General features: G+C 55.6%; 6 protein-coding genes across 11 annotated transcripts; 1 reads left to right on the top strand and 5 right to left on the bottom strand.

Moving 5' to 3' along the window:
- Positions 1-4,317: 4,317 nt before the first annotated feature.
- On the bottom strand, positions 4,318-24,563 carry GOLM2 (golgi membrane protein 2). Of its 4 annotated transcripts, none has more exons than XM_072345309.1 (10): positions 24,004-24,556; positions 20,176-20,230; positions 19,174-19,276; positions 18,089-18,179; positions 17,110-17,257; positions 16,500-16,580; positions 16,078-16,176; positions 15,419-15,592; positions 10,118-10,285; positions 4,318-6,051 (listed from the first exon to the last, which is right to left on the bottom strand). In XM_072345309.1, exons 1-10 carry the CDS (start codon positions 24,328-24,330, stop codon positions 5,978-5,980), a joined length of 1,320 nt encoding a protein of 439 aa, XP_072201410.1. In that variant the 5' UTR covers positions 24,331-24,556; the 3' UTR covers positions 4,318-5,977. The 4 variants fall into 4 exon arrangements, with proteins under 4 accessions (XP_072201410.1, XP_072201411.1, XP_072201412.1 ...); XM_072345310.1 differs by having other exon boundaries at positions 17,110-17,254; positions 24,004-24,550; XM_072345311.1 differs by lacking the exon at positions 10,118-10,285 and having other exon boundaries at positions 24,004-24,563.
- An 18,445-nt stretch (positions 24,564-43,008) lies between these two features.
- FRMD5 (FERM domain containing 5) lies at positions 43,009-82,454 on the top strand. 3 transcript variants are annotated; one of them, XM_072345814.1, is made up of 15 exons: positions 43,009-43,301; positions 72,935-73,039; positions 73,343-73,385; positions 73,587-73,665; positions 74,223-74,320; positions 74,624-74,747; positions 74,834-74,921; positions 76,249-76,337; positions 76,448-76,511; positions 76,629-76,720; positions 77,342-77,416; positions 77,871-77,939; positions 78,022-78,128; positions 80,420-80,760; positions 80,940-82,454. In XM_072345814.1, exons 1-15 carry the CDS (start codon positions 43,200-43,202, stop codon positions 80,985-80,987), a joined length of 1,524 nt encoding a protein of 507 aa, XP_072201915.1. In that variant the 5' UTR covers positions 43,009-43,199; the 3' UTR covers positions 80,988-82,454. The 3 variants fall into 3 exon arrangements, with proteins under 3 accessions (XP_072201915.1, XP_072201914.1, XP_072201916.1); XM_072345813.1 differs by having other exon boundaries at positions 80,420-82,454; XM_072345815.1 differs by lacking the exon at positions 43,009-43,301 and adding an exon at positions 48,037-48,492 and having other exon boundaries at positions 80,420-82,454.
- A 499-nt stretch (positions 82,455-82,953) lies between these two features.
- Positions 82,954-88,617, bottom strand: WDR76 (WD repeat domain 76). Its single transcript, XM_072345541.1, has 13 exons — positions 88,225-88,617; positions 87,834-88,082; positions 87,638-87,730; positions 87,178-87,233; positions 86,659-86,779; positions 86,208-86,297; positions 86,071-86,114; positions 85,843-85,996; positions 85,370-85,522; positions 84,841-85,055; positions 84,451-84,603; positions 83,887-83,940; positions 82,954-83,351 (listed from the first exon to the last, which is right to left on the bottom strand). The coding sequence occupies exons 1-13, from the start codon at positions 88,288-88,290 to the stop codon at positions 83,096-83,098; spliced, it is 1,704 nt and encodes a 567-aa protein (XP_072201642.1). The 5' UTR covers positions 88,291-88,617; the 3' UTR covers positions 82,954-83,095.
- Positions 88,618-89,311: 694 nt separating this feature from the next.
- BLM (BLM RecQ like helicase) lies at positions 89,312-104,529 on the bottom strand. The gene is made up of 21 exons (XM_072345495.1): positions 104,377-104,529; positions 103,815-104,290; positions 102,107-102,296; positions 101,597-101,718; positions 101,276-101,408; positions 100,131-100,858; positions 99,465-99,641; positions 99,174-99,292; positions 98,748-98,861; positions 98,037-98,135; positions 97,805-97,953; positions 96,959-97,065; positions 96,094-96,254; positions 95,420-95,615; positions 94,824-95,014; positions 94,552-94,699; positions 93,994-94,193; positions 92,672-92,864; positions 92,153-92,275; positions 90,837-91,044; positions 89,312-89,592 (listed from the first exon to the last, which is right to left on the bottom strand). The coding sequence occupies exons 1-21, from the start codon at positions 104,472-104,474 to the stop codon at positions 89,442-89,444; spliced, it is 4,083 nt and encodes a 1,360-aa protein (XP_072201596.1). The 5' UTR covers positions 104,475-104,529; the 3' UTR covers positions 89,312-89,441.
- A 208-nt stretch (positions 104,530-104,737) lies between these two features.
- CTSH (cathepsin H) lies at positions 104,738-110,265 on the bottom strand. The gene is made up of 12 exons (XM_072345505.1): positions 110,157-110,265; positions 109,992-110,023; positions 109,786-109,891; positions 109,578-109,648; positions 109,387-109,491; positions 109,217-109,303; positions 108,575-108,630; positions 107,747-107,828; positions 107,593-107,661; positions 107,206-107,312; positions 105,742-105,867; positions 104,738-105,220 (listed from the first exon to the last, which is right to left on the bottom strand). Exons 1-12 carry the CDS (start codon positions 110,227-110,229, stop codon positions 105,145-105,147), a joined length of 990 nt encoding a protein of 329 aa, XP_072201606.1. The 5' UTR covers positions 110,230-110,265; the 3' UTR covers positions 104,738-105,144.
- Positions 110,266-110,475: 210 nt separating this feature from the next.
- On the bottom strand, positions 110,476-128,492 carry RASGRF1 (Ras protein specific guanine nucleotide releasing factor 1). The gene is made up of 27 exons (XM_072346001.1): positions 128,020-128,492; positions 122,033-122,139; positions 121,506-121,653; positions 121,041-121,133; positions 120,485-120,738; positions 120,079-120,158; positions 119,684-119,877; positions 119,488-119,597; positions 119,219-119,337; positions 118,944-119,104; positions 118,769-118,832; positions 118,535-118,671; positions 118,121-118,203; positions 117,632-117,880; positions 117,175-117,545; positions 116,882-117,007; positions 116,609-116,779; positions 116,256-116,362; positions 115,784-115,896; positions 115,499-115,559; positions 114,320-114,423; positions 114,154-114,238; positions 113,837-114,034; positions 113,193-113,272; positions 112,611-112,728; positions 112,396-112,464; positions 110,476-111,286 (listed from the first exon to the last, which is right to left on the bottom strand). The coding sequence occupies exons 1-27, from the start codon at positions 128,293-128,295 to the stop codon at positions 111,194-111,196; spliced, it is 3,771 nt and encodes a 1,256-aa protein (XP_072202102.1). The 5' UTR covers positions 128,296-128,492; the 3' UTR covers positions 110,476-111,193.
- Between the last annotated feature and the right edge of the window lie 3,981 nt (positions 128,493-132,473).

Here is a 132,473-nt window from a genome sequence, read left to right as displayed (position 1 = left end):
AGGAGCTTCTCAGATGGTCACCTGGATTCACGTTCTCTGATGTGCCCAACAGGACAGACCTGCTCGGGGTGCTCTTTTTCTTTCTCCACTGACACCCCTCACAGGCTTCAAACCTGAATTGTGTTACAGAAGTCCCGGTTCTCTTGTCACTTATTTATTGGTTTGTTAAACAGAATCACACCAGCTGCTGCAGAGCAGCATTTTGGCACAACAGTTTATCACAGAACTTTTGCTCTCTTAGGAGACATCCCAGAACTCATTTTACCTGAGTTTCTTGAGGAAGCAGGGAGTAAAGCGTTGTTGAAACATCATACTCTGTTAATGCTCATTTGAACGGCCGTTCTTCATGACTTCCAACCCTTTCTGTTGTTCTCAAGACCTGCTGGCCTAAGCTCTGTGTTTCTGTGCTCACTGAGAAGGCCTTGGTTATAGTCACTTCCTTGTTTGTCATCGAGATTCCGCATGCGTGAGCCCACCTCGCGGTGAGCTGCTCCATACATGCTGTTAGGTGTCGGGTTTAGTTACAGCACTAACACTAACTTCCATGGCTGCGAGAAACAGTTGTTTAAATGAAATGATTCACATTTGGTGTAAGATATTTTACAGTCATCAGTTTCCAGTGTTTGTTAATTCTCTTGCTTATCTGAAGGGAATACACTGTGTTCAGTAGGTGAACAACCACAGGCTCCACTGACTTGAGAAGCAGCTCGCAGGCTGTGCTTGCTCTGCGTGCCTGGACGTCTGTCATCCAATCTGTCTGTCCAGGAGCAGCTACAGACTTACCGAGTGCTTGCACTTAGCGAGGGAGCCAGCATTCATATGGTGCTGTGCGCCTCCTCAGACACAAAGGCAGGCGTGAATTTAAACCAACTGAAATGTGTGTTTGATTTAGCACAGAACACGCTAGAGGAGTTTACAGCCACAGAATGATCCACCAGGGATGGCAATACACATCCTCCAGCAGTCGGTCCAGTTGCAGGAGGTTAAACCATGGGGTGTCCATACTATGAAGCCCATTGTTGTTCCATGGGAAGGGTTTGATTTCATTGGAGGGACTGGGAACGTTGTCATTTCTGTATTGACATGAAGTTGTTGCACACCTATCATAGCCCTGTTTCTGCGTCTGAAAATCCCAGTGCAATCCAGCCGATAGCTGTATGTGCCCCCACCTTTCCTTTAAACCGGTGCTGCGTTAGAAGCAGGGTGCCCTCACAGCTGGAGGCAGACAGAGGGTTGTAGCTGTTGCAGAACACCGCGCTGTCTCTGCACGGCGATACAAGCCACTGGTAGCACTCGGTCTTACTCTTTCTGCTTGGGAAGGAGTGAAGTTGAGGGTGGCGGTGAGTTCTCCACACACCACAAGTACACACACGTGTTTGTTCAGGCAAAGCCGCCGGAGGCTGAAGCGGGCAGTGAGCGGCTGTGTGTGCAGAGCTCAGGGGGTGCCAGCTTTCTGTAGCTGCACCAGAACGCGGCAGATAAAGAGCTGGCTCCCCTTCCTGTTTCCGTATTGGCTGGACCTGGGGCAGCTCGTACAGCAGAGTGCACCCCAGGGGTTTGCTTCAGCCTCTTCCAGCTGAGTTTTCAGGATTTGATTGCTCGTGCAGAGAGTCTGCTGCAGATATAATTAAAGTGAAGCAGAAGTGCATGACAACCTGTGTGCAGCCCAGCCAACCCTGTGTGTTTTCCAGGCGGATCGTGCTGTGAATCGCTGAAAACACGTAATCTTGCATTGCAAAGTGCTTGCTTACAAGGGTTCTTTTGTTCTGTAGGCTTTGTGTTTTTCACTGTTTATGATTTTGTCTGTATGAAAATGTAAACTCGTAACCTTGAATAAAAAAGCGACTGGTTGGTTAATTAGTGTCTGTTTCCACCTTGTCTCTTCAGTCTGCAAATAAGTGAAGCAGGATGCTCTGCAGCGCTGGCACAGCTCTGTGCTGCCAGGTGGAACCCACCGCTTTGGCCTTCCTGCTTTGAAAGGGAGTCGTGCTCAGCAGCAGCTCTGTGCTTTTGGGAGAACCGCGGAGCTCAGAGGAAGCTTTGGGAAAAGCTGCCTACTGAAAATCCATCCGTTACTGCCTTGGGCTTTGGAAATGGAGAGAGGGAAGCAGGAGCTTCCCTTGTGTGGGGAGCTTCCGGGTAGGTGCACACGTTGAGCAGGTGCTCGTTTCCTGTGTGCTGCGTGAGACTCTGATAACATTCCTACACTTTTTGTTTTGCCAGAGATGGTTTCCAAGCTTTATTATTGAAAAAGCTGTTAGAATTCTTGGCTGAAGGTATTTGTATTGGATGAGCACTGAATGGAGGAGCAGCTCCCTGCGCTGCGGGGCTTGGAGCGTAGGTCAGGGACCCTCGGGGTGCTCCATTCCCATATGTCCTCCAGTGGGAAATGTGGGGGGAGATGGTGAGGAATTTGAGGCAGAGGCACCTCCTCCTCCAAACACAGCGCCCTCTTCAACTGCAAAACATGAACGTTTGTCACCTCTTCAATTATGGGATGTCTTTAAGAAGGATGAAATAGTTGGAAATAGTTGGCCACCAGTGTCTCACAGGTTAATGCAGGTTGTTCAGATGGAGCCTGGGGAAAGACGATAGATTTTTTCTCATTGCATTTGCATAAAGCTTTTGATTTTTCCCTTAGATCTCCCATCAGTAGGAAACCCATTTCTCAGTGCATAAACATCACTTGGTTGTGTGTTTGCAGGGCTGTGGTGGGTACAGCTGTTACTCTTTGTGAGCCTAAGCAAGTGGGGGGAAAGGGAGAAGCTGCTCAAACCTCAGCATACCAAAGCCAGAACAGCTGAACTAACTAATGCTTTCTAGGGAAGGTTCAAATACAGTCCTGTTCCCACCAGCACAGCCAGGAGTTCAGCCCTGATGGTGCACGGTGCTCACCTTCAGCACGCCTCCTTAACAGTGACGATGCTGAGCACTCAGCACTGCAGAATTGCAAGGTAAAGTGAAGCACTTGGAAGTCTGTGTGAAAGAGGGATGTCAGTTTGTGAGAAGACAGGACGAGGTTTGTCAGTCCCGTTTGCTGCTTTGCAGGAGACGACTCCTTCAGTGCACTGCTGTGTGGGCAAAGAGCTGCTCGTACTCAAGCCTTAAAACAAGAACTGGAGGGGCTGGGCGCTGCATTAGCAGTCTCCAAACACTGCTCAGACAACAGGAGCTGGGCTGGGCCAGAGAGCTTTCATTTCTCTGGTAAAGCATCCCAGCAAATGCACAAAAGGTTGTTTGAAGCTCGGCGGATGCTTTGGGGGAAGCAGATGTTGGAGCCGCGCTCTGAAATATGTCAGCATTTTGTGTGCTGCTGTTTCCATGGAAACCGGAACCAGCTCAGATAAATGGCCTCGGGATTGCAGAATGAGATGTGAAAAATAAAATCCCGGTAGGGCAGTCGTTCACGTTGCTGCTCACCAGCTGATACTGGTGGTGCTAAACGGCACTGAACAATGCACCACAAAGACATTAGGTATGGGCGTGCACACTGGCAGGTTGCTGTACAGTTCCTCCAAGTGAGCCTTTGACTGAAGGAACTTTATTCATTCACTCGAGTGGAATTTGACAGAATGATTCCCCTCAGAAATAAGACTCTTTAAACACTGGGTCACTAATGGATGCGGAGTGCCCACGGACCTGCACCACATTCCTTACAAGGATACCCACGAGGACCAAACTGCTTCTGAACGGGCTGTCCCAAAACACCGGGGTAAAGCAAGCCTACAATTCATGCACACAGCGTGCTGTCCATAATAACAGGTTACTGACCTCAGTGTGTCTGTGGGCAGTCACTGGGGCAGTGTGGTTGTACTTATCCTCGTACACCTCCACACTAACCTGTCTGACCAACAGTCCCTCAGGCTTCAAGGATGGCAGCGCAGTGCAGAAGCAACATGCAGGCAGCTGGCCAGAGAAGCTTTGGTACAACACCAGAGGCTCTACTGAGAGGGAGTCCAGGAGGATTTTACAGTAGGTACAGTGTTGCCAAGTTATTCTTGTGTATCTGTTACAGTAGCTCAACAGTTGCTGCCTAGGCTACACCAACTACACAGGGGCTGCACCTGAAGCTCACTTGTTGCTTAGAAATATCTAAGTGTGTAATTGTCCTGATATGAAAATAAGTTTGTATGCCTTGTGGGAAGGTCCTCATCTCACTCACTGCCCCAGGAATTGGCTTTTATCAAGCAGGTGTAACCACTGCTGATACGTCACACTACACCAGCTCCTATGAGGGCCCACCTTAATCTGATTTGCAGGAGCCACGACCACTTTGATACGGCTGCAGAAGGAAACAGAAGAGCCAGGAGCCTCACAAACTTTAAACAACTTAATTTATTAGAACCCATATATGTTGCTTTCATTAGAAGAATCAAGTTAACACCTAATTCAGGCTGAAAGTACATTTTAAGACCAAAAAAAACTGCAGTGCTGAAATATGGTATTTACTGATGACCGCCATTCTTAGATCCCAGCACAGGTTTGTTCTTACTGTGCGGCGTTCGTATGGGAGCTAATTCAGAGCAGGCTCAGTGTTTTGCCAAGGGCTGTTCCCCCCCTTCTGCCTCTCAGATGTATGTAAAGAGCTGGAGCCTTAAACACCACCGTCACCAAAGAGAAAAACCAAGCGGCTGGAATGCATCACCACAGTTTGATTTTTTATTTCTCGTCCATTTCAGACTGCTGAGCAGATGATGCCTGTAGCAAAAATAACAGAGCCAAAAAAATCACACAGCTTTTGAAATGTGAAAGGTCCACTTGAATGGGCATCAAACAAGACTTACTTCAGATTGGAAGCCGAGTACAGAGAGTTCAATCACTCAAAGGTCCTGTAAATTCTTTTCACTGTAGCCCTTTTGGAGAAGCAGGGTGGGTTAATAACCTCCAATTCCACTACTGTAATCAAATGAATCATTTCTGTAGAATTCAGAAGGTGCTGAATGCGTCATACAAAAAGTATCTGACTTACAGACTGGTCCGAGATGGAAAAGCAAAAGGTGGAAGTGGTGGATGTTCGGAGAGATCTGTCCCAAAGTATTACACTGTAAATTAACTGGAGTGACTGTAATTAACTGTAAATTAACTGGAGTGACTGCGACACGGGAGGGAGTCTCTTGGAACAGTAAAACTCCGCGTACACAGTACTGAGGAGTGCAGGGGCTGTTCCTCCCATGCAGGTTCCTGCAGAGCTGATGCAGGTTTCTTCCCTTCCACAACCCCACACTGAAACTTGCTCTTCTTTAACACAAGGATTCCCTACAAGCGGTGCTGAATTATTGATATTACCTTTTAAGATAAGCTGTTAGTTACACAACTTTTTCAGCAGGTATCGAATTACTGGAACTGCTGCCACTGATCTCCAGCTGCAGCTCTGAGCTCTGCTCGCTGCACGTGAGCAGCAAAATGGTGCTTCTAAGGTCTACTCCCCGTCATACCTTTCCTCACCTACATAAAAGAAGGAGCATTTTTAAACATCCGGGTTTCATTCTCAAAGGACAGCTCACCTGCAGGTACAGCAAACAGCACTGGTGAAAAAAGCTGAGGATTTTTGCTCACGCGGGTATTCCTGTAGAAAAGGAGTCCTGTGGCTGTACATTGTTTCCACAGAGCTTTTGTTACATGAGATACAAACTGTACAAGTTCTCCAGTTTACAAAGTTTCCTAATTTGCAGAACCAATTCAGCCCCTATTTATAATATTGGTTTTTAATGCAAAGATTCTTACAGATAAGGTACAGTCTAAGTACTTGGCTCAACGTGACAACAAAAGTGTCGTTTTCATACAATTTGCAATAGTACAACTATGTACATATGTACAGAACTGCCTCCTCCTGCCACTTCCCTAACTTCGAGGATACTTGTTTGTAATCATCAGTTTGCTTTGTAGTATGAAACGGTGAAGTAAAAATGGTTCAGTTTTGCAGCACTTCAAGTTCTTCAGTTGAGCTCTCATCTACATCTCCCATTTAATTCAAGCCTTAAAGAACACCGTCACCGAAGCGCGGCTTGCTGTAATCAACGAGGTCATTCTGTAGATCTCTTTCTTCATCATCTGCAATTGAAATATTCAGATCAACTCTCACGTGATGGTAATGAAAACAAATTTAAGCAAGCTTTCCCATGAACATGATGCTAACACATCCATCCACACCGACAGGGCCTTGTCTGGCTCGGGGAATTAAATCCTCTGGGAAAATAGGGCAGCACGAGGGCCTGCCATGGCAGGTCCAGCTGTCAGCACCTGGAGATTCATCCCCTCTGACAACCTGTGACTTCACACTACTGAGCATCGCCAGCTTTGTTCCAGCTGCACTTCAGACACCTGTTGACTTGACAGACTGCAGAACTGCTGTAAGTGAGAGTGTTCTGCTACAGGTTTGAAACTCTCCCCCTAAAAGCCAACTACCAAGTCTGTAACTTTGGAAGGTTACATCAGCACAGGTTACAGGTTGGCAGTTTTACCAGAGGTTGGGAACCACGCAGGGCTGGCACAGAAGTCCTTATGACCCTCCTCCAGGTCTCCAAATAAACTGCAGACGAGTAAAGTGATGCCCTGCCAACTTACACCTTAGGTTTGAGAAATGATACTCTGAATTTGCCTTTGCTACCAGTACTGTTACGGACTGCTATCCTACATCTTAGACTCGAGTGTAACATTTGAAGGACTCTTAAAGGCAAAAAAAGCAGTGCTCAACCTTTCCACACTTCTTATCAACGGGAATCTGTATTCTCTCTTAGCCTTGCTAGGAATCAGCAATGCATTCTTCACCTGTACTCTTCACAGCCAAAACACAACCATCTAGTCAGGCTACTAGGTGATAAACAAACAGCCCACCCATCCAAACACCTACTGTAACGCATGCAGTTATTCTGCAGCTCAGCCAGGAGGCACATTGCAGCAGAGCAGCGCATGCTGAGCAGCCTGCAGCTGATGCAAAGTGCCCACCCTGGGAGCAGCACAGCTCTCCTGCTGCAGGCGGTTCACCTCGCAGCGTGGCTGCTGCTTCATCGCTGGCTGGGAGAGTGAGTGAAGGCGTTCCATCCTGCCCGTCCCAAGCGACTGCCTCTCCCTGCCACTCTCCTACTTCTTGACTTCTATTCCTGGGACTTTGAGCCTCATGAAAAATCATAACAACAAATGCTCAAAACTTACTCGCTGTGCTCATTTACTGCAGGGCACAAAGAACAAATAAAATCAAGGAAAATGTCTTTTAAAACATCTCTTGCAAGAAACTGAGGCATGTTATTCCAGCTGCCATAACTGAGATGGCTCCTGCGTGGTCCCACAAGAAAAGAGGTCCTGAAAGTCCTCTGCATTTTAACTGATGAGCTTTTGCTGCATTCCAAAGCTCACGGTGTCCCCTTATGCCCATGGGAAGGACAGCAGTTCACAGGAACAGAAAGCAGAGTTCAAGCGACTGCCATCAGCTGTCCCTCCACGAGGTTACCAAGGCTATGCTTGATGACAACCTGTCTGAAGCTCTGAAACACTCACAAGTTTATTTAGCAGCCTGCAGGTGAGGCACGTACCCGCTGGCAGCCTGCTGCTCCAGCAAAGGCTCGTTTATCTACATGACACATGCTGCTGATGAGTAGAAATTACTAATAAGAAAGCATGTGGGTATCACTTGATTCGTGTAATCTGTCACCACAAAACAACATTTACTGGTGTGGAAGCCAGCAATGTGCGTTTCACTTTGCATTTCAAACAGGTGAACTGAAAGAAGAATCGCCAGATTGGGTGCTGATGCTTGGGAGCACATCTCCCAGAGTTGTCTATTCCCTTCTATTTCAGTGTACGGCCCACACAGTTGCAGTGGTAACAAAAGCGTTTAACGGAGCTGCTTTGTTTACACATACCAGATGCTGTGTTCTAGCTTAATGCAAAACCACGTGATGTTTTCCTAATAGTTTGAGGCAGAAATTCAGTGGGTTTTTCTTTTTTTAACCTCTAAACCATTCTAACAGCTCTCCCTCCACAATCCCACAATTCCACCTTCTCTTCCCCTGCAAGTAAATTAAGTACAAAAGCTACAGCAGACGCTTCTCACATGCTGCTTCTGGCAGTTCCACTCTGCACACAGAACAAGTCAACAAGTTAACAGGAGACAAGGCAACAAATGGTTTGGAAAATGAAGCCAGAGGTTGCAATGTGCTGCTTGGAGTGCTCTGCAGCAAGAGCCTTCCCCAGGTCACCCTTCCATCTTCACTTACATGGCACACACAGATGTACAGAGATTGGTCAGAAGAGGTGCAAAGCTGAAGCCACCACAGCACTGAGCTGAGAGGTGTCACATCAGCACGTGAAAGTTTTGAGGCCACTTTCAATTGCAGCTCTTGCACAGCAAGATACATAACCACAGCCTCTGGTTTCTAGCAATTCTCCAGCACTTCCGTGTCGTGCCCACAGCTGCATAACCTGCAGGCAGCGCGCCATTCAAGGTACCTGTACTAGTTAATAGCTTACAGGTATTGCTTCTTGCTACCTCAAGCCGTTGGTTTCCCTGCAGAGCCATCACAGCAGTGTTGGTAAGCACGCAGTTCTGTGCTGGAGGCACAATGCAGTGTGTGCAGGGACCACAGTGCTGCCCTGCTGCCTTGCCGTGCTGCTGGGCACCCTCTGCCTGGCACAGAAGCAATGGCTGCAGACCAAGGCTGCCTGCGGGCTGAGCCACACGAGTGGCACAGGGCAGCACTGGACTCGCTCATATCAAGAATCCTCTGAAGTCCAGTTAAGGAAGTGATGCAGTGAGCAGCCAGGCATCACCCCCTGCATGAGGGAGAACTGAACTAAAGAACAACCGAAACTAAACTCAATCCACACTACTGCTTGCATTTGCAAAGTGCAGAGCAGACACACACCAGACTGTGCTTTCCTTTGCTCTACAAAACCACGACCATGAGAAACCAGGTTCCTACTTCCACAGTGCAGTGCACACCAGTAGAAGAAGCCACATGGACTACTTACATTCGTTCGGAAGCTGGCTTCAGCAAGCCATTCAGAGCCTCATAAGAACACACCCAGAGGAATGGACTTTTGTAATCCAGAGCAACTAAAGTCCCCTGCTACAGCTTTGAATGGAGGCGTAACAGAACAGGAGACGTCACCTGGAGCAGCAGCGGTTTTTGTTTTCATCAGTAAGCAAACTAATTGTGCAGGGATCTGATCCACGCTGTTCTTGTGCTTGTTCACATGTTTCAGACTACCAGCACAGCCACTAAACACGCTGCATATAGCAGTGCATGATAACAGAAACCAGTTGCTCTTTATCAGCTTTTCTTACTCCTGTTCCTACACTTGGGTACCAATGAAGTGATTGCCAACCTATCAGTTAATCTTGCATTACAAGGATCCAAGTCAGGGTGCACACAGAACTTTGCAGAGTTACAGCCCTCCCACCCTCTGCACTCGCCCTTCATTTTGCATCATCTCCTTAATACTACAGGTGTTTAAGCAGACATTTCCAACCTCTGGACATGCAAAAGCCCTTCACAAGACATTACCAAACAACTACACGGAATGGCAGACAATGAGGCAGATGCACGGCAGACAATGGAGAGGTGGCGCAGTGAGACGCATGCAGAGGGGTGGGGAACATGCAGGGACGGGTGTTAGGCTGGCACCAGGCGAGCTCTGACGTTTGGTTAACAGGGAGAACCAGAAGTCTGTTGAATCTGTGTACAATGCACAAAAAGTTACACCTGGAATTGCCATCTGGGGTTTCGTTGTGTTGCGCCTCAGGGCAGGAGTGACCAAATTAGCAGGAGTCAAAACCTACCGAGGCAGTTTTAAGCAGAGAAGCGTAATGCCAAGGACGGCAGCCCCAACCAGCTACACACCACGTCTGCGTTGAGAAAACCGTGTCTAAAATTTGAAGCATCTTGATTTTCGTAGCAGAAACTGCACAATTGGAATAAGCAACGGGAATGTTCTGAGAGCTGCTGGAACGTCGCTTTCAAATGGAAAGCAAGCCTGAATTTCAGACATTGCCTAAAACGTGTTTATTCCACATTATAAATTGCAGATCAGCCAAAAGTAATGAGGCTTTACACAAATTCAACAAGAAAACTCGGTGTGCATTTTTATTACATGGGATGGAGATAAGGCCCAAGCTCACCTTGGACGTCTTCTTCTCCACCATCACCATCCTCTTCCTCATTGTAAGCCAGCTCAGCCTGTTTGTCTGCCTCGTACTCACCCACGTTACCATCATCCCCATTATAATCTGCCAGTTTAGAACCCTGCTGCGGATCAACAGGGGATTCATTCTCATCAAAGAATCGGCCTGCGAAGTAGGCAAAGGATTAAGTCAGAGCAGAGAGGAAAGAAACAGGAAGATTCTAAACGAAAGCAGCCGGCAGGTTAGGATACCCAGGTTTCTGTAGCAGTTTTGACTGGAGGAAAAAGGGAGTAGAAGGGAGAGTGCGTGGGCAGGAGGGACAACAGTGCTGCTTAGGAACACCTCCATGGAGAAAGGGATGTCCTTGATGGCTCTGAATTGGGGTTTGGGAGATCTGCCCGCTGTGGCCTTCACTTTGTAGCAAAGAGCAGGGGGAAGCACCCAGACAAGGAGCTTCACTGCTGGTCATCCATGAGCACAGCACTATGGATGTGCTCTGCTTTTATAAAATGCTGAAGAGCACAGAGTGAAGATTTTTGTACCCAGACATTTTCCTGGACCTCCAAAACAATGGAGCAGAACATTGCTGACTTTGTACATGGAAAGGGAGTTTACAGCTTGTGTACCACACTGCCACGGGTTCCAATCTCACCAACATCTGCCTTGTGCTCCACACTGATGGTCTCCAAACCGCCTAATTAATCTGGGTAACATTCAGGGCTTCTGCTGAGCTTTACATTTCCAAGATGTTCCACCTGCAGTATTTCTGTCTGACAGCAAAGAATTCAGAACTGTGCCACACACACAACGGCTCCAACAACACACTGGAAGAATATTGAGCTCCAACTATGAAACGACTACAGACGAGCACACGGTGACAGATTCATGGTGTAACACCAAGCGCGGAGCTGGTGTGTCATGGGGTACGAAGGAGAAACTGTCGAGTCCACAGAATTCAGTCTGCTTGTCCATGGCTTAAAGACAGCAACACTAACCAAGGGCACAGCTCTGGCAACTGCATAAAGGGAGAACGGGATCAAAGTGCAATACAATCATTACAGACTGGAAACAAACCAAGACAAAGGTCTGCCAAAGCAGATGTTAAGTGACTCATGTTGGAAACAATTAAACACTGAAGTAAAACTGAAGATACGATTTCAATGTTAGGATTAAAGAAGTGGTTATTAAAGAAGTGGTTGGGTCACAACGGACAGATGTGAAAATGAATTTTTCCTCTTACAACAGTGAGAACTGGTACGTGGCAGTCATAAAATTCAGAGCAGAAGCAGGAACGGTGCTTGAAAAGCAGCAGATGACAGCTGTGCCCCTCACACGTACAGAAAGCGGTGCCTCAGCCACGTCCAAACAGGAACCGATGATCTGTGTGTATGTCAGGTGTGACATGTTCGTTCTCTATCCAGCTCTGTAACTCAGTAACCCTTGCTAATGTTGTTGTTTTTGGGCACTGCCTTATACAAACAGCACTGTGCCATTTGCACGTGTTAAATATAAAATTAGGTATGAGAAAAACTGAATGTGCTTAACTCGCAGAAAAAACAGGGCTGTGGATGTGCAGAAATGCTACAAGTGTGAGCTGACAGAAGGAGAGGTTAAAACACCAGGAAGGCCTCAGGGAACCCAGTGCTCCACCAACTGCGTGTGCAGAGCCAGGTGTGAGGGATGGAGGCAGCAGGTGACTCCCTGCCCAACACCTGCAGGGCATCAGCTCTGACACAAGGTGCTCCTGGGGCGCTGAGAGCTGGGCCAGCAGAACGGGAGCCAGCAAGGCAGCAGCTGCCTTCTGAACCAGACATGGGCAGCAGCACCGCCTGGAATCTGTGCCAGGAGCACATAGTGGTGTCATGGGCTGCTACCCAGCTCACTGCAGACACGAGCTGGTGTCTGTAACACAGGCATTACAGGGGCTGTTTGAGAGTGGTGTGTTGTCACAAAGCAGGAGAGGCAAGTGACAGCAATGAGGGGTCCCATAAGGATGCAGTGGATGCTAAGAGCCATAGGGAATTTTTGACAAAAGGAATTCAGATAGTAGTTGGGTATCACTAACCTGGACCCTTAGCAGCCCTCGCAGCAGCTGCCTGATGCTCACAGTAAGGCCCATTACAGGACAGCTTCACACAGCAGCACACGCTGCAGCTCTGCTCCCCACCCCCAGGCACCAGGCAAGAGCACAGTGTGCCTGCTGCTCTTCTGAAACCATACAGCTGCAATGTTGGCACCTCCATACCTAATACCAAAGTTAATTTCAAAATCCTTTTTAAATCTGTGCTAATTAAATGAAAAAAAGAAAGTGTATTTTGGAAGCTCCGCAATTCTGAAGGTGGGCAGATGTGACAGACACCCCAACCAACAAGAGGTTACCTGGGCATCAGCTCATGGGATGAGACAAGATGGGCAGTGCCCAGAAACCAAACCAAACCCCTGCCAGGCAGTCCTCTGCAGACAGATGCATGCTGGAGCTGCTCTCCTCTAGGCCAGGGCTAATTTAGCACCAGCGGACCTTCCAAAATGGCCACTGCTGATCAATTAGGAAACAAACCTTACAGAGATAACTAAGGCAGGTTTCTAGATGGGACAGAAAGAAATCCTCTCCCTTGCTGCATCATCATCATGATGCAGGGCATCACACAGAAGGGAGAGGGAAGATGAAGTGCAAAGGCTGATCAGTGCTTACTGACTCTCAGGTACACACAGCGTTCAGTGGGGCCGTTCCCATCACTGCTCCTGCCCCCCATGCAGTTAACCCGTTCCCAGGGCAGACAGCCAATCCATTTTCAAAAGCCAAGAACTGAACCGTCAGGCTGTGTCAGTGTCAGGTCTGCTGTAGCCACTCACACAATCTGCTTCTTCAACCAGCTCATCTGATAAACAGAACAGTCTTGGACATCTCAGGAAACGTGAAGTGGAAGAAGAACTGAGCAAACTGCACGTCCATTGTGTTACACCGTACTGAGTTAATGGAACTTACTGTATTATCTCAATAGCCCCACTTCACCAGGAAGATCCAAAAGTGGTATTAAAGGAACTGGAGCCAGCCCTCGTTATCAGCTCTTTGCAGAAGCCCACATAGATGCCTGTTCCCCACCATTCCATTCTGCCCTTTGTAGATCTCTCTCCCTCCTCACACTTCAATCCCCACCCAATTCCTTCTGCCTTCACCTTTCTAAACTGTCACTTAGAGGCACAGGATGCCCCACAAGCACTCGGACAGCAGAGGACTGTTGTCTCATTTTCTACTTAACAGCTCGCCTTCTCTGTTACTCTGTTCTGTGCCCTTCACCTTCCATTCTTAATTGCAGACTACTTTCATGCTTTACAAACCTTCACGTTGCTGAAAGCACATCTCATACATTCAGTTTATCAGCCAGTGCCACACAGCAGCACAGCCAAGGAGAGAGACACGTGTGTGTAAACCTCACAGGTGGTTGTTTGGTTTCTTTTCAGACTGACACCAATGTCTGCTGTACTCTTCTCTTAAAGTGATGTACCCATAAAATAGCACTTCACTCCTGACCAGGTCTCCATTAGTTCATCTGCAATAAAGTCCCATCCTCCTTTTGCTCCTCTGAACGTACATTTATCACTGACAGAATTTGTTCTCAAGAAATCCATGTTAAGCCCTTTGCTTTATTCAAACTGACTGTGAATGTGTTCATTTTTCACTCTGGATACCATCACTAGGCTGCCGCTTCTCTGGAGCTCCTCAATCCTCCTTCCTTTCCCTCCTTAGATAAATCTTCTTACAGCACATCAGCACGTTTCTCTGAGCTGTTAAAGGCTCAGAAACCACCCCAGACAGCTTCCCAAACCTCTTGGATAAGGTTTTGTGCCACCTATGGGCTGCAGCATCTGACCCCGTGGGGGAGAAGGAGAGCACACACTGAATTCCCCCACACTGTACACCTCTGTGTCACTATAGCCCAACATCTACCAGCTGCCAAACCTGACTACAAGCTCACAGGCCCTGTTACAACTGAACCTCCGTGTCACAACAGCCCCCCCAAATACTCCCTTTATTCCTGTAAGCATTATTTTCAACTTACTGCTCACGTGCTTCAAGCGCTGTTCAAGGACTGCAGGAAGCTAGAGTTTGCCTGTCAATCCTCCACGTGAGAGAAGTGCCAGACAAGTCTGGACCACAGAAAGAAGGTGCCACAACTTTAACAAAGCAAACTTCCTGCACCAACCCCCACGGGATAAGAAATGCCTTCATAACTTCATGATTCCAAGGGCAACCTGTGCTTCCAGAAAGCTTTTCACTGATGGCTGAAACCAGTTCATGATTCTGTTTCAACAAAACCACTGCTGCTTACCCAGCCCTCAGACTAACAGTGTTTCCTGGCAGAAGGCTCCAGAAACTTTCCTTACTGCTTTTTGGACTCAGATTAGTCCAAATGTAATGCTTTGCCACCTCAGAGTACAGATTTTGACCACAGAAACCAAAGCCCAAGGGAAAGCGACTTCACCTCTGAGTACAAACTAATTCAAAGTTGAGTTTATAATAAGCGTGTAACTGAAAAACCCACACATGCACAAAAACTGAGAAGAAATGTTTCAGCACTTGGATTGATTTTCCTTCAAGCATGCCTTTGTCATCCAAATGCTAAACAACTGGAATGAGCTTTTGAAAGCAATAGGTGAAGATATGTAAGTCTGTCCACCCCGTACTACATACAGGAGCACACAGTACAACACAGAGCCCAAACGTTACAGCATTACCTGCAAGGTGGAGCTGCGTTTCAGAATCAACAGAGCAAAGACAACTGCAGGCACATTTGCAAACTCTTACCTGCTGTTCACCCACTAAGCTTCATCAGCATTACTACCATCACACACAGTAAGCAAATGGATGCTCTGCTTTTGTCCGAGGACTTCTTTCTTTGGCAGCATCACTACAGAGAAGGGTTCTGGGAGAGCACACTTCGGGCCAACACACATACACTATAACATCAAGCCTCGGGGGTGTAAGGGCTGAGCTCTGATGAGTCTGTCCCAAACTTGTACATAAGTCAAGCAACACAATGTGAACATAAGTCACCCTGTCACGCACTGACCAAAAGTCTTAACTCAGCCTATAAGCAAGTGTTTCACGTGCTGACTACATATGAGAGATGACACATTCAGGTGTGGCTTTTCTTGCTTGTTTGGCTTTAAAGACACAGTAACACTACATTTCCTTTCAGGCTCCAGAAGGTCACCTGCTGTAATGGTTCCTATTTTCCAAATAAGCAGCATTAGAACAGACAGAAAACAAAACGTATTTGACATTGACCAACTTACTTTGCTTCATCTTTTGCAAGTCGGCATCTCTGCTTTTTTGAAGCTTTATGTGGTCTGCTTCAAGTTTGTTTTCATTCTGACTTCCCATATTTTCACCAAAATTTAAGTGCTGAATAGAATTTGGGGGTATTTCTTTCGCAATATCAGCATTTCCATCATTGTCACCCTGCAAACCTACAGAAAAAGGAGAGTGTTCAGTGCTTACATGGTTCCAAACAAAGGTTTTAAGGCTACCATAAAAACAATCACATTTGAATAAGGAATCAACTCATGATGTGCTGCAACCCTAACCAGTGCCCACGCAGAGCATTACTGATTTCTATTCACTCTCCTGTCCAATGGAGAAATCTTCAAGTGTTTCTCTGTGAAACTTCCAGTTGTCAAACTTGGCTGAAATTGACCAAAAGGTTTTGAAATAATTGGGTGCAAGTGGGAGCACAAAGAGACCGTGTAAGCAGCAACCCCACAGCCTCAGGAGTCCGCGCCAAGAATACATTCAATCCTGTATCCAGCAGGAATCATTTTCTCTTTTCTTTGTAACAGTACCAAATGAAGAGAGGGTGGCCCTCCCGCACCAGGTTCCCGCGATAAAACAGCAGGTATGAATTGGGAAGTTTGGTACAAAAGGTTGGCACATCATCTGCTAATCACAATTTTACCTGGCGCCAGATTTGGAGCGTGGGGCTGTTCAGATGGAAGGTTTACAACAGGCTGATGATTATCGCTTCTGGGAGCTGAAATACGTGGCTTCTTTATAGCTAGAACAAAATGCATCGACAAAAGCCTTAATGCGAAACCAACAATATAACAACAACTCTTCCTCTGATGATCCTGTAAACATCTTGTTGGGTGGATGAAAATAAGATACAGAACTTCCAGCCAAAAATAAACTACAGGAAGCACCGAATCGCTCAGTTCTGAGGATTCAAAACTATAACAGAAAAATGTTCACGTTATATTGCAGTTGAACTTTGCTCGCACAGGCTTTGAAAGGTGGTGTTCGTTATGAAATGCACAGCATTCACCTGGAATACAAACTACATCAAACACCCGAACGTGAAAGTATTAGAATGCTTCTAACCAGTGGGAGTATCTTCAGTTTTAGCAGGGTCATTGTCTTCTATTTCAGGCATGCCTGCATCTCCTCCTGGTTTGACTTTCTCTGTAAGACAAAAATAGGATGTTCTACCTTATTAATCATTAAGACTTGGTTTCCTCTTGTAGAGGCCTCTAAGACCACAAGAAAAGTCCATCATCCACAGCAAACATTCCACGTGGTTAACCCAATTGCAAGGCTCCTTACATTTTCTGTTTAAGTCCCAAAGACCGCTTTGGAGCACTGATCCCAAAGTCAGTCCAAGTAATCGTCAGAAAAGGATGGCAAACAGATGCACTGCGGTTGGTAGCTGAGTAGGAAAAGCTTGCTTTGAGAAACTGGCTGGAAAAGACACAGAACTGATACAAAAAGGTGCAGGTTCAGCAGCATAAGAAGTAGAAACAAGGGGAACCCAAACACCTTTTAGTGGGGCCTGGAGGCAGGACATGACAATCTCTGGGTACCTCTGAACTCCTAGTGCAGGGACACACAACTCACTGCTCTACTGCAGAGAAACACGTGGTTCTGTACAGCAGCCAAGGACACAATACATTTGGCCCATTGCACACCAGAAATGACCAACAAAAGGAAATACCTTTGCCATTTACAACATGATCTGAAGGCAGTTCATTATTTTCTGCATTTTTAACTTCCATCTCTGGAACAGTCTTAGATATTGCCTGGTCAGCACCATTGGGGTTTGCTTCAGCATCTTTACTGGACTGAATTCTCTGTGTTGCCTGCTAGAACAAATTAATTAGAACAATTATTAAGCACATCCATGAAAATTAAAAACAAAACAAACAAACAAAAAACCACTATAAAGCAAAGATTTGCTATGGACAAACCAATTCACATTTATGAATCAGATGTTCACCAAAGCAAACAGCAGAAATCCTCTGTGTATGAACTGCAGTCCTGAGGGTTGGAGCTGTGCTCCTGAACACATAACAGAATGTAAAGCACTGCGTGGCTATAAGGAAATTACAGTGGCATACGTACAATAGCCAAACCACTCATAACTTGGCAATAACACGTGAGCTATTGCAAAGGAAGGGCAAGAAAACCATCACCATTCCACAGCATGTTAGTTTGAATTGACATGGAACAGGCAGAGAACCTTGGAAAGTTATTTTTGCAGGTTCTACATACATTAGCATTCTGCCTCTAGCAGGCACCTACCTCGTGCAGTTCACAAATAAACACAAGGACATGAACACACAGAGAAAACTACCCCAGTAGGAAGAGTTAAGGTCAGCTCAGCTCTTAAATAGATCACAAAGTGGTAAAGGCACCACTTTGCACCTAAGGTCACAGACTTAAAAACAGTTCTAGACTTCAAGATCTGACTGAAGTCTACTCAAAGCAGACGGAAGAATTAAGCCTGATCTTCAAGGCTCAGTTCAACGACTGAGCAAACAGGCAGATGGTCTTACACTGAGATCCACCCCAGCACAACGTTTAATCAAAGCTCAGAGGAGAAATGTGCAAGCCCTCCATCTATCTGAACTGCCGAGTCAACAACCAAAGGACTTTGGGTTCTTCTGCCTCAAAGAAATGTAACTCTGCATCACCTTTTGTTCCCGCGCAATCTGGTCCATTAATTTCTTTATGTTTTCTTCATGTTGCATTCTCATTTCCTTGATCTGCTGCCCACACTGCAGACTTAATTAGAAATACATGATCAGTCACATTTTGCTTGTTGGATTTGTTATATCTGCTCTCCCGTAAATATAATAGGGACAAAAAATGAAGTGGCATAAAAAGCAAAACCTGAGATACAACCATAACAGTCTGTCCAAAACCCTTTGTCCAGGAATAAGGTGTGTAGAGTGGAAATGGACTGAATACAGGAAAAGTGGAACTGGAAAAACAAGGACAAAGCACAAAGACAGGAAAATAACAGAAGTGCCTTGAATGTATTTCCTCCAAACCCTGGAGAGCAACTGAAAATCCAAGCTTCCCAGTTCATCTGTCATCAGCACCTATTCATTCCACTTGGAAAGCAATACATCTCCCATGGCTGTCAACGCAGAAGCTATGGGTTACTGTTACCAACCCAAATAACACCCATGAATGACACAGCTGAGTCTCCCAGTCTCTCTAATGTGTCACACTGAGATAGACGCAATCCAAGACAATTCCCACCTCACACAAACCTGCAAACACCCAGCGCAGCACTGGCAGAGAATATCTGCCTTTCCACGTGACAGTTTTGAGCATCTCTCAGTGATAATCTCTCCTATTCCTTAGGCTGCAGCAGTACCAGTTCTCCCTGCTTCTCTATCAGACTTAAAATCTCAATTGCGTGCAATGTTTTAACTTCAGTTTGATGTATTTGTTAGGAAGACAGCAACTAACTATTCCAGTGGCTTACAGACCTCTGTTCATTGAGCTCTCCCACACGCTTGTTAACTAAGATCTCAGCATTATAAGCACTGGGCAATTCAAATAGGCCAGACTTCACATAGGTTACATCTCACTTTGATATCAAAGTAATGGCTAGATGTTTGATTCTAATGTTGTGATTAAAGTTGCATCATCAAATGGCTGCCCTCAGGTTTGAGAATTAACACGTACAGTTCCTTAGTGCTTTCTAACAAAGGCAGACTTGTATCACATCCACACGGACGTGCAGCCGTAACACTCCAGCACATACCTGTCGTACTCCAGCCTCCTCATAAGGTAAGTGTTGTTCTTCTTGTACTCGTGAAGCTGATCTTCCTGGCGGATGAACTCCTGCCGTAATTCTGCCAGTTGTTCTGGACCAAAGAGCAAAAGTCAGTATTAACATAAAGCAGAACGTAAAACAGATACAACACTTGTTGTAGAACAGCTACAGCACGAGGCAGACACAACACTCCTACTATTGCTGATTAAAAGTTGCTCACGTTTTGTTATTTCTTCTACATATAAAGATTCTCTAACTTGAAAAAGATGCCTGCTTACTCCAGTATGTCAAACACCACCACAAGATACAGAACAACTCTTCTAACACTATGGAACCAATGCCAAAAAAGGCCGAGCTGTTCTTTACCCTTCCATTCCAAAGCTGCACACAGTGCTGCCTCACCTGCCTGGGAAACCTCCCTGGTTTCCAGACAAGAACCTGTTACAGTGAGTAACACAGAAGTACCATTACATTACTCTTCCTCAGCACTGAATGTACAAAGAAGGTACTTCCACACTGCTCAAAAAACCCACCCGGTACAATTGTTTGAGTGTTTTTTCTCCTGCTTCTCAAATAACGACCTGAACTCCCTACACCATTAACAGCAACCGTGCAGACAGGCAGAAATGCCAATATGCTGCCTGCAGACATGCACAAACATTGGCGATAGCTGGTGCAGACTTCCCTCAGAGCACTGCACGGTTCCAATGCCTGCAAGGACAGCCCTACAAGATCCAGCACTGCTGGTCCAGCTGTCCTGAACCGCACAGTTGGTCGGGAAAACAACTGCAGCATCTTGGAATCAAGCAGTGTCAGAACAGAGCCTGGCTGCAGACAGGAGAGTCACGGCTGTGGGCACCAGTCCTGCACTGAGATGCAGAGCAGACATCCAACAAGCACTGCAGCACACCCAGCACTGCCTGGGCTTCCATTCCACACACTGCAGCAGCTGGGCAGTTCCAAAGTACAGCATGGCCATAAATTCCTTACCCTTCAGACGATGTATGTCTGCCATCTGGTACGAGATGTTGTTCTGCAGCTTCACCTGAAAGGCAGAAATGTTACATCACTGTAGGCCATCTTCAGCAGAGCAGGGAGGTACAGACTACAAACATTTGGCTGCTCCTTAACTTGTTCTTTTTCATTATGAAAAAGGGCAGATGGAGCCAGGACTCCCCTAGACCCCCTGCATTCCAGTGCTGCAAAGGGGACAACGAATCTCCAAAGTCAAAGCAAAAGCATATAAAAGTAAACAAGCAGCACCGTTAGCAAAACAACTTCTGTATAGTTAAAGCCAATATTTAATGTGATGCTACATTAAGTTCTTAACACAAATGATACTTTTAAGACAGAACAGGGCATCAGTAGACCTCCATAACTGCTACATGTTGGGTATTTTCAGTCAGGAAAAAACAGCAGTTACAACAGAAAGAAATGCACGTTTGGAGCATGGAGCAAAGGTGTTCTCTCTTGTTTTTACAAACAAAAGCAGTAGAAATTAAGAGAAAAACGCACACGTAGAGCACAGTGAGACAGGGTGCCACAGTCCCAGGCCATCAGCAGGCAACGTGGATACTGCAATTCTTATCCTGCAGTTCCATGACTGATGTAAGGGGTAACTAAAGGGTGCTGAGATGGAGCATCAGCCTCGACCACACTGCTGGAAGCCAGTGCAGGCAGCCCGCAGGGACACCTAAAGAGCCTTCTCAGCATTACACAGCCACACACTTGAGAACCAGTTACACGCACTCTGCCCACCACAAAATCAAAGGCATTCCAGTTACAGGACTGACAGATCACCCAGATAAAAGGAGAGCTTGCTCTGGGCTTCCTGCGCTCCATTTTAGCAGCACAAGCAGGGCCTGCAGCAAGGAGCGCACACAGAAGGCCAACAGAAAAGCAAGCTCTGAGCCGCTGCTCCTTTGGGCGCCCATCCTGCCAGCTCAGCACCAGAGCAGAACAGTGCAGGGGGGATGACTGAGCTCCGAGTAAAGAAATGCACTGCTCTGTCTCCAGAGAAAGGCAAAAGCAGGTGATGTAAAAAACAAAAACCAACACAAAACCACCAGCGATAATCGCCAACTTTTTCCTGTCCTCCACTCTCATGCAGTTCTTCCCCAGAACACAAGAAACTACCAACAGAGACCCTGCAAAGCACTGGGCTGTTTTCAAACCTTCACCTACCAGAACTGATAATACAGGAAGCCCTGCTGCCAGCCCGCTTCTTCCTCACCCCATTAACAGCTGATTGTGAAGCAGGGGAGGAACCGTCCCTCTGCACACAGGAGCTTGATTTGGAGATGGGATGTTTTATCACACAGTCCTTCATTCTGACAACTTGGGGTTTCACACAGAATTTACAGCCCAACCTGCCTGGCTGACAGCAAAGGGCCCTAATCCGAGGGACGGGGAGGGGAGAAGCATTTCATGATTCCTGGCATCTGTTCCACCTCCACATGCAAAAAAAGCCACCCCGCAAACCACGGCACCAATCCAGCCCCTCCAGGTCTGTGTGCTCCTGGAAGCCAGAGCCATTTGTACAGCCTGTGCTCCTCATGGCTCCCCAGATCCTTTCCAAGGCAGCTGGGAAGTCTAACAGGAATCCTCTGTAGTTCACTGAGCCCCGCATGGGAAAACAAACATCACAAACCCTGTGCTTGCCAGAGCCACTTCCAGGCAAGGCAGCACTTGCAGTGCTTCTGAACTGCAGGTGCCCCTCGTAACAAAAGGCAGCCAAAGAAAAGAAAGTTACCAACACACTGGAGCTTATCTTTATGTATTTACTGCATTTACCTTTATGTATTTATTGCAGAACAGAACAGGGGTGGTAACTGCTTCCCAATGAAACGAGCAGTGAGCTGCAAACACCCACCCCTACCTCACAGGTGTTCCAGCCCCATAAACTGCTGCCAAAGCAGCACACAAAGGTGTCCACGCCACCCCAGGAATGGCCATTCCCCATTCACCACAGTGTGTGCTGGAACTGCACATGAGAGCCCTTTTAAAAGACTGACAGTAAAAGGGGATGTACTGCACAACCTTCATACTCCATCAAGTGCCCTTTTCCCAACAGCCAGCGTTACCTCCGTGCTGCAGCTTTGGAGATGCTGCTGCTGAGGAACAAGAAGCAAGATTAGGAAGCTGCATTCAACAGCACTGCTGTAAAGCTACAGCTTTGCAAACTGAGGCTGTCGAGGAGCTCAGGCAGAAAAAGACACAGGCAGCTGCTTCCAAGGGGGTTTCACCAAGCAGGTTCATCCCACAAGCAGCACTTGTAAGCACCAACAAAGGGACAAAGATTTATTACGCAGCTGGCACAGCCACCAGCAGCTCTGGAATGAAAAAGCTGCACTCCTGGGAGCTGCAAGAGCAGACACAGACAGGATCCCCTGCACACCGTGTGGCTGCCGTTTGGAAACTCTCCACCACAAATTCCTGCCACTCGATCTTCCTGCTGAGCTGACTGCAAAGGGAGAGTAAAGCAAAGACAAAACATTTCCTGGTCATATACAAACAAGTACGAAACGCCGAGGAACCAAGTGACAGACGTGCATGTCCCAGCACCAGGACAGTCACAGCCCATCTGCCTCATCCCCAGGGCAGCCTGTTGTGAGCACCGTGTGTTCCGTCACAGCCCCTCCTCACATCTCGCCTCCAGCACAGAGGCAAACCTGCACATTCCTTTTCATTTCAGTGTATTTCCGCTTCCAGAAAGACTCTTCTCTTCCGAACTGCAGTTACAAAGATCCTCCTATTTGTTTGTTCAGCCTCCTTAGATCTTTCTTTGTGATTCACCTCCAAAGATCAGCCATAACACCCCTGTGAGATCTGGGCAGCAGTTGTGGTGAGCCCACAGATCAGATCCAACCCCATTCACCACCCCTTGTTCCCCAGCTCCAGGCGTACCAAAGCAAGGCGTTCACCTGTACACCAGGGACTCATATTCACTGCAGCCTGCAGACACGTGGCACTTCCCTGCTGCGCCTCAATGCTCCTCAGTGCCCTGCCAGGATCCTCCCAGCTCACACTGTGCCAGCAGCAGGGGCTGCCTTTCTGCAGCCTGGAGTGGGAATGGGTTGCGTGCACATTGCTTTCTTCTATTATTTGTTTTGTTTCCTCAAACAAGACACCGGAACGCTCAATTACTGCAGCACATCTGTCACAAGAGCAAACAGCAGCACAGTGGGACATGCAATGCACACAGAGGATAGAGACAAAGCTTTGGGCTTGCTGTTCACTGAGCAGGAAGGGAGCACCCGCAGACATCCTGCTTCCCTCAGCACTGGGAGATACGTGGCTGATGTGCTGAGCTGGGAGGGGAGCACAGAGTGCAGCAACAGCCAGCAGAACAGCAGCTCTCAATGGAGTTTGCTACGAAGCAAAGCTGGGTTCATTGTGGGCACCCCCAGCACCCTGGGGAGCACTGCTGTGGGAGCTTTGTTAGAGCCCTCACATTTCACAAAGGGACCGGAATCATTGTTGTAACATAACAGCGTGTGCCAGAGCATCTCTGTAAGATGTCCTGAGGATATACACATCAGGCAAGGCTTCAGGTCCAACCATTCGCACACAGCACTCACTGACACGCAGAACACACCGGCTTACAGTCCTACAGCTCAGCTCCTGCCTTTGAGCACCTCCCACAAACCTCAGCCCCTTCATCCCAGTGCAATGGTTGCGCTGTGACACTGAGCGCTGTGACACTGAGCGCTGTGACACTGAGCACTGCTCGCCACGCGTTGACTTTCGGCCACAACTCAAGTCTCCCTCCCCGCTCGTTAAGGCTCCCACTGATCGGTCCGGCCGCCCGCCGCTCACCCTGCTGTCCTCGCAGCGCTTCACCTGCCCGTCCCTGGCCTGCAGCTGGCTGCTCAGCTGGCTGTAATCCGCCTCCTTCTGCTCCAGCTGTTTGCGGTGCGAGTCCACCCGGCCCAGCAGGTCGGAGTTGCGCTTCTCCAGCCGCCCCCGGGCCACCTCGGTGCGCTGGGCCTGGCTCTGCAGCTCGGCCAGCTCCTCCCGCAGCACGGCCTGGCGCGACGCCGCGTTCCAGCAGTTGAAGGCGAGCACGGCGACCAGCAGCAGCAGGGCGGCCAGCAGGAACGACGGCAGGCGGCCGCCCCGACGGTTGGCGCCGAAGCCCACCATGGGGAGACCGCCGGGCGGGGGCTGCACCCGCTCACCGCCTCCGCCCGCGCCTGAGAGGGGCCGCGCACGGCGGGAACGGGTCGGACCGGGTCGGGTCGGACCGGCGGCGGACACGCACAGGCCGCAGAGCCGCGCTGGCGGCGCACCGCCCTCCTCCCGGCCGCCCGCAGCCCCGCCCCTTCCGCCGCCCGCCTCTCGCGAGACGGAACGCTGCCAGATCTCGCGGGAGCGCCGCGCGCCGCCGGGCTGGCCGTGCCCCATTGCTACAGCGCCGCCTGGCGGGCGCCCCGGGAGGGGTCAGCGGGGCGCTGTGCGCTCCTGGTCACCGAGCAGCCCCGCTCCTTTGCCGTGCAGCCACGGCAGCTCCGTCTCACGGGGGAGGGACAGAACGTGGCAGCGCGGGGCGCTCGGTCCCGGTCCCGGCATCGGTCTGTTCCGTGCTCGCCCCGCGCGGCCGCTCCAGCTGCGGGGACGCCGCCCGCACAACCGCCTCATCCCGCTCCGGGCGGCGCTGCGTGCAGTTGCGCGGTTCGCCCTGCAGGGGGCGCTGTGCTCCGCTCCTGCTGCTGGCGGCGCCGCTCCGCTCCCGCTGCGCCCCGCACCGCGATGGGCGGGATGGTCGGAGCTGCGCGCCCGGACTGTGTGCAAACAAAGAGCGACCTGCCGGGTTACACACAGCGCCGCCCTTCCAAGCTGCCCGCTGGTCCCGCGGGGCTCAAACTACTGCCTGCTTTTATTCGGTCAGCACAACACGCTTCAGTTCAAGGAAGTTCTCCGGAGCTCCTGGGAAAAGGTGCCCGGCCATTGAGCTGCAGAGGAGAAACGTGCCTGCAGACCGATGGAAGTTGGCAAGGGGGGAGTCAGAAAGTTGGCCGGGGGGAGTCGGGAGGTTCCTCAGTGTCACAGGTTACCCTAAAATCTACCTGCACCCAGGACAGTCAGACACGGACCGCTGGGCTCGGTTTGTTGGTTTCACGGTGGTTGGAGCAAAGGAGGAAAAAGGAAACCACCGGGCAGCACCGTGTGTGGGAAACACGTGGTGGTTCTCGGGGTATGAAAATGAAGGTGAGCAGAAGGGGTTATGGAACGGCAGGACAGCAGCAGCAGAGGGGCTCCTGTCCGTTCTGGTAGTGCAGACAGGAGGAGCAGCCACGTACCTGGTGGTCTCTGCTCTCTGGTGAAGCCTCCTGTGTCTGCGTGGGCACTGGAAGGAGGAGAAAACCGGTGGGGAAAGAGGAATGAAGGGGGTAGGATGGACGTGCAGAATGAAGGGCAGGTTCTGTCAGTGCGCGGATCTGTGCCGTGCGGCTTCCTGAGCGCTGCAGATCTCATCAGGAGCTCCTGACAGGTCATGAACTGAGGGGCATCAAAGGGACGGCAGGGGAGCCCAGGAAAGGCAACGAGGAGCAGAGCTGCAAAGAGGCGCTGGGGGCAGTGAGTGATGTGGAGGGGATGAATAGCAGAGGTTATTTCTCCCGCACGACTAACGAGCAGTGGGTGAAACCTGCAGGCGGCGGGGTAAGGAGGGAGGCGTGATGTCTGCGCTCCTTGCACGCTGTAATTGTGCATCAGCACTGCTGTGCTGTGCAGGTCAGGAGTGCAGCTATGTGAGCTGCTCGTGGAGCTGCACCTCCGGGGCTGATCAGCACACGGCTGAGATTGCAGCGGTGTGCGTGGTAAGATGCACAGAAGATGAGTGAATCTCATTGGATTCATGTTCCCTCTGCACGAGCAGCACGTCGGAGCCATGGAGGAAGTTGGTAATAATGAAGTTATAGCTTTTTTCAGAAGGCATCCTAATGTTTTCCAAGGTCAGAACTGAGCAGTAAATGCAGGGCAGTGCGGGCTGCAGCCTGAGACCCTGTGGGACCCTGTGGGACCCTGCAGACAGTGCTGTCATTCCAGGGAACCTCATAAGCGAAGGAAGTGCTGCTGGTATCTCAGCGTATTCTTCATACACACCCTATCGCATAATTAAGGCCTGACCCCCAGGAAGCTGAGGATACCACCCCTCTCCTCCTGATTAGAGCTGCAGTCAGCAGGAGTTGTGCTCCTCGATGTTTTGGAAGCAGAAGCCGCCGCTGCCTGTGGGCACAGAGATCACCTGCTGGAAAAAAGGCATCCAGAGGTACAAAGGAGCAGGGAGGGTCCGGCACCGTTGGCTGCTGTGGCTCCAGGGCTGGACAGGTGGAGGGGAGAACACACGCTATTGTTTCTGTGGATGGATGGAGGGCACACAGAGCGATGAGCAGCAAGGCAGTGAGTTCCTAAAAGGCCGATTGTGTTCCAAGAATATGCATTCTGACTTACAAGTACCTGAAATTCCCCAGGCAGTTTCCTGGCTCGCCCCTCTCCCTGCGCTGCATGCAAAGAGCTGCTCTAAAGCTTCCAGGCTCTGTGCTCTCCTGCAGCGTTTGCAGGCAGGTCACAGACATCCCGGCAGTGGTTTAGTGGAGCAGGATGGCTTTTTCCTGATGAAATGCACATTACGTGCCTGATTCTTGTCTGACTTTGCTGCAGATATTCTGCCTGGCAAAGGGTTTTCTGGCTGTTGTTTATTTCCCTTTTGTTTTCTGCTATAAAGCATAGGAAGCCCAATATTTTGGGCTTCCTATTACCCATTTACCCTATTACGATTACCTGGCGTGCCAGGTATGGCTGTGGCTGAGGACTGAGAGCGCTGCTGCCTCCTTTGGGTCATTCCCTTGTGGGTAAGACGTGGTGCGTACAGCTCTGACACTGGCACAGCGCTGCTGCTTCCCCACACGGGATGTTTGAGCTGATGTGCTGATAGTGAAGCATCGTGGTCCTGTGGGATGGCTGAGCAGCTCCTGATGCTTTGGTTGCTGCCGTCTGATTGCCGCGCTCTGCTCAGTGGGGGCAGACAATGCGCTCTAAGTGAGCTCAGCAGCACTTCACCTCCAAGGCAGCGCTGCAGGTGTGGATTCGAGTGAGCACTTCTGGCAACGTGCAGCACTCAGCACAAAGACGTTTCCTCTTCCTGAAGCAAAGAATCAACTGGTGAGGATGGCAGAGCGGTGCTGTCTGATGACAGGCTGCTGGGCACGCTCCCGTCTCCATTGCGTTGCTTGCAGTCCCTGCTGTGCGCTTTGCTGACATCTCCTTCATTTGAGGCTTTATCAAAAGTCAATACAAGAACCAGGCAGATGAAGCAACGTGTGGGGCTTTGTTAAGGATGTCTGGCTCACAGAGCTTTTGTGTCATGTAAGGGTGAGGTCTCTGCCCTGTCAAAGCCGAGCGGTTCCCCTTCTCCAGCTTCATCCGCTGCTCCTCCTGTGCTGTTCCTGCAGCGGCAGTGCAGGCAGTGGCTGTGACTGCGGGGACGTGGGAAGGAGCACAGGGAAGAAAGCTGCAGCTCAGGTCTATGCAGTCGTGCACACAGACGTGCTGCACACACGTGTGTGTTTCACTGCTGTGTGTAAGGAAGTGATGCGCATTAGCTCGCCATGCTGCTGCTTTTTCCCCCTTATTTCCAGTTGTGCATCAGAAACACCTTTTGTCCTCAGAGCAGCTGCGGAGGGGCAGTGCTGTGTGTGAGGCCGGGCAGGTCTCCAGGAGCAGCTCAACACTTCATGCCATGTAGTAGTGGGTCAGCTCAGCACAGCCCTGCTCTGCAGGCATGGAGGGGAACGGCGGCAATGGGAGCTGAGCAGGGGGTGCTGCTTTGCTTGAGGTCTGGTGGCCCTGCAGCATGCAGGAGCTGAGCTCAGCGGGCCACGGTTTGGTACCTGAGCACGGTGCTGCTGCGCTGCTTTGGCCTCACAGTGCTGCTGTGGCTTCTCAGAGCATTCGTATTCAGTTACTGTTGTGTTTTGTTGCTGGGGAACGCATGCAAGGAAAGAAAATAAATTAAGCTCTGCTAAATATAAATGAGATTTCATGGGACAAAAAGAAGGCTTCTGTAGCTTCAGGGGTATTGCCATGGCAGGTTTCTGAGGCCTTCTGCAGCCAGTAAAATGGCTGGAGCAGCTCTAAGGGGGGAAACCAGGCACTGTAAGTGCTGTCACCACCTCTGGGAGTGCGTGACTGTTTGTAGGGGCACCCAAGGATGTCCACGTTTGTGCCTTTGCTCCTTGCCCTGTGCCATGCGCCCGCTTCAAACCTTGCCTTGTTCTATCACTGCCAGCAGCTTCCCTCTCATCACTCAGGATTTTTCTCATTAACGTTCAGTCTAATTAAGCCCTCAGAGCTGAGATGCAGAACCAGAGGGTCAGCTGTGCTCCCACTGCGTGCTGTGGGCCGGCAGTGACAGCCCGAATGCACTGCGGTGGATTTCCACTCAGTGTGGATGGTTGCTGTGGACGTTGGGTCAGGCTGAGCTGACTGAAAGCTCTGCGCATCACAGCGGCACCGGGACCAAAGGGTTCCGTCCAGGAGCACCTCTCAGGGAGCTGCTGTGGTGCAGGGCAGTGAGGACGGGGAATGCCATGGGAGGCAGCTGGGCTGACTGTTCCATGGGGTGTCCTGGGAGCGCAGTGTGCAGCATTGTGTTCTATGGTGGGAAACACCTGGATGCCAGAGGTGCCATCCTCCTCGGGGACACCCCGCGCCTTCCTGCCCTCCTTTGCAGTGTCCCTCTTGTGGGCAGAGCAGCCCATGGCAGCACGGGCTCACCACGAGCTGTGCCTTTGGAAGGAAAGCAGGAGCAGGGCCTGCCCTGTGAGCAGCACAGCCGTCCTCCTGGAGGGCTTCTGAGGAGCTCTGTGCTGAGCAGGAAGCGCGATGGAGCTGTGCACGGCGCTGGCTTTGCTTTGATATCTTCTGACTCCCTTTTCCAGCGGGCTGCAGCTGGGGTCAGAGCACTCCATGGGGGAATGCGCAGTGACAGCTGGGGCTGCCTTGGGGATGCCTGACCTTATGGGGTGCTTGAGCAGGCTGGAGGCTGAGCTGTGAGGGGACGTTAATGAGAGAAGGGGAGGCAGGTCACATAAATAACATCATCCAGCGTTTGCTGCGAGCAAGCAGAATGTGAGCAGGGGAGAAATCTGTCTTTGTCAGGGACTCCTGCTGATCCATTTCTCCATGGATCAGCCGCAAGTGAAGTTAATCTGCTTATGCAGCAGCTGAGGAACGGAGATGCCCTCGATGCCCTCATCTCATCCCCACCAACAGCTCGAGTCTCACGGGATGAGGGGAGCACGAATTCCACGAGCCCTGGGATGCTCCCATCCCTCAGCCTTGAGGTGTTTCTTCTTTCCCGCAGGTCCTGCTGGGTCCTGGGGCTGAGGGATGCCCCGATACCCTTCTGCCCCAGTTTAAAACCAAGTGGTGGCTTGTTACTTTCTGTATCACGTTTGTAAACCTTAGTAACAGATGCTTCCCTTTTTCTTTCTTCCATTCAGAGTATTGTTTGGGACATCTCCTTTGTGATAACATCACAAGGACTCATCAGAATGAATCCCTGGTGCCGATTCAATATTTATTCCTACGCAGAGGCCCTGGGACACAACATACACTGAAGAGGAGCACTGAATTAGCAGGGAGTTGGAGCAGATGTTCCTCCAGCCCGAAGCACACAGTGATGCTGTGTCACAGACCTTGTGCCCCGCACTGACCTGTGCTCCTCATCCTTTTGCAGGCTGCTGCTGCCACTTTCACTACAGCCATTTAATTGGCAGTGAGTTAATCAAGGCCTGCCTTCTCATGTGCTTACAAGGTCGTTGCTATGTGAATGGCTCCCATTAATCTGCCAGCACTGTGCTACCTGCTCTCACCATGCTGCAGCACCAGGCTCAGTGCTGGGCAGGATCCCAGCTGGGTTTGGAGCTGCCTGCGCATCACAGCTGAACACGCAGACATGCATCCACAGGGCAGTGGATGGGTCAGCAGGACCTGCCTGACTCCCACCTGCTGCCTCCTACAAAGGACTCTGTTCTCCTGAGCCCCAACCTGAGGGTTTCTCCTTGTTGGCACCACGTGTGGTGATATCCAGCCCTCATTGCCTGAACTCCATCAGCAGATTCTCAGCCTCAAAGTGTTAATTCAAGTGTTTAAAAGTCACTTTCATAGAGAGGCACGAGCGGAAAGCAAGTCCCTTCTCTCTGTTTGGGAAGGCAGGAGTCACGTACCATGCTGGGTAATTGGTTCTTCTTGGATGTGATCTGACTGTATGCCCATCGCTGCAGCGGTGCTGTGGATGTGGGAGCAGTGGTGTTGGTGCTGTGTGTGTATTGCTGCTCTTTCTGTTCCTTCCTTCACCTTTTTTTGCCTTTTCCAGCATCTGTGCTCCCCCCACGTGCAGCTGTGACTGATGGAAGGACTCCCCAGAGTTCTGTCAGCCCTTTGAAGAGCAGTTGTGTTCTCCCGTGTTGGCTTAATTACCGCATCCCGCTGGGGACGAGGTGGCCCTGTGGGAAGGGAGGAGGAGGCTGCTCTGAGCACGGGGCTCAGGATGAGCTCGGGGCACTGCTGCCTGCCATGGAACTGCTGGGGACAGGATGCTGCAGACCTGCCCTTTGGGGGCTGAGTTCCACAGCCGTGGTCTGGCAGAGCCCTGCCCTGTGTGCTCATTTAGTCACTGGCTGAAGCAGTCACAGTTCTGTGCCTTGCAGGAGCTGCACAGGTGCACAATGGCAAATCAAAGCTAATGGGCCCCAGTTCTGCTTGGGTTAGCTCCTGTGCCATTCACCTCTTGGCTTCCCTATGCTCACAGGTGTGTTGCAGTTTTATCGTGCCTTAGGACCAGGGCCTATTGATGGGGCTGTGCTCACCTGGCCATTGCCAGCATGGATGAGCTGAACTCAGAGCACAAATGTTGCAAGAAATTCCATGCTGCTTTGCACACCCGAGCCCCTTCACTGCCCAAAAACGCGCTCATCTCCTGAACTTAGCAAAGACTGCTGGGGATTTGCCCCGGTGCTGCCATAGCCATTAGTTAGCAAGCACTCAGCTTCACAGGGAGGGCGGTGGGATGAGGACACAGGACGTGGGCAGGCAGAGAGCAGCACCCTGCTGCATCCTGAGCTGTGCTGCATCGCTGCCTGCAGGCACCCTGCGGCCGGGCCGCGTTCAGCTTGAAATCCTGCTTGCTTTTCAACGGCGCGTTACGAGATGGGCTGTTAAACTCTGTATGGATCAAAGCAGTGTTTCCCCGAGCAGACAGGATCACATCACCCCTGTGCTTTTCATTTTTTTTTACAAAAATAACCCCCAGATGTAACCATTGTGTCACGGTGCATTTATGAAATCTGGCAGTATTGCATGACAGGTGGGGTTTGTGTAGATAAGAGTACAGCCATGTGCCGGCCTCAGCTCTGACCTGCACACCCAGCGTGTCCCGGCTTCTGGGCTCTGTGTGCCCCCAGCAGGAACAGCCCCTGCTGCTGCCAGGGCATAAACACCAGGCTGGAGTCTTCTTTAGTAACAGCATCGAGGCACTTGAGGGCTCCCAGCTGCATGGACGAGGGCATTTGGGTTGCCCAAGGAGGCTGTGGATGCCCCATCCCTGCAGGCATTCAAGGCCAGGCTGGATGTGGCCCTGGGCAGCCTGGGCTGCTGCTTGTTGACCTGCACACAGCAGGGGGTTGGGACTGATGATCATTGTGGGCCTTTTCAACCCAGGCCGATCTATGAGTCAGTGATTGAGCAGTCAGACAGCTGCCTGAAAGTGTGCAGAACCACAACATTCCCTGGGCTTCAGCAGAGCTCAGCACGGGGCTGCTGCTGTTGGAGAGCCACAGCCGCCAGGCATCCCTGGAGCTCAGCTCTGTGCAGCCAGCCCTCATTGCTCCCACTGAGCCCGTGGGCTCTGCAGCTGCGGGCAGGACCTGCACCCAGCACTGATGTCCCTCCTCGCACACAGCTGCAGCAGAAGCACATCTGTCTGCTCCACCGTCGGCTCCCGCTGTGAAGCCAGCTGGGCTCTCCAATCCCTGGTGAAAAATGAGAACTGAAATACTTCCCACTTTGCAGCTCTTTTGCATTTGTTTGTGGCCCTTTAGTGCTGGCAAACAGGTGGTAGAAAAATCAGAGATGGGTGAAACAAGCCCGAGGAAATGCTTTCCCTTTTTTGTTCTGAGGAAGGGCAGCAGTTGGTGCCCATTGGCTGTTTCTGTTCCGTTATTCTCTCTGCTTCTCTGAGTGCCCTGTAAGGCTGCAGCCCTGTCTGGATGCAGGGGCTGTACGCTGCAGCATCCCACACAGCGTTCTGTGGTGCCAGCCCCTGTGTGCGGGTGGGACTGGGTGGCGTAAGTCTTCTGCAGCAGGGAGGCGGCTCACAGGGAGGTGTCGAGAGTGCTGTGCTGCACATCACGCCTGTCAGCCCCCTGAAAAGGGGGAAAGGGAACAAAACCCTTCGAACAAAAAGAGGTTTTTCATGGGAACAAAAAAGAAAAAGAGAAGAAGAAAAAAAAGCCCTACAGAAGGGAGAGGGCATCCAAGGCTTTCGGCTGGTCATGCGTGCTTCCAGCCATCAAAGCATATGGCGGGCGATGAGAAGTGACACATGGGAGCTTACTTACATCTCGTGTCAGGAGGCAGTCGGGTTTTATGGGAGTTTTAGCCATAAAGCTGCACTAACAGAGGCTTCTCTCCTTGTGGAAGACTGTCTTGTCTGGGTCTTTTGTGAACGTGGAGCACGTGTGGGCCAGCTGTGCTGCAGGGCTTCGCTGGGGGTTGGGGCGGCAAAGATTTGGGTGCACTTGGGTGGATGTGAGCTGGGTGGAGAGCTGTCCCATCATACACCACCACCACCTTCACATGTCATTTGGATGGCTGTCCACCGTGGCCTTCTTCTCTAACACTGCACTTTGTGCACCTAAAATAACAGCAGAGAATTAAGCAGTTCAACAGTGAGCAGGCAAAATGCAATTGGACTTGGTGCTTTGTGACGGATTGCTGAGCTTAAGACAAGCTGCAGAACTTGCACAGGCTGCTGGGTGCAGTGATGTGCTCCATGTGCTCACCTGCTGGGCTTCTGCAGTGCTGTGCTCGGGGTGCTGCTGTTGGTGCTGCTGTTGGTGCTGCTGTTGGTGCTGCTGGTGGTGCTGCTGGTGGTGCTGCTGGTGGTGCTGCTGGTGGTGTCAGTGCTGGTGCTGCTGTTGGTGTCAGTGCTGGTTCTGCTGCCCCAGCATTGTGCTGAGGAGCACCAGCACTGCCTGACCTGCCCACCACAGCGGGGGTAACAGATGTGACCCATTTGTTGGGTGCCCGAAGGGCACTGGGAAAAGGTCAGCAATTAACACACACACATGACATACTTTAAAAGTGGGTTGAAATAGCACAATTCATCAGATTGAAACTAGGAGGAAGCCCAACGCTCGGCGATAGGGGTGGGGCTGCTTGCATAACCCTCCCTGAGTGTTGTGGCCCATTTCTGGGAGCTCTGCAGAATGCAGGTGGTTCTGCATGTCCCCTTGGTTGCTTTTTTGCTTTGCTGTATAATATTCACGCTTTGGGTCAAGGGAACTGAGGTCCTCCTCTGTGATCAGCACAATGTGTGCTGGGCTGGGCTGTGCTGGGCTCCCCTTGGCTCCTGACTCTCAGCACCCCCCTTCCTGCTGCTCGTCTGCATGAAGGCAGAGGTGGGCAGAGCAGAGGCTGCTGGAGCTCCAGAGCTCCCACGAGAACATTCCAGAGCTACAAAATTTCCTTGCAATCACTGCTGTTTGCTGATCGCTTTATTCCCTTTTGACAAGGTTTCTGTCACTTCTTCCCTATGCAGACAACGTGAAGCCTGTAAGTCTTTTTGAGCAGCTACTGAGGTGGAAACAGCTGGGCTGAGGTGGGTGCTTTGAGGCAGAACGTGGCTCCCGAGGACAGGATCAGCAATGGAGACCTGAATTTGGTCAGAACGCTGAGGTGGAGAAGACCTCTTTAACGTGGAATAGTTCTCTGCGCCGCTCTCTGATGAAACCCCCCAAGAATCCCTCTTCCCGTGCTGCTCTCCCACCTTGCCCAATGGCAGGGCTGGTCAGCTGGCTGCCGTGTGCTTGGTGTGCTGGCAGCAGGTCAGCCTGCATACAGGGTGCACTGCCTGCCTCACTGTGCTGCCTCACTGCTGCACCTGAATCAGGACCAGGGCTGGGTGCCCTCCATCCATGATCTCCTGGGGCAGCACCTCCTGCATTGCTCTTTGGGGCCAGGAAGGCCTTGAGATGCAGGTAGGGAGAGGATTCCCACAGCCATCTCCGGGACTTATCTGAGGCACAGCTCTGCACAGCAATGATAAAGCCACTGCTGTCACCGAGCAGTCACCAAATGACACAGCCTCAGGAAAGCAGGCTATGGGAGGAGGATGGGAGCAAGGCACAAGCTGGTGGAGGAAATAGGCTGTGTGGCATTTTGGAGCGTGAATCCACGGTGTGCTGGGTGCTGCATGGCTGCTGCAGGCCCTGCTGAGAGTGGGGGTGCTGAGTGCACGTAGTGAGGGGTCCCCCAGGTGGGTGTGGGGGGGGGGGCGGGCTGGGGCTGCACCCCCACCTGGTTACTGTTGCTTGGGAAACCTCTCCTGCAGCATCTGCTCAGCGCTGTGCTTCTGCCTCCAGATAACGGCGTCACGGGGCTGAGCTGGGGAGGAAAATAAAAACCACACAGGTGCAAGGGAAGGGATGGAAAGGTTCCGAAACGCTTCGAGAGAACAAGTACCTAAAAATATTTGTGTTTTCACAAGCAGCATGGCAGGGACAGGCTGGCAGAGGTGCGGCCCTGTGCCCCATCCTGCACCGTGCTGGGTGCTGGGGCTGGAATGTCAGCTCCATGGAAATAAGTGAGAAAGTCTCCCAAGTTTCGAGGTTTCAGCTGGGGTACAGGAGGGGCTCCACTGCAGTGCCCCTGTGCTCCTCAGGCAGCGGGGACAGGACGGAGCAGGACGGGATGGCATGGAGCTGTGTTTCCCTGCAGAAGGTTTCTCTGTGGGACTGCGGGGCACTGTTTGTGCTGAGAAACCTGCTCCACTAGGAGAGAAATTCAAGCATTCCCTTAAATATCCACCATTTCCTCTTTAAAAGAATGTAGGCACTTTAAACCCCTGTCCCATGGCTCTGCCGTGCTCATGAGGAGATGCATCCAGGCTCCGTGCACCGCAGATCCTGCAGTCGTGTGCTGCGCCCTGCTGCCCACAGGAGGGGTGGGGATGGGTGGTTGAGGTGCTGGGCTCAGCCTGGCCTCCCTGCCCTCCTAACCCCTTCTCCTTGGACATACCTTAGGGTGAGAAGAAGCCGACCACTGGCCTCTTCCTCAATGATTTCTCCTTGCTGTGCAGAGCTGGAGCTGCCCAGAAGATCCAGAGCCCCATCAGCTCCTGGGCTGGGTGCCCTGGAGGTCTCCATGCAGCAGCAGAGCACCCAGTGTCCCCACTGAGCGGCTGTGCCATCCAGCAAGAGGACAAACATCTCCCCCTGCTCCATGTCTTCCCATCTGAAGTTGTGGGATGCTTAATTACCATCCGGCCATTACCAATAATTCACTCTCTGCAATCTGGCAGTTTAATTTGCCTTATTTATCTCAATCATTTTGCATAAGACAGAAGTGCTGCATTGGAGTTCGTTGCACTTTGTCTCCATCTGTGTGCTGCAGTAAAGGCTGCACAGTGCTGTCCTGCATGAGGATGAGCTTTGCAGGCAGCCAGACTGACTGACAGCTCCCAGACAGGACAAACAGAAACTCCGCTCACCTCTTGTGCATCCTAATGGGAGTTACTTCAGAAGCGCCTTACCTTCAAGCACAGGAAAGGGGGGAAAGAAATAGCCCCCTCCATGTGCATGCAGTCGTGTTGAGCACGTGCCTTGCTGCTTCTTTCCCTTTTTAGTTTAGAAATGTCAGCACTTTCCGTTCCCATGGGAACCTCATCTATTCCCTTTCCAGCTCACTGCACTGGAGATGCTGGGACCTGAGGTCTGTGGCCGCTCTGAGCCCCCTGGTGTCCCCTGCACGGCTGTGCCGCCGCACTGAGCGGCAGAGGCAGAGAGGAGGGGATGGGCTCTGGAGCTATTGCACAGCATGCTGGGCTCACTGCAGCTCCTGCTGGCTTTGGAGAAGAGTTCGGGAAGCATAACTACAGTGAAATGTCTTTCTGCTGGTGTAGCTCCGTCACTCAGAGTAAAACCTGATTGTCTGCTGTTGCAAACCTCTCCAGCTCAGCTGGGATCAACCTATGAGAATGCATTTGGTCCTGAAGCTGTCTGGAGTGTGGGTAGAACACGAGTGATGGACATGGGAGTCCCACTGGCCAGCACCTCTCAGGCTTAACATCATTCACCAAGCAAGCACTGAGCTCACTGGGTTTACAGGTGCAAGCTGGCACTAAGGGATGCTTATCCTCACTGCTCGAATTTCAGATGCTGGAAAATGTGCTGGAACCCCCTGCTTGCTTTGCTCTGCCTCACCTGCTCCGTCAGCTGCCGTTGCTTCTCAGGAGTCCATCCAGGTGGCCGAGGCCATCAGCTCTCCCCAGCTCGAGGTGCTGCTCTCAGGGAGGTGCCTGCCCCAGTGTCTTTGCTCTCTGCTAGTTCTTGCTGGTTGCTTGGCAGGTGCAAACACGCGATTGCAGCTTGTCAGAGCTGCCGCACGTCAGAGCTGTGAGCAGCAGCACCGGGTCAGTATCCCAGGGCCCAAAGGGAAGGGCTCTGTGGGCATCGTGCCCCCCCTCCTGGCAGTGAATCATGAAGCCTCCCCCCTCACTGCCCCTCTGTCACGGTGCCTGACCGCAGCCCCCACACCTGCAGTTTGCTCCTGGTGCCACTCCGGGGCATCCTGTTGTCCCCTCTCCCTCCAGCACACATTCACAGCGCTGGTGGCTGCAGAGCCGTTGTGTGAGCACCGAGCTGCGTGGCCCTGCCATCCCCATTGGGGCTGAGCAGTGCTGGGAGCACACGATGCTCACCAGAAGGATTTTGCCACCCTCTGTGCCACTGCATTTTCAAAGCATGGAGGTTAATTGCTGTTTGCTTCCAACGCCTTCATCTCCTTTTTCACTCCTCTTTCTTTCATGTTCCCACTTTTTGAAGAGCAATGTTTGCACGTCTCTGTTTGCATGGATGCAGAGCAGTTCTGGGCTCAGGAGCACAGAGAATGTATGGACACAGCCTGGGTGGCCACGGCCCACTGGAGTCATTCCCCCCAGCACACCAGGGATGTGTAAATGGTTTCCTGCATTTCAGAACCCAGTTAATAGAGATGCCGGTTGCTTTCCCAAATACCGTTACACCAGGGTGTTTTTTCCTTATGGGAGAGGTTGGTTTTTCTATGCACAATACCCACTCTTTAATTTCTTTTCTGCAGCTAAGCACAATCTCTGGATCCCAGGCAGCAGTTGGAAATCTGGAGGGAGAAGGGAATCTCACACTGACTCTAAATTAAGGGATAATTTTATACAAGGGGAAAAATAAATCCAAACAAAGCAGAAGCAAAACCCCCAGGGCTTCCCGAAGCGGGAGCACAAACAGCTCCCAGTTCCCAGTGCTGACCCGGGCTCCTGCTGTCCAAACACCACAACACCCAGGGCAGTTTCTGGGGTGGCTGCATGTGAGCTCAAGTGCCCACTGCCTTCCCAGGTGGGCTCCTGGCCACCATCATGCACTGCTTTGTCTCTTTGCATCAAGAGGATGCAGTAAACGCACAGACCTCAGGAATGCAGGGGATTATCTGCTCCCTATTGTCACGGCTGGGAGCACACAAATGGTCTTTGCTGCGCTCTTGCAGCTGAAAGGGCCAAAAAATCTGTGCTTAAACTGGTGGTGATCAGGAGCGGCAAATGTTCCACCCAGGCTGCTGGATTCTCGGATGCAGAAGCCCTCCGGGGGTCCGTTTTCCTCAAACAAAAGGTTTCCACTAGAAATGCTTTGATGGAAACGATTAGAACGTATTTAAGAGAGAAACAAAAGCGTGGCAAGAGAAGAGATGCTGCTGCCTGAAATGCTCTCACCGTGTGAGCGCCCCCGCCTTGTGCCGCCCCGGCAGAGGGCACCTCAGCGAGCTGTGCTCCCGGCAGCAGTGCTTCGCCTGCTTCTGCCTCCGGGAGGGATGTGGGGTGCAGGGAAAGCTATGGGGCGTGGGGTGTGTGCAGGATGCAGGGTGAGGGACGTGGGACTCGGTGATGTAGGACGCGGGGATGCAGGAGTCGCCGCTGTGCCCCCAGCCCTGCAGCAGCGGCAGTGAGGCAGTGCTGAGCGCAGCCATGCCACGAGCAGTTGAGATGACATCTAAATTAAATCCAGCGCTTGTCAAACCTTATGATGTTACCACGAGTGGATGCAGCGGCGCTGGGCTATTTGCTGTTAATAGGGTCAGGCTGCTGCTGAACAGACTCGCTGTGCCTCGGGGCAGCTTACCTCCCTGCTGACCTCCAGAGGGGTTTTGGGAGGGCTTCTGGTAGCTCCTGCCCCCCTGTCCGTGCACGAGGCCGGGCAGCAAGCTCACGAATTGGTGCTGGAGGATGTGCTGTGGTTTCTCTGCTCTCTGTGCTGCAGCTCGGAGCTCAGAGCACGGCTTCTGCTCCCTGAGCCCACTGAAACCCAGCGCCGTCCTGGGGGCGGCAGGGCCAGAGACCCACTCGGAGCAGGGGCTCCACAGGCATGTAAAGGGTGGGGATCAGCAGAGCTTCCCAGAGTCACAGTGCCCAAACCTGCTGTGTCCAGGTCCCTCAGGCTTCCCTGGACATCCCATTCTGATGTGTTTACCCACACTTCACTTCTTGTATGAGCCTCAGAGGCAGCACTGCAAATCCAAGGCCCTGTGTCTGAGATCAGGGGTGCCACACATGGCATGGAGAGCAAAAACCCCCAGGGCTGTTTCCCTGCTGTCTTATTTCTGACCCCTGCTGACTACACGCTGCTGCATATGCCTCACATTTCCAAGAGCTCTTTTGCAATCGGGAGATATATATATCTTTTTTTGACAGAGGCTGTGATTACTTCTTAGTCACGGAGAGCGAGAAGCAGGACTTTCAGAAATAACACCATGGAGTTGCATTGCTGAGCAGCGCTGCCGGCATGCACTGTGCTCCCAGGGAGCAGAGACCCTTCTGTCTGCCCCGGCAGCAGCAGCAGCAGCAGCAGTCTGTAAATAGAATTATAGGAATGTTCTAAATGGATTTCTGGGCTGGATTCAGAACAATTCCCATTTGTATTCCCTAGGTAGAACACAGAGCATACTTTGCTAGCCAAAACACGCCGAGAGCATTACCTCCACGGGTACCCAAGGAGACCGAGAGCTGTATTTGCACTCTGAAAGGTTTGTGATGCAGCTGCTGCCAAGGCGGTGACTCAGGAGGAGGACAGAGCCCTTTGTGCCCCATCACAGTGCCTCCAATCTGCAGCCTCTGCTGTGAGCACACGGAGCAAAGCCTTTTGTGTCACACTTATCGTCAGCTCTGCCAGCAGGAAAAAAGTCAAAGCAGTTGTTTGCTGTGAATTGCTGGCTTCAGCAGTCGCACTTCCATGCTGTCTGTCTCCTTCACAAGTAAAGTGAAGAAATCCGTGTGCAGGGAGCCTAACAGTGATCTTCAAGGCCAAAAAAGGCCATCGACTTGGAGCCCACGGGGCAGCTTGCAGGAGGTGCAAGGAGGAAACGTCTCGCCAAGAAGCCCCAGAGCCCACGGGGTGCAGCCAGAGATGGTGGGGACAGATCCTCAGCCCACATCCCCACCCAGCGTGACACCCTGCCTGGTTCTGCTCTTGCTGGGTGCTGCCACCAGCCCCCTCCCAGGATGCTCCTTCTCAGGGTGACCTTTGGGCCCAAGAAATACTGTAGCATGCTGTGACATCAGACTGAGGGCTGCACATGTTGCAAGCACAGGAATTCCATAGCTGTAGGGCTCACAGCGGGGGCTCACCGCTGGTTCCTGCTGAGCAGAGGCTCTGCACCCCACGTCACCCCACTGCGCCTTTCCCTGGGCTGCACCCACGCTCAGTCCCAGCACAGACCTCCCATCCCCTCCTCTGTTGTCACCGCGTGACTCCGCAGGGATGTACACAAGTGGCAGCTGGAGGGGCTGAGCTCATCCCGGCCCCGCAGCCCCAGGGGTGAAGGTCTCTGGGGCCGAACACTGCGACCGCCCGGAGCTCAGCTCTGCAGCCACCTCCTGAAACTGCTTCCTCGAGCAAAAACTTTGTGCCGGGAGGGAAGGAGACTGCAGCCTAATGAGCCCATCCCCGGGTGTCAGCAGTAATTAATCCGCACCACGCTGCTGGTTCCCACCTCCTCCTAGCAGGCTGAAATGTTATCCTCTGGTTATAATTGCAAATCATGGTTACAATTGCAAATTATGGTTACACTTTTACATGACTGGAGCCTGGAGACTCCGCGCTGCAGCCCGTCCCCCTGGGGCTGCTGCTGGGGCATCCCAGGGACCCAAAGCAAGTGTCTGCTGGAGGCACACAGCATTGCCAGCACCCAGAAGGAGAACCCAACTGCCACTGCTGACCTCGGTACCAAACACGATGTGTTCCAGCCTGCTTCCTGCTGCAGACAGCTTGGGAGAATGGGCCGGGCCCTGTGAGTTCAGCTCATTTGGAAGTATAATAACAGCAATGACGTCGAAGCTGGCCATGTAAATGATGAGCAAACCCCAAGAGCTGGGCCACAGTGAGACATCTCGTCTGAATGGCACCGGGGTCGTGCAGGAGCTCGGCTAATAAGAACCATTGCTTTGCTGTAATTCTGGAGTCAGTGCTGGCTGCAAAGCAAAGCAGAGCTGACAGCCTCATTTCTCAGCTCTGGATGGAGAAAACACAGAAAGTACCCAAACAGAACAAGTTACAGTCAGGCAGGAAAAGGGAGCAGAGCAGAGGTCGGTGCTTTGGTCATGGTGAGCACCCGCAGCAGCAGCGCTTGCTGACAGATAATAATAAAGGCCCCAGGTTTTGTCCTCCACACCTCGTGCAGGGCTCGCAGAACAAAGCCAGTTGCTTATTGCAATGACACACCCAGAACACACAACGATTCCTGATGAAATACCTGAGACAGGTAAAGGGAGGGCTGTTGCTGTGAACAGAAGGCTGCCTGGGGCCCGTGGGGTGAGTGTGCATCTGGAAATCTGCCTTTTGGAGCTTCACAGAGGATGTGAGTGCGGGGCATTGGGGGGATTTAGGGAGTGAAATCTTAAAAGGGGGAAAAAATGGCATTGCTCATCAAAACTGCACACTTATTGATCAGAGCCGGGGAAGAGAGCAGTTTCCTGGAGGCGTCTCCCAGGCCTGGCACTCCGCGGGCAGCTGCCCTGCGTGCAGCACCGCTCCTGTCTCAGCAGCGATCCTTCTGAACTCACGGGAACGGGATCCTCAGCACAGCCGCTCCTTCGCTCGGGGCGCAGAGCGCACAGTGTTCGTGCCACGGCCGAGAGGCGGCCGACAAAGCCGCGGCTGCGTGGCATGAATGCCGCTTTCATTAAGCGCTCAGCTGGCTCGGGAGCGTCTGCTCTGTGTGAATGCGGCACCTGCCAGCGCTGAGGATCCCATTCTTCATGAACGGCTCAGCTGGTTCAGAAGGGGAGCTCTGAGGCAGCCGAACAATGCCTGCGGAGTGCGCTCCATGACAAAGCGGCAGCTCCTCCGGCTAATACAAGCGGCTTTGTAACGGTGCCCAGACGGGGGAGTCGGCCCGGCTCCGCGCCGTGCTGTTCGGGGCTGCGCACCGCGGCTCGGCCGACCCACGGGGAGCTGCGTGCCAGCACCGAGCCCAGCAGAACGAATCCCACCTCGAGGCGCTGCCCGTATCTGGCTGCTGCAGTGCCTCCGCCTCCGACATCTCATTCCCGCTCCGTCATTTACATTAATTGGACTCTAAGAGTAACCGAGAGCAGAGGCGGGTCGGGAGGACTTCTCCCTGTCCTGGGGACAGACGCGGAGCAGCACTACCCTGCAGCGGGGTCCGGTCCGGTCCGGGGCTGATGCGGGATCAGCAGCAGCTGTGCTGGAGAGGCGAGCACAGCGCTGAGCCAGTGCACGGCTGGGCCGGGGTGCAGCTGAGCACAGGTGCCGTGAATCTCACCTCTTAGAGCAGCACCAGCTGCAGCTGACTGGGCTCTGATCACCGTTAGAGTCCATTTTGTCCAAAACAGGGAGATGTAAAAGTTTCTCTCTGTATGGAACGAGCCCCAGGAATGCAGTTTGCGTCCTGGGGGGGTCTCAGCGCCCAGCTCAGTTCATAGGGCCGTGACGGCAGCTCCGCTATGGAAACAACAACCTGCGGACCCCGTCTGGCAGACAGCAGGGCGGCGGGACCGCGATGATCCCACAGCCGTTCCCGGGCTGCGGCGGTTCTCCCCGGAACGGGACGGCAGCTCCCACCCCGCAATGGGCAGCCCGCAGCGAGCCGTTCCACGCCGGGCTCCCGCACGGCAGCACGTTCTGCGACCCCCCCCACGTGGGGGCTGCCCCGCATCCCCCGACCCCGGGCAGCCCCGGCGGGACGCGGGCGGACGCCCCCGGGCAGAGCCGGAGGGCGGCGAGCGGGCGCCGTCTCCCGACCCCGCAGCCCCGCGTGCTCCCGGTGCTCCTCCGAGGGCCGAACCGCTGCCCCCGCACCCCCTGCGCGCCGCTCCCAGCCCGCGCTCCGCGCCCGCGGAGCCTCCTCCCGCGCGGGGCTGCCCGGCGGGGGCGGTGGATCCGCGCCGCCCATACCGCATTGGTTTGCCGCGGAGCCCGTCACAGGCGCGGCGCCGAGATTGGCCCCGCAGCCCGCGCCCCCCCGGGCCCTCCCCCACCCCGCCCGCCGTGCGCCGCGGCCCGGCCACGGGCACTGCGCTCGGCTCCGCGCTGCTCCGCGCCGCTCGGCCCGCAGCGGGGCTCGGTGAGGCGGGGTAGGGCCGGGCGGGGGGGCGCGACAGCAACACCGCACCGCGCGGCAGCGGGATGTGAACGGAGGCTCCGCCGGCAGCGCCCGCTCCGCGCCCCGCAGCCCGGCTCGGGAAGATGCTGAGCAGGTGGATGAGTGGCAGCAGCAGGAACCTGGAGCGCGAGTACAACTGCACCGTGCGGCTGCTGGACGACAGCGAGTACACCTGCACCATCCAGGTCGGCAGCCGCGGGCGGGGGGCCGGGACGGCCCGTGAGGGGCGGGCCGGGATCGCGGTGCTTCTCCGCGGCGCGGATCCCGCAGACAAAAGGAGCCCTCACCGAACAAAGGCGGAGCGGCGGCGGTCGCGGAGCCGCGCGGTTCCCCGAGCATCCCCGCCGTGCCGGCGGTGCGGGGGAGCCCCTAAAGCCGCCCCCTCCTCGGTGCCGGGTGGGGGCCGGGGTACGCTGCGGGAGCCTCGCGTCCAACCCCGCACCGCCGCCCCCGCGGGGAGGACGCGGGTACGAAGTGAGGTCCGGGGGTGCCGCTGTTCGGCCCCGGAGCTGCCGGGCAGAGGAGCGCCGGCTCGGGGCCAGAGGATCCGCGGCGCCCGTCGCTCTCCCGCAGCCATCGCGGTGACGGCACCGCCGCTACGCGCAGCCCCGCGGTTCGGCACCGGCTCCGGGGGCCCGAGGCCGTTGGGGTGGAGGTGCCGCCGTTGGGGGCCGTCCCACAACTCCGCGAACGGCTCCGCGCTGCCTGCGGCCCCGCGCGGCGAATGACAAGAGAGCGCTGGGAGCGAAGCGGAGCGCTGCGGGCGGCACTGCCGGCGTGCCCGGCTCCCCCGAAGCAGCCGAACGCGGGGCTGCGCGCACCCGGTGGCGGCACGGAGCTGCACCCGCCGCGCGGCGCCGGCGCTGCCCGTCGGTCCCTCCGAGGCTGTTCTTAATTCACACGGAGCGCAGTTCGGGAGAGCGAGTGCGGCCGATGCAGCTCAGAAAAATCTGGACTTTCTGTCCTTATTGGGATCTAAGGAGCTCTCTTCATTTAGCGCTTTTTTTATCATTCTTATTTTCAGAACAGAGCTCCCGATCCCGTATTTTGGCGGACATTTAGCATAGCGAACGGTGAATCCTCGTGTTTAGTATTCAGGACCGGAGGTGCCCGGCGTCAGCTCTGTTGCCCTCGCCAGGAAGGTTACGCGGGGCGGTGTTTGTTTCCCATCGCCCTCACGCTGCCCGACAGCGAAGTGGTGATGGTCCGTGCAAAACCGAGCGTGTGCGTGGGAGCGGTAATGTCTTGCAAGTGGGAAAGCCGTCAGCCCGGAGCGGGGAGCGGTGAATGAGTTTTGAAGGTCATTCTCCGTCGGGTGCAGATATTGGGCGTCTCGCTGAGCTCCGTGCTGCTCCTCGCCCAGGCTGTCTGTGCGCCTGTTGTCTCTAATTTAGGACTGCTATTTTTGCACGGATGTGAAGATCCCCACGAAGCAGCGCTGCGGTGCACACCTGGGGCTGCTGGGGGAGGTTGGCAGTGAGTTCCCGTGGCTGCAGTGGGTCTGTGCTGTGTGCCCCAGCTCTGGGCTCTGCCTTGCATCCCGGGCACCAGCAAGGTGCTCCTTAGGGCTGTCGGTGTGATTAACCTCTGGTTGAGCTCAACAGAAGCTGCGTGAGTAGTGCTCCTGTGCTGTGAGATAATGACTTGGAATGATGCTTCTAAATGAAGTTGCTTTTATTTGATTATCACAAGTTTACCTTGGTGACATTCCCATGCTGGAGCAATTCCTTCTCTGAGCTCGGATGGCTCCTCCACCTCCTCTGCTCCAGTGTTCTCTCCAACACCCAAAGGAGCAGCAGGGGAGCGTGGCTCAGGGCCGGCTCCTGCTGGTACCCAGCTGTTGGGGGCAGCTGCTCCAGGCCCCACAAACAACTTGGGGTTTTGTCTGAGGCTTCACACACGGAGCAGGAGGATGTTGTGCTGTGCTGCAGCGCGGGGATGGAGCTGTGCTTGCAGCTCTTGGGCGCTCGCAGGGCTCCCACTGTGGGTGAGCATGAGATGCTGTCCCCTCTGCTCTGGGAGCTGCTCATGTCTCAGCAGAGCATGGCAGCTGCAGTGGGGCTCTGCAGAGTGCTCTCACTGCTACGGATGCTCTCCAGGCTGTCCCCACTCTCATCACTGCTCCAGTGTGGGTTTGCTCTGCCACATCCCTGTGCTCACTGCCCCACATCTCCGGGCACGGGGGAGGCAATGCCACAACAATTGGAATAAAGCGAGCATTGAGGAAGGCAGAAGTGCTCCAGTGCTGTGGTTTCTGTGTGACTGAGCTGCTTGTCCCAGGGAATGTTTGAGATTCTTCGTGGTGCAGTCAGTGGTGGCAAAAAGGGCCTGAAATAATGAACCGTTTGCCATCGTTTGGTGAGTCAAGTATTTGCCTGGGCAGACAGTGCCGTTTTGTTTCTGAACCCGCTCGTGCTTTGAGAACGTGGAGACGTGAGAGAATAAACACAAAATGAGGTTTCCTAGGTTCAGAATGTGACAGCTCCCTTACGTAAGGCTGCAAATAAATGGAAAAGAGCACTTGGACTGAGCCCCCGCTTCCCACGTGAGGCACAAAGTTCATTAGAGACCCAACAGGGCCATTAATAACCGTCAGCACAATGGAGAATCTCGGCTCTTTGTAGCACAGGCTGTTGTGAAGGTTATTTGCTCGTTATCCTTCATGCTTCTGATCGTTTCCAACTGTCCATGCTGGGAAATAGGTTGGCGGAGCACTGCATGGAGCCGAGGTGGGCTCTGTCCTTCTGCTGGGAGCTGTGGGCACTGCAGGGGGTGAGGGTGGGTGTGGGGTCAGTGTGCTGCAGGGGATGAGGGGCTGCATCCCTCCCAGCCCCTGGGTGCCGGTGGTGGTGGGAGCGATGCTGGCAGATTGCCTTCCAGTTTGCCACTGATTCCACTGGAAGTGATGATTCTCTCTCTAACACTGGAGTGTCTGTAGCAGCAAGCTGCTGCTCTTGCTCGGCGCTGTCCCTGCAGAGTGGCACAACGTCTGTGCAGCAGCCTTGTGCTCCTTGCCCAAACAACTACGTACCAACAGCCCCCGAGCTCAGGAGGAGTGCTGCCTGAAATGCACTGAAAGCTTGAAGGCAAAGGCACGGCCAGAGCTGAGCTTCTTGGGCTGCATCTCTGCTTTCCTCTAAAATCAATTTCCTAGTGTATAATTTGAAGCACAAAGGATACAAAAAGCAACTGATGAAAACATCCACTCTGTCCACCGCAGGCCAGTGACACATCTGCTCTCATACTGACGCGAGGCAGAGAGGTGAGTTGTTATGGAGACCTATGGAAAATATCTCCAGCTTCTCTCCCTTCCCCAGCAGCAGTGCCTGTGTGCTGTGAGCTGCTCACAGCAGAGCTGTGCCGGGACCGCCCGCCATCCCCAACAGGAGCAGCTTCCCAGCAGAGCGCCTTTGGTTGTCACTTTTCCACTCTAAGATCCCAAAGACAACTAGATGTACGTACATAGGGCAATACTGCCATAGAAAAATATGCATGTGGAGTACTGAGCAGAAATCTTCTGCTTCTGCTGAGTAGAAATGAGGTAATGCACAGCAGGAATTGCTTTTGGGTTGTCGGGGGAATAGGGAAGGGCTATGTGTGTGATTTCTGGCTCACTCGCAGAGATCACATGGATGGGGTGGGGGACGAGGGGCTCCGGCCCCACTGTGGACCACCTGCATGTGGCTGCTGGCAGCTGGGGGTCACCTGGTGCTGTGCATCGGCTGGGGCTGCACACCTGCTTTGTGCAGTGAGAGGAGGGAGTTTGCCGGGGTGCAGTGGGTGGGTGGGGGATCTCAGAAGGCTTCTCCAGCCTTTCTGGTTCCATGATCACAGATGACAGCAGGTTGCTGGGGAGGCTGGACAGCAGGCAGGGCTTTGCCCATCGAGAAGGGCAGCTTTGTTTGCTCTCAGCTCTGCTGGGAACGGGCGATGCCCCATTAATGCCAGGGTCAGGAGCTGGTGCTGTTCCGGAGATAACTGGGCTGTGCTTCTGCCATCAGCTGCTCGGCCGTAGCCAGAAAAACATCATTGCTGAGCTACAAAAAGCTTTGGAGTTGGCTCTGCAAATAAGAAGGTTTTAGGTCAAATTCTTTCCTTTGAAAAATTTCCAGAGCAAATTATCCCAGCGGAATGATGGTGAGCTCACACTGATGGTGTGTGCCTGGTTGCTGGGCCGACGGGCGCACAGTGCGTCCATCTGTGGGACCACGGCTGTGGGGCTGAGCCCCCAGGGCCAGCTGCAGCCCCCAGCTGTGCCCACCCTGGCCCCCCACCTTTCCCCTGGTGCTGCCTTACTGCTTGTGCAGCTCTCAGTGGCTTTTTTTGTGACACATCTGAGATGTTTTTCTTGTGAACCCCCCTGGGTGCACTGCTCTGGGAGAAGGGGGAAGGGCAGAATTGGGAGCAGGATGGAATTGGTGCCTGTCTGCCCCTGGGGCTCCCCGCTGATGTGGCGGTGCCCTCACTGAGGGTGGTCTGTGCACAGCACTGCTGCCTGGTGCAGCCTGGGCCCACTCTGCTCCCACAGCTACGGTAGATGGTGAGCCAGCTGGGCAATGGTGGAGATAGCATTGAGGGGAACGTGCTCAGAGTGCTGTGTCTTGCCTGCTGCTTCTGAGGACACGGTCTGATCTCACGGAGCTCTGCTGGGAGAGTTGGAGTTGTCTCTAAAGTGACCCGCTGGGTGTGGAAGGAGGGCAGAGCCAGGCAGGTGCCTGCAAAGCATGCCTGGTCCTCTGCAAAGGGAGCGTGAAGTCCCGTGGGCTGGTGCAGAATCACTCCTTTCTCCCAGCAGAGCCAGGGTTTGTGTGGTGCCAGCGGGACGGACCCACAGGGCTGGGAACAGCGAGTCTTTGTTTGTCTGCATCGTCGCCTTTAAAGACGCAGACCGTGCTTTGCCCTTAATTACACTTTGGCAATTACAGTCTGTGTGAATTACCTTCACTGGCAGCAGCGCCTTCTTTGGCAGCAGCACATCGGGTGCCGTGTGGAGAGGAGCTGCTCTGTGCCACCGTGTGTGACTCCTGCAGAGGGCAGCGGGGAAAGCCAGGATTGCTCCAGGGCTGTGCGGGCTGACAGCGGGAGCGGTGCTGCGGGGCAGAAGGGGCACTTCTACATCCTGAGGCCTGGGGATTGCTGCGCTGCTCTGCGGCTGAGCTGCTCCCTGCAGTGGGAATGGGGCTGGGCACCTTGGCCGTGGCTGTGCAGGTGGAAATGGCTCGCTTGTCGTCTGATGCATTTCCTCCTGCCGGGGGAGCGGGGAGCGCTCTGCACTGCGCCCATCACCTCCCATCACCTCCCGGGGAGCGCAGTGCTGATGGAGCGCCTCATCGGAAATGCAGCGCTGGCGGCTGCCTGAATCTTTCATAGCTGCCGGTAATGGATATCATCAGTGAGCTCCTGGGAGCGGGGCGGAGCGACGGGCCGCTCCGGGGTGTGGGGGGACAGCGTACAGCGGGGGGGGGTCGGTGCCCAGCGGGTGCTTCCCAAGCTGACAGTGACCGAGGCTTCGCGGCGCGGTGCTCTTTGGAGGCTGGAGAGGTGCGGCTGCCTTGTAGTGAGCGCTGGGATGTGGCCGGTGCCGCAGCTGGAAATAGAAAATGTTGGCTGCGTAAAGTCTGTTACCAAAGATGTTAATTATAGTGGCATATCTGTCATAGTGATGGAGGTTTCCTATTTGTCAGAGGGTTTATAACAGGGCTGTTTCAGATCAGGTTGGCTCTCGGCTCGGCACATAAGCTGTGATCCCAGAGGAAATATCCATCTCGCTGCCCGGATGAAATCTTTCTTTAATAAAAAATTACAGAAATCGATTAAGCCATTCTGGAGCTAGAGAGAGACCTCAGGAATACACGGATCTGTGGTTCACAGGGGCTCTAACGATACATTATCTGTCTGCTTAACCTGTGGAGTGGGCAGTGTGTTGGGGTGGGGGGAAAAAAAGCCAGAATCCAATATAGTTACGTTTGAAAAATAGACAATAAGCATGCTGGGCAGGTATTTCTCCCGCATCGATTTAATTCTCATTAACGTTGCACTGTACAGCATGCTGAGTAATATTTCTGGCTTGCAAACAGCGATGGATTTCCTTTGGAAATGTGTAACAAGAACAGAATGTCTCTGGGACGTGGCAGTGGTGGTGCTGGGGAGGGCTGGGGGCCCCACTGAGCCCCCTGTGGAGGCCCTTCCCTGCCAGAGCTGTCGTGTTCCTGGGCTGTCCATCAGCATCAGGACTCTGCTCCTCGCCCAGAGGAGATTTTCCTTCTTCCTTTTTTCCTCTTTCCTTTCCCTCTGCTGGGGCTGCAGCCGGCCGTGACTTCTGCTTGCTGATGACAGATTTCTTCTCAGGGGTTTCAGGATAACACTGAGGGTCCCCGGGGCAGCTGCTGCTTTGAGAGGATTAGTGGTGACTGACAGCCTTCTCCTGGCTCTGCTCTCTTCCCCATGCTGGAGTCAGAGCTCTCGTGTCACCTTAGCGCTGCCTTGATGTTGGCTGGATGCTGTGTCCCTCAGCCTGGCAGCTGGTTTCGCTACAGGCGTAAATAAGGAGCTGATACTACATGAATCCTGGCACAGTGTGCCTCACGTGGCTATGCTGGAGGTGGAGGGGTCCGGGAAGGGTCTGCATTGAGCTGCCATTGGGGGGTTCTGACTGAGAGCCTCTATAGCTGCTGACTGAGGTCGGTGCAGTGTGGCTGCATGGCTGCCCCGTCCCTTTCCTGCGGTAGGAGGGCTCAGCAGGTTTTGGGAGGGCTCCATCCTCTTGTTTTTGAAGTGCTGGTTGGTGACCACCCGGTGCCCACTGCAGAAGCAGTGGGGTTTGGGGCTGGAGCAGTGCTGCTGTCCCGCGGTTCACATGGAATGGAGGAGGGTGCAGACTGGCCCATGGTGGCTTTGTGGTGGCATCTGCATGGAGCTGGCAGGCTGTAAATCAGCCTGAAGGCAGTGGCTGCATGCTGACCCCCAAACACTGCCCCGTTGTGTGGTTTGTTTTGTTCTATAGGCCTCTAAAGAGAGGGAGAAAAAGTCAGCACTGGGGTATGGTGTCACCATGGGAACGGGGGGTGCAGTGGTGATGTGCAGGGGGGGCATTGCTGGGGAGAGGCCCTCATCCCATTCTGCTGCTGGGTGGAAGGGAGGGGGTTCCTGGGTTTGCAGCATCGTTAAGGAGAGCAAGTTGCACCGCCATGGCTGTCCTCTAATTAATGCAGTCAGATTAAGCAGCATGGCAGATAATCCTCAGATCAGCCATTATTGGGAACTTTCCCATCCCGGTGTCGTTGGGTTTTTAAAGCGCTGTCAGAGCACAGCAGCAGTTGTTTGTGTTGTAACAAAGGCGGTACAAACAGATGTGCAAATAAGTGAATGGACGAGCCCATTGGCACTGAGGTTTGGGAGCAGAGCTGGGTGCTGCAGTGCTCCCTGCCTGCAGGGCTGTGCAGCTCAGTGCTGCGCTCCCTCGCTCCAGGTATTGCAGGGCTGTGTTGGGAGGGGGCTGCATCACGTGTGTCCTGGTGATTTCAGGGGCTGTCTTGCTTCTATCTGTGGGTTTCCAAATGCTGGTGATGCTCTGGGTGTGGCTGGCATCACACCATGTGCAGAGACAACTGCTTCCCTCTGACCAGCCTCACGTGCATTGCTTCTTGGTGCTGGCTGGAGCTGACCCAGCCCACCCTCGGTGGTGTTAATGGCCTGTCTGCAAATAGTGGCATTACTTAAGGTCTGTGACGGCCTCCTGGGTGAGCTCGTGCTGGAGCTGCCATCCAAACCTGTGGGAGATGTGTGGTTACCTTTCCCGGTGTCGCTCTGTGGCCAGGCACAGGGAAGGTGGGGCTGTTTCTCTGCTGTGTTCTTCCAAGTGAGCAAGCTGGGTGTGCTGGCACAGAGCAGCACCAGGGGGAGGAGCACTCAAGGCACACTGTCTTCCAGGTGTGCCCGGGAAAATGAAACCTTCTGACAAAGCACAGCTGCCAAATGAGGCTGTTCTGAACGCCCTCGGCTCTCTGCCACTGTGTGGATGTTGCTCCGTGCCAGGTGGGCACGGTGACAGCACTGGGGCAGCAGCACTGTGCTTTTGCCTAATAGGATCTTCAGCAGAGCGCAGGTCACTGCATGGAGCTGGGTGCAGGTCGGCCCCTGACCTGCCCCAACCCCTAAAATACGCGTAGATTGTCATCCATACGCATTTAAATCACATTGGGCATCATCCTGGCTGCTTCTGTATTGGTCAGTGCTCACAGAGAGACTCCAAACAGCATCACTGCAAGAAGGGAGGGATGCAGCACCGGCTCCTGGTGGGCACCTTTATGGTGGAGCCCACCAAAGTGCCTCGGGGGCGGCTCCCACCCAGCTGTGACAAAGCACTGCTGTGCCGTGGGATCGTTCCATCAATCCCCTGCTTCTCACTCTGATGCACTAAAAATAGAGCATTATTTCCAGGCAGTAATTGCACATCCTGTAGTCATAATGAGCTCTTAAGGTAATTACCTTTTGGTGGGGAAGAGCTGAAGATAAGGTGTGTGTGGCTGGAAAACGGAGGGTTTCAAGAAGTGCCCAGGAGCACACACGTGTGGAGGGGGTGGTGTCCCGTGGTGGCCGTGGGCTGTGCTGCGGGGTGGCACTGGGTGCTGCTCAGCTGCTCCATGGGCACTGGAGGAGAACCCACCCCATTGCATGTCCCTGTGTGCCGCTGCTCAGGGAAACCCCTGGAACACACCATGCTGAGGCTGCTGGGGTGGGTGGGGGGTGGGGGTCACTGGCAGAGGGTTGCAGGGAGATGCTGGCACCCACTGCCCACAGGGATGCTGTGGCTTCCCATCTTCAGCGGGGCCTGAATGTGGGTCATGTCTTTTGACCAATGCTGAGAAGTGCATTTCCACTGCTAGGGCTGATCCCAATGGCATTCATGATGCAGGTTAAGAAGAGACGTGCCACCTGCTTACCAGAGGGTACAAAAGATGCTGCTTTGTGCATCCTTCAAAGCCCCTGTGCCACCGGTCCCACCGCAGTGGGGATGGAGTTGATGGAGACTGTGGGGCTCCCTTGTCCCCACTGCCTGTGCTGGGGCAGGCACTCTCTTCTAGTGCTCTTTGCCTCCTGGCACCACGAATCAATGCACCGTGCTGCCGAGTGCCCAGCTCTTGCACAGAGGAGGTAAATTACATCTACTGCTGTTATATCTTTGTCGCTAATTTGATCACATATTAAGAACGTAAACCACTTAGAACATTTTTGTCTGAGTCAATTTCCCTTTGTAAGCCAGAGGTGCTGGTCTTACAGCGCAGCACTTTTCCAATCCTCTCTAATCCCATGGCTGCTCTCTATCTCTGATGCCTTTCCCAATTACAGGCAGACCGATGTGCCCCAGCTCCTCCCAGGGGCCGGCTGAGACCCCCAGCTGCAGTTCCTGAGACAGTCGCAGCACCTCAGTGCAGGGGGAAGAGCTCACGGTGCCATTACTTGTGGTTACGGATACAGCACCTCTGTGCAGCTCTGCTTCCTCCCACTGTGGCTGTAAACAGCGAAGGCTGGGGCTGGATGTGGGGGGAGCAGAGCACTCCTGTGGGCAGAGGTGGTTGCACTGCAGGTGTCGGAGGTGTGCTTGTGCCAGGGCATGAACCCCTCCTTTGGTGAGAGCCTTTAGGCACCTGGGCTGATGGAAGACATTCACAGTAGTTAATGCTAATGGACACATCTGTTGGAGCACGTGCTGGGAAGCTCCTCATCCGGTGCTCTGTTCACTGGTTGCTACTTTGTTTCAGGCCTTACAAAGAAAAAGTGCCTCCTGCCGCTTCCCGGCTTTGGGGAAGGTGTCCCGTGAGTATGTATGAGCAGCGTTCCATAGGACGGGTGGCAGTCAGGTGGTGCTGGCATGCCCAGGAGGTGCAGAGTGCTGGGGGATGGTGGCCTAGAAGTCTGAGTGTGCTCATTGTAAAGCAGCATCCCAGGGGCAGCCCCTCTTTGGAGGCTGTTTCCACACTGCTCCTTGGCCTGCTGCTGCCTGTCCCCAAATATCCCAATGCCACACGAGCAGTGCCGGCCGCCTGCCAGCCCCGCGTGGCCCAGAGCTGGGAGCTCAGGGAGGGGCAGGCGGCTGCTCCCGTGTCCTCGGTGGGTTCTCCTGGTCCCCCTCCGCCCGCTGTTTGCATTCACAAGCTCTGCCAGGCTGCGTTTTTGCCAACGACTGACTGAGCAAACGCGCCTCCGGGCATGCTGAAATATTCCCGCTCTGCACTCCGGTGAAGTCTGCGTGCTTCTGAAGGCAGTTTAGATATGAACGTCTTCACAGAGGCTTTAAATTAAATCTCAGACAGCCCAGAGCCTCTGTTTCCTTTCCTAAACTCCGGGAAGTTTGTCTGAGTGGTGAATGTGGGAGACAGTGCGGGCTGGGCAGCGTGCTGCAGTGAGGGCCTGCTTGGAGGGTGTGCAGCAGGGAAGGCTCCCCGGGGACCTGGTGGGCTCAGGGTTTCCTGCAGCTCCCCCTTCCACCCCCTCTGCATGCTCCTGGCATGCCATTAGCACTGACCATGCAGCCTTCTTAATGTCCCGGGAGCTCAGAATGACAGGGTTGCACTCCTCTATCTATTTACCCATCTATTTCTGCAGAGCAAGGACCTAATTGAGCGGATAATGCATGAGCCAGCAATGCTGAGACACCGCGGCGCAGCGCTTTGTGTTTTGGGGAAAGCTTTTTCTGCAGAGCCATTTGCAGGCAGCCTGCTTGGGGCACTGGGTGACCCACGGCACCGCTCTGCAGGGGGGCGCATGGGGTTGGTGTGTTCCAGTGTCACTGGGCCTGGGGCTGCTCGGTGGCCACACCACGGGACGTGGGCCTTCACAGAGACTTCCCCAGCACCCCTGAGGTGCCCCATAGGTGTCCCCCAGGCTGTGGGCCCCAACACCCCAAGGGCAGCACCATGGGTGGGCAGGCACAGTCCTAGTGCTGAGCCCGGAGCAGAGGCTGCTCACACACCCCGGGTCGGTCTGCACTCTGCAGACGTCAGCTCCTACTGCTGGAAAAATGAAATCTCAGAGCAGAAGAGGCCCTGGTGTAGCTACGTGAAATGGGATTGCTTTGTCTAATCAGGCAAGTGAGTGACACAATTGGAGAAGTCCTTGAGGGTTTTGTAAAGGTCGGCGATGTGAGAGACGTAACCGGCACAGCACGAGTCACGCACACCGGGCTGCCCTTTGCTGGAGGCACACAGTGCAGTGCCAGTCTTTGCTTCGCCTCTGCTGCCTCTACATAGCCAGCAACAGCTGGGAGCATGGCTGGGTCTTTGGGGTATGGACCGAAGTGGTTCCTCCTGCCATGAGATCACAGGGAAACTCTGTGTAGGAGGGCATGCTGCCCCTCTGACCTCCCCGCTCCTGGTCTGTTTAAGCCCAAATTCATCTGTAGGGTTTCAGGAGGAGGGGAACGTGTCCATGCTGCAGCGCCCATCATTCATCATCAGACTGGACAGAACAGCACTCGGTTGCATTTTTCCTCCTGCTGTCAGCAGGAGCGGCTCCTCCTGAAGAACTGCACCTCCAGGAATGTTCTAATTTTGAACTTTCTACAAAACTGAAGCCATTCTGTGAGCTGTGCAGCTCAGCTGTGTGCCTGGTGCCAGGCTGGGGCTGCAGTGCCAGCTCCAGCCCATGTGGTACAGGGGGGTACCTGGTTGGGACCCAGCCCCTCCTCGTCCCTCAGAGCCACCCACGTGCACACGAACCCTGCGCTGCTCTGAGCTCTGGGTGCTTCTGGCAGCACACAGAACAGCAGGCATGGCGAATGCGATTAGATGTTTTACTCCTGATCAGATCAGTGCAGCTCGCGTTGATTTCTGCCGCTCCGAGGTGTGCGCTCGCTTCAACCGCAGGCTTCACAAACCGCCGCCCACCCTCAGCAGAGACACTCTCTAAGCACATGTGAAACGTGCTCTGACGTGTGAGGAAGTGGAACGGACAGGTAGAACCTTTTCCACATTAAACCTGAGCAGCAGAGCCTTGTGCACGAGCTGCAGACACTGCACCTCGGGCTTTGCATGCTCCGGATGCACAGATGTTTTCCTTACACTTGAACAAGGAAAGCATCACAGCTCCTCACCTCAGCGGTCTGTGCTGTGGATGCAGAGCCAGCAGCCCCCAGACCCAGCAGTGGCTGCCCCCTTCCTGCAGCCAACTCTGCAGCTTCACCCCTCTCCATCAGCCTCACAGTTGCAGTGGTGCTTCTGAGGGGCAGCATGAAAATAGTTGCACTGCAATAGGTTTTGCCATCCTCCAGCACCAGCAGCAGCACCTCTAATCATTAAGCCTGAAATAGTTTTAATTGGATCTGGAATTCACAAGGGATGTTTTTCTGTGTCTCCCTCCCAGTGCTGCGGGGCTGCACCAGTTTCTGTGGTGCCGGGAGCGCCTTCGGGTCATGTGCTGCAGGGTGCACAGCTCAGCTTAAAGGCTGTGGGAGAGATGTGTTGGTTCCTGTGGAATGGAGGAGTGCTGCTGGAGAAGCCCTGATTTGTAGACTGGAGCTCTTGCCCTCGGGCTGGGTGCTGTGGGCAGTGCCGTGGTGGTGCTGCGGGGCAGCTGCTGGCAGAGGAGAGATTTGGTTTCCTGAAGTGCCTGAGACAAGCAGGGCAGTCTGGGCAGGAGTGGGCTGTTGTTCAGGTGTCTGCATCCTGCTGATAAGCAGCAAGAGGAATGAGAAGCTGCACTCATGTGGAGAGCCCCTATCTCCTTTTGCAGGACCCAGAGAAGCGCAGCACTCAGCAGCGGGGCGGCAGTGCGGGGCTGCTTCCAGCACACTGGGTTTGTGCTCGCAGGCATTCACTGAAGCACAGTGGAGACTGTGGGGTGAGGAACCCACTGATAATGGGGCTTCCATGGCCAGGGTGTTCTGCTGAGTGGTGCTGAGAATAAGTGGCATTTGTTTGCTGGCACCGGGGCAGCTGGGGCTGTGCTTCAACATATAGGAGCATCCCAGCAGCATCACGTGAGGGTGCTGGAGGAGGATGGACACTGGTTCCCAAACACTGTGTTGTTTGCACCATGCTCCTCTGCTGCTGCTGCAGCTGGCTGCTAACCTGCAGCAAGGTGCCTGCAGCACTTTAGCCTCTGTGCAGAGCAGCTCCAGACCTGTCCCAGGTCATGGAACTGTGCTGCTCCTCAGTGTCCATCTGTCCCACAGACCATCTGTCCATCCCTCTGCTTAGGAAGGACTCGGCACCCGGGAGGGACAGAGCCTGTGCATTCAGCGGACAAAGGATGATCCCACACGCAGGTTTTGTTGCTGACATTCATTGTTTTCCTGCCCTGGCATACACCAGCAGTGCCACTGGGTCACCCTCAGCTTAAATGTTTCATCAGGTGCTTCAATATTTAATTGCGTGTTGCATGCGGTGGCACCATGGAGCAGCGCTGCCTCCAGGCTGCTGTCCCCAGGGTGCACGGGGCTGCCCCGGCCGTGGGACTGCGGTCAAGCTGCTCTGCAGCCCCAGCCACTCACTCAGCAGAGAGTCTGAGACTTCTCTCTGTAATCTTGTCATTTCCTGAGATTCACAGCCTGTGGCTTTCCCTCCTGCACCGACTGCAGCACGCCGTGATGCTCTCGGGGCTGCTGTGCATCAAACCCTTCCCTATATGCATTTTCCATTTTGGGAGCAAACCTGGAGCCCGTTTCTGTTCCCTGTGTTATTTGACTGTGCTGCTGCTGTTTGCACTGCCCCTTTTAATTCTTTCCATGCCTTTCTCAGAAGGCCCCTTGCTGCTGCTGCGTGTTGAGGCACAGCTGGGCTGTGTGGGACCACGCTCAGCATTGCTCCAGTGCGTCACTGCTCGGGGCCATCTGCATCCTCCAGTACTGTGGTCGCTTTTCTGTCCTCTTTTTGGGATCAGGTGGCAGCACAGCTGAGGTCACAGCTCCGGCACCAAAACAAAGCTACACAGAGCTGCATGAGTGCACCCGCATCTCCCCAGGCTCCTCCTGCCAGCTTACAGCTCCCTATTGTGCTCCCTATTGTGCACCCCAGCACCTCAGTCCTATTGGCAGTCCCTGCTCTGAGCAGTGGGCAGCTCTGTGTCCCTGGGAGGGCTTGATGGACCACTGGGTGTGTGCCTTCCCCATAGCTTCCAGGCCCATGCCATGCTGGGGCTGTTCTTATCACTGTTTGGTAAAGCAAAATGCACACGGCTGTGCCAGCAGTGTGGGGATGTGCTGGGGTGAGGTGGGCCCTTGTCCCCCCCTTGCACCCTGCCCGCTGTGCGGCACTGCGCTGGATGCTGCTGCAACACGACGCAATGGCGCTGGAGGTGACAGTGAGTGCCCACTGCTGGGACCTTCCCTTCTGCAGGGATTGCTGCCCTGTGTCCCATTCCTGCAGGCGTGGGCAGCAGGGTTATGGGGAGAAGAAATTGCACAGACCTTGGGTTGGTCTTCTGGATCACTTCCAGGTGCCCACAGGACACTGATGTGAGCGCACCGTGGGTCCCCAGCCCCGCGGCTGTGTGGTGCTGCTCCGAACCCCGGTCACGCCAGCACATCTCCTCAGCTGCTTTGTTGTTCTGGAATTGGAAATCCAAACCTCCCTCAGTAAATGCTTACACTCAGAAAAACTCCTGGGGCGGAGCTGCTCCCGTGAGCTGCGCTCGGTGCTCTGCAGGGCCGCCAGCTCCGTACACATCATTACACAACCCTCATTCTTATGCTGCCAACGGCTTCGTTATGAAAACGTACCATCAAAGTCGGCCCGAAACGACCGTGGTTCTGCATGGGATCTGGGTCCGGGGAGGATCGGAGCTCAGCCCTGTGCTGGGGCAGTTCCCCTCCCCTCGCCCCATCCCTGCGCCCTGATACAAAGATGTCACTTAGAGGAATCTGTGAGCCCGAGCCTGGTGGGTGCACTGAGTTAACTCGGGGTGGATGTGTGCTACGTGCAAAGGCAGCAGGCAGGGAGTGTGTGCTGCTGTGCTGTGGGGCAGGGGCAGCTGAGCACCCCTGTGTCACAGTGTCACAGCAGTACTGGGCTGGGCTCTGCTCAGTGCTGTGCTGCAGGTGATGCTGTGCACTGAGCGGCCTTCAGCCAGCTCTAATGAGCTGCTCACTGCTCCCGGGACCAATGCGGTTCTGTGTCAGAGGGAATTACGCAGTGGCTCCTGTCCCCACAGGTCTGTGTGGCTGGAGGAGAGGCTGCTGCAGTGACTGTGGTGCTCGTGCTGTTTGTGCTGTGCCCCTTTTGTCCTAGTGGGAAGCAATGGCAGTGGAGCTCCTATCAGAGCTAATGAGCATCACCACATTTACTTGCACAAGGCAGCAGAACCGCGCCGTGCCGCACTGTACCGTACCATGCCATTCTGCACTGATTTTTACCAGCCCAATTTTCCCCACATTTCAGGAGTTCATGAAGCAGAACCCACTGCAGGGCTGCTTTTGTCAGACCTGCTTCTGTCTGCCAAGTTCGGAGCAGGCCGAGATTTACGGAGCCACAGGGGATCCAGTGTGATCCAGTGTGTGCAATGGGTGTATCTGCTGCTTCCTCCTCACCAAAACATAGAGGAGAGGGAAGAGAAATCGGCAAGCAGAGCAGAGTTGCAAGATGTCAGAGGACTCCAATCCTGGCTTTGGGTTACAATTGCAGGAGTAACATCTGAGTTGTGATGGTGGTGATGCTGATAACGAATGGAAGGAGACACCTGCAGGAGATCCTCCTGCCCCACTGCTTTGCCTTTGGCCTCTGCTCTCAGATGGTTGTCCTGCACACCCAGGGGATGTGCCTGGTGTGAGCGAGCAGCTCCGAGGTGTTCTGCTGTATCAGAACTGCATTGATCAGGCAGGGGCTTTAAGGCTGTGTTTGCTGGGTGAAGGGAAAATAGAACTGCTCTGTGTGTTGGGCTTGTTGGGGTAGGTATCTCCGTCTCAGTGCTACAGTGTTTGTTTGCAAACAATTGCAGTGCTACTGAACGTTCGCAAAAAAGTCACTGCACTACAGAATGTTTGCAAACAACCACAAGACACTTTTCACTGGCCAATGCTATCCCCCATGACAAACCACCTGAGCAGATGGGCAGCAGTTCACCCACGCTGCTGCAGCAGGTTGGTTTGGTTGGATGCACAGAGTGTCCTTGTCCCACTACAGTGCCCAGATTTACAAGGAGGAAGGCAGTCCCAGGCTGTGCTCACATGGTTATGATACCTGAAGTGTACCAGGTAGCTTTGTCCTTTTCCTCCTCCTATCATCATCACCACCACATACATGAGCTGCAGCAGTGCCACCAGTGCCCCCGTGTGCCCACTGCCCCATGCTCTGTCCTGGTGCCTTCAGAGCAATGAGGCACAGCACAGGGCTGGCTCTGCCCTGGTATTAATAGTTAATCAGTCCGCTCTGCTCGTGAGAGCTTGTGGGCACGGGAGGGAGCTGCCAGCACGGCACACCACTTAACTCGGAGCTCTGTTTCTGGCTGCGCCCTCTGAGGAGCCGCACTCCAGGTTTTCCTGGAGAGCTCATAAGAGAGACAACCAAGGCACACATAGATGGGCTTGCAGCCGTCACCGACAGCCCCAGGAGCTGCTCCCAGAACTCTGCTCGGATGTAGCGGTGACTGGCACTGCCACAGGAGCCCCAAGTCCCCAAAACCAGAGGGATGAGCAGAGGTCCGACCACAGCGCAGGGATGCAGGGCAGTGCTGCTCTGGGCTGGGGCACCGTGAGCCCCGATCTCTGTTTATGGCTCTGTGTAATCTCCTTTCATTTTAAAAACCACTTTGCTTGTGATTCAAATCATCTGCTTCCACTTCCAGAGGCTGCTGTGACAACACGTTCCTCCACTTGATTGGAGAGCCCTTCAGCAGCTGCATTTTCTCCCCATGAAGGTGCTCCCAATGGTGGCCATGCCACCTCTTGCTCCCTGGTGAGGCACTCCTGAGCTCCGCAGCATTCCTGGTGCCGGCCACCTCCTGCAGCTCCACACTGCACCTGTCCCCTTCCTTGCCACCCCTGGGGCCCTCACAGGTGGTGGTGTGATGGCATTCAGCAGATGGCATCACTCACCCCGGTGTCTGTCTGCACCCGGCTGCTCTGAGCCCCTTGCTGGGCCTCTGGGAAGCCACTGCTGCAGGCGCAGGCTGTGCATCTGCATGGGCCATGTGATGGATGCTCACAATGGTGCACATCACCGAGCCATCGTCACTCGTGTCACAAAAAGAGGGGATAATGAGAAGCTTTGGAAACTGTCTCCGTCCATGCGCCCCCAGCAGCTCCCAGGTGCCGTGCAGCATCTGCTGGGGCCGCAGCCATGGGCTGCAGTGTAACCTTGGTGGGAGCACGGGCACATCCACGGACATCCGTGTGACATACAGCAATGTGACACGTTTGCGCATGATGTCACACTTGTACCAAAATACCCATTCCTGTCCCCTGAGATCTGTGTACAGCCGCACTGAATCTGGGGCAGCTGCGCCCGCTCTGCCCCGGGTGGTGCATTTTGCATTTCCATATTGCCGTGCAGCTCCCGCTGTGCTCATCCCAGCAGCGACGGGAGGACAGAGGAGCTCCGGCTCTGTGGTGCCCACCACTGCTGGCCATGTGTGGGGCCGTGTGTGGGCTCCAGAGGGTTTGGGCAGCACAGTGATGGGTGTCTGTCTGCGTTGTGTTGTGTTTCATTGCCCACTCGGTCGTGGCACCGGCTGCTGCTGCAGTGAGTGTGGGCAGGGTGGGTGAGCTGCACATGTCCCCCATGTCCCCTGGTTTGCAGTGAGCTCTTTGGTCCTGATCTTCACTCCAAATCCATCCCCGCTGGCCCCCAGCTCCCCATCCCTCCTGGCCCTGCAGGGCTGTGCTGCCCATGTGTGCCGCACTGTGTGCATTCATCCCTCTCCATTGGCGCCTTTACAAACCCTGTGCGAGGTCACCTTATGTGACAAAGGACATCAGCGCTTCAGCAGGAGGCACCGAAATTATCTTGAAGGCTCATCCAGACGCCGGGCTGTGACGGGGCGCTCCGTCAGCACGGCGGTGCAGGGACGCTGTGTGCTGAGGCATATTGCTAATTCATGAGGCGGGGGTGTAAGGAGGAGGAGGAGGAGGAGGGCAGCCCCCGGCCCCACCACACGGTGCAGCACGAGGCAGTGTTGCAAGGGAAGGGGATGGATGGATTGTGGTGCATTCTGGGCAGAGAGAATGGAGGGACAATGATTAATTGCACGTGGCCTAAAGAGCAGATGGAAATGCTGCCTTCCAAATCCTTCCCTCTGTGCTTTTTGTGCTGCTGTGAATTGAGGAGGCCTTTCTCTGCTTTCTGGGGCTCTGCTGCCGGCGGTGCCCAGCTGTGCTGAGCGGATGTGGCTCAGATGTGCCAGTGCTGGGCACGTGTAGCTGGGAGGTGCTCTGCTCCTCCGTCTGCACACAGCTGGCTGCCCATCCCCACGGCTGCACAGGGGCAGCTGATGGCACGTGTGCTGTCAGAGATGGCCTTTCTCTGCATTAAAACCACACGGACAGGTTGTGAGGGCAGAGCATTCCTGCTGCGCGCGCTGCAGTGCCATGGGGTGCAATGTGATGCCATGGGGTGCCATGCAGTGCCATGGGGTGCAATGTGATGCCATGGGGTGCCATGCAGCACCGTGGGGTGCAATGTGATGCCATGGGGTGCCATGCAGTGCCATGGGGTGCAGTGTGACGCAGTGCAACGTGGTGTGACGTGGTGCAGTGTGATGTGGTGCAGTGTAATGCAATAGGATGCAGGGCAGTGCCCTGTGATGAAGTGCAGTGTGATGCGTACTGCCCAGCCCCTCCATGCACATCAGTGGCCTTTCTGTGCCTCCTGCTACTTGGAAGGTGCAGGCCCTTAACCCACACAGATGATACCATTTGCATATGAAAACTCCATTTTGTACTTTAGTTTCATTTCCTAAAGGGGGGGAATAGAGGTGCAGCAAGCAGGGCTCTGGCAGCAGGCAGAGCACATTGGTGTGCCTGCAGCCACACGCAGGGCTATGCAGAACATTAAATATCAGTAATAATGAAATAACGAGGGATGTTGCTGGCAGCTCTAACGTGGGCCCATCGCAGACCAATGGTTTTCAGCATCCATCCCTGCTGGACGAGCTCCCGTGGTGGAGCAGAGCAGGGAAGGTGATTAATAGCGATCTGTGCTGCTGCTGGGTGCAGAGGGCTGCTGAGGACGGAGCAGAACAGCCTTAACAGACTGCTCGGCGTGCCGTTATTGCTGGGGGCCATATGCTACACTGCGTGTAAATAATCAGCAGATATTGTCGCCTCAGCTGCCGGAGCGCAGCGCTGTGTCTGCGTGCTGGCAGGGGCACAGAGCACTGCAGCACTCAGCTCCCAGCAGCAGCGCTGCCCTGTGCGCCCTGCCCGTGCACCGCACTGCTGTGTGGGAGCTCCGGGAGCCGCGGAGCAGCGCTGCTCCTGCAGGACGCTGTTGGCTGCTGAGTCACAGCAGCTGTGATTGGGGAGCGGGAGCTGGGGCTGTGCAGCGGTCACACTCTGTGCTGTGGGTTCGGGGTCCCGTGTGAAGATGTTCCCGTCTCCATGCTGTCAGACGTGGGCTGGGCTTCCTCTGCTGGTGCCAGAACCTTTACTAACCATGACCCCAAAGAACAACCCCCAAACTGTGCTCCACAAGCTTTAACAAATCCCTTTTAGCAGAAATAAACAAGGATGTGCTTCAGTCCTGCTGGATTTTATCCTGCGTGTTGCAGTCCTGGCAGGGGAAAGCCCTTGGCAGCTCCCTGCTGTCAGCCCTCCTGGTGACACCCCCCCGTGCCCCCATCTCTGCAGCCTCCCCTTCTGCCCCTCAGCAGCAGCACTTTGTACCCTAATGAAGGAGGCATGTGCTCCCCATCCCCAGGTGCAGGCACTCCATCTGGCAGGGAAAAATGCTTCTTTTCCATGTGGGTTCAGCATACCCAGCGGGGCTGGCAGCTCACTGGGTGCTGCTGTGTGCCTGCAGACCCCATGGCAGTGCAGGGCCTGGAGATGAGCACTGGGGTCAGACCCATTTCTGGAGAGCCCCACTGGGAATCCGATTTGCAGTGCTGTGTTGGGTTTGTACCCTTCTAGTTTTCAGTCAAAATGCCATGCAACAGCAGGTTAGATGTCTCATGGGAGTATACATATATTAAATCAACGCTGTTGCCTTTATTGACCACTTTTTTAAGCTCATCATAAAAAAAAGATCCAACAGGGTGCATCTCTCTGCAGCACGGTTGCATTGGTCCCCCAGCAGTGGGATCGGCGCTGCCTTTGTTTCCCTGTGGGCAGAGCTCACCTGGAAGGATGCTGACGTTGTGTTGGTTTGGGTTGAAGCACTGCTTTCCTTTGGGCTTTCAGAGCTTCCCTTTGTGGAGGTATCACTCACAGTCCCTCAGCCATTCTATGGCTCTGTGAAGTGGGTTTCTGGCAGTACAGACCTGAAGGGAGAGACAGTTCCCGTCCCCACAAAACCGTGATGTAAATCCTAACCCTGAATCAGCTGAGAGCTCCTTCTGAACACAAAGGTTTGAACTCCATTATCCAGCACAGAGCAGCAAGCCAGGTCCTTGCCCTGCAGCTCCACAGGGCAACGAGCTAATAATTAATTGATAATTATTGCAGATTTGGTCACCTTGAATTCTGTGACCAGGACGAGGAACATCCGGGGAAAAGCCATGCAAAGGAGGGGATGCAGTGTGCAGGAGGCGACGCAGTGTGCAGGAGGGGACGCAGTGTGCAGGAGTAGATGCAGTGTGCAGGAGGGGACGCAGTGTGCAGGAGGGGATGCAGTGTGCAGGAGTAGATGCAGTGTGCAGGAGGGGATGCAGTGTGCAGGAGGGGATGCAGTGTGCTCCAGACCTGCCCCCCTGTGCATCTCTGTGAGGCCAGACCCAGCACGGTGCCCCACATTGTGCCCCATCTGCTCTGCTCTGAATGGGCTCAGTGCAGGAGCAGCAGTGAGCGCTGCTGCCCCACAGTGCGCTCAGCCCACCCCAGCCTGACTCAGGATAATTATGCTTAATATCACTTTTATGCGGCAATATATTGTTTTAATTTCATGACTGTGCAACCTGTGATAGGCAGTGCTTCCCGCCCGGCTCTCGGGGATACAGCAGCTCCCGGAGGCTGCATTTATTAAAATCTTCTTTGTCCGTATTTTATGTTTATTGCTGCCATCTTTAATTAAGGAGGTAAATATGGCTGATGCGGGCTGCGGGGCCTCGTTAATGTGAGTAATTGGGGCTGTGTGGGGTGCCCGGAGCAGGGCTGTGCCCAGGAGATGCAGGCATGTGAAGTGAGCAGCGAGCTCCTTTGGAGACCAGATTCTTCTGCACAACCAGGAGGGCAGTGGCAGCCTGGGATGCTCCTACACCTGGGGATGGAGCCTTTGTTTGGCTCTGAATGCCTTCAGCCCCCAGCACAGGCTGCTGCCTCTGAGGCCCAGCGTTATGCAGCATTGTGGCTCAGGCAGATGTGTGGGATGCGGGGGCTGCATAGGGTGCCATGGCTGCTCAGATTGCTGGGTTGCATGGCTTGCTCAGGCTGCCTGGGGTGCTGGTGCTGCTCCCAGCCCTTCAGCCCATGGCAGTGCAGAGCTTCATGCTGCCCATCGCCGTCTGCTTGCCACCAGCCAGCAAAGCACTGCAGGAGGAGGGGAAGCTGATTGATGTCCCGTTCCACGCACTGGGCTCGGCGCTCTGCCCGAGGCAGACCCAGCAGCACCTGCAGTGAGGAACGGTTTCATCACGCTTCCTTTCATTGCTGTGTTTGAGAAGGCAGCTAATCTCTGAATCCAGGTGTTTTACTGTGTTACAGACCTTCTCAAAGCCCATTTCATTGAGACCTCCATTCAAATTAACGGTTTGAACCTCACGCTTTGCATGCAAACAGCAGTACCTAATTGCGGGTTTGCTCATAATTGCAGGGGCTCTGAAATGCACCGCGCCGCTCCTCATTCATGTGGTTGTTTGTTGTGGAGCAAATCAGATTAATTTATATTCCAGTAATACTTCAAGTGCACGTTTCCATAGGAGTGCATGGAGGTGGAACCTTTAGGGAGCCCTCTGGTACTGCAAGGAGTGCTGTGAGGCCCCAGCCTCGATTCATTGCCAAAGAGATGAGCCCCTGGTGTGCTCCAGGGCTGCAGAGTGGGGCCAGCACTGGAGTGACCTCCGTGTGTTGGGTTTTCGGGGGGCAGAGAACCAGTTCCCAAATAGCAACATCCCACAACTCTGCAAGGTTGAAGGCTGCTGGAGCGAATGTGTGCCTGATTTATTGGAGGGTCTTTATTTCTCCCCATGAGCAGCTGTTTGCAGCTGAAAGGAGGAGGGCTCTCTGTTCCCAGGGTGCTGTGAAGGGCAATACTTGGCCCCCAGAGCAGGAGCTGAGACCCCAGGGACACTCCTCAGCCTGGATGTGATTGGATCTGACGATGTGGGCACAGAGTTTTATTCCTGTCACTATTTTTGTTTCTACTCCCGGGCCTGTGCTTTAACATAACCTCAGGAACCCACCCAGAGAGCGACAGCTCCCTCTCCTTCATCTCACACTGCTGAAGGGGCTGAGATTACAGTGGTTTCCCTATTGTGGGTTGGCACAGCTCCCCACCTGAGGTCTCAGGGGACTCAGACAGTGTGGGGTCGTTCCAAGGGAACTCACATGGGCTGTGTGCAATGGCAATGCTCCTGCTGAGACAGAGCCCGGGGAGGTGTATCCTGATGAGCAGAGCTATGGATTTATCACAGGGCTGTTGCAAGCAGAGCAGTGCAGCACTTGGTGCTGAGCCATTCAGCTCATGTCAGCTTCAATCAGGCCCTTCATTGGAAGTCTCCTTCTATTAAGCTGTGCAGTGCTCACTCGCTGTGTGAGGCTTTGGTCAGCTCCCCTGAGCGCTGTGGGAGATGTGCTGCATGGCACGTGGGGCTGCTCAGGGTGGGACCAAGCTGAGGTGGGACAGTGGCACTCCACTGCTCCTATCTGGGCACGGTGCTGCCATGGGGCTCCATGGAGGCACGTGTCTCAGTGGCACTGCTGTGCCTGGTCACATGTGCACGCTGCTGGCTGTGGCTGTGGTACTGAGTGTGCACACTGACTGCATCTCCGTGGCTTCGAGGCAGGGCCGCATTACCACTGGATGCACCATAAAATGGGAGAATGCAGCCTTTAAGCTTTCAGAACTGCAGTGACTGCTGGTCGTGCAGACATGTCACAGCAGCAGTTGGCAGCCAGGTCCCCGTGCACCTCTGCCTGTTGCTGGCAGTGTGCAGATGCCTGGGACGTGGCCGTGCCCGCTGCCTCCGTGCCCCTTTCCCACCCACCGCAGCTCTGTGGCTGCTGCCGGCTCCAGCTCGAGGTGCAGCTCTGCAACGTGCCGTGCCCTCCCTTTCCATGCTGGGCTTTATCCCATGTTTTGCCTCCCCTCATCCCGAGCCGTGCCCTTGGCTGCGCTGCCATGGCAAGGGCTGATAGCAGCCCAAGCTCGCCCTCCCTCCCCCCAGCCCAGCACTGCCGCTCTGCTGTGCCGCTGCTGCTCCTCTTTTGTGCAAATGCAGCACGAGCACTCCTCTAAATGTCAGCCCGCCCCGCTGCTGTCTCTCATCTCTAAACGCAACGCTTTGTCAAACGTTTTGTTGTCGATTGGAGCTGAGGATCCTTTATTCCGTCGCTTTTTGATATGGAAAGTAAACAAGGGCACTGCGTGAAGGCAGCGCAGTAGCGCGCACCGGTCCCGCTGTGCCGAGTCGGCTCCGTCCCCTCCTCAACTGCTGTCTGAGCCCACACACCCAGCGCTCGGCATCGTGGTGCCCGCGGTACGTGTGGAATTAGATTATTGTAGATAGGGATGAAAGAAATAGAGTGCCTGCGATGCTGGCAGCACGGATTATATGCGCTGGGGGATGGGATGGCGCTTCTGCTGCGTTCTGTTTGCTCTTCTGGTGCGCGGCCCCATTGCAGCAGGAGGGGCGGCCCTGGGGCCGTGCTGCCCTCCCCAGGCTGGAAAATGCAGGAAAAGTGGTTTTCGTTCCAATTCTCCGACAGCGTCCCATGGAACATCCCTTCCGCAGATGCCAACCCAGAGTCTGCTCCGATGCGGGGCTGTGTCACTGTGTCTGCGCTCCGCTCCCGGCACGATCCGGCTCCCAGCGGGTTCGCGGTGAGAAGCAGCGACCAGGCGGGGACCTCGGCAGTGCCCCCTCCCGAGGGCTGCAGCCCCCGATGTGCGCTGTGCCGCACAGCGCTGCTCCGCGTCCCGCAGGCGCTGTCGGGGAGATGTCGGCCCACATCACCATTCCCCACATCACGCTCCTAAGAAAATGCTTTTTGCCCTCTTAGGTTAATCTGAAAAGGTCACATGTGACGTTGGCATGTGACTGTTGCCTGGAAGGACTGAGAGCTTTTTTGAGCTTTCCTTTAAAGAAAGCACTGCCTGCCCACAGTGCCGTCCCCTCGCCGTGCCCTGCCAGCACTGCACGTGCTCTTAGACCCATACAACCATGGAACCACGGAATCATAGAATCTTCTCCTGCTTTGTCAAGCATGATGCCAGTGGTGCACCAAACTGACCCTGAGCTGTGTGGGACTGTGCAGGATGGGGACAAAGCAAGGCCAATGCGGGGCCCTTTGGCTCCTCCATGGCCAATGCTTGGGCCATGTGATGCATTTGGCACCCAGAGCTTGGTGCACCAGGTGTATGCCAGCAGCACTGTGCCTGGCTCTGGGCAGGTGAAGGGGCTGGCACTTAATGCCTGCTTGGGCACTAAGTAGGAGCAGGAGAGTCGGGTCTGGCTGCAGTGGTGCTAATCATGGTTAGCATCGTGCTGAGGGCAGAGGGCTGCAGGACCAGGGCAGGCGGAGGGAGCTGACACACCGTTCTCCTTCCACGATGCCCAGCACATCAGCTGAAATTGATTTCACAGCATTAGGGGTAAAATAACACCGTCATCAGAAAGATTTGCATCACGTGCTGCTGGTGTCCGTATCGTGCTTCCTGCCAACAGCAGCGTTGGATTTATGGAAGTTTTCGCTGCCTGCCCTAGATTAGTGTGGATGGTTTATGTCTTAAACTGCCCTCCTCCGTTTCCCTGGGAAATCACCTCTGGGGAGGATTAACAGTCCTGCAGTGAAGTGATACCGTGGTTATAAAAATGCCACCTTCCTTGGTGCCCAGGAGCATCACGGTGTCTCTGAGGGCAGAGATCTCCCGGGGCTCAGTAAATCAGAGCCCGTTCTCACGTCAGACCCTAACTGCACCCCTCAAAGGAGCCCAGGTACGCTCCTTTCATACCACGCAGTGAGCTGCATTCCTGCCATGCCGCGGCCAAGAGATGTGAGCTGCAGTGGGGCTGTGTGGGTCGCAGCGCTGCGCCCAGCTGTGTCTGAGCCGCGCTCAGCCCAGGGCAGCAGGAGGCGCTGGGCTGTGCCGGCGCTGCAGCCGCTGCTCCCACCGCGCTTCGCTTTCACGGCCTGTAAATATTTATGACCCGTTTACACGTTTCTTTCTTCCCTCCTGTGAGCGTTTTGCTGCGTTCAGCTGCTGGAAGGAAAGTGAGCTTCTCCTCAGGGCTGTTGCCAGGAAAACCAAAGGTGCTTTCCTGGAGCTGAGCAGCACGCACAGCTCCTGGCTTTGGTTGCTCTCTTGTCTTGCTGTTCCTGCCCTCCAGCAGCAATGTGTGTGGTGCTGTTGGCTGCAAAGAGCACTGCTCAGCAGTGGGGTTCTGCAGCAATCTGCAGCCTGCGGCCACAGCATTAGGGGTGCTTTGGTGGAGCCACTCTGCACGGGAGCAGGAGTCCATGCTTAGCACGGAGCACTTGACACCTCATTGTGCCTTCAGACCTCATGGTACCTGCAAGGGGTCTCTGAGATTCAGTTGCTGCTCCCTTGAGGTGGGAGCTGCAGTGATGCAGTTGTCCGTGGGTTTGTCCCACGTGCTGAAAGCAGGACTTGCTTCCTTGCAGTCCTTGCAGTCCTGATCATCATCTGGCTGCTGTGAGTCTGCTCCTCGCACGCACCGCCATCCGCTGCACCAGCAGCGCTCCGTGCACCCATGGAAGAGGAGTGCCAACTTAAACAAGAGCAAACATGGAGCCGCTCCAAGCTCACATGAATGAAAACATGGAAGGCAATTTGCTTTTATGGAGAGAGGTTTTCAGTGCTTCTGAATTACAGACTTATAAGTTCTGAATTTAACTCATGAAAGCTGCACAGCAGCAGCGGGTGGCTCAGTGCAAGGGGAAGGGCTGTCTGTCACCGGATCCCTGTGTGTGCTTTGCTCCGGGGCTGGAGAATAAGCTGGGCTTTACAGAACACAGTCTGGTTTCGTGTCCCCACATCCAGGTGCTGTGATGAGGGCACAGCCTGGCTGTGCCATGGGGGCCCTGGAGCTGAGCATCCCTGCGCTGGGCCACATCTGTGCTCAGTTGGGCATTGGGTGGCTGCAGAACAAACACCTCCTGCAGGGCCGTGGGGCAGCCCGGCACCCTCCATGGCTGCTTAGGGGAGGAAAAATTCCCCTGCATGTAACCCACGATAAATATTTGAATGGTGTTAAATTTCCCATTCTGGCAAAAGCCCTCGTCATGCTCATCCCTAATTGTGACTCACTGATGAATGTTTTGCTGTGAGAAACAGCAGCAGATGGTCCTGTGGAGGGGGAGTGGGGGGGGCACAGTGGGGGCCACTGCAGCTGCACTGAGCACAGCACGGCACCGCCCTCCCCCACAGCACTGCTCTGTGCCTATAGCACTGCCCTGCCCTATAGCACTGCTTGCCCCTATGGCACTGCCCTGCCCTATAGCACTGCTTGCCCCTATGGCATTGCCCTGTTCCCATAGCACTGTCTTGCTCCCATGTGTTATCAATTGCAGCAAACTCCCACAGTAAGTCCTGGGGACAGAACTGCCCGTGTCAGCTGGGAGGAAGGATTGCAGACAGCAGATTCACAGCAAGGCGCACACTCTGCAAGTACAACTGGGCTGCCCTGCAGTGACAGCAGCCCCTGCCTCACTGGGGGTCTGGGGCTGCTGTGTGGGAGTTGCTGAGCTGATGGCCGCCTGCTGGAAGGATGCTTGCAGCTTCTGGGGTTTCTTGCCCACTTTCTCCCCGTGCTGCAATTCTGATGAGGTGCCAGCTTACTCTGCAGGCTGAGCTGCCCGCAGCCCTCCCCCTGTCTGCAGGCTGAACGCTGACTCCATCTGAGGGACAGTAAATCCCAGCCCCACGCAGCACAATGCAGAATGTTGAAAATGAAGCACTTAAAGCACAAATTGCCATCAAATTGCTCAGCGAAAATCCCCTCGTGCTGCAGTGGAGCCGAGGCTCTTTGATCTCTCCCGGCTCAGCTGCTGCCGCTGAAGAGACTTAAGCTCCGACTTCACTTTTTAGAACAGACTTTTCTTGACAGTTTCCTTTTAAAAAATAATCTCCCCCTAAGCTGTGGAGCAGAAGGGTTGGCTGAGCCCACAGCACGGTTCCAGAGCTGCAGGAAGGCTGTGCTATTTGCTCCCCAAATCTGGCGCTTAATCCCTGGAGCGGGCACTGCCGTGGGCTGTAGGGTTGTGCAAGGAGCTGTGCACAAAGTGTGCCCGTGTTGGCTGGGCACGGGGCTGTGCTCACTGACTGAGCTGTGCTGTGTTGGTCTCTGCCCCAGAGCACATGGGTGAGCGGTTTCCTGGTTGCTGTGCCATAGAGCTTTGTGCAATTTACAACATGAGGAAGTGTAACCTGTTTGGGATGCTGGAAGGAGCAATGACATGAAATAAAGCTGTGGCATGCAGTGATGCACGGAGCAGGGCACTGCGCACGGCTCTGGCAGAAGGAAGGGGAGAGCTCAGGTTGGGTGCCAGGAAAAGTTCCTTCTCCAGAAGGGAGGTGAAGCACCAGCACAGGCTGTGCAGAGGGCAGGGGGTCGCTGTCCCTGAGCTGTGGGGATGTGGCTCTGTGCAACACACTTAAGGGGGCATGGAGGAATGGGTCGGGCTGGACTGGGGGGTCTCAGAGATCTTCTCCAGCCACAGAGACTCTGTGATTCTGCAGTCAGGCTCCAGTGCTGGTGCTCAGCTGGGCAGCAGGAGGGAATGAGCCAGCGCTGCTCATTGGAGATGAGCTGCTATTATTAACTCATTTCATTTTAGCTGTGTGACCCTAATTTTGGCTGAGGAGCTTAGAAAAATGAAGAAGACAAGGTTACTTTAATCTTCTTAAACTTCTGAGATTTCACACTTGCCGCTTTTTGGTCCATGTCTTTCTGGAGCTCTGCTGTTCCCGTTACCCCCCAAGGTTCTCCCCAGAGCAGTGCTGGCTCTCAGCAAGTCTCAAGGGGCACATCCTTGCCCTGGGAGCACCAGGCTGGGTTGGCACCCAGGGGCCTCATGTGCACTGCCCCAGACCTGTTCCTGCAGCACGAGCTGCTGAGTGCAGCTGTGCTGTGCTGTGGGTGACGGCGGCACAAGTACCTGCGGGGATGCCCCATTGATGGGCCATGTGCCACAGAACACTGCTGCCAGCTCTGCTCCTGCACAGCCTGAGTTTGCTTGGTTTGTTGTCTGAACTCCTCTGAATCAGGAAGAAAAGGACTGAGAGCACAGCTTGGGAACAGGGAGCTTCCTGGCTCTGGTGGCAGCGTCACCATCCTGCAGCAGCCCTGCAGCAACGTCAGGTCTTTAGCTGTAGCAGAAGTTTAAGGCAGAAGCAACAAACTCTCAGGTGTGGGCACTGGTGGCACTGAGTTGGCTGCTGTCATGCTGCTGGGCCAGCATAAACCCTCCTTTGTAAGAACATACAGAGATCAAACCGGAATGCTTAAGCTGCTATTACGCAACAGACAGCTCTTTCAAGTTCTGATTTGCAAAGACAGCTCAGATAATTTCCTGAAAGACAGACTCATAATGATTAATTTAGAATATGTTTAATTCAAGTTAGAGAGATCAAAGAAGGAGCTTTTCCCCCCCTAATGCCGTTTGCATTCACACACTGTTGGTGGATGGAGGGCTGCTGCCTGCCGCTCCGTGTGGCTCTATGTGTCAGTGCTGCACACCCTAGTGCCGATCTGGGGCATGGGTATGGAAAGGAAGAAGTGAACCCTGCAAACAAAAGACCTGGAGGTGTTCAGGGCATGATGCTGCGGGCATTGCTGCTCTGCTGCTCCATCCTGCCCCATGCAGAGTGCAAGCACATAAAGCAAAATGCAGGACATGGGTTGCAGGTTGAGCACTGCGCCGTGCTGAGGCTCTGGGGATCAGCATCTTCTCTAATGTGGGGATGTGGCAGTGGGGGATGTGGCGGTGGGCATGGTGGGATGGGGAGCGGTCACAATGGGGATCTGAGAGGCCTTTTCCAGCCTTAGTGATTCTGAGACTCTGTGGCCCCGCTCCCAGGCAGCCGTCACAGTGCTGTGGGCAGCGTGATGCTGAGTGCAGAGCTCTGCCTCTGCTCCTGGCTTTGGCTGATGGGATCCTGGGACACCCAAAGCACCTGGTCAGCAGCACCATGGTGTGGGGGCGCAGCGTGGGGTGGGCGTTGGGGGTCTGCTCTGTGAGCTAAGGTTACAGTGAGTGATCATAAATCAGACTGAAGGATGCTGGAGCAGTTACATCAATGTAAGTGTGAGGGGGTTGTGCACAACACTGCACAGCTTTATGCTCTGTCTGGGCTGATCCTACTGTTGATGGACCAGCCCTCATCTGGGGCTGCATGGCCTCAGGGGTGCATAGGGCGTCCTCATGTGGCTCTGCTGCATCCCCAGCCTGACGTGACAGGTTCAGTGCCTTCATCTCCCTGCCTGGTTCCTTGGTCCAGTATCTCAGCTCCCCCATCCCCACTGCGCTGCCAATGCCATTCCTGTCTTGCAGAGAGATGCCAAGGGGCAGTACCTGTTCGACCTGCTGTGCCACCACCTGAACCTGCTGGAGAAGGACTACTTTGGCATTCGCTTTGTGGACCCCGACAAGCAGAGGGTGAGCGGCTCAGTGCGGTGTGACTGAGGCCCTGTGTGGACCACACAGCAGTGTGGCTGCAGTCTGGTGCTGCACTGCATGCAGTTTGTGGCGCTGAGATGCTCTGTGCTGCTCCTGCTGCACTGTGTGCCCACCCCAGTCTGTGCAGTGCCCCCAGGGCTGCTCCCACTGCCCACACTGCGGGCAGGGCTGGGCAGGGAACTGCCCCTGTGTGGGCTTCTGGTTCCAGCAGTGTTCTGTTGGTGTTTCTGGTGGAAAATGTTTGTTACAGAGTTATTCCAATCCCTTCCTTTCTCATTTCAGCATTGGCTGGAGTTCACGAAGTCAGTTGTGAAGCAGATGAGGGGTAAGCATCGCTCCTGGTACAAGCTAAACACTGAGCAGTGTCCTGCATGGCAGTGCTTGGCACAGCTGTGTGCACCCCATCCCCGCAGCGCGTGGGGGCACGAGGGCTGGTGTAGGACACCCTGTGTGGATGGGGTGGGGGGTGGGGTTGTTTTTCCCATGGTTTGGTGCCAGGTTGGTGACAGTCCTGCTGTTCCCGCAGCCCAGCCGCCCTTCACCATGTGCTTCCGTGTCAAGTTCTACCCCACGGACCCTGCAGCGCTGAAGGAGGAGATCACCAGGTGAGGGGGGGATGTGGGCCCCAGGTTTGGGTTTGTGCTCAACCCGTGGAAAGGGCCATGTTGCCCCCCAGCCCACCACGCACAGAGCCTGTGCTGCCGCTCCTCCTCCTGCACCCTCAGAGCAGAGCTGCACGCTGTGCACCCACCTCCCTGTCCCACCCAGCACCTCTCCCCCAGCTGCACTCCGGTCCTGGTGGGCACAGCAGGGTCTGCTGGCAAGATAGTTCCCTTCATGGCCTGCTTCATTACCTTCCATGTTTTGTTATCTAAAAAACAAGCTATTCGAGATGATCCAGGGATACAATGGGTGCATAAATGACTGAGGAAATGGACCCAGAACTTGGGTCACGTGGCTCAAAGGCACCCGGGGGCAGTGCTGTGAGAAGGGCAGCCTCGCTCAGCCTCAGCACTGCTGGGGGTGGGATGTGGCCCCCAGCAGTGGGTTGGTGTTGGCAGCACCTCACACCTGGCTGTGCATTGCACGCGCGTGTGGCTGGGACGGTCCTGCTCGGGCCACGCGAGCTGCACTTGGCCAACGGGCTGTCTGCTGTCTGCAGGTATTTAGTCTTCCTGCAGATCAAAAGAGATCTCTACCACGGCCGCCTCCTCTGCAAGACCTCGGACGCCGCGCTGCTGGCCGCCTATATCCTTCAAGGTAATGCTTCCTGACAAGATAAATCTGCTTTTCGCTCCGAGTCCCGATTACATTATTTCACTTACAACAGATCACTGCACCTCGAATACAAATGTCACCCGGCAAAGGGCCGTACCGCAGGGATGGGATGGGATCGTGCCGTGCGGGCTGCAGCCCCTGCGACCTCCTGGGGGCACTGGGGCTGTGGGGTGGGCAGCGAGGGGCTCCGCTGGGGGTGTGGTTAATGCCTGAGCGCTGAGCCCTCCCGTGCGAGCCGGCCCGGTGCCCTCAGCGGGGCTGCTCACCACCTGTGTCCGCCCCCAGCTGAGATTGGTGATTACGACCCCGGGAAGCACCCGGAGGGCTACAGCTCCAAGTTCCAGTTCTTCCCCAAGCACTCGGAGAAGCTGGAGCGGAAGATTGCGGAGATCCACAAATCGGAGCTCAGGTAAAGGCTCGGTGCCGCGCTGGGACGCGCATGCACGCCGTGCTCTGCCCTGCGCACAGCCCACCTCTCCCTTCTCCCTCCCGCAGTGGGCAGACGCCGGCCACTTCGGAGCTGAACTTCCTAAGGAAGGCGCAGACCCTGGAGACCTACGGCGTGGACCCGCACCCCTGCAAGGTGAGCGCTCCTGGCAGCCAGCTCTGCACTGCTCCCTCTGGGCTGACGTGCTGCAGAGGAGCTCCCACTGCCGTCCGTGGGGCTGCATCACCCGGCATTGCGCGGCGGGGCTGGGAGCGCCGCTCTGTGCGGCAGCATCTGGGTGCCACAGAAGCACTGAGGTAGGAAAGACTTCCGAGATCCCCCATTCCAACCGCAGCCCCCCCCCACCATACTCAGAACCGGGACAGCCCCCTCCCTGCCTGCACACCCACAATGATGGAGCTTTCTGCTGGAAGCAGCTTTGATTGACTCTGACCCCACGCTGTGCTCTCCCGGAGCCCCACTGCACGCAGAGGGATGTGGGAGCAGAGCAGGAGGAGCTGGGCTGTGTAAATCCCCACTGACAGCCAACATGTGGGGAGAGCCACCCAGCACGGAGCTGGGCTGAGCAGGGTCACAGCAGCACAGGGCTGGGTGCTGGCACTGGGTAGGTACGTGGGTGAGCGCTGCTGCTGCTGCTGATAGCTGGCACTGGGGGAGCGGCTCCTGCACTGCTGAGCACTGATAGCTCTTATTCTGGGCAGTGTGTGCCCCGTGATACCCAGCAGTGGGGTGGGGGCTCCCCAGGTGAGGCAGGACCAGATACTCCTGCCCACAGCACTCCTCATGCCCATGGCTCAGCTCTGTGCTTTGCTTTGTGTGGGGCAGGATTTGGGCTCGTTGGTCTCACCTGTTTACCCCTGGTAGATTGAAGTAAATTGTGATCCAGACGTGGTGTGAACCCGACTTATTCTCTGCTCACATCCCGAGGATCCCTTCCTTCTTCTCACCACGCATCTCACACCCCGTGCTGCTCCCACACTGTGTGCCTGGATGTGCTGCAGCTCCCCATCCCACAGCCGCCCTGCTGTCAGCCCAGCACAGCTCTGCACTCTGCATGAGCCCCGACGCAGTTAATGAGTGCTTCCCCAGAGCCTGGTTGTTGTGATTAAGTGACTGCACTGCCCGGCTCTGCCCGTGACACTAATTATGGGTTGTAAATGGCCGCGGTGCTGCCTGGCCGCTCAAACACTGAACAGGATTTTGCCATCATGCAGTTTAATTATTAGCAAAAGGGTTGGCCAGGCACGGAACCATCTTCACTGCTTGTTGCTCACTTGTGAATTGATGGGATCGATGAGAGCGATATCGCACGCTGTGCTTCGTGCTGGGGCAGCGCATGGGGCTGCAGGGCTGTGGGGCTGGTGCGTGCACAGAGTGCTGCAGTGCAGGATCATGGCTGCAGCCCATTGCCCTGGGCCCACCCTGGGTGCTGCTTTGCTGAGGAGCTGCTGTTCTCTTGCAGGACGTGTCGGGCAATGCAGCATTCCTGGCCTTCACACCCTTTGGGTTTGTCGTCCTGCAGGGAAACAAGAGAGTGCACTTCATCAAGTGGTGAGTGGCCCACACTGACCCTGTGCCCTGCAGGAGTGCGATGGGGAGGGGATAAGCGCCAGTGGGGCCGGGCAGCCTCTAATGGCACATCCCTGCCCCTGTCCCTGCAGGAATGAGGTGACCAAAATGAAGTTCGAGGGGAAGACCTTCTACCTGTACGTGAGTCAGAAGGAGGTGAGTGTGTTTCCATTTGGGGCTGCCCTGCCCAGCTGTGGCCGTGCTTTCCATGCTGCCACCATCCCACAGCTCCAGGCTCCACTGCGGTGGCCGACACACTTCTTTCTGCTGCAGGAGAAGAAAATCATCCTCACCTACTTTGCCCCAACACCAGAAGCCTGCAAGCACCTCTGGAAGTGTGGCATAGAGAACCAGGCCTTCTACAAGTGAGTGCAGAGATGTGCTCTGCTCTGTGCTCCCCATGGGTCACTCCTGGGCTCACCACAGTGTGGGGCAGTGCAGCGCTCTGCCCCCCTGCCCACAGCTCTAGGGCTGCCCCCAGCCCAGCAGGCCTCCAATTATGCAATTAGAATTAATTGGGCAGAGAGAGAGACTTAACGATGGGCAGCACCTGGGTGGGGTTATGGGGTGGAGGGGCAGCAGGCAGTGCCAGCATTCAGCGTGGGGCTGCGCTGGGTGCTCAGTGCCTTCCTTGGCAGTGCCTGCATTTGTGCTTCCTAATGAGTTTTATTCTAATCAGCGAGATGTGAGATAAAGTGTGTAATGTTCCTCTTTGGGAATTCCGCAATCAGCGGCTGCAATCAGCAGGTTTCACTCCTCATTATATGAACATGAAATGGAATTGCAATATTGCTTTACAAATCTTTTTATGATTAATAATGTCAGCGCCGGGTCTGCCCGGTGTGTGGGGTGAGGGCTGCTGGCTGTGGGGCTCTGCTGCAGGGTGGGGAGCTGGCAGAGCTCACACACGTTACCCAGCCCTGTTCACTGTGCTGGGAGTTTCCTTGTTCCCGTGTGTGTGGCACTCACAGCTCACTGCCCTGCAGGTTGGAGAAGTCGAGCCAGGTCCGGACAGTGTCCAGCAGCAACCTGTTCTTCAAGGGGAGCCGCTTCCGATACAGGTAAATAAGGGGCAGATAACAGCCACTGCCAGCTGTTCTGGTGCAGGACAGCCACAGCAATGGCACCACCATGCATTCCCCATTGCTCAGCTGCCATTCCCCATTGCTCAGCTGCCATTCCCCATTGCTCAGCTGCCATTCCCCATTGCTCAGCTGCCATTCCCCATTGCTCAGCTGCCATTCCTCTCTCCTGCTCCAGAGATTCTGTGATCACAGGGATGGGGGGAACTCCACAGGCTTTTCATGGCTTGGTTTGTTTTTTTTTGAGGCCAAGGGATAAAACAATCATTGCATTCCTAAATTCTGCTCCTGGAGAAGGCACTGTGCATCTCTGCAGGGTGCAAGGCGTCCCCAGCCATGGGGAGGTGCCACCCCTGTGGGCAGTGCAGCGATGGGACCCCAGCACTGAGGGCTGCCATCCCTGTGCTCACGCTGCTCTTCTTTCCTCCTGCAGCGGCCGCGTTGCAAAAGAGGTGATGGAATCCAGTGCCAAGATCAAGCGGGAGCCGCCAGAGATCCACAGGTGAGGGCACCACACAGCCTGGCACCACGGGGGGCACCGTGCAGCCCCAGCAGGCAGCCCCTCACTGCTGCTCTCCCTCCAGGGCTGGGCTGGTGCCGAGCAGGAGCTGCCCCTCCATCACCCACGGCCCCCGGCTGAGCAGCGTGCCGCGCACCCGCAGGAGGGCTGTGCACATCTCCATCATGGAAGGTACGCACACGGGGCGGGCACAGTCATCCAGGCACACTCATCTGTGTGCACGGGCATACAGAAAGCAGCTGCTGCTGCCTCTGCTCAGGGAGTGGGTAGCAAAGAGCTGAAGCTGTGTGGCAGTTGCAGCTCAGGGCAATGGGGTTCTGGGGCTGACGTGAACAGGACCTGAATTTTAATACTGCTGTGATGATGCCCCGCTAGGAATGAGCGTACATGTCAGAGCAGGTCATGTCACTGCAGTGCAGAGCCTCCTGCATCCCCTGCTCTGTGGCCTCCCATGAATCCCACCCACAGCCGCAGGTTTGAGCTGCTTTGGGCGCTCAGCACAGCTACACGTGTGCTGACATTGAGCGTCCCTTTGTTTCCATGCATTTGGGGTCACTGAGGTGCTACTGGAACCTTGTGCTGTCGGGCTGCCCTGCAGTGCAGCCTGGGACCCCACAGTGCTCACACCAGGGCAGGTAAGGGGACCTCCTGAGGAGCCCCTGTGCCCATTGGAGCTCAAGGCTGGTTGGGGGCTGTGCTTTGGGGCCTGCTAACAGCTGGGGCCCTGTTCCCCCCCCTGCTCCCCCAGATGCCGTTGCAGGATAGGGTGGCACGCAGCCCCACACCATCCATCACTGTGCCCGGCACGGTGCCCATGGCTGTTTCGTGTCACTGTCACCTCACTGGTAGCTGTGACACCGCAGGAGCCCAAAATAGTCCTGTGGGGCCACCAGTGTGCCACTGCTGGTGGGTCTCTGTCCTTGTGCTGCCGTCCCCACGCCATGGGGAAGTGCCTGGTGAAGATCACCACCCGGGTCAGCGTGCAGCTGCGCTTCATCAACCACTGCTGCCGCGCGGTGCGGGTGCGGGTGCTGGCGTTGGGGCCGCGGCTGCTGGCACGTGCCCTGGGGGCTCTGCCCCTGCTGCCCGCTGCCCCCGGCCCCAGCGCCAGCCCCCACGCTCCGGGTGGGCACACAGCAGGTGAGGCCGAGGGGGGGGGGGCCCTGTGACAGCAGCCCCAGGGGGTGAGGGATGTGGGGTTGGGGTGCAGATGGGTGCGCTGGGTGCCCCCCAGAGGGATGTCATTACCATTGACCCCTCCATTTGGGGCTGGGCCCCGTGTCCCCTACATTTCTCAGCTCATGGAGGTGGGGGTGGCAGCACGGGTTGGCCTGGGGCCGGCTGTCACTGCCCTCCCCATTGGGGATAGGGGGGATGGCTGTCAGTGCCCTGAAGCCGTGTGAAGCAGCTGTCGGGGTGTGAATGTGGCTGTCTGTGCCCGCGCTGCGCTGCTAAGCCCCACACTATGCCCTGTGCTATGCCCACAGCTCCGTGCTAAGCCCCAGGCTATGCCCCCCACTATGCCTGCAGCCTCATGCTAAGCTCCCCGCTAAGCCCCTTGCTATGTCCTATGCTATGCTGTATGCTATGGCCCTGCTGTGCCCATGGCCCCACAGGCATCCAGCAGCGTTGCAAGCAGGAGGTGGCAGAGCATGGGAATGCACTGGGGCAGCACCTATAGTACAGTGTTGGGGCCCTGTGCCCCCCCCCAGGAAATGTCCCTGAGCTCCAGCTAGCTGCTGCTGCCCAACCCCTTCTGCACTTGTACAGGGGTTTTGGGGGGAGGTGGGGACTTGTTGTTTTTTCCTGTTAGTGGGGAGAAGGGCCCCCCTTGCCCTGCCTGCAGAGTTCAGCCCATAAAGGGCAGCTCTGGCTCAGCTGTAACCCGAGCAGGGTTGGGCACACAGCCGTACTTGTAGCCATTTCTGCTGCTGCTGGAAAGCAGTGCTGGATCACACGGCTACAGGTGCCAAGCGGCCCCAGCCCTGTGCTGCACACAGCTGTGCATGCAGGGGGCTGTGAGGGCTCCTCCTACCCAACTGTTATGGGATGGAATGGAAAATAATGGCATGCAGAAGGATGGAGTGGGACAGAATAGAATGAAGTTGGATGGAATGGAACAGAGCTGAATGGAATGAAAAAGAATGGGACAGAATGGAATGGCATGGCATGGCATGCAAGAGAGTGGGATAGGATGGAATGGAATGGCATGGAATGAAACAGAATGGGGTAGAATGGGATGGTATGAAATGGGATGGGATAGCATGAAACAGAATGGGATTGAATGGAATGATGTGCAGTGAAATAGAATGGAATAGCATGGCATGGAATGAGAGTGGAACGGAACAGAACAGCACAGAGCAGCCTACGCTGCAGAAGCAGAACAAACCACGAGGCCAGCGCGGGCGGTTTGGGGCCGGGCCTGCTCCGTGCCCCACACGCTGACCCTCCCCATCCCCCAGGCCTGGAGTCGCTCCGTGACAGCGCCCACTCCACGCCGGTGCGCTCCGCCTCCCACGGCGACGCCTTCGTGCCCCACGGCCGCGGCGGCCGCGCCGAGAGCAGCGAACGCGTGGCCATCATCGCCGACGAGAGCTACAGCCCCGCTGACAGCGTGCTGCCCACGCCGGTGGCCGAGCACAGCCTGGAGCTGCTGCTGCTGTCCCGGCAGCTGAACGGAGCCCCGTGCAGCATCGAGGAGGAGAAGGAGTCGGAGGCCGGCACGCCCGGCACGGAGCCCGAGGAGCCGCGCGAGCTGCGCGCACTGTGCTCGGGTGCCGGCAGCGGGCCGAGGGCGGAACAGGTGAATAAGTTTGTTTTAAGTGTCCTCCGTTTGCTCCTCGTGACAGTGGGACTCCTCTTTGTCTTGCTCCTCCTCCTCATCGTCCTTACCGAGTCCGACCTTGACACTGCCTTTTTCCGCGATATCCGCCAGACCCCCGAGTTCGAGCAGTTCCATTACCAATACTTTTGTCCCCTCAGGCGCTGGTTTGCCTGCAAGCTCCGCGCCGTGGTGGCTCTGCTCACTGACACCTGAGGCCCCGCGGCCCCAGCGCCGTTCGTTCCGCGGGAGAAGAGCGGAAGCGCTGCGGGGGTCCCCGTCCCCGCGGGGTGCTGGGGGAGAACCGAATAAAGAGAGGAAATTCTTTTGCTATTAACGCTCATCCTTGCGCCAGCATCCTCCCGGGGGCTGCGCTGCGCAGGATGCTCCCCGTCTCACCGTGCCGCAGGAACCCCCCCGCCCCGTGCTGCCCTTTGGGGACCCCGGCAGCGCCACGGCCCCGCGCTCGGCTCCTTTTGTACAAAAGACGACAGTTTGGAGGTCTATTTTAACAACGAGAAGCTATTTTTGTTATCGATCCCAAGTCCTTCTTCTTTTGTTTTGAACTTTCCGCCCGGGGCTCGGCGGGCACCGGCTGCTTTGGAACCCGTTGCCGCGCTCCCGGTGTGGGAGGCGGAGAGGAGCGGTGATGGTAGGACTCTGCCGAAGGCAAAAGGACGGCGCTGCAGGACAGGAGGGAACGCCGGGCAGCCGCCGGACAGCCATCGCTCTCCATCCATCCCTAAGCAAAAACACGCCGATAGCTCGTGGCACGCGTGGGAGCCGGTCAGCGGGGACGGCCCTTCCCCAGGAGCAATAACGCCGGTCCGGGAGCGCTGGGGCTGCCGCTGGACGCGGGGCGAGCGGCCGAGCAGCTCTACTTCATCTCAGGGAGAGATCTCATGGCGCCGGGGCCGCCGCTCAGCCGAGACGAGGCGAACCACGGTGCGCGGCCACGCGGTGCCACACGACAGCTATGCAGCTCGGCCACGCGGTGAGCACGGCAGCCACGCGCAGAGCCACGCCGTGGGCCGGCTGCGCTGTGCCACCACGCGGCCGCCGTCCCCGCAGGGTCGCCGCGGCCGCGCTGCCCCCATGACCCCGTTTATGCAACGTAGCCGAGTTCACTCGTAGTGTAGTGTTCCTACCTCAGCCCGTAGTCAGTGTGTCTATGCAGTGCGTGGTAGCCCCCGCCCGGTGCCCGCAGCACCGCCGACCTCGGCCTCCTCCATCTGCTTCCTTTAGGACAGCCGGAACGTCGGCCCCGTGGAACCCCGCCGTTCTCACCCGGCATTTTCCCACAGACCCCAGCAGAACGGGCCGTGTCCGTGGCTGTGCTCCGGTGTTCAGCACCTCTTAGTTCTCCGTCCTTGTATTCGGATGTCGTTTCCATCCATAGGTTCTCATATCGAACAACAGCGGAGCCGTAACGCTCCGCATCTCCGCGCAGTAGTGGGTGAGATACCTGAAAATGTGAATTTCTTAGTTTTCATAAGAAAAAACCTCGGAACTGACCTTTCATGTGCCAAAATGCTGTCAGCCACACGTTCCTTCCAAATGTACCTTTTTCTACATATTCGGTATCTTAGTGAGCAGAAAATCATCGGTGCCATGGAAAGTATTTTTAAACTGAAATAAATATTTAAATATCATGGGGGAAAAAAAAAAACACACAAAAAAAACCCCCACCCCAGCCCGCCTTGGTCTGAGATTTGTTTTGCTCTCACACACCTCAAAGCTGAGCATGAGGCCATGGAGCCAGCAGCAAGGTGACAGCCTGATGTGCCCCGTGTGCCCTGATGTGCCCCGTGATGCCTCCAGTTGTGCCCCCAGCTGTGCCCATGTCCTCCAGATGTGCCACATGCCCCAGCTGTGCCCCAGCCCTCCCCTCATCAGGTCCTCCCGCTCTGCCTCCACACACCCCACCTGTTCTCCTGCCCCAGCTGCAGCCACCCCCAGCAGGGATGTGGGGAGATCCGACCCTGTGGCTGTGAGGATCCCCCACCCGAGCTGTGGGTGCTGCAGGAGAAATGGGGGAACCACCACAGAGCCGCAGGAGTGCCCCACATCCTCCCACAGTAACCTTTATCTAGGTAAACTTACCCTTAGGGAATGGCCATCGGACCACATCATGCTGTCTTCTTTTTTGCTATTTCGATACAAACCACCTTTAGATTAACATCTTTTTATTGAAAGGAACGCCTAACCATAAACACACATAAAGCACTTAAAAGATCAGCTTTGTGCCCAAGAGAGCGCGGCTGCAGTTCTCTCACCCTCAGCTCCATGCAGGACAGCCCCCCCCCCACAACCTCCCCTACTCCATGAAGACGTGCAGGCGGCCGCTGGAGTTGCCACCCACGAGGATGTTCCTGGTGGGGTGGAATGCATTGATGGAGCACACCGAGCCCAGGAGCTCGGGGCTGCAGAAGGCGTGCAGCAGCAGCCCCGTGTCCTGGAACACCTCGATCTGCCTGGGCCGTGCCATGCTGCCCACCACAAAGCACTGCTCCTGCTTGGGGTCCCACACTGCGCGGAAGCGCGTCAGCCAGCGGCCCGTGTTGTTGTTGTGCCTGCAGAGCAGAGAGGAGCAGATGTAGAACTGCAGAAGGAAGGAACCAACATCTACACCACGTGTTTGCCAAAACCCATCCTGCTGCCCCTACACAATGCCAGACCCAATTGCTGGGCACAGGGCTGCAAAGGGATAAAGAAATGAAATGGAGCACAAGAAAAGCCAGAGGACACGTGGAAATGAATGGTTATCGATGGGTCACGGTTGGACTTGATGGTCTTAGAGGCCTTTTCCAACCTGCACGATCCTGTGCCTCCATGCCTCAAAGCAGCCTCAGTCGCACCCATCCCTGATGTGGTGCCCACACACCAAGGGGCCAAGCCTGGTGGCTGGCAGAGCTCTGCAGGCAGCAGCACCCCTTGGAAACACACCCTTCACTGCTCAGCAATCCCTCGTATGTTAGAAACGCAGAGAAAGAGAGAGAACTCAAGCAGAGCACACTGCAGCAGTCAGCAGCTGCTGCCTCCTGGCTGCGAGCACCCCATGCAGCCCCAGCACACAGCACCAACCCAGCAGAGCCCACCCCACTGTACCTGACCGTGCAGAGGAGGGCAGAGGTGGCCGACAAAGAGCTGGTGTCATAGACCCTGTAGGACAAAACAGTGAGTGCTGATGGACGCTGCGTGCGGTAGAACAGGCAGCCCCACCTGGTGGAGCACTCGGTGCAGGACCACGGGCACACAGAATGCAGCACTCAGCTGTGAGCAGCGAGATCCCAACCACGCTCTGCAACGGGGATTTGCTCTCAGCACAAACTGAGGGCAGCCCTTCCAGAAAGCTGCTGTGAGGACAGCAGAGCACAAATGGCAGCTTCCCCTATCCCATAGCTCCTCTGTTCCATTGTGGCACAAGAACGTGTCTGGGACAAGGAAGGGAAGGCCTGGTGAAGGCGCATTGCCAGCAGCCCCAGGGTGGGCACACTGGCACAGGGCAAACACAGCTCTGCTGGCCTCTGCTTCCCCCCACAGCCATGGAGGCAGAGGACGCTCTCAGTGGTGGGCAACAAAGATGGGAATGAATGACCCAGAGCACTGCAGGCTCAGCCCCCCCCATGGCCTTAGCCCCCCCAACAGCCTCAGCCCCCCCCATGGTCTCACCTCAGCTTGTCGTCTGCGCACACGGTGACCACGCGGCGCCCGCTGCTGGGTGAGAAGTAGGCGGAGGCCACGCTCTTGGTGTGCCCGTGCAGGGTGCTCACAGCCTGGTTCCCGCTGCGCCGCAGCCATCGGACGTCGTAGACACGGACATCGCTGCAACGCAGCAGGTGAGCAGGTAAGGGATTGTAAAACGAGATTCTATCATTTCAAATGCTGCTGAGGGCTAAAAATGGGTCTTCTAAGAGCCAAGGAAGCCGGGATCAGCCAGCAACACCGAGAACCACCCCCAGAGCAGCTCCTGCTCTGCGCAGTGCCCCTTACAGCAGGCATCAGAGCAATGCCCACGGAACATCCCACGCACACAACAGCGGCGCGTTCTGAGCTACGTACACAGAGCCAGCAGCAAGGAAGTACTGCTTGTCCACGGGGTGCACGTCCACCGTCCTCGTCATTTTGAAGCCGATGTCTGCAGACAGCTCTGGTGACGTCCCCGGGGTCCGTCTGTCCACCACAGCCACTGTGCCATCCCACAGCCCCACGATGGCCGTGCAGGCACCATCTTCCAGGAAATCGAAGGAGGAGAGGCTGTCCTCAGTTCTGTATATCTGAGTGCCAGAAGGGGCAAAGCAAAGTACAGCCATAGAGCCCGGCACAACAAACACACGCCCACAGCACCAAACACCGCAGGCATTTTTCATATACAGAAAACTCTACAGACAGTGACCTGATCAGAGAGCTCCAGCCTCAGCTCTCCATTGCATGACCTGTCCCCACAGCAGGCAATTAACCACCCCCACCTCAGCCAGCCCCGCACCCTGCTCTCAGAGCTGCTCCATGCAGATGGAAATGGGACCTCCCCTGTTAACAACCAACACGTAACAGCTGGGCTGCAATGGGAGCAGCACCGCGCAGCACCCACCTCATCGAACACTGCCCTGCTGACATCGCCGCAGCGCAGGGAGTCGTGGCTCAGGGACAGCAGCTGTGCGGGGTGGGAGGGCGAGAAGTGCATGCAGTTGACGGAGAAGTTGTGTGGGGTGAAGACGTGAGCTCCTTCCTCAGCCGTGCGGCTCTGAACAACAAAAGCCAATAAATGGATGCTTAGAGCCATTGCAGTGCTTCCCACTCACTGCCCCAGCTGTGCCAGGCTGCTCCGTGGGACCACAGGGTGCTACAGGAGGGGCTGCAGAGGTCGGCGGTCTCCAACAACATGCATTATGTGGAGCATTTCAAACACCTCTCCAGCTGGGGTGGCACACAGCTGAAGCTGGTCAGCCCAGCACAAACCCAGAACCCAAAGTGCTGAGCATCCCTCTCACAGCAGCACAGCTCCCAGCAGGACTGGTTCACAATGCAGCAGCACGGCACTGCCAGGCAGAGGAGCACACTTACAACGTCCCAGAGCCCGACGTGCCCAGATTTGTCACCAGCTGCCACCAGCACGGCGCTCTCTGTGGGGTGGATGGCCACGGAGCGCACACGGCTGCTCACTACCTTCCTGATGCTGTCCTCACGCAGCAGCATGCTGCTCAGGGCAGCCTGGTACCTGCACACACCACCACGTCAGCCACCCCAGGGAGGAGCAGAGCCCACACCAGGGTCTGTGCCACCTCCCCATACCTCGCCATGTCACACGTGCGCTTTTCAGTGTTGTTATTCTTCATCTGAGGATTGAAAAGACACACAGAGCAGAACGAGACCATTGTAAGACATGAGCAGCATTACCCAGAGGTGCCACCAAAGGCAGCCGGCCGTACCTCGCTCAGCTGCAGCCAGGTGCCCAGCAGAGCTGTTTCACTCTTCTCCTCCTGCCCACCCGTGGCCATGGGCAGCGGCCCGGCAGGGACCTGCAACACGGGCTCACACTGACCACGGGCACAAAGCTGAGCACAACTGCTTGCATCTGAACACTACTTAGTAACACAGACTGCAGCACCTGGGGACCCTCAGCAGCACCCCAGGGTGCACTGCCTCATTTAATGGCCCGCTGAGCATCAACCACCTCCCAACAAACACCAACCACCTCCCAGGGGATGCAGGCACTGCACTGCACTGCTTGGGGTGCACGCTCCCCTTCTGCCAGCAGCACAGCCCTATGCACAGCTTTGAGAGCTTTCCAGGAAGCACGGCAGTACCGAGTGTGGTCGGCTGCCCTCAGCAGCACACAGCTGTCCCCCTGCAGCCCCCCCAGCCCCATCCCCATCTCACATGTTCCTCCTGCTCCTCCTCTGCCGGTGCCTCCACCTGCGGGACCTCTGGGGGCTGCATCCTCTGGAGCCGCATGGACCTGCGCTGCACTGTGCCGCCCTCGGCCTTCCTGGGCTTCGCCCTGCAACGACAGCTCTGTAAAGGAACAGAACTCCTCCGTAAGCACAATTCCTGATTAGAACTCTGCAGCACGGCCCTGCAGCACGGGTACCTACAGCACAGATACCCACAGCAGATGATACCTATAGCACGGATACCTGGGCCCAACCGCACCGCCCCGCTCTGCCATCGCTTCTTCCTTTGGTGACAGTGGTGCACAGCAGAGCAGTGGCAGCACACACGGATTTATGACACTTGTTTCCTTGTATTACATCCTGACGCCGCTTTCCTCCCATCCCTCCTCATTTATAATTCATCCTCCCTCTCACTGATCTGCTCATCATCTTCTCCCTCCTTTTATCACAGCTCCCATTACTTTGCATCTATCGCAGCGCGTTTCCCTGCTCCGCTCAGCTTTACCTCTTGGCCACGTGAGACGGTCCTTTGGCCAGGATCTCGTGGAGTCTTGCAGCTGACTTCAGAACAGAAAGGCAGAGGTTAAAAACACCCCCGAGCTCAACGAAAACAGCCACCAAAGGCTGCAATTAGCGACGATTATTCACAACAAATAACAAAAATTAGACTTGCTGCCGCACCGGAGCCAGCCCGAACGCTGCCCGGGAGTCCAGGAGCTGCTTCCTTGCAAAGCAACGGGCAGCCCAACGGCACGGGCTGAACGCGGGGCTCAGGAGCTCAGAGCTCGCAGCGCATCGCCGCCTCCCCCGACCCGTTCTGAAGACCCACAGCGGCTCCCCGGACCCGGCGGGGCTCCCAGCCGCCCCCAGCTGTGCGTTCCGTCCCGGCCGCGCCGCTCCCCCCATCCCGGCAACGCGCACACCGGGCCGCTCCGTCTGGCAGCACGGCCGGGAGCCGCACCGACCTCGTGCAGCTTCAAAGCAGCGAAGAATTTGGCGTTCTCGGAGATGTTTTTCAGCCGCTTCCTCTCGTACGCCGACAGCGGCGGGCTCCCATCCTGCAGCGAGAACGGCCCGGTAGTCCGCGCCGCGGGAAACGGAGGGGGGTGGGGGGGGGAAGAGGGGGATCCCTTCGCTCCCGTGCCGGGGTCCCGCACCCACCTGACCCGCCTCCATCCCGTCGCTGTCGCCGTCCGACCCGCCGTCCTCGTGCTCCGGGCTGGAGCGCTCCGCGCGCCGCCGCTTCCCGTCCCCCCCCGCCGCCTCATCGTAGGCGCCCAGCAGCCGCTTCTGGGGCAGCCGCCGGCCCGGCGCGGGGAGCGGCGTCAGCAGCACGCGGAGCTGCGGGGAGCGGCGCGGGGCCGCCTGCGGGGCCGGGGGGGGAGCGGCGGGGGGCGGCGGGGTGCGCTCCTAAGGGGGGAACGGGGAGAGACGCGGCGGTGAGCGGGGAGCCGAGCGGGGAGCCGGGCCGAGCCCAGCCGAACCGAGCCGCCCCGAGCCCAGTCCAACCGAACCGAGCCGCCCCGAGCCGCCCGCACCTCCCGGCCCCGACCTGCATCTGCTGTTGCGAGCGCGGCGACAGCTCCCCGCGCTCCTCCGTGCTGCTCTCCGCCGCCATCTGCCCGCGCTGCTGGCGGGGCGGAGCGGACACTTCCCGCGTCCCGCAGCGGCTCCGCCCCAAACACGGCGCCTTCCGCGGGGCGGGGAGCGGGGACGGAGCGGGACGAGGAGCGGGACGAGGAGCGGGCGGCCCTGGGCTGCCGGGCCGGATCGTTCCGGCGGAGCCGAGCCGCGTTCCGAGACCGGAGCTGCGCTCACAGCTGCGCCCATCTGTAGCTCCCCGCTCTACATCCTGTCCCTCCCGGCACGACGCGGAGCTCTCAGCTCGCCCGCAGCCCCTCGTTTCCCATCCGGTCGCCCATCCTGCTCCAGGGCGGAGAAGGGCAGGAAGAGGTTAATGCTGAAACGCGCCTTGTTATGCAAAGTCCATCGGAGCGCTTCCGGGCTCGTTGCTCGGCGGCAGCTGATGGGACCGCTCCCCCCAGCTGCGAGCAGAGCGGCTGTGCCCGCCGGCTCCTCCTGCACGTGGAGCAAGCCCTGCATTCCTGAGGGCCGGAACAGCCCGGGGCTGCCTGGCACCGGCCCACAGCAAAGCAGCAGCTTAAGAGCACGAGCAGCGCAGTGGCCGCAGCGTGAGGTGCACAGCAGCAGCTGTTCCAGCCCCAGGACTGGGGAGAAAATCAATTGTATTTTATACATCAGGTTAACAGCACAAGAAGGTGGTGACGCACTGGAACAGGCTGCCCAAGGAGGCTGTGGATGCCCCATCCCTGCAGGCGTTCAAGGCCAGGCTGGATGTGGCTCTGGGCAGCCTGGGCTGCTGGTTGGTGACCTGCACACAGCAGGGGGTTGGAGCTGATGAGCACTGTGGGCCTTTGCAGCCCAGGCCGTGCTGTGACCCTTTGTAAACTCACAGAGCCCCTCAGCTCTCAGGTACTTACACAGACAGTGAGGGAGGATGGGGGGGTCACATCCTTGGGCTGCACAGCTCCAGTAATTGCTTCTGATTTGTTAGCACAGTCTGCTGGGGGGTCCCGCAGTGCAGGACTTACAGTAGAAATAAGGCCTGAATAAACTCACGAGTTAAAAAAAATATTTATTTAATGCAAACTTTTGGACTCGACAAATGTACAAATCTAAGGCGGCTCATGGAATGAAATGAACATTACTAACCCAGGACGACGTCCTCGTGGCACTTGGTGTCCCTCACTACAGCACGGTGTATGAAGGCTGCAGGAAGCGCCTGCTGCTGGGTTTGGGTGGTGCCATGATGCCCAGCCGTGCCCCACGCAGTGCTGAGCTTTGTGCAGGAGCTGCAGCCCTGCAGCCGGGCGCCTTTCGTGTCCGCCTGTACCTGGGCCTGCCACAGCAAGAGAGAAAGCAGAGTTACACACAGAGCACTGGGCTTCTGTGCCCCCTCCTTCCCTTCCCTTCCCTTCCCTTCCCTTCCCTTCCCTTCCCTTCCCTTCCCTTCCCTTCCCTTCCCTTCCCTTCCCTTCCCTTCCCTTCCCTGTTCACACAGTTGCACACTAGGTAGGGTTCTTTGGATGACTGTATGTCTGCAGTGCAAACAAAGTGTAGCTGCTGCTGTGACATCTGCCCAGGGGCGAGCAGCAGCCGGAACCAGGGACACCGACCAACCTGACTCCCATTAATCCAATTAGAGTATCAACATTAAGTGACATTTCAGGGTCAACAGCATGCAACAACTGACTGTAGATGGGAAGGTGGAGAGGCTGCAAATAAAAGGCTGCTGAGCTGGAGCTGCTCTTTCCTACCAATAAACCTGGACCCCTTCAGAGGTGGACAGCCAGCACAGAATGGGGCATCCCAGAAGAAGAGCAGCAGCAGCAGCCGGCCCTAAGGTGAGTTGTGCCATTTCTGCTGCAAGCGTGATGTTCAAGTGATAAAAACCTGGTAGTTCCCAAACCCAGTGTGTGTTCGAGTCAGGTACAGCCCTCCAAGCTGGGCTCTCACAGCGTGTTCTGGAGAACACAGCAGCTCAGTGCTGTCCTGAGCTCCTCCATGCCCTAAGATGAAGCAGGTGCAAAATCAAGCAGGTATTTTTCATACAGACCCCGCTAAGTCACCAGCTGTGCTTCCTGCACGATCCCATCAGCTGTGTGGGCAGCGTGAATGCGCACAGATTTAAGAGCAATAACAGCAGCAGTGCTACAGTTATGCTTCACGAGCAGATCAGCAGGATAAAGAACGAAAACTACATGCCTACAGAGAACATGGTCAAGCCAATTAAGAAAAAACAAAGCTGAAGTTTGATTACAGTGCAATCGTGTAATCTAATTACAAGTGAAGAAGTGATTACTATGAAAGCACTGAGAATGTAGCTCTAATTTGCCCTGCACGCAATGATTCCCAGCAGTGGAAAGGTGAATCGTGAAATCAGGGCTGCTTACAGTGGCACCGGTGGTACTGAAAAGCCCCAAAGTGACATCTGATGGGCTTTAAGGCTCAGCACCTGATGACCCAAAACTGCACATGTGCCCATACAGTCCCTAAGAAAACATGCTACGCTAACAGTACAGCTCTGGGATCATCACCACGTTACCCTGGGTGAAAAGTTCCATCTGACAGCAGCCAACGTACCCTTTGGAATGGAACTGCTGGCTGCCACCGCTGCTCGTCTTTTTCCTCTTGGATTCTCCGAGGTTTGGCAGCCTTTTCCTCTTCCTCCTTTGGTTTGCATTGCCACCAAAGTAGCTCGAGGTCACGACGTCGTCTTCTGCTTCCTCCTCACTGCCAGGCGTGCCAGCGCTCCCCGGGGCCAGGTCCACACTCTGGCAGGCAGCATCTTCTGCAGACAGTCAATGAATCACAGCTAATGAAATGGAAAGGCTGCCTGGGCCAGCCGGGGCACATGAACCTGCCAACCCATCCCTGCATTTCAAACCTCCTCACTCCACATCCCTCCTGCTCAGCTAGAGGCATTTCTTTCTTGGGCTGGTGTAAAGCAAAGACAGCCAGAAGGCAGTTTGGGTTCAGCACACTGTGACTGACACAAAAGAGATCATCCCTATTTTCACTAACTTGGCTTCTCGTCTCAACCATTATGGGTTCTCTGGAAAGAATTATGGGATATACCATAAATACTGCAGTCAAATACAGCACTTGATTTTAAGAACAACGCCAGGAGATGCTGACAGGCTCAGACAGCAGAGAGCTCCTTCTCAATCTGTCGTAGCAGGAAGAACACGGCTCTTTCCACAGGCAGCAGAATGCAGTACTTAAGTCAGGTTTGTACACACGCATTTATTGATGGCCCCAGTGTCAGACCTGACGGCTGCTACCCTAATTACAACACAGGCTACCTGCTGTGCTGGCGTGAAGTTGCCAGGTTTACATGGCTCAGCGCCTTGCGGAGCTGCTCACTGTGTTTCAGGTGAAGAGCTGCAGAACCTGATGGTAAAACACCGCTTGTCTTTTTTCAGCCTAGTTCTGAAATTCATCACACTGAAGTGAAGGTCAGCAAGTGCAGAGTGGGACGTTCTGACCCCAGTTGTTATGAGAAACAAAAGGCAGCAGTTACTGATGGCCAGGCTGCAGTGCTACCCCACCACAGTAAATTCAGGTGGGAAAATACACGGAGGTGCAAGATCCTCAACCTCGAGGTCCTGGAGTCTCAGTGTAACCGATTTGTATTACACAAGTCCCAGCAATCAGCAGGAGAGGCGCAGAGCAGCACATACTTTTTGTTTCCCAGTCTTTCAGATCTGTGCTGAATTTAACTGGTGAAAAGACAGCAGAGATCTTCCCATGCTCTGAAAAGGTGCAGCCGCTCCCTTTTCTATGTACTGAACTCCAAGAAACAGCAAATTGAGTTTAAAACAAGGTAACTTTTGAGTGGAACTTCTTATAGGTAATGAACAGAGAGGATGAAATAGGAAAATGCACACAAGGAATACCTGGCGTTGTCCATTCGGAGTACTTATCCATCACTTTAATGATTTCTGCACCATACTTCTCCAGTTTATCTTCTGTGACGCCATCGATCTGCAGCAAAACCTCCGCATCAGAAGACAAGGTTTCTGCAGTGGAACAAGGTACCAATCAGAGCCATCAACCCCACGTTTTAAGATTGCCCACAGTAGAATATTCTGGAGGAAATTGCTTCTGTTTTTGTTGAGGAAATGAGCCTTTTTTTTTTCCTGGTAGATTTCCTTCCAGCTAATTCATACAGGAACTTGGCCAACAGCTTCCTCTGGAAATGCCTCAAAATTTGCCCTGCAGCACAATCACGTGGGTGGCTGCGATGCTGAACCACAGCTGTGGGGAACCTATACTGCAGGTGCTGCTCTCAAGGGAGCACTGCCCGGCTGGGAGCTGTCAAACCCCCTCTGAGCTGTAGACAAGCACGAAGGGCACGGCCACACGTGCAGACCGCTGCCCGCAGGGGGTTCTGACCAACAAGGAGCTGCCATTACCTGCTATTTTCTTTAGAGTCGAAGTACTGAAAATATTGAAGTAATGGACATCAAAGATTTTCCCCAGAGTCTTGCAGGTGTCCGTGAGCTCCCCAAAGCACTTTTTAACCATCTCTTCTCGCTGTGACATTTTTGTCACAGAAGCCCTTTGCTTTCTAATGGCGCTGGCATTTTCGGTCTCATGAAATTCCACCTGTTTATTAAAATAAAGCATAAGCAAATTCCATCAGGGAGGGGGTTACTGCAGAGCAGTCATTAGAATACAGATGAATGACAAAGAAGAACAACGAAGGAAACCAGAAGTATTTTCTGATGGACCAAAAGAAAGCTGTTTACCCAGCACACGCTTTTCAAGTGGTCTTTTCTTTCTTACAGTCCAGATGATCAGGCAGCCATTCTCAACCACTCATAAGCTTCTTCTACAAAGAACAAAGCATACACACAGCACAGGAAGAAGTCCTGCCCTCCCAGCACACAGTGAGCTTTAAACAGAGGGCACTAGGTCTGTCGCTGAGGGCTCTTCTCCTGTGCCAACACAGCACTAACAGGAGGCACTGCCCCAAGCAGTCCTGGGACTGGTTCCATCACCTTCTTGCAAAAGAGCATTTTTTTTCAGAGCACCAATGGCTGGAAAAAAATAGAGCAGAAAATGCAGGAGGAAGCAGCGCTGTTCCTTTCTCCCTCTCTCTCCTTAGCTAGCTCTTTCTGTATTACTTATAACCACAGAGTCACAGCTGGCTGAGGCTGGCAGGGACCTCTGGGCCCACCTGGCTCATGCCCCACTACTCCAGAAGAGACACCCAGAGCAGGGTGCTCAGGTGAGCACCTAGACAGCTTCTGAAGATCTCCAAGCAGGAGGCTGCAGCACCTCTCTGGGCAGCCTCTGCCAGCACACAGCAAGGAAGCACTTCCTAAGGATTAGATGTTCCCATGTTCCAGTTTGCACCACTGTCTCTTGTCCTGGCACTGGGCACTGCTGAAAACAGCCTGGCTGTGTCCTCCCCGCACCTCCCTTCAGGTATTTATAGACAGCGATAAGATCCACCCCCAGCTCCCCCAGAATCAGGTGGAAGGAGGAAGAATAAAATCATTTAATCCTTTCCAGTCCTCTCAAACTCATCTTCTGCCTCACAATGTTACTATTACAATCCTGGACTAGAAGTTGTGACTGTTAGATTCTGTTGCCTACCTCTGCTGAAGTTCCTACACCTCTGCTGGTATACAAACTACATCAGAATGATCCCAGGGTACGTGCTGCACCAAACCTGCAGCACATTCTCAAAACAATATGTACGAGAAGAAGAAATCTAATTCTCAAATACCTGCAGCAACCCATTCAGCACCGCCTGCGCTTTTTCTCCTAGAACTACGTAGGCCACAGCTTGGTCATTAGCTGTGATGTACAGGTCTTCATCCAGGATCTTGTCCAAGACCAGCTTTCTGAACAGCCTTTCAACGTTGTGCCGTGAGTAGGCAGCGCCCTTCCCAAATATTCCAGACTGAATCTTCGCACTCTTTGTTCCTGCACAACAGCAGACACAGGGTTAGCCAGCAAGCAGAACACCTGCACACATGTTTGCAAACACAATGAAGACTCCCAAGGGCTTCCCTCAGTCTGCCTGCACGCACACACAGCATGCAAGTACCAGAAAGTCCGAGCACCAGCAGTAGGTTAACGTTATCGCTATAGCAACCTGCAATAGATTAAAGCTCTCATCTCATCCACTTTCCATCATCTAACCACCCAGAGATTCCTGGGAAGAATAATTTTGCCAAATATATCTTGTCTTAAACCACTGCTGATAGTACAAAATCTAACGATACTTTAGATTCCTGCACCAAGTGTACTTTGGTGCTGTTTCTGGAGAAGCCGTACTTACCCAAGAAAATGTCCACCATCATATTCAACGTGTATCTTCCGGAGCCCGTGTTTCTATTCCCATTTATTCCTCCCATTTGTCCACAGTGTTGCTGTACAAATCTTATGATGCTTTTCACTTCCTCTGTTACATTTCTTGATTTGTAGTCCTAGTAAAAGAGATTGGATTAGGGAACGACCTGGCGTGGTTCGACCCCAAAGCAAGTTGTTGGTGCCAACCTTTCTGTCACGTCTGAGCATTTTCCAGCACAACACTTAAACTAAAGTTTTTACCTTCTTCCTACTGCAGTTATCACAGATAACTTCTGGGTGGTCTTTACAGAAGTTCGGGTTAAAATCGGTCTCCCCAAAGTAGGCCAGAAGCTGAATTCTGCGGCAGTCGACGACGTTCTCGCAGTAGTGCACCATGCTGTACAGGTTGTTGAAGTGGGTCTGTCTCGTGTGACTGTTCCCATCCTTCTCCACTGAAATGGAATCGGTTCAGTTGTTGTTTTACCTGCACCTCCTTGTATGTTATCAGATGAAACTCAATATTCTTTCTTGCTTAAAAAAGACCAGGTCGTTCAGTACAGATTTTACCTCCCACCTCTTAAAGATCAAAAAAGAGAAAAATCTATAACAATAAATGTGAAAAGGTGGACACGCGTAAAGAAAAATGGCTCTGTCTAAAAACAACGAATGACCAAAAACTTCCATTACGGAAAGTTATTCAGGTAAACAGTGAAACGAAGCCACAGTTCTCCCTCCTTTATTTACCATATGTGGCACTTCTAAGAGAACAAAACAACTCAGCCTAACTGAGACAGGAACCAGTCAGTGGTTTCTTTGCTACTGTCCCAGTTCAGGTGCAAACACAAGAAGCTGCTTACTCAGTATGAGTCTCCTGAGCCTGGTGACATCACTGTAGCTGTAGAAGAGCAGGCAGTGAGACATTTCACCATCCCGCCCAGCCCTGCCCGACTCCTGATAGTAGCCCTCTATGGACTTTGGAAGGGAAGCGTGGATAACGTAGCGGACATCAGGTTTATCTATTCCCATTCCAAAAGCAATCGTTGCACATATAACCTACAAAGGAAATGACACGTTGTTATTTAGCTATGAAAAGCATTCATGCTGCACTCAAAATAGACTCGTTGTCAAGCTTCTGAAACCACACAAAGCGTAAAATATCAACTGGAATTCTGCAAGATGGGGACAAAATAGTACAAATCTCTCTTTCAGGAGACAGGAGGAAAACTGCAAGTTGGAGAGTCTCAAAATGCAACTCAGCAAGCACACCTCGAGCTGCTCCCGCAGCCTCACACAGCTCAGCTCCTTCCTCCCAGAGCACCACACCTTGGTGCAGGGCTGCAACCTTTGATTTGTAACGAAAATGAGAAGAAGGCTAATGTTTGGCAGATCTATTCTGACCTGTTGTGGCCTGCAGCTGATCTGATGATATCGTTACACAACTGTCTTTCCTCTTACTAGGCCCAAAGTGATAAAAGTGCTCTAAATTCCACTCTTTTTTTTTTTTCCTCCTTCCCAATTGCAATTCTGTTACCTGGCATCCTTCTTGATTAACCCACTTCTTCTGTACGAGATCTCTGTTGGAGTCAGTGAGGCCAGCATGATAGGCAAGTGCAGCAAGGCCTTCCTTCTGCAGAATGGCTGCTGTCGTGTCACATTCGTGACGGGAAAGGCAATAAATTATCCCAGAGTCATCTGTGAACATAAAGAAGAGGTGCTAGAATAAAGCAAGTGAAAGGGAATACAGCGATATTAGTCTTTCCTGCCAGACAAATACTGCCTTACACTTACCAACCCTTCCCTACACGTGTAGCTACTTAATACAGTAATTTCATGACTATCTGGTTCTGTTAGTTTCTCCTTATCCAATTCCTACCTTACAGGGGTGTACGTGCACGCCCGGGGAATCAGGAAAATACTTCCTGCTCAATACTGTGCAAACTTCAGATTCAAAATATGCTATTAAAGGACTTGGATGGAGAGCCAGTCAGTAACATGCCAGGCTACAGCACAAGAGAAGTGACAAAGGGAGCATGCTGCAGTCAACTTCCAGCAGCAGGAGCTGCAGGACTCACAGATAAGCCTAGAGGGACAAGACTCACTGATGGTATAATTAAGGGGAACCACAGATAAGCCGACAAACAGAATTAAACAGTTATAACTGTATAGATATTAGATGACACAGAGCACTTCCATCATCTCCTTTTTCATTTTAACTGGAGCTCCTAACTGTAAACCTGATCCACAGCATCAACAATACAGTTCTGTCTCCTATTTGTTCTTCCTGTGAGTATCTTGAAAAAGGCAAGCATCGTTTTCCTAGCATCTTAAAGGCTCTTCCTGCCTTACAAGGTAGTTGCTAAAAAGGCACTCAGCATGCTGTAGTGCTCAATACTCACGTGGATGGTATTTTTTAATCCACTCCAAGCAGTCAATTGCCACCTTCTTTGGCTTCTTGGGCAAGACATCATATTTCAAGTTATGCCTGTTGAAGCTCATTGTAAACCTAAAACAAAACATGTTATCAGTGCTTATCAGTTTTGTGCGTGCAGAATTGCTTTCAACAAGCGAGGCATTAACTGGAATGTCCCACATTGAAGCAACTGCCACACAAATTCTGCACCATCTGCATAGGAATTATTGCTCTGTGTGCCCACTGAGATTAACATCACTCACATTTTGGGTCTATAACTCCTGATTGTGGAAGTCTGCATCAAAGAAACCCCTCTACATCTAACCAATGATCACACAGAACCTTCATTTTCCTTCTAGATACTCGTATCCATGTCTGACCAATTGAAATTGCAAAACAGATTTCACTGATTAACAAAACAGTCACCAATACAATGCTTTATTCTTCCACCACGTACAACAAGAAGGCTGCAATGTGATCCAGACCCGAGGGCTCCTCACTACCTATCTTAGTGCCAGCTTTAACTACAAAGCACTTCCAGCTCTTGGAGTTTCCCAGCATCCTCACAAAAAGCACTCAAATCCGTAACCTGAGCACTCTGTCAGTGATGTTATTTCCTTCTAAAGTTTCCCTAATCAAGTGAGTTTGGCAAGTTTTCTATTGGTAATATTTCATGTTTAAGCTGCATTAAACTCCATGCACGCATTGCCATTCAATCAGATATAACCACTAAGTGTTCTGGATGGGTTCTAATGCTTTCTGTGCTTTCCCAGGTTTTCCATTCAGATGCTCTGCAGCTCAGACTGTCCCAGGAAACTGCTGGACAACTTACACTTGTGGTTTCAGCATCTCGAGCTGATTCTGAATATCCTTCTGCACTCTTGGGTTAGCAGTGGCAGTGAGAGCCATCATAGGAACAGAGCGAAACTTCTTGCGGAGCATATTCAGCCGTTTGTAGTCTTTTCGAAAGTCGTGACCCCACTAGTTAAAAAGCAAAATTAAACACATCTAAGATGGTCCCGCTAAGTTCTTCGCCATTCTGAAAGCCAAACCCAAGCCTTTACCTGGCTAACACAGTGAGCCTCGTCAATGACAAAACGCGCCAGGAGTTTCCGGTCGTAGAGATTTTCCAGGGCTGACAGCAGCCGGTTGCTTGCACAAACCTGTGAGCAGCCACCAGAGGCATTAGAAAGACAAGAAACAAAGCAAAATGTCACCCGTGAAAGGCTGCGGAAGCAACGTCTCTGCTGTAGAGTTCACCCCGATGGCAAAGGCAAAGCCTGAAGGCACCAAGAGGCTGGCAGTCACCTTAATGCCAACTGACAGCACAGCAGCTGATGCAGGATTGCCTTAAGGTTTGAGGACCAGCTACACAGAGGTCCTACAACCTGATTACGTTTAAAATGACTTCTGTCATAAGAGGCGAGGAAGGAAAAGCTGAAGGAAAAAAAAAACCCATTAAGCACATTAAATCTTCCCCTCTTACAATGCTCTTCCAGCACAACCTCATTTCTAAAGGCAAGACATAACTAACCACGAGATGGTCTTCTGGCAGTCACCCATTACCTTGGCAGTTCCATGTTTCTGCCCTGCAGTACTCAAGATTCCAGTAGCCACCCGACAGCAATTAGCCACTAATTGGTGGTATTGTGCATTGAAGAAGATGTGCGTGGAGTTTTTCCTGCCCCCTCTAAGTTCAGTGTTTCCCCTTTGACTCTCTATAGCAATCCTCCTCTTATTGCCTCCATGACTGTACAGTTCAATCAAGTACAAACCTTCTCAGGGGTAACATACAGCAGCTTTATTATAGGATCCTTTTTGGACAGCTGCATATATATTTTTGAAGCATCAGCATCTGTTATATCACCAGTCAGGTACGTTGCAGCAATCTGCAAAAAACAGATATGAATATTCAGTTTAGCACACATGAAAACAGCACTGACAGTCATCACAGATGAATCCCCACTGTTCTTGACCACATCTCCAACCAGAAACACACGAGCATCAGTAAACAGAGTGCTTAGGCTGCCAATGTATTCTAGTTCACCTCATGCAGACTTTCCTAGACAACCTTTTACAGCTGCCAGCCTATGAATTCTTGTAGTTTCTATCGGAGACACACGAGATTCACCACAACATTCCAGATTTCCAGTACACTGATCTGCACTGTGACTGAATGAAATAAAGCTGTCTGAACTTACATCCAAAGTTTTCAGCTTCTGAACTTGGTCTATTATCAGTGACCTCAGGGGAGAAATGACAACGGTGACCCCAGCAGAGACACACGCTGGTAACTGGTAGCACAGACTTTTACCACCGCCTGTAAGAGTGAAACAGAATGCAACAAGTATCAGATAAGGGGAGGAAAGGGGGCGAGGGCAGAGGAGGAACAGAAATGGGAGCTCTTATTCTCATTTTGTAGCACCCTCAGAAACAAACTTTGGCACCAGACCGCTGAAGGCTGTAGCTGCACGGTGTTTGTAGGTACACACCAGTGGGCATTAGGATGAAACAGTCTTCTCCCAGAAGAGCAGCATTGATGGCCTCCAGCTGATTTGTCCGGAAAGAGTGCAAACCAAACTTCCTGTGAAATACTTTCAACATTTCTTCAGAATGGGAAAATTTCATCCCCCTGAAACGTTGGTGCGCAGGGTTATGAACCAGTGGCTCTAAGAGACAAAGAAAACGTATTTAAGTACACACTTTCACTGCTTTCACCACTCCCTTCTTGCAAGAATCAGCAATATTGACCTACATCTGAGTACCTGAGGGGCTTTGTCTGCTTCAACAAGTGACCGAATTTGAATATTTTGTATAAGCAGCTAAGACTATTGCATGGCTTTGAATTAACAACTGCAGAGTCATCAGCTAATTAGAACACAGAAGCATTCCAGTTTCCAATTTTAGCAGCTCCATCTCCCCAGCAGCCTGCAACCTGCACGGCAAATTTGTATACAAGTCTGCTACCACTCCAAGGAGGGGGAAAAAGACAAGAAAGACTCTACGACAATGTCTTTGCAAAGAGAAACCAAAAGAAATTTCCATGCAGAGAGCAGGTACTGCTGTCATCTGCAGGTAAGTTACCTGGGCTTAGACCTGAGAAGAAATACAAACTAACGAAAAAGGGGAAGACAATAATCTGTATTAGCACAATTCACCTGAGCTGCTCGTTGCTGCGATCCCACAGCCTGACTTTGGAGCAGTGGGATGTGAGCCCGGAGCAGAGCCAGCAGCCGCAGCGAGCAGCCTGCAGCGCAGAGAGGCAGAGCCCTCCCTCAGCGGCTGCCACTGGGGAGCAGGTGGTGCTTCAGGTGCATCCTCCCAGCCCTCATCAAAATCATCAATATCAAAGTCATCAAGGTTGAAGTCTGTATCGTTCACATCTGAGCAGCCCGATGCAGGAGCACCAGCAGGGCTTGTGTGCTGGGCTTTCAGAGCAGAGCTTGCAGTGGGCCTCTCAGGCACACGCCAGTTCCCACTGTCTCTCCCCGCGGGTTTTTCACACCAGCTGCCAGTGAATGACACCTCTGAGGGACGGCTGAGAGAGGTGCTGCTTTTGCCATCCACCCTGGGGGAAGAAAGTGCTGCAGCTTCTAGGCAGATAACCTCCTGATCAGTTTCCTTCAAAGCGTAAGAAGTATCCAAGTTATCAAGCGTTTGATTCCTTACTGTAGAAAAACTGCTTGAATTAACAGTCCTGGAAAGCACAGATGGAAGGTTTGTGGATTTCGGTGTGTTGCCAGCAGAATTGACACCCCGACCAGGGCCGGAACACAGAGGTGTGCTGGGACGTGAGGAAGGGTCTTGCTGCACACACGCCTTCCAATTGCTAGCACCATTCATGCTACTTGTCTTCAAAGCAACAGAATCAGCTAACAATTTTCTCCTGGAAGAGGCAGCAAGGGAAGAAAGGAAAACAATTAGTTAAGCAACAAGTAACGGATTACCACCTCCCACAAGGTGCAGGGATTGTTTTCACCTCTTTGTTCCTATCCAAAACATTAATGTGTGGTGGTCGCATGGTATTTTGAATCCAATTTGGATATTCCATGATACTATCTTTAAGAATATTTCCAACAAATTTAGGGAAGAGTCCAACCCCAGGACTCAGCTGAACACAATCACAAAACTACTGCACCTTCAGTGCAGATACTAAAACAAAGGGATTCTTAACAGGGAAGAACTGATCCACGCGTCGCTCCACATCATCTTTATGGTACAATGGAGACACCTACAGGCCTGATACTGCTTCATGCAGAACGTGGCAATAGGAAAATAAGAAATAATACTTATTAAACCGTACCGGAGCTCTCTCTGCTGAAGTAGCTCTTTTGCACACGAGACAGACGTAAGCTCATGAAGCGGAATGGCGTCCACCAGCTTACAAATATCTTCCATGACGCTATAGAGTTGCTGTTCCAAACGCAAGCCTTTATCTGGAAGATGGAGCACATTTCAGCATAGAGTAGCCTTAACTGTTATTAGAACACAGGGACAAAATGATCTCAGCTTCTCAAAAGGCAGAATGTGTTGCAATACAGAACTCTTACACCGTGCAAAACACCCAAGAAGCTGCAAACCATCCCCACAGTTTAATGCATAACAATGAAGTCATTTCAGGTACCTGCATGCTCTGCACTCGAGTCCTGCACGGCAGCAGGCTGCTTTGGTGCCATCCGCTCAGGCTCAGACTCCGTGCCATGAACTGCTGATCTTCCATCAGTAGGAGACTCTTTAAAAATATTACTAAGATAAAAGCAATTCAAATACAGAAATGCACTGGATCAACAGACAACAGTAAGAGAAAACATCTTCAGGAATGAGAGCATTAAAGATGCAGGCAAAAGGGAAGCTTCTCAAAACCCACCTAACAACTAAGTAGCCAGAGTTTGTTCCCACTCTGTGCACCAACTTTCTCTGAAGCAAAAGCCATGCTTCTTACGGCCAATGGTTAAGGTATCTCACAAGACTCCAGGAGCAGCTGTTGGCTGCTAACTGGCCAAGCCAAAAGCCGCCAAAGCCAACTCTAACGTTGACTTGTTAACAAGCAAATTGTTCACATCTTTTTTGGTGGTTTTTACAATCACCTTCTTTAACCATCCTTTCAGACAGTTCTATCAATTAGCTGTTTTACCTAACGCTCCTTACAGACGGTGAGAAGGAAGGCAGCTCTTCCTCTGGAGAGGGTGGAACTACATCCAAGTAATCATCCTCCTCGAGCTCAATGTCTGCCAGCAGCTCATTGCCAACATCTGCCAGTTCCAGCCGGCCGCTCTTCTCACCATTACTCAGCTTCTGGCTTCCATCACTTCCACCATTCGTAGCTGAACGAGAAGTGCATTAAGATTGCTGAGTAACATTCAAAACTCATTCTGGTATAAACAAAAACACAAGTGAACAGAGGAAAAAACTACTTGTGAGATTTCAAAACAATAGCTTAGTACAGTTGCTGACTTCTGACAAATACTTCCTGTTCCTCTTTTTTCCCCATTAAAAACAAATAAACAAACAACCCACCAGCTCTTGCAGCTTCCCTACCAGAAGAAAAAGCTTCTTCAAATGGAGAAGGTATATTTGCCTTAAAAAAAAAAGCTATAGAAAACTACAGTTCTATTGTATACGAGATAGAAAGAGCATAGTTACAGAAGTAAAGACTCCTTGCCCAGCACTGCCCCTATGCCAGAACTGGAAGGTAAACTCACAGCTGCAGATAAATCCTCTGAGTGAGGCCACTCACCTCCATTCATATTACGTTTTTTTCCCCCCACACACAGTGGGCAAAAGGAAACAAAGGGGGGATCTTAAGAAGGAAAACAGTCCACGATTCTTTTTCCCCATTCAGTGTAATGAGTGACAGCATCAGAAAACGCTGCTCATTATTCAGCTGCATACATAGATTGATTTTGCAAAGATCGAAAGGTTCCAAACATAACAAATAGGACCCTTAAAGCAGAGAAGCCAAGTGGAACACAGAACCACCAAAAACACACACTGACCAACAGCCATGAACGGCACGGTCTTAACTGAGGTCTGGCTGTGGATTATTTCTGTTCGCTTTGAAAGAACTGACGCAGATCTCTTCTTCTGGTTTAATATTTCTCAGCATTCCCGTTGGGTGTAAATTGATTTTAGAGCTCTTTCATATCAATAACAGAACTGTTTGGTTGTGTTGGTTTTGGTTTAGTTTTTTTCCCCTGCAATAACTCTGCACACTGCTGCTCATCTCTGGGACACCACATGGGAAGTCCTGCACCTCCAACAGAGCCACACTACCAGCTGCAGACAAAGATCTCTGTTATTTACAACATTGTACTTTCTCAAACCACAGTTACCGAAACAGAACCCACATACCAAAGAGCACTGTCAGATCCCAGGGTGCAGCACACTGAGCTCAGAGAGTGCAAGGCAGATTCTGCACTCAGGGATCCGGTTAGGCTGGAGCAATGGGCTGAGGTTCAACCAGAGCAAGTGCCAGCTCCTGTACTTCAGTCACAACAACCCCATTTACCTCTACAGGCTTGGACAAGAGCGGCTGGAAAGCCGTGCTGAAGAAAAGGATCTGAGGGTGTTAGTCAACAAAAGCAGTGTGCCCAAGGGACAAAAAGGCCAACTGTATCGTGGCTTGTATCAGCAACAGTGCAGCCAGCAGGAAGACATCCCCCCTGCACTCAGCTCTGGTGAGGATGCACCTTGAGAGTGGCATTCGGGTTGGATAACCACACTGTTAGTGGGATGAGCTGGGGTTGCACTTGGTGATGAGAAGCCTTTTCCAACTTTAACGATCGTATGAGCCCACAATTTCTCAAACAGGCAGCATTCCGGGCTCCTGTGCAAACCCTCACCTGCATGAGCCTCTTGCAGCCCATTGTCCAGAAGCGCAGCAGCAGTCGGGGCTCCAGCATCGCCCAGACAGATGAGGGAGTTCTGCGAGGAGCCCTGCGAAGCGCCCACCTCTGCCCCGTGCTGCTGGGGCCCCGCATCACCCCGTGCCCTGCTGACACACGGACCGGGCCCCTGCGGAGTCCTCGGCCCCTTCGGGGACGGCACGGCCGGCCTGGAGAGCTTCTTCTCGAAGCCCGACAGGTCGAAGTCGTCCATGTCGTCCCACTCGTCGCCCGTGGAGGCGGCGGGGCCCGACAAGGACACGGGCAGGGAGCCGGGGCGGGACTCGGAGCTCCCCGCGGGGCCGGGCAGCGGCGGGCGGGCGGCGGGCGGCCCCACACGGGGATCCTTAGGCCTGAAGACGGAGCCCAGCGAGGTGTTCACGTCCTTGTCGCGCAGCGCGGCCGGGCTGTGCGTCCTGCGGAACGTGAAGGCCCTGCAACACAGCGGGCGGCCCGTCAGCCGCGGGGCTCGGCCTGACGCGGGATCCCGGCCTGACAGCCCCGCAAGGCCGCTACTCACGCGGGCCGGCTGCGCGCAGGCGGCGCTTTGCTGAGGGCGCCGCGGGCCGAATGCAGGCGCAGCTGCTCCCGCAGGTTGTTCTGCGGTACCGCTGCCATGACGGCCGCTCCGTTCCGTTCCGTTCCGCTCCGTTCCGCTCCGCTCACCGTCCCGGCTCTCCGCTCCCCCCGCGCCCACTTCGCATTCGGCGCCAAAACGCCGCCCGCGCCGCCATTGGGAGGAAGAGCCGAGGCGGAAGTGACGACACGGCGTTTCCGTTTCCGTGGGGATGGCGCCCCCTGCGGGCGGGGCTGTGCCGCCACAAGATGGCGCCTCCGGCAGCGCCGCGGCACCGCGCAGCGGATTAACACGTCAGCCGGGGAAACGTGACAAGGAGGCTTTATTCTGCTCCGTGGCTGCAGCGCTGGGCAGCTATCCCTGAAATGCCCCAGTTTGTTCTTTTGTTACGAAATTGCTATAAAGGCGAGATGAAAGCGGGTAAAATCACACGGCACAGCGCTGATCTTCCTCTAGAGAAACGAAAAGCTGCATTCAAAGAAATTAAAAGGGCCCAGGAGCGCGTCTGGTGATTGGAAACAGTCTGGTGTGTGCAGGGCAGGCCTGCTGGGGAGCACAGCCGTGAGCTGCAGCTCCTCCCGCCCCATAAGCTCCGTGCAATGCAAGGGCTCTTCCTGCGCCTCGGGAACATCAGCACTTCATTGATTGCAGCACTGAGGGTCCCACGCAGCATCAATTGCTCTCCCCGCTCTGCCAGCCCCTGCTCTGCTCTCACACCAGAGGCACTGGGTAAGATGCACAAGCAGCCAGACCGCACATGTTCTTGCCCCGTTCGATGAGGAAGTACCTAAAAAGAGAAACGAGCCCTATGAGTGAGCTCTCCTTGCTCCTCCTCCAGCAGGCTGCACGCCCGATGCTGATGCGTGTCACTGCTGTCCTGTGAGCTCCTTTCCTGTGCTACTGCAAGGGGCAATAGATGTCACTGAGCTGCTAGCTGCAGCCAGAAGCTGATGGCAGTTTCCCTCACAGCTGGGAATACAGCACAGGGCTGAGTGACAGCCTGCAGCACAAGCAGGTCTCTGGCTGTGTACGGATTGCAGGAGCACCACACTGCTGTGCGGCTCCCACCTGCAGCTCTGCCATCCCTGGAGCCATCCTGGAAGCTGATGCAGCCTAAGCAGCGTCTCCAGTGTGGCTTTTAGTACCAGGTCTCCTTCATAGCCAAGGCTCAGCTGCTCTACCTGCCCTCCACCAACTATGAAACAGCTGTGAAATTTCAGCTCCGGGGATACCTGAAGGCTGATGGGAGCCCACGTTCACAGTGTTCTTTTACCAGATGGTGGGAAGGGTCTAGCAGAATTTCCTTACCCATCCATGCCCCACAGAGAGCCCCAAGAGTTCTTAACAATCCAGTACGGAAGCCCATCTTCTTCTCCATAGCCAACAGCCAGGACAGCGTGGTTCACTTTGTCAGGAGTGTGCTCGCATCGTGGGCTGCAAAAGAAAAACGATGCAGATGAAAAACTAGCCTATAATTAATCATGGATTAGCCAGCCTTTGTGACTGCACTCCAACGGCAAGAAGAACCACTTTGAACTTCCAATTATAGAGAGTAGGCAGCAGTGAATAGGGGATGCAGCTCGACTTTCTCACTCAGCTGCACAGGAAGTCCCGGCGTTGGCTGTGTGGGCTGAGCACCTGGTCTGGCCTTTTGCTCTGAGCTAACAACAACATTGTCAGGCAAGACCAAGCTGCGGTGAACAAAATAAACAAAGGAATGTTTCCAATGAAAAACAGTTATTGTTGCACTCAGGAATGGTTTCTTCTGCCCAGAGTTCAGGGGCGCTCTTTCACGTGTTGCACAAGCAATAGTAGCTTCCTCAATCCAACTTCACGTTCCCCTTGGTTTTCCAGCTTTAATATTGCACTTGATGAAAACTGCAGCCCTGATACCAAGTACGACAATGGAAGATACAAGCTCCCATCTCCATAAATGCTGTTTTCACACATTTTCAAGTTGCAGATCAACAGCCACCACACTACAGGTTTACTTCTCTTTAACCTGTTAATAGCTGGTCTGTGGGGTATGGGCTGAAATGGCTGGCACACACCACTTACTGGTGTTGGACTGTCTCCCTGCTTTCATACTCTCCACCTGCCTGTTGCCAGCATTTAACACTGAGATCACTGTTTATTGCAGCAGCGAAGCCACTTGAATTCTCAGTGCTGCCTGCTCTTCCCCTTGCAGCTCCCTGGGGCAGATCACTCATGCTCAGGCTCTTAGCTTAATTTTCCTGCAGTTCTACATAACTGAGCATCCATTACTCTGAAGTATTTTTCTAGTTCTCTCCAAACATGCATTTTTCCCTCTTGATAGAAATCTCTTCCATCTCCGTTAGCTTCCATAATCTCCCTGAAGTTTACTAAACTGCTTTTAAGCAGCATTTTGCCTGCGCTGTAGATGTAACACGGTGCTCAAGCCCTACTCCTGCCAGGCCACTTCATCTCTAACTGTTCTTCCATCTCTGCTGTGTCTCTGGGACAGGTCCCTCTGCTCAGCTGCATCCCACAAACTGCCACTGGCTGAGCTCAGTTCCAAATGCAGCCCTGTCCTGAGCTGGGCTATCAAGTACATTGTTTCCTCTTCCTTGTGCTGCTCTCTCATCCCTTTGCTAAATCAGCATTTCAAGGTTCAACGTGCTTATATTTTCTATGTAAAAAGAAATGCAAGCACGCAGTCTGGTTCCCGTGTCCAATGGGAGAGAAGGAGAAATGGAGACATGATTCCAGCCCTATACTTTTCCCTCACATCCCGGGCTCTGGAATACTCACTTGGAATAGACTCCTTTCCTGTAGTGCATGAAGTCGCTCGTCACCTCAAACGCAAAGCTCACCGGGTTGTGCTTCCCCACAGCTTCTACCATACCGGCCTCATCGTACTGCAAGGAGAGCATCCCAGGGTCACTGATCCCCATTACACACTGATCCCCACTACACCCAGGCCTGCGACGATCAGAGGGGAGCAGGAGGACTTGCAGCGGACAGGACCAATCCCTGAGGCACTCAGAGCTGCCCACATGCTCTGCAGGTGCTGGAGCTCTGTGCAATCCCGTGCAGGAAGGTGCTCACAGGCACCCGTGAGCCAGGGCCATGCTCAGCTGGACCCTCCCACTAAGCTGGCAGAACACAGGAGTGGGGCAGTGCACAGCAGGGACCCACCTGCGTGATGTTGATGACATCCTTGATGAATGCAATGGCCTTGTCCGGCTGGAACTTGCAGGTGCCATTCTGTGCAGACAGATAGGGAGCAGTGTCAGAGCCCACCCCGTGCCTGGCCCTGCTGCTGGCCCTGCAGCCACGCTGCCTGGGATACCTGTGCCCGGTATGGGTACGTGTCCTCGCCCATCAGCCCCTTGTTGTACAGGATGTACTCGAAGGCCTGGCTCGGCAGCCCCCTGCAAACAAGACAGCTGGAATGCAGACTGACCCGCACAGCCATGCTGCAGCTTCATGCACCCACAGAGCTCCATGGAGCAGGAGCACGGGGCTAGGAGTCTGCACTCTGGGTCTCCCAGGCACAACCTCTGCTCTGCTCCCTGTCTGGGGCTCCTGGCAAAACTTGGTGATCTTAGAGGGCTTTTCCAACCTTAACAGTTCCATGATTTCAAGAGCAGCTTTGCTCGGCTCTCTGAGCATTCCTTGGGGCCACTTGTCTCACAGCAATTTCACAATGCTCTGATTTCACAATGCTTCTTGAGCCACGCCAGCAGCAATTACCAGAGGGGAAGCAGGTTTCAAGGGGTTTTTAAGGGTCCCCAGGACACACGTGACCCACGTGCAGCACATTGCACAGAACTCCCCCTGCTCTCCTTGGGTGCATTTGAGCCTGGCTAAACACACTGCAACTGCAGTACCAGAAGATGCTGCTACAAAAGGCGAGTATCAAAAGAACTGAAAATCATAAAAAAGAGGAACAGGAGTTGGGAAATGCTGGAGACTGAGTGAGACATTCTAACCTCCAGAGGGAGCAAAATTAAGACGACAAACAAACCAAAGCCCAAAGTTATTTCCCCTGAACATCTCAGCCCAGGAGAAACAAAACACGTTCCAAGGGCTGGGCACATCTCAGCACCCAAGGGAGGCAGCCCAGCTGGCACCACAGGATGCTCACTGCTGCTCTTCACTGCTTTACCTCACTTACCCACTGCAGCCGTGGTTGTTGAATGCCTGAGCACAGTCCACCAGTTGCTGCTCCGCCTGCAGACGAGGTTTGGAGTCAGCACATATCATAGCAGCGGTGTTCAGAGCAAGGGATGCAGAACACAGCACACAGATGCTGCCCGAGCACCGCTCCCACCCTGCAGCTACCCGGGATCTCCCTCCTGGAGGCAGCCCGTCTGCTCCCGGCAGCACGAGGAGCGGCCCACGATGGGGCTGTCCCTCCGCCGCCGCTCAGCCGTTGCCTTGCCCGCAGGAGCTCTTCCAAAGGTCGAACGTGTTTGCAGTGCTCACACCCAGCTCTCAGACGCCCTGATAAGCCCTACAGGGGGGCGCTGCCTTTCTGGTTCTCCCAGAACAAACGCCCCGGGGGTTTAACGCTTATCACGAGGTGCCGCTTTCGGGAAACTATTCGGCTACAGAGAACCTTCAGCCCCCACCCCCCGGTCCCGTCCTGCCCCAAAGATGACGGTGCTCAGCCCTGGCTGCAGTGGGGCACTCGGACTGCATGTGGGGACGGCGATGGGGACATCCCGGCGGTGGCAACGTGCACATCCCGGGCACGGAGCGCTCCCGACCCCGCAGCCCCACCACCGGTACCCAGCTTAGGGCCGTTGTTTCCTACCAGAGAGAGCAGCTTTCCGGTGGCGATGGCGATGGCCGACTCCAGGCACCCGGTGGTGGAGAAGGTCCAGCAGCTCCCGCAGGGGCCCTGCGTTAGGAACCGGACGGGAGCCTCGCACATCCCGGCCTCTGGGGCACTCCGCAGTGCCCGCCCCCGTCCCCATCGCTCACCTGGTTCTTCACCGGCGTCACGAAATTCCCCTTCTTCCTCCAGTCCACGGTCTCCGGGAACGGCCCGTCGCTGCGCAGGAAGTTCCCTTTGGTGGCCGAGCAGTTCTGTGGACCAGTTGGGGGGGCTGCAGTTCTGCAGCAGGGATGGGGGCACCCGGCTCACTGAGGGCCCCGCGCCCCCCGGGACCCACCTGGGGCTCACTCCACAGGTACAGCTTCTTGAACTCAGCGAAAGTCATGTCAGAAAACTGGTTCAGAGCCACTAAAAAGCCCCCAGAAAAGGAGCGAAAGAGGATGCTTTATTCACTGGAGGCCGAGTCCAAAACGAAAGCAGAAGGAAGGAGGGGGGGAAGGAGGAGGGAGAAAGGGGGAGGCGGGGGGCAGAGCTGCCGTTCGTACTCTGGAAGGAGCTGTTCCCGGCGTTGTGCTCCTCGATGCGCCGTTTGTTGCCCGCGAAGACCTGCAGCCGCCGCTCGTATTCTCCCACCCCGTAGCGCCGCCCGTGCTGGGGGGGGGTTTAAGGGGGGGGGGGATCAGCCCGAGCTTGGCAGTGCCCGCACGCCCGGCCCCGCATCCCCCCCCCCCAAGGGATCCCCGGGCGTTACCTGCAGCATCCAGGCCTTGAAGAGCCGCTCCTCTGCGGGGACAGCGCGCAGCGTCAGCGGATCTCCCGGCTCCTCACGGCTCGGAGCGGCGCGGCCGGAGCTCAGGTAGAGCCGCGATCTGCACAGCCGTGCCCAGCCGTGCCCAGCCCCCCTGTACCCACTTACCTTCAGCGGTCACCTCCGAAGAGGCGGCGGGCGCCAGGAGCGCGGCCCCGGCCAGCAGCAGGAGCCAGGCCATGCCGTGCCGTGCCGTGCCGTGCCGTGCCGAGCAGAGCTGCCGCGGGGCGGGGCGGGACGGGACGGGACAACTCCTCCCCGGGGCGGGCGGACGCGCAGCACCGCATGCACCGCCTGCAGCCGGGATACGGGAACCCCACGGGCATCCCCACGGACGCGGGCATCCGCCCCTCCCGCCCCCACCCCACTGCCGGGCCACTGTGCGCCCTCGGCTCCGGCCGATAAAAACATCCCCAGGCCTCGTTCACCCTGAGATAGAATAGATTTATTAGCAAGAGGTAATCAGGAAACATATATTTTTACAAAAAAATGGAAATATTTTTCCAAACAAGCTGTAAGTTGAAATAGTTTAGGGCTTGAAATAGAATTCTCATACCACGAGGTATTGCTTACAGCAAAAGTCTTTTCTGTCTGTTAGAGTGGAGCATGCCTGCCACTTTAAAGTTAAACTGTGTTTATATACTGTACAATGTAAAAAATACATGGTAATATTCACAGAATAAGCACTACATTACTATATTCCTGCTAGAAGGTGGTTAGACAGGATTACAGTATATGTAATAAAAACACTCGGTCATCTTCGGCTAATTCTACGGCGTGGAACGGGGCGGGGGTGGTGCGGGGGGAGCGGAGCGGGGCTGCGGGAGCGCCGGGTGCTGCGGGAGCTGCCCGGTGCTCAGCTGCAGCCCTGCAGCCGCCGCACAGCCGGAGCTCAGCCGGAGCTGCAGCCGCGCCCCCCCCCGCTCTGCAGAGGAACGAATGACAAAAAGAACATCGTGGAAAAGTAACCCGGACCGCCGGCGATGTGAGGATGCGTGAAACCTTAAAGGATGCGGGGAATCCTACGCGAGGCCGAAGAGCGGGGAGGGGGCTGGGGGGGCTGCTGGGGGAAGCGCGCACACGGGGGGCACTCCGGCATCCAACGGGAACACACAGCTATGTACAGCGGGGGCGGAGCGCCCGGCTCAGGAAGGCAGCTTGGGCTCCATCCGCAGCGAAGCCCCGTACAGAGCCTCCTCGTCCATCACTCCGGACTGGTCCAGCAGGTACTGCGTCACCTGCACAACGGGGGTGACAATCAGAGCCCGTGTGGGGCAGCAGCGGTGCTGCAGTGGGGAAAGGGCCGAGCAGTGCCCCCAGTGCAGAGCAGTCCTGCAGCCCCAGGCAGACAGCATGAACCTGTCACACCCCACACCTGCAAAGTCCTCAGCTGCTCTTTTGCTTTCCATGCTCAGCCATCCCCTGTTCTACCAGGCACCACTGAGCTCCTCTGCTGAGAACACCAAGTCCCAGTGGTAAACCACACATGGGGGTTGGAATTAGAAGATCTTCGAGGTCCCCCCAGCCTAAGCCATTCTATGATCCTAAGGCACTGCAATCAGGGAACAGAGGTTCCTGCTGTGAGTGCTGCTGGCAGGCAAAGAACAGCTCTGCTGTTAGCAGAAAGCCTGCTGCCATCTCCTGCCACCACGCAGGACCCCGTGGTGTCACGGACACGTGGTGCTGTGCCGGGGATGTGGGCAGGCACACCGCACTGCAGGGTGGGCTTCACTGCTTCTGCAGAGCGGCAGCCCCGCAGCCCACCCCAGCCCACACTTCCACACTGTGGTCACACTGTGTGGTGGCAGAGGAAGCACGAGGGCGGCTGGGGCTTTCCATTGCTGCATGCGTGTTGGGGACAACACGTGGCAGAAGCCACCAGTGCTGGGCTGTGTGGGGGAGCAGGGCAGGCTGGCAGCCCACGGCCCTGGTGAGCACACAAGTGCTGCCCCGTGATAGCTCCTTTCTGTGCCAGGAGAGCCTGGCTGCATGCCTGGGGCACTCAGGCAGGACGCAGGAAGATGCCATGTTTTGTGCAGAGCTGCTGCATGGAGCCACTGCCACCTGCTGCTCACTGGCATGCAGGGCATGGCACGCTCCTTCCTCCCCCTGCACTGCCCAGATGAGGCCACGTCCCTGAGTGCTGAGCGCGTTTGTAGAAAGAACCACAGCAAACCAGCAGCACGTGGGGAGCTCATTGCTGGCACCCTCCACCCCTCCCCACTGCCACAGGCAACGCTGCTCACCTACATTCCTTACAGAAGCCCCACAGCTTCCCCGAAGGCACTGCCAGCAGCCCAAGGCTTAGTGCTAACATGGGAAAAGCGGGAGCGCGTGGCTCTCATACCTTGGGCTGGTGCTCGATCTTGTAGGAGGTTTGCTGGAACTGGCGGATCTCTCTGATGATGTGAGAAATCTGTGCAGAAAGGAAATAAAACCATTGGTCGCAGTGCAACTATCACTGGTGCCATTGGGTCCTGGCACCACTCTGCCCACACCGTTCCAGCACACCAGCAGAACCCCCCGGTGCCACCCAGAGCTGCCCACTTGCCCAGCGCTCACCATCCTCATTTTGGAGAAGTTCACCAGCCCGTCCTCAGTGTAGTTGGGGGTTCCCTCCTCGATGAAGGCCAGGTCGGTCAGGTACATCCCCAGGTAGGGCACGCACGGGGGGTCGCAGCTGTGGGAGCAAATTGCAGACACGTGAGAGAGAAATACCCCCACCCAGAGCTTGTGGGGGCCCTGCAGGGGAGGCAGGAGGGCTGTGCCCCACAGCTACCAGGATCTGAAGGGTTCTGTAAGGCGCAGGAGCTCCAGGGCTCAACCCCACCATCTCTTTGCCAGCTACAGAAAAATGAACTAGAACTGCATGGGAGGAGTGTGATGAGAGTGGGTGACCCTGTCCCAGCACCTCTGGGCTCACTGAGGGCAGTGACTAATCAGCCCCAGAGCTAAGGGGACACAGGGAGGCAGGAGGCAAAGCAAGCAGTGTGCCGACCCACTGCCCCTGGGCCATACGTGGCACTCTGTGCAGCACGACATGAATATCATACAGCAACCTTGTGTGGAACCTGAGTGTCAGAAAGGCACCCAGCCCTGCTCACTGTAGTGCAGCCCCCCAAACAGGTCACAGCCCTCACTCACTTTTTCAGTGCCTCCCTCAGGTTCTTGAACCTGCCCTCCGAGGACACCAGCTTCTGCAGCTTGTCGATCAGAGCCTTCGTCTGCAAGAGACCCAAAGCGTACCCTGGGGTGGCACAGGCAGGAACCCCCTCCCATCTCCACCTGCCGGCCCATGGGACCCCTTCCCCACTGCAGTGCTGGGAGCAGCATGTGGCTGCTGGGACCACATGGAGGAGCGGAGCAGATGCTGAGCAAAGCCCCTGCAGCACAGCACAGCACGGCACAGCACAGCACAGCACAGCACACAGCTCCCCGCCTCCTCCTTTGCCCGCGCCTGTCTTAATGCACAGGTTTAGCTCTTTGCAGCAAAAATATGAGATATTTCAGACTCGGGAGGAGCCCACACAGCAGTTCTGGCTCTGGCAGCCCCCGGGCTCCGGCAGGCTCGATAGAAGCTATTTCTGCACCAAGTAAATCGACACAGGAATTAATTCTGCTCATCCATAATTGGTCCGGGAAGCCCTCAACAAGAAGCGCACGTACGCACGGGTGTGCACGGCAGCAACCGCCCCTGGGGGAGGGCAGGAGGGTCCCTCCAGCTGCAATGCTCCCTCCTGCAGGGGCCGACCAAAAGGCAGCGTCCAGCTGCAGCCCAGCGTCCCCACCTGCTTGGAGACCTTCAGCCAGGTTTTCTTCAGGCGGAAGATCGCGCTGCGGTTGAGGGAGGAGGTGATCTCCAGCACGGCGTTGTAGTTGTGCAGGCAGCGGCAGATGTCGGCTACCGCCACCCACTTCTCGATGGCGCTGACGCGCGCGGTGAGCTCCTCGTTGCGCAGGATCTCGGACGCAATTAAGTTGCTGACCTTCGGGAGGCAGCAGCCCCAGCATCAGCAGCGCTTCGGGCAGCGCCTCAGCCCGCACCCACGTGCCGCACGCTCCGTTTTCCTTATCGCCCGCCGTCCCACCCCGCAGCCCCGCTCACATCATTGAAGTGCTTCGTGTTCTTCATGATGTACGGCGTCCGCTCGTTCTTCTCCAGCTTCATCCAGCCCTGCCCGAAGAACTCCCTGCAAAGGGCAGCGCTGAGCTGACCTCTCACTGCTGAGGCCACACCGCCCCACCAGCAGGACACCCCACACCACACTCACTCGTAGGGGATCTTCTTGAAGACCAGGTGGTCGAGCAGTGTCAGCTGCTCTGCTATCTCCAGCGCAGAGTGACTCTCAAAGGGCTCCGCTTTGACTCCCTCAGCCTACGGTGCAGAAACGAGGGCTGCTTAGGATCACTGCATCACAGACCAGCTCGGGCTGGAAAGGGCCCCCAAGACCCTCTGGACCTGATGCAATGAGCAGGGACCCCCCAGCTCCACCAGCGCTCAGAGCCCATCCAGCCTGACCACGGGTGTCCCAAGGACAGGCACTGAGTTGGGACTTCCAAGAGAAAGGCAAAGCCATCTCCTGTGCCATGAACCCTACTCATCACAGCAGCTCTCCCTGGCCCCACACAGTGCTGGTGGCTCCCAGAGCATTAATCACATTCACACACGTGTCCGTGTGGACACACACAACCACCTGATCCCCGCTGCTGACTTAATGGAGTGTCAGATCCCAGCACACTGGTTTGTGTAACCACTGCCTTTCTGCCCTACGTCTGCTTAGTTAACAAAGCAGCAAGGAATCGCAGCAGGAGCTGTGTGAGCACCCCTGAGGTGGAGGAACACCACGAGGGGACCTGGCAGCCCTTGCACCCTAACGAGCACCCCAAGCCTTGCAGGGCACTGCCTTTGCCAGGTGTTGTCCTTAAAGCTCAGCTCCTCGTGGAGTGCAGCAGAGCAAAATCCCCATGTTTGTTTGCATGCTCCACTTCCAGGGCAGTTTGCAGCTCCAGTGATTGCAGACAAAAGCCTTAAAACCAGAAGTGACTCCAAGCCTGCAGAAAGCAGCGTGCAGACCAGGGGGCAGCAGAGCTGTTGGCTCAGGAGCACCAGGCCACGCTGGAGTGCTGCCGTTTTTTTCCAGGCTTTGTTTTCTCTGAGTGCAGAGAAGCGGCACCAGCACTGTGCTCACCCTGAGCTCTGTGAATGCACCGCACGTTCCCTGTGCTCCACTTGGAGCCGTGCTGACACAGCACCCCAAGCCCACAGCCAGCAGCTCTGGTGCGGGGCTGGGGAACTGGGAACCCATGGGGCAACCCTGTACCCTGCGGGCTGGCAGATCTCTGTGCCCCTGCAGCACTGCCAATGGTGCGGATGGATGGATCTGGATGGGGGCTGCATTGGTGCTGCCGTTTCCAGCAGTGGGCTGCTGCGAGCGGCTGACAGAGCTCACCATCTGCACCACTTCCTCCAGCGTGGTCTGGTTGTCCCCCGGGTCCTCCTGTGTCAGAGTTCTGTGACACAAAAGGATACAGCACTTAGAATCACGGCTCTTGGCATGGTTGGGTAGGAAAGGACAAAGGATCCTGGAACTGCCCCCCCCACCACAGGCTGGGTTGCTCCCCACCAGCTCAGTCTGCCCCGGTTCCCATTTGTGTCCTCATGCCCACTTGTACCCTGGGAGCAGCCACAGGAGCCCAGAACTGCACCAGAAGTGAACCCTCCACCAGTCCCTCACCTGATGATGTTTGCAGCTGCTTTCCTCTCCTGGGTCAGGAGCTCGGGGTCGTGAATCACCTCCTCCAGAAAGCTGATCACCCTGAACTTCAGCTCCTCATTAGTTTCAAAGTCCTGCCAAATCAGGCACAATCACAGCTGCGATCGATTTCACTCACAGTGCATTACAACACTATGAGGATGGGGGACACCAGGGAACACCACGGCCCCCTGACCCTGATCTCATCCTGCTGACTCCCCCCAGCAACCGAACCCCAGTGATGCACTTCCCCACAGCCCCGTGCCGTGGTGCCCTGCTGCATCCACAGTGCCTCCCATCTCCCCGTGCCCATTCATTTGCTTAATTAAAGAAAAAAGTCCTGGCTGAACCCGCTGCCAAACCTGTGCAGGTACCCAGATCCCAAAGAGCACACCCAGACCCCCTGAGCTGTCCTGTGCCATGGGCACACCACTGCCTGGACCCCCCGCTGCACCTGTGAATGCTTGGAGACCCAGTGCCGCAGCACGTTGAGGACCCTGTTGGTGGCTGCTCTCCGGATGACAAACTCCTTGTCCCCATTCCGCTGGTCGGTCGGGAAGCCTGAAAGCAGGAGCACTGCTCAGCACTGCCGTGGTGCTGTCAGGACCTGCTTGATGTACTTTTAGGATTGCAAGAAGGAAAAGCCCTGTGTTTCCAAGTACCCCAAAGCAGTTGAGCTGCATCTGCAAAGGGCTTGGCTGCCTGCAATGTGCAATCTGCAGAGCCACGGTGCTGCTGGGGGCAGCTGCCAAACACGGTGGGGACGGGCACATGCAGACCCGGACCCAGCAGAACCCAACCCCGCACCTGCGCTGGCCAGCGACATGCGCCGGTACTTCTCCTTGGTGGGGGTCCCCTCATTGGCACCTGCCGTGGCGATGGCGAAGGCGGAGGCGGCAGACAGGGCACTGCGAGTGCTGTCCAGCTCCCGGCAGGATGGCATCACCACACCGTTGTTGTAGGAGAACAGGGAGAAATCTGGAGGGGGAACGGCAGCCCTCAACCACAGCAGCAGCCCAGCCAGGCCCCCCATCCCCACCGCAGCCCGCAGCTTGCCACAGGGTTGTGCTCACATCTCACCTGAGGAGTTCTTGCACTTGATGGACATGGGAGTGGTCGGAGATTTTGTCGGGGACGTTTCAGCCTCCGCCTCATCGCTCTGGTTGGGGTCGGTGTCAGACTCCTCCCGGACGGACACGTCTGAGCCTGGGGAGCAGGGAGTGCTCATGGCCGGCACTGAGCACGGTGCAGCCCCATATTTCTTTACAGCCCGTGCCCTACCCTGGAGCTGCAGCCCAGACACCCACGTGACGGCAATGTGGCCCTGGCAGGTCACAGCCAGGACACCGCCTGCCCTTCCCGCGAGGACTCACTCTGCTTGCTTGGCAGCATCTCCTCCTGTTTCTCTGCGGCCGCTTCCCCTTCATCAGTGATCTTGTTGGGGTAGCTGCTGGACACGTACAGCTTGTTGATGTCCAAGGTGGTCTTGCTGAAGGGGCCCATGGAGGAGTACATGCTTGCATAGCCGTTGGAGGAGCAGCTGAGCGCCGCCAGGTCCAGCGCTTTGCCCCCCGTGATGATGGGGATGTTGAGGGAGAGCTTCCTGCGCCGGCTGGGGGACGACGATTTGGTGATGGAGAGCGGCGGCGGCGAGGAGAACTTGCGGTTGGCACGGGGGGACTTGGGGGGCTCGCCATAGAGCAGCTTGGTGTTCTGGCTGCTGGCAAACAGCAGCTCCAGGGACCTGCAGGAGGAGACGGGAGCTGGCACTCACCCTGCAGCACAGCACAGCATGCCGCCAGGAGGGAGACAGCACAGACAGAGCCTCACCGCGCAGGGATGGCGCTGATGGGTTTCTTGTAGATGGTGATGAGCTTGTCAAGAACAACCAGGGCGGTGGTGAAGACACGGTACGAGTGCAGGAACGTGTTCAGAAAGTCGATGCTCAGGAAGCGCAGGTCCGTCAGCCGCTCCAGCAGCCGTTCCACGCTTGCATAGCGGATCTGGAGGACCTTGCAGGAATTCATCGTTTTACTGAACCTAATGTCAACATCATCACAATACAAGCTGGCATCAGACCTGCAGAGAAACAAGAGATCTGTGGCTCCAGCCTGGAACGAGACCAAGAGCTGCAGGGCAGGAGCAGCCGCACTCGAGGCATGCAGAGAGCAGGGATGGAGGGTGCTGGGGGAAGGAGCGCTGCTCACGGGGTGCCTCGGGACCGCTCCGGGGAAGGCTGGGCCCCAGATGGGAGCCAAAGCTGGGGCAGGGCAGAGCCCCACAGCCATGCAGCACACAGCAGTGCTCTGCGGCACTCACTTGATCATCTGTGGCACGGTGACCTTGGAGTTCTCCTCGAAGGCGTTCATCATGAGCCCATTGCAGCGGATATTGTCCACGCACTGTGAGAGACAGTGGGGGACATGGGAGGGGGCAGCGGTGGCAGCAGCACCCTGCTCCTGTTTCTTCTCTTTTGGAGAAGAATTTTTTCCTAAAATCCAACTCTGTGCAAAGCAAGCGCAGAGCTTGTAAGGTGTTACCACATGCAGGGGTCAGGGGAGAAGTCAACTCAAGGCACAGCCCATAGGCAGCCCATGGGACACCCCATATCCACGTGGTGCAGCTCTTGGCATCCCCATACTGCACTTCCACTGTTTGAGCCACCAGACACACCTTCTGGCGATGCTCTGTGGCCACACAGCACGCGTGCTGGCTCCCAGGGGCAAACCGTACCTGGCTGATGTCGCTGGTCCAGGCGGCCTTCTCCTGCCTGGAGGATGCCACGAGGATGACGGTGAAGGACGAGGCATCCTTCGGCTCCACCACAATCTTGAAGTCGAGATGGTCGATGTCCTGCCCTGAAGCTTTTGCTTTGGAGCAGACCAAGCACGCAAGGTGACATTGGATGGGGAAATGCACAAATCCCCCCACCCCAAGGAAGGGCTCAGGGACTGTGGGGGTACCTACCATCCTCATCAGTGCTCTCCTGCTCCTCGATCAGCGTGCAGTCGATGAGGGAGATGACGCCGTTCTGCAGAGCGGGAGTCGGGGTCAGAAGCAGGATGGTAAATCCAGCCACAGCAGGACTGGGTTCTACTGCCCCAGCCCCTGCCACGTGCCATGCCCCGCCGCCCATGCCCACCTTGGTGAGGTGCAGCTTGCCGCCAGAGCCGCGCGTGCAGATGATCAGGTGTTTGGAGAAGAGGAAGCACTGCCGCTCACCCTCCTTGCGCAGCGACAGAGAGCCCAGCCGCCCGCGTGTGATCTTCCCCTTCTCTGACATCGGCACTTGGATGAGGGACCCTGCAGGGAGAGCACCCATCCCCGGCTCCAGCTGGCTCCGTGGGGCGGCAGGGACAGCGAGTGCCATGGGGCGCTGCACTGACCGAGGAGGGCAGGGCAGCAGGAGCACGGTACCTTGCCGTACAAAGGTCTGGCTGGTGTCCAGCAGAATCTCACAGCCCTCGATGATCATCCGCTCTATGGCCAGATTTTTTCGGATGTTTTCGGTCTCACTCACTTCATCGTGCATTATCCTGCAGGAGGGAGATGAGCTCCAATGACACACGCCCAAGCTGTTCTGCAGCTCTACTGAAACAGGCCGGGGGGCTGCACTGGGTAAGCTCACAAATGAAGGGACGTTCCCAGAACCACCACGCAGCCCTGTGCCACCCCACGGCTCTGACCTGGAGAGCTCCTCCAGCTTGGACTTGGCATAATCCAGGCTGTTCCTCTCCACGTGCTCGTGCGGGGTGTGGGCCAGCAGCTCGTGCAGCGTCAGGATGTACCGGGGGATCTGCGGCACAGAGCAGAGCAAGGCTCAGCAGCACAGCACAGGGCTGGGGCTGGGCTGGGGCACGGGGGTTTATCAGCCACGGTCACCTGGAACATGGGGTAGGTGAGGAAGGTCTCCAGCGTGCGCTCCTCACAGTCGGGCTTGGCCTCGTAGTGCTTCAGCAGCTTGTCAAAGTCACGGTTCTGCTTGCAGTGCGCCAGGATCTGCAGGCTGTACTGGTGGTTCCGCACAAACTCCTGGTAGATGTTCAGCATGGGCAGCAGGATGTCAAAGAGGTCAGCTGCGGGCAGAGGCAGCAATTGGTTTTCTCCATTCACTCTCTTTTCTTTGCTCAGGCCCATGCCTGACGTTAACAAGGCTCAGGGGCCGGCAGCAATGTGCAGTGCTGCACTTCACTGCCAACAATTAGCAAGAAGTCTGCCAAGCCTCGTTAGGACAGCAGCGAGAAGCGGGGAGCAGAGCAGGGCCGAGGGGCACTCACCCAGCACAAGGGTTGGCCAGCTGGATATCCTTGCTTTCAGGCCTTGGTAAAAGATTTGGTGCAAAAACATGATTGTTTCACTGCAAAGAAATGCAGAGGCATGGAGCAGATGAAGAAGCAGACAATAATAGGACCAAATCACCCCCCAGCTGCATGTGAGGCAGCCTGGGGATGAGTCCTGCCAGGGGGGCTGCAGGGAGGTCCGAGGGCAGTAAGTGGGTACTTGGCAGCACCCTGAGCCTGGGGGACCCCATCGTCACAGCACCCGCAACGCAGCATCGCCTCCTCTGTGCCCAGTGTCTCCTCCATGCACAGCACCAGGAACCTCTTTGCAAAGCCCACTCCCCCTGCCCACCGGAGGACTCCACAAGGAGTCTAACCCAGCTGCTCTCGAGCCAGATCCCACCTGTTGAGGAAGATGCTGCTGACATCATCGTGTGTGATGGGCGGCTTCTTGGAGCTGGCAGCCATGCGCAGCGGCCGCAGGAAGTTGTTGACCAGGATGTGCAGCTGCTGCACGTATTCAGCCTCAGCCTCCAGCATGCTGAACACCACCTGGTTCCTCTTGCGCATGCTGTCAGCGTGCGGAGACCTGATGTAGTCCTGGATGATGGTCTTCCACTTCCTGCGGCACAGCCAGCCCCGCAGGAAGCTCTGCACCTGGGGGAGCATCACTCATTAGTGCAGGCCGGCTCATCAGCACAGGCTGACTAACAGAGTGCGCCGTGCCACGGTGCTGGTGGGCAGCAGCAGCCAGCAGAGCTTCTAAGCAGGTGAATGTGACCCCCCCAAGAAGGCTGCTCACTCCTGGCCACGTGGATGTTGTGCTCCACTGTCTGGCAGCACCTTCGTGTGGGTACCGAGCTCAGCCCAACGCAGCAGGGGATGCCCAGCTGCAAAGCCAAGCTCCTCCCTGACAGCCCCACATGGACCCAGCAGCTCCACGCCCGGCTGTGCCGAACCTTTTTGATTTTCTTGATGTCGCTGTCATCCTCGCTGGGCGTGCTGCTCTGCACCGACTGGATGCGCTCGTTGTCCTTCAGCAGGGAAGCGATCTGCAGCACAAGGACAGCATCACACCTGCAGTGCCCTTGCAGCAGGACCCAGCACGTGCTGCTCTATGGACACGGCACAGAGGATGCTGTTCTTGGTGGGGTGGCTGTGGGGATGCAGCCACGTCCCCAACCCGCCCGAGCCACAGCCAGCACCCAGCACAGCGTGCTGCGCTCCTTGCCCACACGCAGCGCCCTGTCACAAATCCCAGCAGGCAGAATGCTGGGGAATGGCGGGGAGCCCCCATCCCTCCCCAGGATCCGTTTCTCCACCCAGCGCTCCCCAGCCCATCCCCAGCACTGCCCCCACCCAGCAGCCACGTGTGACACAACCCCTACATCTGCCCCCAGTGCTGTGCCCGGTCCGCCCCGTACCTCCGCCTTCAGGCGCTCGATCTCGATCTCCCCATCCTCAATCTGTTGTCGGAGTTGCTTGGCAACAGTTTTCTCTGTTTCCACAATCTGAAGTAAATGGAGGTACTTCTGCATCAGCGCCTCGTGCTCCGTGGCCAGGGTCCTGTAGCTGTGGGCAGACATGGCTGTCAGAGCGGCCCCGAGCCCCCCGGGCACACCACACCTCCCTGACACACAGCTCAGCGGGACCCCCAGTTAGGATACAGAGAGCTGTATGCATCCAATCACCTGCGTGCACCCCATGATGCCATCCAGCCTCGCCATCAGTGCTCCCCCCGCTGGATGCTGCACCAACATGGCCCAGCACGGCAGTGCTCACTCTGACAATCCCGCTGCCCCAGGATGGCACAGCACAGCAATCCCCACTTCAACAATCCCATTCCCAACCATTTTTGCTATCCCCAATGGAAGCCCTGCAGCCTGCTGGCCCATACACATGGCAGGGGATGGGGTGCAGAAGCACGTAGCACAGGGGCAGCCCTCAGTACCTGGCGTGGGCAATGGCTGCCACCCACTCGTCACAGTCCTTGGCATCCTCGGTGCGCAGCTCCAGCGTCTTCTGGTTCTCATGGTTGAAGTTCACGGTGAAGTAATGCTGTGCGGGGAGCAGGACAGGGTCAGGAGGGACTCTGTGGTCAGCAGCACACTGCTGTGCTCACAGCCAAGCGCCCTGCAGCACTGCAACAGGAGCACAGCCATGGAGCTGCAGGGGGGACACTGCTATGAAACACACAGAGCAAGGAACGCCTGCAAGTAACAGCATCCTGCTGGGCACTGCCAGATCCCAAATGCACATGAACACATCACAGCCCAGGGCTGCAGGCCAGGAGGGAACCTTCCCCCGTGCAGGGGACGCACTGCTGCATCCCTTCCATGTCCCATTACATCCCTGCCACGTCCCTATCACATCCCCACTGCCAGGACCCTGCACAGGGCCATACCCCAGGTGCAGCAGCGCCAGCGCTGGGCATTCTCATAGCCGCAGCACGGCAGGCTGGGCGCAGCAGCTATTTTCAGCTTCCCTTGACATTTACAGTATCGGTGTTAATTGTGCGGCGGCGGCAGCCCGCGCGGCCCCAACCCGCACTGTTGCTGTGCTTTCCTGCTGTCTCCTAGGAGACAGGTAACGCGCAGCACTGCCGCCAGCAGCTGGGCCAGCCAGAAACCTGCTGGAAAGAGCTCCTTCCAGTGCTGTCTGCTGCTCTGCTATGGAGTTCAACGAGGGCAAGCGGGTACCATGGCTGCCAGGAGAAGCCGCAAGCAAGGGGGTGAGAGGCAAGGAGCACAGGACCCGGTGTGCCTGCAGCACGGCGCCCACATGGGGCTGCATTCACCAAGTAACAGCCAAAAACAGCCCGGCTCGGGCTGATGGCTCCGGCAGGGATCTCCCATGTGCTGCATCCTCCCAGCACAGCCCCAGAGCTGACGGGTACAGCTGCACGGCTCACACACTGGGATGGACCTCGTGCCCCACAGCTGAGCCATATCAGCCACCGTCTCCTCCCTCCCACCCCAAAGGCTTCTTAGAGGCAGCAGGACGCTCCTGACAAACACCTGTCCGGGTTCTGGAGCTGCATGGCTGGCTGTGCCCCACCACACGGTGGTGCTGCCGTGCCTCGCGCTGGCCCTGGAGCTGTGCACACCGTGTGCTGTCACTGCCATCACTCCCAGCCAACACCCAGGAAGCGCAACGTGCTCCGAAGGAGGAAGTTATTTCATATTTGAATAATACAACACCCACCAGCCTGTTATCTCCTCCTGAATTACGAGCCTCCGCTGTTATCTCAGCCACACATCACTCCCGACAGCACGGGAACGGCTCCAGCAGCGCTCGCTGTGCTCGGGGCACAGAGGTGGCACCAGAGCTGGCAGAGCCAGCTGCCCGAGGGCAGGCAGAGTATCCCCATCCTGTAGCAGCCGCAGCTCCTGCAGCTCGCACTGCTCCTTCTCGCTCCCTTTTCTGCTCATTGGAAGCTCTCAATGGCACACATCTGCAGAGGCACCCACACGTCACTTCTCATCAAACCTCCCCTTGCTCTGCCTTCTGAGAACTGACACAGGTACCCCTCGGGTCCCTCATTACCAGCGTTTTGCAGCACCCCCCGCAGGCTCTGGGCACTGAGCATCCCCACTGCTTTATCCCCAGGGTGCGGCTGACGACGGCTCTGCCTGCAGGAGCAGCGTGGGAGCATTTCAGGTCACGGTGAGCAGTGCTGGAAGCAGCGGCAGGCGATGCTCTGAGTGATGCTCTGAGTGATGCTCTGAGTCCTTCCTCCAGGGCTGGAGCTGCCCGAGCTTCACAGGGAGATGCTGCAAGCATTTTTCAGCACCGGTAGAGAGCGCATTCTGCTTTTGCCCCGGCCTCCAAAACCCTCAGCTCAATCACACTGAAGTCATTTAGTCTGAGGCAGACAGCGGTGTGAAAAATCCCAGCTCCAGAAGTCCAACAAACTCCAGCACCTGGATGCTGAGCATGGCCGCTGGGTGCTGAGCTGGGCAATGGGCAGGACCACATCCCCACAGCACAGCCACTCCGGCAGGAACCTGCAATCTGCTCCCAGTGCCCACCACCTCACAGCACGGAGCGCTCAGCCCTGCTGCAGGCTGCACTGCTGCATCCCCATTCCTGCACAGACACAGCAGCACGGCTGGCACAGGCCAGGAGGTACAGTGGGCAGGGAGCTGGCCTGGCACCTGCTGCAGCCCCGGCCCACACACCCCACTCCAGCAGCTCGGTTCCCTGTCGCTCCAGCAGAACAGCCCAGCAGCAGCCCAGCTATTTTTACCGAGACAAGAGCACAATAGCAAAAGGCTGCTTGGGAGCTATTTCTGCTTCCAGAACCTCAACAAACGACTTTGAATTAATGAAGGAGACTACCCAAGTGATTAATGTGCAGGGAAGGCTCCAAAGAAATGTCCTCCCTCGTGTCTGATGTCCCCATGCTGGTGCTGCTGGCGCAGCCGCGCTGCCCTCTGCCAAGCACGCAGAATGGAGGCAGAGCAGCACCCGCTGCTCATGGGGGGCTGCACTGGGCATCCCTGCACACCCCAGGATTCAGGTCCTGCTGTCCCAGGGTGCTGAGATGTGCAGGTCCTCCAGGGGTACAGCTGGAAGCCATGCACAGGGTTCCCATGCCTGCCTCGCACCCACCCCAGCTCCCTGTGGGGCTCAGCAGGACCCGCTGGCACTCAAGGGCCGCATCTCTGCCCTATTCCCACAGCCATGTCTGCCCCCACGTCCACAGTGGGGACACCTGGGCTCCTCCATCCTGCCACATCCCCCGCCAAAGCCACCAGACCGTTGCAATGAACGTGAGTGCCACCACAACGGGAGCTCCATGCAGAGTGCAGTGGTGCCCACTCACGGTGCTGCAGGGGGACAGGCAGGGTGCTGCTGCCATCTCCCCTGCACAGCACCAGGTGCTCCAGGGGCACTGAGCCAAAAGGTGGGACCAAACATCTCCAGCACTCACAATAAGGAAGGGAACAGCAGAGTCAGGCCCAGCACAAGCAGAAGCATGGATACTTGGGACTTTGGAGCCCCTCTGACACCCCAGACCTCATTACCTGCTGGGACAGGATGCAGCACCAAGCTTAGTGCCCATGGTTGGTGCCATTGGCCAGGTCCCAGCGGGTGCAGGGCACTTCCACGTGGAGCACAGCCAGGCTCTGGGCTGAGAAGATTGTAACAGGGGCAGCCTGCAGCCCCTGCCCCACTCAGGACAGCTCTGCTGGGCTCCCCACAGCACCACTCCATGCCTGGGGATGCTGCGTGGGGACACGCAGGGATTCAGCTCACAGACCAAGTTCTGCCCAAATACTCCAACCTGATGTCAGCAGGGCTCCGTTCCCAATGCCCCTGGTGCGACACCGCGTTACCATCACACAGCTCACTGCAGAAACCTGGGCAAAGCACGGGGCTGGGAGCAGCACCATAAACACAGGCATCCCCACCTCAGCCGTGCGCCAAAGGGAGCTGCCAGCCAAGGTGCAGGCAAACATTTGTGAGGCACAGAAAGCACTGCGGTGCCATTCCATCAGCTCCCCTCTGTGAGTGCTGGTGCAAAATGCGGGCTGTGACTTCAGCTCCTTCGTTCACACCACGTCTGTAGAAGGGTGTGTTGACCCCGGGTGTCCTTATTTGGATTTCCATGACAAATATGACGGAAGGTTTTCTGCCCCCTGACCAAGTGGGATCACACTGCATCGCCCCATCCTGCAGCTGACACCATGTGAACACAGAGCCCACAAGCAGCGAGCAGCACACAGCCCGGCCCCCCACACTGGGGACGTGGTGCCCAAATCCTCCGTTCTGTACCTCTGCTTTCCATATAACTTCACTCCTTTCCTCTCACACGTGCTGCATGCTAAGCACGCTGCATTCCACCACAAAAACAAACCTGCAGCAAAGCAAAATAGGTGAACGTGAAAACAGAGAGCGCTTGGGAAGGCACAGCCTTTCACATTCCTCCTTTGCGGAGAATTTGAAACCTTTCGGCTTTTGCTTTGGTTCAGAAGGAATCCAAACCCAAAGGTGCCGTCCGCAGGGAGCCCCTGAAGCCCGGATGGGTAAATCCCCTCCAACGACAATTAATGGTGATTAGGGGCGATGCTAGAAATTTCCTCCACACCTTCCAAAGAGCCACTGCTGCTGAGCGCAGCTCCGTGCCAGCACAGGAGGAAACAGCCCCTCTGATCTGCAGAGCTGCCACCCCCCACCCAGAGACCCCCAGCCACCCTGCACCGAGCGGGCTGCAGAGCTGCACCATCAGCATTCTGCTGCTCATCCCATCTGCTGGGAGATTAATCAGTTTGCAGAGCTGTGGGCAACCCAGTGCCTGAGCGCTTCCATCTGCATTTGTCCCAATAATGAGACGTGGTGCAGAGCCAGGTGCTGGCCCCGGTGAATCAGTGCAGAGCAGCAGCCCTGCAGGCAGCCTGTGTGGCAGGGACCGCTGTGCCCCATGGGCAGCCCCTCAGCTGCACCACAGATGGATCCTCCCAGTGTGCTCTGAAACCAAAAGAGGTGCTGAGAGCCATCCCTCAATGTTCCCCCAACAGAAAAGTCCTCCTGGACAACTACAAGGAGTCAAAACCCGGCTAATGAGCCAGGATCAAACTATGGAGCTGCCCTGGGGCACAGCTACAAAGCAGGGGGCAGTGACCCCCAGCCGACACGCAGCCCTTACTGCTGCTGCTGCTGCAGGAGGAGCAGGAGCACGCAGGAGCCACTTAAGGGCAACAGCACTGCGAGGGCACCGCTGCTGCACAACAACAACAGCAGCGTTCAGCCGGAGCAGCGCGGCTGCAGCAATCCCTGCCAGAGCTGTGCCACAGCCCCGAGCTGCTGCAGCCCCACTACTGCCGGGCATTGGGGTGCCGAACGTGCCAGGATCAGCAGCTTGCTGCCTCGCTGCAGGCCGTCCTATCAGCCCTGCTCACCGTGCGACTGCTTGGCCACATTATGCAAGAGCTGCAGAGCTGGAGCACGAGGCGCGGGGCCTCCTGTGAGCACGCAGCCGGGGCTGTGCACGCACTGCTTCCCGCAGCCCCACGCGGGCACCGGGCTCAGCACGTGCCCACACGCAATGCACCGCAGCCGTGGGGCAAACCCAGCACCAGCCCTCCGGGGGTATCTGACACGGTGGGAGCGACGGATGGGGATCCACGACCCCAGGCTGGAGCCCCCCGGGGTGCTACCCGGCCCAGTGCCCAACCAGAAAACGCTGCAGGCAACACCCGCGGGCGGCCGGAGCTGCACGGCTGATGGCACGGCGCTGTGCCGCTGGGAGCGGCGTGCGGTGCACATCGTACCCGCAGACATCAGCACCTGGAGACGGGCACTGAGGGCACAGCACTGCTCTGCGTGTGCCACGGGGGGCCGGGCCCCACTGCCCTGCGAGCACCGCATTTCCAGGCGGGCGGGCGGCAGGGGGCGAAGAGCAGCACCGACCCCACAGCGCGGCTTCGCTCACCGACCCGTTTCCGGCGGTGCCCGGGGGAGCCTCGTGCCCTCGGCTCTGTGCCGGCGGGGAAACCCTGAGGCCGATCGGCGCGGACGGAGCGCCCCAATGGAGCCGGGGGGGGGTCCGCGGCCGCTCCGCTCTCCCCGTTCCCCCACCAGGCGGGAGCCGCACAGCGCTCGGCGGGGCCGCGCCGCGGACACGCGTGGACTCTGTTGCGCAAAGCACGAATCGCGGCCGCCGGGTGGCGCCCTGCGGCAATTAGCGAGGGTAATTAGCGGGGCTAATTGCGGGACCCGTCACCCTCCCAACCCGCCCCCCCCCCCCCCCGCGATCCTCCCCAGGGACCGGCGGCGGCACCCCGGGAGCACCACCCCGCCGCATCCCACGTCCCCCGGCCGCGGTCACCCGTGGGCAGAGGCCGGGCGGCTCCGCGGGGGGGAGCGCGGTACCCGGAGCCGGGAGCGGGCGGTGCGGGGGCAGCGGGCGGTCGGGCGGCCCCGGGCACCCACCTGCTTCTCCAGGGAGTCCTTGGCCGAGAGGGAGGGTTTGGGGGAGGGCGCCCGGTCGCAGACGCAGCCCTCCAGCAGGTAGAGCCCCGATGGCCGGGAGCTGGAGTCGGTCTCGAAGTAGAAGAGCATGTTCTGCAGCAGCGCGAACCACTTGGTGTGCCATTTTGTGTTGTCGGAGCTCCGCTTGCTCAGATAGCCCTTCCTGGCGCCGTCCTTCTTCGCCAGCAGCCCCAGGTAGGTGACGTGCCCGTCATTGAGCCGCATCCCCTTCTGCATCTTGGTGGGCTCCGAGGCTCCTCACATGGTCCCCGGCGGGCAGGCGGCGGGCGGGTACCTGGCGAGCAGCCGCAGCCCCCGCGCCCGCATCAGCGGCGCCCGCTGCCCCCGGAGAGCCGCCGGCTCCTCATCGCGTCTCCTCGTGCCGCCGCCCGGCCCCGCCGCTCCTCCTCGCGCTGCGCTGCGCTCCGCTCCTCCCGCGGCGGCGGCGGCAGTGCCGGGGGAGCGCCGCGTCCCGGAGCCGCGTCTCCCGCAGGCGGCGGAGTCATGTGACGGTGCCGACGCCGCCACCGCCGCGGACGGCGGCACCGGGACGCCCCGCGCCGGGGACGGACGGGCGGATGGCTCTGCCCCAACCACGGCTGCGGGGGCGGCCGCGCCGCCCGGGGTCGGCCCCCTCCTCTCTTCTCCTCTCCCCTCCCCGGGGCCGCCCCCGCAGGTAACGGCGCTGCCGACCTCGGAGCGGCTCTCGCCGGATGCCCCGCGCACCGCCGGACGGACCCCGGCCCGAGGGGAGCGATGGGCAAATGAGCCCCGAGGCGAGAGGGAGCCCGGAGCCAGCGGGGATCGCGGCCGGTGGGGGGCCCTGACCCCGCCACGGGCCCCGGCTTGCCAGGATCCCTCTAAGAGAGACCCCCGTAAGTGGGGCCCTCGGTAAGCGGGACCCCAGGGCTGGCCGTGACCCTCGGGCCGGCCCCGACCTCGGAGCTCCGTGGCTCAGCACGCGGCTGTGCTCGGCCCCACGAGGCAGCGCAGCCGTCGAGCATCCTGCGGAAACAAGCCCCGCACGCGGTGCCGGCTGTGGGATGTCCCCGCTCACGTCCCCGCCGCGCGGTGGGCCTCACACACGGCCCCACACCTCCCGACCCCACAGGGCAGATGGAGGTAATCGCATTCCCATCCACTGCAGTCCCTGATGTCGGGACGGTCCCACCGCACAATGAGGGAGCAGCACCTTCAGCACCTCATCACAGCCCTCCAGCTGCACGGCCACTGTTGGAGGTCACAAGGGGAGAAGACCCCGATGTCCCTCTTTACCTCCACGCATCTCGCTCCTCTAAGCCCCTCCTGCATTCAGACCCGGAGTAAAAGCAGAGTAAAACAGGGACTGCTGGGAGCTGCGGCTGGGCAGGGTTGGGGGCAGGTGCTGCCCATCTCCTGGGGGCTGCCGGGAGCTCTAGGTGGGTCCAGAGGCCGCGGTGATGCGCGCACACAGCAGCTGGGGCGATGAGGGAGCTGCCTGCCCGCATCGCCAGAGGAAGCGGCCCCTGCCCGGGTGTGACCGAGCCCTGCAGACACGGAGGGCATCGGGAGAGCCGCGCTAATTAGCTTTGTTTCCGCCGAACACGTTGGCAGATCTCCAAGGAATTCAGTGAGGTCACAAGCTGCCATGGTAACAAGAGGGAACGGGCTGGAATTGGGAAAGGTGCTGACGTCTCCAGGCACTGGAGCTGCTGAGCAGGGCGCAGCCTTCTGTCCCCATGGCCAAACCGTGCCGGCGTAGCCTCGGCTGTGGGTGGTGGCATCCATCAAGCTCCGGGACACCCCCTGTGCCTCCACCTCCTGCAGGGCCAGGGCCGTCCCCTGCTCCTGTCCCATCTCTGAGCTACGGATGGATCAAAGCGCATGGCTGAAGGTGCTCCCCATGACCAGCATGTGCTCATTGCAGGGCACGAGCCCCAGCAGCATGGCGGTGTGGGGACGGGCAGGAGGGGCTGCTCAGGGAGTGCTGCAGTCACATTCTTCCTGGGAGCTGGCAAGGTCTTGGATCAAATGATAACTTGGAAGGCAGCGCTGCCAGTAATGCCAGCACTGTGCGAAAGTGCTGGGAAGGATGAGCACGCCCTGTTCAAATGCATGAAATGTGTTCAGGGGAAGCAGAGGTGACATTTGCATCATTTCTCCCCCATGTACGGCAATGCAGCCTGTCCAGCTTTGTCCACAGCTAAGGTTTCTCGTTACTTCCAAGGATCTTAATTGCAGTGGCTTCTCCTCTCTCCATTTAAGCGTTTAATAAACATCAAAGCAGTTCCTATGGGCACCCCTCACAAAGCTGAGGCTCGAGCTGGGGCTCACTGCCTGCAGCAGCATCAGCTCCTGTGGCACAACCCGCTGGGATCCCCACACTTTGCTCTGTGCAGGGGGACGCACCACTCCGGGCCCACAACCATGCGAGGAGAAGGGGCAGTGCAGCAGGAGGGAGAGAGGGCTTCTGCTGCTTCCAGTCCTGCTGTTGGTATCTGGGCAGGTGCTGTGCCTGCTTCTGACTCCAATGAAACGCACAGTCTGCAATTTGCACGCCCAAATCATCAGCAGTGCAAAACGACCCTCCTGTCGGTCCCAGCCCTCGCTTCCACCTTTGGCACCAGCTGGATTCATGTAGCACCTCCCTCACGGTGTGACCTGCAGTGCCCACGGAGGGGTACAGGACGGTGCCTCCCAGCCCTGTCACAGCGGCTGTAGCACACCGCTGCCCTTGAAGACAAGCAGCAGGAGGAGTGCCGATTTGCTGAGTGATTTACATGGGAGAAGAGTCGTCTCCTCCATGACATACATCCCTCAGTGGCAAAAGCAAAACGCCTCTGGAAGCTGAGTGGGCACTCCCCTGTTCCAAAGGGCTGCTGAGCGCTGGTAGCAGGCACTGCAGGAGAGGTTCCCCACACACTCAGCCACCTCCCACCTCTTTGCAAGGCACCTCATAACATTATGTAAAAATGCAAATAGCATCCATGCAAAGCTGCAGAGCCACGAGTGCCCGTGAGAGCCCAGCGAGGAGCAGCCCAGCTGTCCCAGACAGGGGCTGTTTGTTTTACCAGCACTGACCCAGCAGTGAGTGCTCCATGGCCATCAGGGGCCCTTCACTCCCCCCCTGTGCGGTGCTGTGCATTGTGCCAGGAGGCAGTCTGGGCCAACACAGCCTACCTAACTGTGTTTGGGAGCACAGGATGAGTCTGTGGATCCAAGGCACTCGTAGGAGGTGCCCACGGCTCCGTGGCTGAAGGGTGCAGGGAGAAGCAGGCAATCACTGCCCCCCGGGGCACCAGAGGGGCACAGATGGGTGCAACACTTGAGCACCGTGGGAGCTCCCCAGCCCCGGGACACACTGTGCATGTGTTGAGCTGCACCCCAGCACTGAGAGCCTGCACACCCTGCTGCCCACACAGCAGAGCCATCACCATGCCCAGGGCCGTGCATGGTGCACCAGTGCCTGGAGCCGGCTCAGCAACCAGCAGCACACTGGCACTGTGTGCATGTGGCTCACAGAGCAGCTCTCATCCCTGAGGAGTGGAATCCCCATGAGGGCAGGACACTCAGGGTGCTCCGAAGGCACCGCAGTGAGCTCCTGGTCCAACCCAAGCATCAGTCTCCCAACAAGCAGAGCGCTCCTTTCTGTTCTCTAATTAAACCAATATTGTATCTTACTAGCAAAGGAGTAAACAAACAATTACGGACTTGATGAGGTGTTGCATGCGGTGCTCGCAGGAGCAGGGAAGGAGCTGGAGGCTGCGGGGGGAGCAGTCCTGTGTCATGTGGCCTCATTCTGCCCCAGGGCTGTGGGGAGGGGCTGCCCCAGCCCTGCACTCAACAGCAAACAGCAGCGAGAGCCCCGTGCCCACTGAGCTGAGCAAAGGCAGGGAACGACTGCGGGCTGCAGTCAGCAGCAATCCCCAAAGAGCACACAGACGTATTCTGGAGGATTTTCCAATTTGCTGCTTTCACAAAGGGATTCTTTATCCCTCCTTCAGGGACCCTCATGCACTCACTGAACACACCAGACCTGGATTCAGCGGTACTGAAAAATGAAGCTTGCAGAGTCTATTTCTGACCTCCTTTTGGATGCTTTGCATAAGCAAGGTGCACTCTCAGAGCTGGAAGGAGAGAGAAGGGCAACGCTCTGCTGGGATGGTGCCAACCAGCCACGACTGGGGCAGCTGGGGCTCCTCAGGGCACCCCCTGCTCTCCAGGCAGGAAGGGCCCAGGCCAAGGCCCTGACATTGCCGGGGGTGTGAGCAGCCCGGTACCAAGGAGCAGCCCGAGGACAGCAGCCACGTGTGTGCCGTGACAGCACGGGGAGGTGTGGGATCACCTTGGACAGTCTGTGCTGCGCTGGGTGCGTCATCCCCAGGGCCACCTGGATTAGCCTGGAAGAAGGATAGTGCACTGATGTGGGTGTCCCA

The sequence above is a fragment of the Excalfactoria chinensis genome, chromosome 10 (genome assembly GCF_039878825.1).
Source record: "Excalfactoria chinensis isolate bCotChi1 chromosome 10, bCotChi1.hap2, whole genome shotgun sequence".
In the NCBI taxonomy this organism is placed as follows: Eukaryota; Metazoa; Chordata; class Aves; order Galliformes; family Phasianidae; genus Excalfactoria; species Excalfactoria chinensis.
The sequence above is the reverse complement of the archived record's forward strand: the minus strand, read 5'-3'. Positions and strand labels throughout refer to the sequence as shown.

What these genes read in the sequence shown, in the direction of transcription:
- GOLM2 (XM_072345309.1), bottom strand. Translation starts at nt 24,330, where the DNA reads ATGGTGGGCTTCGGCGCCAACCGTCGGGGCGGCCGCCTGCCGTCGTTC. An exon ending in AGGAGGCTGGAGTACGACAG is followed by an intron (nt 18,180 to 19,173) that starts GTATGTGCTGGA and finishes TTTCTAATTAAG; the next exon opens with TCTGCAGTGTGGGCAGCAGA. An exon ending in AACTGAAGATACTCCCACTG is followed by an intron (nt 16,177 to 16,499) that starts GTTAGAAGCATT and finishes ATTTTGTTCTAG; the next exon opens with CTATAAAGAAGCCACGTATT.
- FRMD5 (XM_072345813.1), top strand. Translation starts at nt 43,200, where the DNA reads ATGCTGAGCAGGTGGATGAGTGGCAGCAGCAGGAACCTGGAGCGCGAG. An exon ending in TGTACGTGAGTCAGAAGGAG is followed by an intron (nt 76,512 to 76,628) that starts GTGAGTGTGTTT and finishes TTTCTGCTGCAG; the next exon opens with GAGAAGAAAATCATCCTCAC. An exon ending in GAGAACCAGGCCTTCTACAA is followed by an intron (nt 76,721 to 77,341) that starts GTGAGTGCAGAG and finishes ACTGCCCTGCAG; the next exon opens with GTTGGAGAAGTCGAGCCAGG.
- WDR76 (XM_072345541.1), bottom strand. Translation starts at nt 88,290, where the DNA reads ATGGCGGCGGAGAGCAGCACGGAGGAGCGCGGGGAGCTGTCGCCGCGC. An exon ending in GCTCGCAACAGCAGATGCAG is followed by an intron (nt 88,083 to 88,224) that starts GTCGGGGCCGGG and finishes TTCCCCCCTTAG; the next exon opens with GAGCGCACCCCGCCGCCCCC. An exon ending in ACGTCGGGCTCTGGGACGTT is followed by an intron (nt 85,523 to 85,842) that starts GTAAGTGTGCTC and finishes TTTGTTGTTCAG; the next exon opens with AGCCGCACGGCTGAGGAAGG.
- BLM (XM_072345495.1), bottom strand. Translation starts at nt 104,474, where the DNA reads ATGGCAGCGGTACCGCAGAACAACCTGCGGGAGCAGCTGCGCCTGCAT. An exon ending in TGTATGTTACCCCTGAGAAG is followed by an intron (nt 98,136 to 98,747) that starts GTTTGTACTTGA and finishes GGCTGCTCACAG; the next exon opens with GTTTGTGCAAGCAACCGGCT. An exon ending in GAGATGCTGAAACCACAAGT is followed by an intron (nt 97,066 to 97,804) that starts GTAAGTTGTCCA and finishes GTTTTGTTTTAG; the next exon opens with GTTTACAATGAGCTTCAACA.
- CTSH (XM_072345505.1), bottom strand. Translation starts at nt 110,229, where the DNA reads ATGGCCTGGCTCCTGCTGCTGGCCGGGGCCGCGCTCCTGGCGCCCGCC. An exon ending in ACCTGTGGAGTGAGCCCCAG is followed by an intron (nt 109,492 to 109,577) that starts GTGGGTCCCGGG and finishes ACTGGTCCACAG; the next exon opens with AACTGCTCGGCCACCAAAGG. An exon ending in CGTACCCATACCGGGCACAG is followed by an intron (nt 107,662 to 107,746) that starts GTATCCCAGGCA and finishes CTGTCTGCACAG; the next exon opens with AATGGCACCTGCAAGTTCCA.
- RASGRF1 (XM_072346001.1), bottom strand. Translation starts at nt 128,295, where the DNA reads ATGCAGAAGGGGATGCGGCTCAATGACGGGCACGTCACCTACCTGGGG. An exon ending in ACCGTGCCACAGATGATCAA is followed by an intron (nt 117,881 to 118,120) that starts GTGAGTGCCGCA and finishes GTTTCTCTGCAG; the next exon opens with GTCTGATGCCAGCTTGTATT. An exon ending in GATGCTGCCAAGCAAGCAGA is followed by an intron (nt 117,008 to 117,174) that starts GTGAGTCCTCGC and finishes CCTGCTCCCCAG; the next exon opens with GCTCAGACGTGTCCGTCCGG.